This window comes from Oncorhynchus tshawytscha, linkage group LG13 (assembly GCF_018296145.1).
Source record: "Oncorhynchus tshawytscha isolate Ot180627B linkage group LG13, Otsh_v2.0, whole genome shotgun sequence".
Classification (NCBI taxonomy): Eukaryota; Metazoa; Chordata; class Actinopteri; order Salmoniformes; family Salmonidae; genus Oncorhynchus; species Oncorhynchus tshawytscha.
This window is the reverse complement of record NC_056441.1, coordinates 34,297,634-34,428,933: the sequence shown is the minus strand read 5'-3', so window position 1 is coordinate 34,428,933 and position 131,300 is coordinate 34,297,634. Positions and strand designations below refer to the sequence as shown.

Here is a 131,300-nt window from a genome sequence, read left to right as displayed (position 1 = left end):
CAAAATTCACCCAACTTATTGTGGGAAGCTTGTGGAAGGCTACCTGAAGCGTTTGACCCAAGTTAATAAACAATTTCAAGGCAATGCTACCAAATACTAATTGAGTGTATGTAAACTTCTGACCCACTGGAAATGTGATGAAAGAAAGAAATAAAATAAAGTGTATTGTATCATTTCAATGACAAACCAAGATGATCATCAAACCAAGATATTCATTGACCACACACCAACACTAAGTGCATCATGATCAGTAGTATAACATGATGACCTCTATTCTGTGGCTCCTTTGCCTGGTTGCCCAGCCAGAGAGCAATATCCAATAGCAATATCTCTCTCCTCTCACATTACTAAAATGTAGAGACATAATTCATAATGTATAGAGAGAGGTGAGTCGTGATCAATAGGCTTAGAAATTCTGATATGGATGTCACACTGCCTGAGGTATTTAGAGAACATATAGGCTCAATAACTTTACATAGGCCTTTTCTTACATGCAGATGTAGGATGATCACTCTTTTATTGCTGAGAATCATCCAGGAAATGTAAACTCGTTGTGTATTCAAGGTTTAAAAAAGCTTCTAAAGTTTGTCATTTTAACTTTAAAATGTCAAACTTGATTTGCCTTAAAGAAAAATGCACCAGCCCCTATAAGAAAATGTCCATCGTTATAATACACATAATAATTCACATTTTCTGTTGCTGCAGGATTATTTTCCTGCTGTAGCAAATTGGCTCAAATTAAGATCCTATGTCTGTAGACTCCATTCAATAAATCCCAAATGTAGCGCTAAACTCTTTCCCCGTATGTCCCCAAATAAAACAACAGAATGTTCCTGGATATTATACTACTATTAGTAACAGTTAGGCTCTGCACAAAGGTAGATGCCTCCGGATTTCCGAAAACGTAGTGTGTGTGTGTAACTGTGCACACACTCTGCTTAAGTGATAATGCCCTAGAAGACGGTGTTTGGAGGGTATATATATATATCCTCCAAACACTGGCTTCAAGGGGATTATCACTTTTATTTTGATGAATTTATTCATACTATTTCATCCTTCCACAAGATATAGTCCTGACACAAGTCTTGGGTTACTTCCCAAGCCGGTCGGTCGTTCATTCTATCGATTCAGTTGATTGTATCTTTCTGTTCTGTATCTATGGACGCGACACAGTTGTTAATTCTAAATGTTCCATTGCCATACTGGCTGGCAACTTTCTTATTCTTTGCTTACTAGCTAGCCAGCTAGTAAGCAAACAGTCACTTCAAAGAGTATAGCTTGAAAGGCCGCAAACAAGCTGCACTTCGTTTGTTTGACCTTTTTTCAATTGACATTTCTTTGCATATAACCATAACACTAGAGATCGAATTTAAATATTGAAACAATGTTGCAAATGTCAGAGAGATAGATAGCAAGGTTTATACAAATCTCTGCTGTTGAACACTAAATGTTAGTCTAAAAGAAGCGTGAGATAATGTCTAGATGCATTTTATAGTGGAGTTCAAGTTTATAAATTGCCTGGCTGGGCTGATGAGACAGTGGATGGAACAGAGTAAATTGGCATTTTAACGTTGTAGATTTAGACGGCGGTAACTTTTGGAATAGACACCGGCTGGAATATGCTTTGAACTAATCATCATTCAGGATTAGAACCACCCGTTGTATAATAGTAAATACACTTTCTATGGCAGGTTTGACTGAATTCACACTGTACAGTACGTACCATACTGTGTGTCCCAACTTCCTTCATGTACTATACTGTATGTGTCCCAACTTCCTTCAAGACATGTCTCTGTCTGTCCCCAGGTCAAGATGACCATAAAAGCCTGCACTGAACAGTGACAAAAACATAGAAGATAAGCTCAGTTTACAGAGCTGCAAGATGACCATACAGACAACATGACAGTATTACAACATCTGTACACCACATCTGTCATTGGCTTCATTAATAAGTGAATCGATGACGTTGCCCCCACAGTGACCGTGTGTACATACCCCACCAAGAAATCGTGGATTACAGGCAGCATCCGCACTGAGCTAAAGGCTAGAGCTGCCGCTTTAAAAGAGCAGGACTCTAACCCGGAAGCTTATAAGAAATCCCGCTATGCCCTCCGATGAACCATCATACAGGCAAAGCGTCAATACAGGACTAAGATCAAGTCGTACAACACCGGCTCTGATGCTCGTCGGATGTGGCAGGGCCTGCAAACCATTACAGACTACAAAGGGAAGCACAGCCGAGAGCTGCCCAGTGACACCAGCCTACCGGATGAGTTAAACTACTTCTATGCTCGCTTCGAGGCAAATAACACTGAAACACGCATGGGAGCACCAGCTGTACAGGAAGACTGTGTGATCACTCTCTCCGCAGCCGATGTGAGTAAGACCTTTAGACAGGTCAACATTCACAAGGCCGCAGGACCAGACGGATTATCAGGACGTATGTTGTGAGCATGCGCTGACCAACCAGCAAGTGTCTTCACTGACATTTTCAACCTCTCCCTGTACGAGTCTGGAATACCAACATGTTTTAAGCTGACCACCATAGTGCCTGTGCCCAAGAACACTAAGGTAACCTGCCTAAATGACTGCCGACCTGTAGCACTCACTTCTGTAGCCATGAAGTGCTTTGAAAGGCCGGTCATGGCTCACATCAACACCATCATCCCAGAAACCCTAGACCCACTCCAATTTGCATACCGCCCCAACATATCCACAGATGATGCAGTCTCTTTTGCACTCCACACTGCCCTTTCCCACCTGGACAAAAGGAACACCTATGTGAGAATGCTATTCATTGACTACAGCTCAGCGTTCAACACCATAGTGCCCTCAAAACTCATCAATACGCTAAGGTCCCTGGGACAAAACACCTCCCTCTGCAACTGAATCCTGGACTTCCTGACGGGCCACCCCCAGGTGGTAAGGGTAGGTAACAACACATCCACCACGCTGTTCTTCATCACAGGGGCCCCTCAGGGGTGCGTGCTCAGCCCCCTCCTGTACTCCCTGTTCACTCATGACTGCACGGCCAGGCACGACTGCAACACCATCATTAAATTTGCTGATGACACAACAGTGGTAGGCCTGATCACCGACAACAACGAGACAGCCTATAGGGAGGAGGTCAGAGACCTGGCCGTGTGGTGCCAGGACAACAACCTCTCCCTCAACGTGATCAAGACAAATGAGATGAATGTGGACTACAGGAAAAAGAGGACAGAGAACACCCCCATTCTCATCGACGGGGCTGCAATGGAGCAGGTTGAGCGCTTCAAGTTCCTTGGTGTCCACATCACCAACAAACTAACATGGTCCATGCACACCATGACAATCGTGAAGCGGACACGACAAAACCTATTCCCCCTCAGGAGACTGAAAAGATTTGGCATGGGTCCTCAGATCCTCAAAAAGTTCTACAGCTGCATCATCGAGAGCATCCTGACTGGTTGCATCACTGCCTGGTATAGCAACTGCTCGACCTCCAACCGCAAAGCACTACAGAGGGTAGTGCGAAAGGCCCAGTAGATCACTGGGGCCAAGCTTCCTGCCATCCAGGACCTCTACACCAGGCAGTGTCAGAGAAAGGCCCTGAAAGTTGCCAAAGACTCCAGCCACCCTAGTCATAGACTGTTCTCTCTGCTACCACACGGCAAGCGGTACCAGAGCGCCAAGTCTAGGTCCAAAAGGCTTCTTAACAGCTTTTATCCCCAAGCCATAAGACTCCTGAACATCTAATCAAATGGCTACCCAAACTATTCACATTGCCCCCCTCTCCACACCACTGCCACTCACTGTTGTCATCTATGCATAGTCACTTTAATTAACTCAACCTACATGTACATACTACCTCAACTAACCGGTGCCCCCGCACATTGACTCTGTACCGGCACCCCCCTGTATATAGTCTCGCTATTGTTATTTCACTGCTGCTCTTTAATTACTTGTTACTTTTATCTCTTATTTTTATCTGTATTTTTTTAAACTGCACTGTCGGTTAGGGACTCGTAAGTAAGCATTTCACTGTAAGATCTACACCTTACGTTGTATTCGGCGCATGTGACTAATAGAATTTGATTTGATTTAATTTGACAACATGACTTACTGTTTAACAGCACGTGTCCTACATTGGAACCACAAATTTAGTTTAGATTTGTCCTTGCTTTGTATCATGTGTAACAGAGTCCATCCCTGCTATAGGCCTACATGATAGCAATGGCAGGCGCACAGTGTCATTTCACAGTAATTTATACAGAGGGGCTTGTTTCAACAGTCAACACGTGCCACTTCTGTTTGTCTTATACATGGTTAATCATTTGCCATTTAAGGTCAGTTGACAGACAGTTGAAGGAATGACACAATTGTCAGGAGACAATGGTTGGTCAGTTGGATGTGTGGTGTTTCGATCAGGTTTCAGTGTAGCGCTCGACAGTACCAGGGTTGGTGACCACTGTTATGATGCTTTTGTATTATAGATAACATTGCCATCGACTGGCCATAGACTGAGTAACAGTGATGCATTCAAAAAATGATTACCATTTTGTTGATCATAATCAGTGGAGGCTGGTTGGGGGAGCTACAGGAGGACGGGCTCATTGTAATGTCTGTAATGGGATAAATGGAACAGTATCAAACATATGAAACCACAAGTTTGACTCTGTTCCATTTATGTCATTCCAGCCTTTACAGTGAGCCTTTCCTCCCATAGCCATACCACCAGCCTCCCCTGATCATAATAAAGTGCTAATAATGCGATCATAGTTTGTAATTCTCTGCTAGAAACTTTTCAGTTTGATACCACTCTTTGAAGGTCAATATATTCTTTAGGCTCTTTATTGGGTTGTAAGAAAAAACAATGTCCTCTACTTTCGCAGACAGTCTCCATCCAAGATCTTTATACTAGTTTGGTGGGAATTATCGAGGACATCTACATTTTATTTATTTTATTTCACCATTATTTAACCAGGTAAGCTAGTTGAGAACAAGTTCTCATTTACAACTGCGACCTGGCCAAGATAAAGCATAGCAGTGTGAACAGACAACAACACAGAGTTACACATGGAGTAAACAATTAACAAGTCAATAACACAGTAGAAAAAAGAAAAAAAGAGTCTATATACGTTGTGTGCAAAAGGCATGAGGAGGTAGGCGAATAATTACAATTTTGCAGATTAACACTGGAGTGATAAATGATCAGATGGTCATGTGCAGGTAGAGATACTGGTGTGCAAAAGAGCAGAAAAGTAAATAAATAAAACAGTATGGGGATGAGGTAGGTAAATTGGGTGGGATATTTACCGATGGACTATGTACAGCTGCAGCAATCGGTTAGCTGCTCAGATAGCAGATGTTTAAAGTTGGTGAGGGACAACAATGGAAGAAGTTAACTGACAAGTTTGATACCACCACCATACAAAAGTTAACTGACAAGCAGTCATGATCCAGCCAGGTTTATATTTGTAGTTGTACAGTAACAGTGCTTCTTAACAAAGACTCCTATGACCGTAGTTTACTCAGAAGTAGAAATGATGTTACCACTATTCACCAGCAGAGGGAGTACGTTTCAAAATGAGGAGTTCAAGGGTCCCAGCGCAGATGGTAGAACATATGTTTCTGTACATTTATACCAGTGTCGGATTTAGACTTGTGAAATTGAGGACGATGGATGAAAATTATTTGGAAAAATACCTATTTTTAATCTAGCTGCCGACACTACAGCACCACGGTGCAACTTTGTTTAAAGCGGCAATCTGCAATTGCCACATCCATTTTTTGGACTTGTTAACTCCAATGTTTGTAAAGAAAGTAAATGTAAACAGACACTGCATAGCCTCAAACCATAGTTAACATGATACTTTTGATATCATGGATGGTCAGTCCTTGCATCCATAGCTAAGTCTATACATTTGAGAGTGGTTACATTTCTCTAGCCCCATCTCTCTAGCCCCATCTCTCTAGCCCCATCTCTCTAGCCCCATCTCTCAGCCTTTTACTGAAACTGCGGCAGGGTATTTCGCTAGATGCTATTACAGTTTTTCTCAATTGCTAAAACACTATAACCCATTGGCTGAACAAAGTTCTCAGTTGCCTGGACTCATTTAGCTAATTATGCAGTCGGTTGTCAATACCTTAAACCATTTCACATGGTAAAACACAATTTGCAGATCTCACTTCGACTTTTCAGCAAAACTCTAAACACATTCTCATTCTCAAAACACATTCTGCACTCTAATGCACATGTCATCCATACTGGTAAACACAAGTGGCAACAATCAAATACAAATAGAGAACATATGTCATTGATTGAACACAACCATTCAAAATTGATTTAATCTGTTTCAAATGATGCGACACAACCAATATAAGCCAGTTCAGAGAGCAAACAGGTTGTTGAAGGTGGGAAGGAGAAAGTCTGAGAATGGATACTGTAGTACAGTGCATTGTAGGCTGTATACTGTACAATGGACACATTGATGGCCCTGAACATTGTGCTTTCCATTTATTACAGTTTTTCTCAGTCGCTTTGGTACCTTTCTTAGATCAAAAGTGCACTTCTTGATACTACTTGTACAAATTCCAAATCATCTAGTCACTTGTGCACATCATTAAAGCAATTTCTTATTCCTTTGAACAAATTGCAATTGATAATGTACAAGTGTCAGCTTTTTTCCACATTATCAATTGCTCATGTCATGTTGATCAAAATATAGTAGATGGTTCTCTGTTGAATAGTCTTACCCCTCAAAACATCTAGGCATTAGTTCCTTGCATAAGCCATTACATGCAAAATTGTTTAACTATTTGTCATAAACTGTCAAGCATAGTTTTACACATTTCTATTAGACCTTTTGTACAAAAACGTGAATTGATGAATCGTGCAGGTGAAATTGACCCTCACTCATGAAGGAATGTAAAGTGTTAGTTCAACCAACAATCAACCAGTTGTCTAAATTGCTCAAAGGTGCATCTCATGAAGAATCAATTGGCAAACATATATAGACAGACCACAACACAGAGTTGCAATGTTTTACAGTAAAATGTGTGTTCGCATAGTTTTTGTCGATGTGAAAGTGTGCGATGCATCACTGCATTTTTCCCCACATAGGACTGCAAGATTACCTCAAACCGGTGGCAGAGGACGCCTTTTCACACCTCAACAGGAGGAGGCTATTTGCACCATGGTCCGAGCAAACAATGCCATGAGACTCAGGGAAATACAAAGGACCATTATAGAAGACAACGATGTCTTTGAAAACATCCATACGGTTGCATCTCAATCATTGACAGGGTGCTGCAATGAAACCAGATGAGTATGAAACAGCTGTACCGTGTACCATTCCAAAGGAATGAGGACAGAGTTAAGGAGCTACGGTACCAGTATATACAGGTAAAACATATATCTATTTAACTACTTTACAGCAACATTTTATAGTGATACATAGTACAGTAAGCATAAACTGCACACATTTCCATTGCTGTGGAAGGAACATGCAATATATGTGCATTTTATGTCACTCTTCCTTACCAAAACAAATTCAACTGTGTGTTCTGAGATATTGCGTATAATGGAGTTGGAATCAAGTGAACCCTCTCACAACTTTGTATTCGTGGATGAGGCTGGCTTCATCCTGACCAAATGCAGAAGGAATATCGGAATATATCGGAATATCATCGGTCACAGAGCTACTGTGGATTTGCCAGGCCAACGGGGAGGAAATATCACCATGTGTGCTGCTATTTCGGAGCATGGTGTCCCATATCCCCCTTATAGGGCCATACAACACCCAGCATCTACTCAACTTTTTAGAGACTCTCATCCCTGATGATGAGAGGGGTCTGTTTAGAGAGGATTTGCCAAAGTATGTGGTCATTTGTGATAATGTGAGTTTCCATCGATCAAACATCATAAGGCCCGAGGATGCTCGTAGAATTCCTCCCACCTTATTCACCATTCCTTAACCCAATTGAGGAGTTCTTTTCAGCATGGAGGTGGAAGGTGTACGATCGTCAGCCATACACACAGATGACCCTGCTGGCTGCAATGGATGCAGCATGTGAGGACATCACAGTAGGCGCCTGCAGAGGATGGATAAGGCATTCCAAAAGATTCTTTCCACGTTGCATTGGAAGGGAAAATATCCGGTGTGATGTGGATGAGAATATGTGTAGAGACAGCACAACAGTGCTGCGGGCAAAGTTGTGCCTTAGGGGTGGTTTCCTGTGTTTCTTTCTAATTTAGTTTTTTTCCTTTGTGCCCCTTTGGGTTGTCCAGTCTCTTTCAATTAATAACCCACATGCAGTAATATGTAAATAGTACTGTTGAAATTGATATATGCCATAGAAGTGCAGCCTTGTGCATTTTCAATACAGTAGCTGTCATCCAAACTGTAGCCTAAAAGTTTACATCAGGTAATACTGTCAAAGTACACAGTTACATTGACAACATGCCTAAACATTTTGACGACCTTGTTCGTGAACAATGACTCAATGACTTATCATTCTGATGACACTGACATGATCATTGGCATGAATATTTACTTTTGAGAGATGTACTAAGGATTTTTAGTGACTGACTAGCTTTAGAAACATATCTATTGTATATTGCAGTTTGTTCAAATTGTTCTGAGAAATGCACTTGTTATTTTGCACATGTTAAGGATGATGTGAAAAATGCACCAAAGCGACTGAGAAAAACTGTAACAGTACTGACTGCTCAATAGATTTTGACTGGTTGCAGGTTCATATCAACAAAGAACAAGAATTACAGTATCACAGAGACAAAGGACAAGTTTGTGAGATGCAGGGTACAGTACTGTAAAAATAGGGGTACAAGGAGGAGGAAGAACAAAAAACTAAATTGCAAAGAGCAAAGCAGAGTAGTAATTTCTGATCAATTATGAGCTACTATGATAGAACATGTTTTCGTTCATCAAAAGACAATGCCGGAAAAAATATGTATATTTTTTTAGATAAAAAATTTACTTCTCCCTGAGGATTGTATGTTTTGAACAATGTGTTTTCTATTTTTCGGTGTATTGTTTACTGATTGCTTGAGAGTGTATATCATTTTGATCACTTTGTTTATGATTTGAGAGCAGTGTTTGATTTTGAACACAGGTAAAACTGTTTTGAGGCGAATGTTTCATTTTGCAAGAGGAGTCAGAGGTTATGTAAATAGTGCTTGAAGATGAGGTAGTGTGTTTAATGTTTTCAGGAAATGGAGCAAGGTTTCAGAAATTGTGTTTTAGCAATTGAGAAAAACTGTAAAAATGATTCTCTCCCCCAAATATCTTCGCATGTCAGTTCATTCAATCATTTGATTGGATGGGAAACATGTCAAATGCTACTGCAAGAGATCTGAATGGCTATCTGTTCATTCTTCCCTGGATAATGTAAAAAATCCAAAAACAAGTTACCTATCAAAACAGCAATGGTGGGAAGTTGGACCAGAAACTTGCAAAATGTCCCACCGATCCGTTTAATAACTATAGAAAAATGGACAGATGAAGACACATGGGTGCTGAACGCAATAGAACAGAAGGGAACATTCACGACATATGTATCAGATTGTGTCTGCTTATTGCATTGCTGCAACCGCGTCATCAGCTGTTTATATTAACAGTTTAAACCAGTTAGGTTTCAAACTCTTTGGCTAAACAAACTAATTGGGATTTAAGGAATGTGTAAATTATAAAGCAATGGACCGTTTTTAAATACTGAATGGGAACATAGAGGAGGACAGAAAAATGCCACCCTCACCTATAGGGTGTGCTGTTGAGACAACTGTAGACCATTGAAAAACAGTGTTTTCATCCAGATTTTGTATTTAGTATCTGGACATTATTGTATTTATTCAGTACAGATGAATCTAAAATGATTTTTTTGTCTCATATTTTGTTTCTTAAATTCAAATAGAGGAATGGTCCTCCACTTCCTCCAATGACTTTGAAGTTCCCAACAACTGATACACCTTCAGATATTTAGTACCACCAGATAGTCCATCGTTGACAAATTCCCCAAATGTTTTGCTAGTCATCAATCACGTTTTCAAGATATGTAACTGTCAAAGGACAGAAATCATCCCCGTTTGAGGCACTTTGCATCATATGATGCTGCGTTTTGCACTAATTCCATGTCTTTTGAAGCTGCTGATGTTTAAGATTTGCAGAGCATAGAGACATACTGCCTCAAACCTGCAAGCCTTTCAAGCAGCAAACTGTCAACTCTCACAATGCTCAAACTTGTGAATACTGGCTTGGCCTTAAAAATACAAGAAAGAAACGATATCCCCTGAACCAGCCTCTCAGCATGCGGGACAAGTTCAAATATGTTTTTTTAGTTACATTGTATTGTTTGCACTAGGTCAGTGGTCCTACGTCAGTGGGCTGTGTGGGTGAAATTGAGGTCAACTCGCCACTACACACTGTGAGCAATAAACCACATGAATAACATAAAACAATAAAATGTTGCATCTGTCCGTAGGCTGTGGGATATGAGTATTATGAGGAATAATTCTATTGGTGTTCTGGATTTTGCATCACTGTTAACTTGGACGAATTATGCATGAGTGTACCTACACCTGTCTGGCATCTTTAGAATTTTCAAAATGGAGGGATTCATTTGGGCAATAGACTGACATTTTAAGAGGTGAGGGTGTGTTGACTTGTCTGCTACCAGATAGGATCCACCATGGTTCCGCCAGTTGTACTAGGTGAAACATCTCAGCCTTTCCCCCCCCCAGACCTAAATCAAGACGCTGGAGGGAAAGCCAGCAGTCAAGCCAGATTTGGTTATGGGTTGCTGAGATTACATTTAATACAATTAGTCCTCTGTAAACATTACATGGAATACGTATTCCAAGAAAAGCGTAACATACACAAACGTACCATGCTGTATTTAAAGGGACAGTTCACTTCGAAATCATAATGTTTTCAGACCTCAAAAGTAGTCTCTCATTAGGATTCCATGGTTACGTAGATCCAGCTACATGCCCCAGATGGATAAGCACCAAATAAAATCCTATCTTCTCCATTCACTTGAATTGAGGCATATAGACCTAGATGCACTGTCCCTTCAACCTTAATCTTTATGTTGTTACAGGTGACTAGTGTGTGTGTGTGTGTGTGTGTGTGTGTGTGTGTGTGTGTAGTATGTAGTGTGCATGGTGGGCCAAATATTTACAAACTTTGTCCAAAGTGCTGTAGTGTGCTCTTTCACTTTGCTCTCAATGAATGTCAGCATAAGCTTATTTGAGTATACTCTTGACCTCACTTCCCACAACCATATTACTGTCCATTTTATTCCTGGACAATTCTCAATATGTTCAATTAATCTAGAGCGACAACAATGTTTCCTTTTAAGGTCTATCATAGGGGTTGACACATTTGACTGCACAAAGACCGGGGCAGGGTGGGTCCTGAGAAATGGTTACTGCATGAGGAGCAGTGACAAACTCACAAACTCTTCTTTGTCTAAGGTATTGTCTTTAACCATTTCAACTTGTGGTGTGCATCTGGAGTTTGATAAAACATACAGGATTCTCTGGTCGAAATTCACAGGGTAACATAGTTAGAAACCATATCAAATAAGTGTCCTTATAGTAAAGTTTGTCAACCAGAGCCTGAGGGGGAGAGGGACCGTGTCCAATCCAAGACAGGCTGTAATTTTAGTCCGTATCAGAAGTTGCCCTTTTTCACAGAGAGACACACAGAGAGAGAGAGAGAGAGAGAGAGAGAGAGAGATTTTTTTTTTAATGAATCTGGTCCCCAGGTGACATGGAAGTTGAAACCCTATCCGATCCAACTTCCTGTAGGATCAGGGAGGTAAGCATAGCCCCAGGTAGCAGAGGTTCATTGCCCAATCAAATTGCTCAATGGCCAAGCCAGGTAATCCACTCCAAAGGCCGAATAGCCGAATGAGACAGGACAAGCTTTTAGTCTTAATGCTGTGTCATTCAACAACTACCCATAACTACCTAAGCCTCCAACGACTGAACAAAACACCATTGTTTGATAAATATTTCATAACATCGGAGTACATTTTAGGAAGTGGATGCCCTCAAGCAAAGTTTGTCCTGATTAGTTTCAAAACAGTAAAACCGTGACAGAGAGCCTCCCTCCTGTAAAGGGCTTGACTACCAGAAAAAAAATTGATTTCTGAGAATTGGTACCATTGGCGCCTTTATAATGCTGTGGAATAGAGCCCCTGCTAAATGAGTGGAATATAACATTGTGTACTGTATATCAGCATGCACTGGAGGATGCCCCTGTGGGCTGTTTGAACCCTCTATACTTCTAGCCTTGAGAGTAGCATTGAGTAACTGTTCCCTTTGCATTGTGACATCCCCTTTGACTCAATAAACAGAACAGAATGATTGGTAAACGAGACAGAATGGGGTGTATTTGTTGTAGTAAATGAAATTGAGGACTCTTACCTCAAATATGCATTGCCCCATTCAGTATCAAAATACTTTCATCTTTGCTTTTGGGCTTGATGAATTAAGAGCATAATCACACAGGAAATGACAAATGGCAAAAGGAGTGCTTTCCATGCATTTCCAAAACATATTTCAATAAAGTGTCAATTTCAAGTCAAACCCCTAGCACCACAAGTAGAGGTCAACAAGGGTACACATGCCATATCTGACATTCAGTACAGGCCTATGATGAACATGGAATCACCCTGTGCACTCACCCTCCCATGCAAGGGTGTAGATATTGGGAAGGACGAACAGTAGACTGGGGGTCCTCCCCCAGAATCTTTGTTTACATTTTAAAATGCATTTCCTGTAATTCTACCCAGTTTTCCCTGTGGCTGACATACCTTTTTGCAGTTTTAAAGTAACTGTCCAGTGAAAATCGAACTTTTAAAAGTTAATATTATGTTAACACATACCCAAATAATGTTGTTGACTCATCCTATACTCGTATTTGTGGCTACAGCATGAATTGTAGAGAAAGAAAAAAACACTTTAAAAAAAACACCTCAAAATGCTTGGTATTTACAAAAATGCTGAGGAGGATAAACTGGCCAATCAGTGTTTAACTCGCATGAATATTTATAATGACCGGTATGCGCCCACACAATTCCAACACATAAAAGCTGCTTTTTAACATACTTAATTACAATATTTTGGAAGGAAAACTATTTAACTTATATTGTAATTAATTATAGGAAATTTCGCTATGGTCCCAAGGCCAAAAGTTATTTTTGTGGTGTTTTCTAGAATTATTTTCACAGCTGTTATTTCAACATAAACTGTAGTTGAGAAAGTGTTATAAAAACCCACCCCTTCTCTCTCTGAGCGTCTCTCTCTCTCCCTCGGTCATTGCGCGGGTCGTGCGTAGGAGTGAACCCACAGTTTAGTGCTGACTGTGGTTAACATATCATCTGCCAGCAGCACCATTGTACCAGAGCGCAGCTGTCACCATTACTTAATCCGCATTGGTTTGCAGCAAAAAAACAAATTGAGCAAGACAACTGAACAGCGCTGAACCCCAGCGCCCTGTCCATCGATTCAGAACGGTCAGGGTGGACTTTGCCCACCATTTTTTTTGACACTTTTGAAGAATGCACTAAGAGGATACGCTATTTGGAACATGTTACTGGGAAAATTGGTACGGTAAGATTGTTTCATAATTGTTGTATTCTGAAATGTAGTCATCACATTCTTGGATTTCTTTTGGGCAACCTGACAAAATGCTAAATGCGTCCTTGCGACAGGCGTCCAGATCTTGCAAGCGAGCTATAATAAAACGTATGTAATGATTCATCCTGTGCATAATGCATTAACTACGAAAAATAAACAACAGATGAATAGACAAATTGTCGGTAGGCTACATACGTAAATAGTGGCACACGCACTTGTTTACCCGGGCAAGTAAACATGCTAAATTGGCTAGTGATTAATATTTTGTATAGTCATGTAAGGCTCGGTTATGTTCTGCAACACATTATTTGACATTTTCTTAATTGATGCCAGCATTTATTTGAGAGTAAATGTTTCAACTGAAACTGAATAGGACAGACTATGTGTCAGATGTATCGTTTTAAGTGCAGCAGTTCAGATGAACTTGAATCAATAGCGATGCAATCAATGAGTGACAGGAATCGTCTGCTCAGACTGATTAGCTTATATAATGAATCACATTCATTTAAGTTTTCTCTTCGCTGACACAAATATCAGTATCTGCTAAGATTTTTGTTTTGGACAATTTCACATAGACCTGAGCATAAAAAAATACACAGGGTGGTCTAATCAGGGTTCAAATTACAAGGATTGTGAACATAAAGGGCTCGTTTGGACTATTTTAAACCATTGTCAATAACTTTCAAAAAGACAATAAACAGGGGGATCGTTTTCAAATAGCGATAATTGTGTATGAAATATTTTGCCGTGATAATCAAGTTACACATAAATTCAGCTTGTCTATCCTCCAATTGAAAAACAAACCTCTCTTCAAACTTCAAACCGTGGGCTGCTTATGGAATAACAAAAGGCAACCACTAGTTGTGATGATGTTAAAGGAGTACTTCAAGGGTAGCAATATTATGTTCCTCTCTTCAATGACACTCTGGTTTGTTTGATCATATTTCAAGCTCAACACATACTAGTAATAACAGAATATTTGTCAATATGATGGTGCTATCATCAGACCTGAGTCAAAAATAGGCTATAGGTCAAATGCTTTCAACTACCCTATTTAAGGGCACTTGATTTTTTTGGGACTATTCCATTGGTTCAATTGTACAGTGTAGGCTAAATCATGCTCAGCTTGAGTATTTGAATGTAGTTGACATCAACCAGTGTACACATATCTAAGTTGTCACAGTACCTACCTATAACTGGTATTTTTGTACCAGTAAAAAAAGGATTTGGGGATTTGTTTGAATTCATCAGGTGGATTACCTAATGTTCTAGGCTTGACTCCTTGATTCTGTGAACAGCTTCAGGGTGACGTCTATCTCTTATTCTCAGGCAGTTGTTCTCTTCGCACTCCTTGCGGGATCCAGTGTTAGTGTGGCATATGTCTTTCAAGCAAGTGGACCTGGAGAAGATGCGGGATCTCCGCCCCAAACCAAAAGTGAGACGTGGATTGATGTGTTGACGTTTGGCCTTTCCTGCTCTGACACAGTTGACTAATAATGGTTTTATTACAGTATAATAAAATGGAGAGTAATGGAACTGTTTTGTCCGTTCAAGGATGGAAACTGTTCATTGGCATCACCACTCTACCTTTTCTTCCATATTGCACCTTTTTTCTGGAACAGTAGGCTAATAGACTTACAGTGGTAACCCAATATTTAAGATTGACGTAACATTTCCTGCAGCCTGGTTGCCTTTAGCCGTGGTCATTTGTGTCGTCACGATGCCATAGCCTATTATGTGTAGCACACACAAACTGTGTTTACCAGGCTACGTCCTCAGCACGCTGAAGTCTTTGCTAGCGAGTATGGTGTCCATATTAAGGACACATCCATGGACGTTGTGTCAATCACTTGTTGGTGTGTCGGTGTGTCTCGTTAGCGCTGATGCTAATTGTGTTCTATTGTCCCAGCTCTCTCAGACTCCCTGTGGGTTAGCTCCGCAGGATCATGTAAGGGCAGATGCTTTGAATTGGAGGAAGCTTTACCGCCAGGTTGCAGATGTGACAACTTGTGCAAAACCTACTACAGCTGCTGCTCAGATTTCGACGAGCACTGTTTAAAAACAGGTTTGTATACCCGCCATACAGAGTGCCTGGATTCAGCCCTTAGCCGTGATACGTATATTGGCAAAATTACCACAAACCCCTGAGGTGCCTTATTGCTAATATAAACTGGTTACCGATGTAATTAGAGCAGTATAAATAAATGTTTTTCCATACCTGTGGTATACGGTCTGATTAACCACTGCTTTCAGCCAATCAGCATTCAGGGCTCGAACCTCCCAGTTATATTCCCCAGTATGCACAGAGTATAACCATCCACTACTGTTAAGAATAATGTACACCAAATTAAACAATGGCTGATATGGAATTTGCTATCTGATTTTGTGTGTGTGCATGAGTCATGACTATGGTTTTGTAGTAGCTAGTTGTTGATGTGAATACAGACTCTTATGTCCCTTCCCTGGTGCAGCGGGGAGCTTTGAGTGCAGTGAAGATCGCTGTGGGGAGACGAGAAACGATGACCACGCTTGCCACTGCTCAGAAGACTGTCTGGCCAGAGGAGACTGCTGCACCAACTACAAAGCCCTCTGCAAAGGTACACACTCGAACTAGGGATGTATGAAAGGCTTTTGAAGAAAGTGAATTTAGGTCAGTTCATTCCGTATTGGAACCAAATGAGAAGGCAGTCGGTTAGAAGGAAAAGTAGAATGTGGGCTTTGGGTTCTTGTTGTGCATTTTCCCTTTGGACTGCAGAAGTGCATTAGTTTCACTGTTGTTTACACTACAATGAACCTATAAAAAGTTGTGAGTCTCTTATATACATAGTAACTTTCACATTCTACATCAGGGGTATTTAACTCTTACACTCGTGGTCCAGACTCTGCTGGTTTTCTGTTTCTACCTAATAATTAATGGCACCCACCTGGTGTCCCAGGTCTAAATCAGTCCCTGATTAAAGGGCAACAGTGAAAAAGACGCAGTGAAACTGGCTTCGAGGTCCCGAGTTGAGTTTGAGGGTTCTACATTGCATGAATGTTTTCTATTCTTCTCACACTCTGACAAGCTTTGATCATCCAAATACTTTCAAAATTAAGAAGTGAAACTTTGCAACAAGCAGTGTGAGGGAAATTATTCTTCTGAATCAAATTCCAATGCACCGGCAACAGTCTTTTGCAGACTTGCTCTAGACTTTAACTTTTCAAATTCTCCTATTTGCAGGAGACACTAAATGGGTGGACGATGAGTGTGAGGAGATCACAGGCCCTGAATGTCCTGCAGGGTAAGTTTGAATCAAAAACTCAATAAACGTTAATGATTTTATCCTCAGAAACAGTGACAGTGGCTTTATGGTCTGGGGGAAAGGGGCAGCAGCACAGCAGTCGCCTCCAACTTGGACTGGAACCAGTAGCCCGGTGGACACCTTTTGACCTAACACTACAAGGCCATATGGTTCCCATATCATTTGTGTAAACTAAACAAGTGACATCCCATCAACAGTTAATTTTCCATGACAGATTTTGAGTATTTGGTCCTTATTCCCAGTTTTATCCGCCCTCCTCTGATCATGCTGTCGGTGGATGGGTTCCGGGACTCCTACATGAAGAAGGGCAAAGCGGTGATCCCCAACATGGAGAAACTGAGTAAGTCACTCCCACTCACACCCTGACACTAGATAGGCCATAGTGTAGCTATACTGTTGTTGAAGGCAGACAAAGTCAGGAACCCAAGCGACTTAGTTACATATCAATCAAATGTATTTTATACATTTCTTTTTTACATCAGCAGTTGTCACAGAGTGCCTTACAGATACCCAGCCTAAAACCCCCAAAGAGCAAGCAATGCAGAGGTAGAAGCACAGTGGCTCGGAAAAACTCTCTAGAAGGCATAAGGTTCTCTAGGAATAAAACAACTTTCTCCTCTACTCTACGCTACTATTAGATTTTAGACCGGAATGGATGAGTTGAAGTTTGGTGCTTTCACTTTAGAGTTCATGCAGTGTGATGAATGATTCTAGGCTACTGATAATATATTGATTATTTGCTCATTTCCTTCCATATAGGAACATGTGGCACTCATGCACCCTACATGCGACCAGTGTACCCCTCCAAAACTTTCCCCAATTTGTATACTCTTGCCACGGTATGGTTACTTATTCCGATGCATGTCCATATGAATATACCACTGTTTTATTGAAACTTGAAATAAAATATGTTTTCAATTGGATGGATCCCAATTCATATACATTGTAACAACATGTTACATTATGCATTAATAATAACATTGTAACAACTTTTATACAGATCTTCGTCAATTATGTTTCGCTGGTATATCTATGAGTTGTGATGTTTTCAAGGGGCTATATCCCGAGTCTCATGGAATAGTGGGCAACTCCATGCATGACCCCGTGTTTGACGCCAACTTCAGCCTGAGGGGGAGGGAGAAACTGAACCACCGCTGGTGGGGTGGCCAACCTGTAAGTGCACAGACACTGTCCATTTCTTCACACTTACACCGTTTTTAAACTTAGGGAAATACACTAAAGGTTTGCAGAATCACAATGACATTTCTAATGTAAGATGGGAAATACACTAAAGGTTTGCAGAATCACAATGACATTTCTAATGTAAGATGGGAAATACACTAAAGGTTTGCAGAATCACAATGACATTTCTAATGTAAGATGGTAACTTGGAGCAGCATCAAGTGGTTAGGAATGGATAAGATAATAAATTAATGTTTTTTGTTGTTGTTGCATACTGTATGCCTCATGTTTTATATCTGTGCTTGGAACAATACCTGTTTCCATGTATCTGTAGATTTGGATCACTGCAGAGAAGCAAGGGGTGAAGGCAGGAACCTTCTTCTGGCCGTGGTGAGTTAACTTGGTCTCTTTGTCAATGGCTATTTTGACCGTCAACGACGGTGGCCTGTTAGAGCAAAATGACACAACAAATAATTGATCAGTTGATTAAAAAACCAAGACCATTCGTTATTTATAAAACATTAATACTGAGTGGTGAAACTTAATATAAAGATGATAATAAGGGTCAATATAAATGCAAATAAGTTGTGATTTTACTGAAATAGTGCAAATCATTTGCACATCTATTAACTAATAATGACGAGGGTGCTGGTCCTTCCTGCGGCACATTCATACAAACAATGCCCCCCCCACGCAATCAGACACATTGGCCATTGAGCTTCCAAAGCATGGTAGCCTAGAGCCCAGTTTGTTTTGCTAGCGAGTTTCACTAATTAGCAGAAACACATGTTAGACTGCCAGGCAAACACTTTGATTGATATTTCTTTTAGCAAAATAATGTACCCTCATAACATGTAGTTATTCTAGAACTAAGTCATGAGATACTTGCAAGTATACTTGACTGACATGTCTGTCGTTGCAGGGTGATTCCACTGGAGAGGAGAATCCTGACCATCCTGCGTTGGCTTAGTCTTCCTGACGATGAGAGGTTAGATATTCTTCCCCAATGCTCATTAAATATGAACATCAATCTGCACCAACCTCACTTCCACCAATTTCCCCAAAAGACTCAGAGATGGACTAAGCTACTCAGCCTTATAAGAGTGTTAATAGATAGAGAATCAAGCTGCTGTACTGAATAGGTCAGAGGTTGAGCTGTGTGTCTGTGTGATATTTCTAGGCCCTATGTATACGCTGTCCACTCAGAGCAGCCCGACACATTCGGACACAGACTGGGACCCTTCAGCAACGAGGTGAGCTCCTTTGATTGGGCCAGACATAACCTCGTCCCCAGTCTCGAATTGGTTCGACAGAGAGAGAGCCGGCTGGTGGATGAGATTAGGCCAGAGATAGTTGATGGTTGCTATGGGGCGGGGTGGGTGTTGTGGGGGGAGGGGTTCACGTAAGAGCAACTCATCTTAAGGGGATAAAGAGCTAAATCATGTTGCGGTCTCTAACTTTGGTGATATTTACGCATTTTTACACATTAATACTGTAAATACAGGTCAAATGTTGTCATGAACCACAAATGACAAATTCCAGAGATTGTTGTTGAGGTATGGCTTACTGTAGTAACCTTTGTGTGTTTTGTGTGTTATAGTTGGACAACCCCCTAAGGGAGATTGATAATGTCATTGGTCAGCTGATGAACGGCCTGAAGCAGATGAACCTACACCGCTGTGTTAACGTCATCGTCGTTGGAGACCATGGTATGGAACAACGGGCCACAAGGAGCCTATGTCTACTCTGGTTAACTGACCGAATAACACTCAAAACATATTTCCCTGATGTTTTGATAACAGTGTGAAAAAATACATATTTACCTTGTTGTAATCTTGTTATTTGATGTCTGCAACCAGAAAAACATTTTATAACCATTAAATAAAGTTATTGTGAAGTCCCATGTCGACTTTTGTTCCATGGGAAATGTTTACTAACCTTGGCTTATGCGTAAGGCCGTCATTGTAAATAAGAATTTGTTCTTAACTGACTTACCTAGTTAAATAAAATGTAAATTAATTTTTTATCAAATAAATTACATAAAAATAACTTGTCTCTTTCTGCCCCTAGGAATGGAGGAGGCCCACTGTGAAAGGACTGAGTTCCTCAGTACCTATCCTGTGAACGTGGACGAGATCAATCTGATCCCTGGATCTCTTGGGAGAATCCGGGCCCGGGATCCCAAGTCAACCACCTGTGAGTTACACAGTACTGTAAGAGAATGGACATAGCTGGATAGATGTGTGAACTAGAATGTGTTCACGCATCTTTCTTTCTTTCTAGTACATATGTTCCTATATAGCTGTTTTAAACTTTTTTATGTTTACAATTTTTCAGACGACCCAAAAGTAGTTGTGGCAAATCTTACAGTAAGTACACATGAAACATTTACGAAACAAAACAATTATTATGTTTTTGTTAGTTATTTTGCTGGCTGTGTAGAACTTCCTGTAAGTCATCTACATGAGCGATCACGGACTCCATGTAATGACCTTGTTTTACAGTGTAAAATGCCAACCCAGCACTTTAAGCCTTACTTGAAACAACACCTCCCAAAACGGCTTCACTACGCCAACAACCGCAGAATTGAGGATGTCCACTTACTCATGGAGAGAAAGTGGCACATTGCCAAGTATTGTATTTTTCTACACTACTAGTACTATCAAGTCAACTAAACTCAGCAAAAAAAGAAACATCCTCTCACTGTCAACTGCGTTTATTTTCAGCAAACTTAACATGTGTAAATATTTGTATGAACATAACAAGTTTCCACAACTGAGACTAACTGAATAAGTTCCACAGACATGTGACTAACAGAAATTGAATAATGTGTCCCTGAACAAAGGGGGGGTCAAAATCAAAAGTAACAGTCACTATCTGGTGTGGCCACCAGCTGCAACAAGTACTGCAGTGCATCTCCTCCTCATGGACTGCACCAGATTTGCCAGTTCTTGCTGTGAGATGTTACCCCACTCTTCCACCAAGGCACCTGCAAGTTCCCGGACATGTCTGGGGGGAATGGCCCTAGCCCTCACCCTCTGATCCAACAGGTCCCAGACGTGCTCAATGGGATTGAGATCCGGGCTCTTCGCTGGCCATGGCAGAACACTGACATTCCTGTCTGACAGGAAATCACACACAGAATGAGCAGTATGACTGGTGGCATTGTCATGCTGGAGGGTCATGTCAGGATGAGCCTGCAGGAAGGGTACCACATGACGGAGGAGGATATCTTCCCTTTAACGCACAGCGTTGAGATTCCCTGCAATGACAACAAGCTCAGTCCGATGATGCTGTGACACACCGCCCCAGACCATGACGGACCCTCCACCTCCAAATCGATCCCGCTCCAGAGTACAGGCCTCGGTGTAACGCTCATTCATTTGACGATAAACGCGAATCCGACCATCACCCCTGGTGAGACAAAACCGCGACTCGTTAGTAAAGAGCACTTTTTTGCCAGTCCTGTCTGGTCCAGCGATGGTGGGTTTGTGCCCATAGGCGAAGTTGTTGCCGGTGATGTCTGGTGAGGACCTGCCTTACAACAGGCCTACAAGCCCTCAGTCCAGCCTCTCTCAGCCTATTGCGGACAGTCTGAGCACTGATGGAGGGATTGTGCATTCCTGGGGTAACTCGGGCAGTTGTTGTTGCCATCCTGTACCTGTCCCGCAAGTGTGATGTTCAGATGTACCAATCCTGTGCAAGTGTTTTTACACGTGGTCTGCCACTGCGAGGACGATCAGCTGTCCGTCCTGTCTCTCTGTAGCGCTGTCTTCTGCGCCTCACAGTACGGACATTGCAACGCAGATGAGCAGGCACCCTGGGCATCTTTCTTTTGGTGTTTTTCAGAGTTAGTAGAAAGGCCTCTTTAGTGTCCTAAGTTTTTTATAACTGTGACCTTAATTGCCTACTGTCTGTAAGCTGTTAGTGTCTTAACGACCGTTCCACAAGTGCATGTTCATTAATTATTTATGGTTCATTGAACAAGCATGGGAAGCAGTGTTTAAACCCTTTACAATGAAGATCTGTGTTATTTGTTATATGGATTTTTACGAATTATCTTTGAAAGACAGGGTCCTGAAAAAGGAACATTTCTTTTTTGCTGAGTTTAGATTAAGTTAAAAAGTGGAATTTGGGGACAAATTGGCATTTGTCTAATGCTTTTTATTTTGTATATTCTATGTGATGCAGGAAAGTGCCTGAAAACAGGAGGAATCCTGGGAGATGTGGTTTCTTTGGTGACCACGGATTTGACAATAAGATCACCAGTATGCGGGTAAACCACTTAAATCAAAATTATATAATTGTAACATTTTCCAGATATCATATTCTTAGCTGCTTGTGTTTACATTGTTTCCAATGTTTGTTCCCTGTATAGACAATCTTTTTGGGCTACGGACCAAGCTTTATGTTCCAGACAAAAGTGGCAGAATTTGAAAGTATTGAGTTGTACAATGTCATGTGCGGTACGATTTCTTTCTTTACTTAAGTGCTATTAAGAGCTTATTCCTTGGCACCAGATATTTACAATAAATATTTCATAACTAGGAAATTGAACGTTTCAGTGGAAACTTTGTTCCATACTAAATCAATCTCATATGCCCTTCTTTCTCAGACCTCCTGGGCTTGACCCCTGCCCCTAACAATGGAACCCATGGCAGTCTGAATGACATGCTGAAAGCCCCTCCTTTCACACCCACCATGCCAGAGGAAGTGACCCCTCCCACCAGCTCTGACACATCCTCTGCCACAACCTACGACCTGGGATGTAACTGTGACAATGAGGTCAGTGGGGAGGTCATGAGTGGGAACCAACTCAAAGAGTTTTATTGAGTAACAGGGTCGGGGTCCATTCCATTTTCAACCCCTAAGGTTGATGTCCGATGAATGCAAGTATAAATGGAGACTGTTTAGTGTCACTTAACCCTAATTGCTGCTGTAAGTGCTCTGGATAAGAGCGTCTGCTAAATGTAAATATAGGACAGACACTTCAGAACAAACTTTTTTGATTTTTGTAGGGGGGACGATCTGCTGTTCCATGTAGGGAATCTGTTATTCAATGTGTTTGTATTGGTCCCATGATTCATGAGCTGAAATAAAATATCCCAGAAATGTTCCATATACGCACAAAAAAAGTATTTATAAAAAATAAAATAAAAATCACACATTTGTTTACATCCATCTCAGTGAGCATTTCACCTTTGCCAAGATAATCCATCCACCTCACAGGTATGGCATATGAAGAAAGCTGATTAACTTCTTACGGCTAAAATCCCGTTAACGGGATCGATTTGACAACAGCCAGTGAAAGTACAGGGCGCCAAATTCAAACAACAGAAATCTCATAATTACAATTCCTCAAACATACAAGTATTATACACCATTTTAAAGATAAACTTGTTGTTAATCGCACCACAGTGTCCGATTCCAAAAAGGCTTTACGACGAAAGCATACCATGCAATTATGTTAGGTCAGCACCTAGTCACAGAAAAACACAGTCACAAAAAGCAGAAATAGAGATAAAATTAATCACTAACCTTTGATGATCTTTGTCAGATGACACTCATAGGACTTCATGTTACACAATACATGTATGTTTTGTTAGCTAAAGTTCATATATCCAAAAATCTCAGTTTACATTGGCACGTTATGTTCAGTAATGTTTTGCTTCCAAAACATCCGGTGATTTTGCAGAGAGCTACGTCAATTTACCGAAATACTCATCATGTAATGGCTCTCGTCAGAATGAGGATCGGACCAAAGGGCAGCTTGGTAATTGTTCATGATTTTTATTTATCAAAACAATCCCAAAGAAAAGTGAAAGACGAACAGTTCTGTAAAGCAAATAAACTATACAGAAAACAACTACCCACAAAACCCAAATGAAAAAGGACAACTTATATATGATCCACAATCAGAGACAACGATAGACAGCTGCCTCTGATTGGGAACCACACCAACATAGAAATAAAGAAACTATAATGCCCACCCTAGTCACACCCTGGCCTAACCAAAATAGAGAATAAAAACCTCTCTATGGCCAGGGCGTGACACATCATAAATGTTGATGAAAATACAAGTGTTATACATGGAATTAAAGATATACTTCTCCTTAATGCAACCGCTGTGTCAGATTTCAAAAAAGGTTTACGGAAAAAGCACACCATGCAATAAACTGAGTACAGCGCTCAGGGATCAAAACAAGCCATACAGATACCCGCCATGTTGTGGAGTCAACAGAAGTTAGAAATAGCATTATAAATATTCACTTACCTTTGATGATCTTCATCGGAATGCACTCCCAGTAATCCCAGTTCCACAATAAATGTTTGTTTTGTTCGATAAAGTCCATCATTTATGTCCAAATACCTCCTTTTTGTTTGCGCGTTTAGTTCACAAATCCAAATTCACGAGGTGCAGGCACTTAGTCCAGATGAAAAGTCAAAAAAGTTATATTACAGTTCGTAGAAACATGTCAAACGATGTATAGAATAAATCTTTAGGATGTTTTTAACATAAACCTTCAATAATGTTTCAACCAGACAATTCCTTTCTCTTTAGAAATGAAAAGGAACACAGCTCGCTCTCATGGCCACGCTCAGGACTTAGCTCATGGTATTCTGCCAGACCCCTTCGTCAAACAGCTCTTATTTGCTCCCCCTTCACAGTAGAAGCCTGAAACAAGGTTCTAAAGACTGTTGACATCTAGTGAAAGCCTTAGGAAGTGCAATCGGACCACATTTACACTGTATCTTGGATAGGCAAAGATTTGAAAACCTACAATCTTCCCACTTCCTGGTTGGATTTTTTCTCAGGTTTTTGCCTGCCATATGAGTTCTATTATACTCACAGACATCATTCAAACCGTTTTAGAAACTTCAGAGTGTTTCCTATCCGAATCTACTGATACTATGCATGCCTTAGCTTCTGGGCCTGAGTAGCAGGTAGTTTACTCTGGGCACCTTATTCATCCAAGCTACTCAGTACTGCCCTCCAGCCATAAGAAGTTAAACAACCTGATCATTACACAGGTGCACCTTGTGCTGAGGACAATGCCACAGATGTCTCAAGTTTTGAGGGAGCATGCAAATAGCATGCTGACTGCAGGAATGTCCACCAGAGCTGTTGCCAGAGAATTTAATGTTAATTTCTCTACCAACTGTAACGATGTACTCTGAGAGTCGGGAAGCAAGTTCAGGGAGTGAAGGCATTTAATAAATAAACGAACATGAACAAAACAAGAAACACGAACAGCGCACCGACATGAAACAGATACAGAAACAATAATACCTGGGGAAGGAACCAAAGGGAGTGACATAACTAGGGCAGGTAAGCGCTGGTGTGCGTGACGATGGTGACAGGTGTGCCTAATAATCAGCAGTCTGGTGACCTAGAGGCCAGAGGGGGAGTATACGTGACACCAAAGTCGTTTTAGAGAATTTGGCAGTACGTCCAACCAGCCTCACAACCACAGACCACTTGTAACCACGCCAGCCCAGGGCCTCCAAATCCAGTTTCTTCACCCTAGGGATCATCTGAGACCAGCCACATGGACAGCTGATGAACCTGTGGTTTTGCAAAACTGAAAAATGTCTGCACAAACTGTCAGAAACCGTCTCCGGGAAGCTCATCTGCGTCAAATGCTCTCCTTCGATGGCCACTGGCACGCTGGATAAGTGTGCTCTACACGGATGAATCCCGGTTTCAACTGTACCGGGCAGATGGCGTTGTGTGGGCGAGCGGTTTGCTGATGTCAACGTTGTGAACAGAGTGCCCCATGGTGGCAGTGGGGTTAAGGTAGGGGTAAGCTACGGACATAAGCTACGGGCATCCAACAAAATTGCATTTTATCGTTGGGAATTTGAAAGCACAGAGATCCTGAGGCCATTGTTGTGCCATTCATCCACCTCCATCACCTCATGTTTCAGCATGATAATGCGCGGCCTCGTGTTGCAAGGATCTGTACACAATTCCTGGAAGCTGAACATGTCCCAGTTCTTCCATACTTACCAGACATGTCATCCATTGAGCATGTTTGGGATGCTCTGGATCAATGTGTACGACAGCATTTTCAAGTTCACACCAATATCCAGCAACTTCACACAGCCATTGAAGAGGAGTGAGACAACATTCCACAGGCCACATTCAACAGCCTGATCCACTCTATGCGAAAGAGATGTGTTGTGCCGTTTGAGGCAAACGGTGGTTTTCTAATCCACGCCTCAACCTTTTTTTTAAGGTGTCTGTGACCAACAGATGCATATCTGTATTCCTAGTCATGTGAAATCCACAGATTTCATGAATTTATTTCAATTGACTGATTTCCTTATATGAACTGTAACTCAGTAAAATCTTTGAAATTGTTGCAGGTTGCATTTTTATTTTTGTTCAATGTATATAACACACAGGGAAATCACGCTTTTGACTGCACTGGGACTTTAAGGTCTCTGTTCCTCTGTTACAGAACAAAGTGGAGGAGAACAATCAGAGATTCAGCCCAGACGTAGATGGTAAGTGTCAATCTTTTTTTTCTTTTTTTTTTCGGTTACAGTTTATATAGTCTTTTTTTCTTTTTTTTGTACTTATTTTCCACTTACCTAGGGTGTTATGAAGTAATCCAAATCATTTAAACGTTTGTTTGCTGGTTATTTACCAACTTCCAGAATCTCCAGGCTAACAGTTTTTGAAAATGTGAAAGATTGTATCAGTTAGCGGTGCATTCAAAAGTATTACAACTGGCCTAGTCTCTCTTGACAAGGTATGACATGAAACGCCAAAAATGCTAATATTGGTAATATTGATCAGTGTTTTTTTAACACTAATGACCAGGTAAACCAAACAAAAGCATTGTTTGCTGTCTTACCTTGTCCATATACTGCTCATGGGGAAACTGTAATTTTGTAATTTGGCTGACTTTCCCAATTACTGAGTGACTAGGAGCTTAGCAACCATCTGACGTGTAACCTGTGGCACTGTGTGGCTTAGCAGCTTTGCTTCCTCACTCACACGTCTGCTACTGGGATTGTTCTTGTGTCCTCTGTATCCCAAACACTCTCAAATCCCCATAGCCAACTGCGCCACCATAATTCAAGCAATTCCATGCTGCTGGTGGTGGTATTTCAAGCTGAGTGAACTTTACCAACTCAACTCGGTTACACTCGCCCCTTTCAGTCCACAGCCTTTGAAATGAACGCACTGCAGATTCAGGGCACGGAGCCACTGTAACAGGCGGCATGCTACTTGCTTAAGAGCTTTGCTTCCTAGCTAACAAGTCAACTACTGAAGGGGATTGATCTTGCGTACTTTGTCTCGCAAATACACGTGACCGCCCTCTTGAAACACCTTAGCCAGCTGAGCCACCGAAAAGCAATTCAATGGCACAGGTGGTGGTATTTCAAGCTGAAGAGTGAGCTTTACCAACTCAACTCGGTTGCACCATGACAACGTGAATGTGGTTGGTCGAGAACCCGTAGTGCAGAGCGTTACACATTGTACACACTCCAGTTACTCCAGCCAGCTCCAATGCCTTATCCCCATGCTTTTGAATACACTAACTTATGCTAATGCTAATCCTAATGCTAATGCCCTAACTGATACAATTAGTTTCCACTAGCATTGCTACATCCCCCAAAAACACTAGCCAGGGGATTCTGGACCTTCTATTGAACCAGCTAAAGAACTTAGAACTTTGAATGAAACAACAACACTCAGGTAAGTCGAAAGATTAAAAATAAAAATAAACTATCCAGTTTGCAATATTTAGACAATATTAAAATACTATATAGTCACATAGCCTGCTGTAGAATTCAAAAACAAAATGACTGATTTTGAGCCAAGGTTAACTACTGCCCTACTTGCTTGATTAACTGGTATTTTCACAGACGCCACACACCTACCCTTCGGTCGACCAGCAGTTCTTTTCCAAACGACGTATAGCCTCCTCCTCCACAGTGACTTCATCAGTGGATACAGCCAGGAGCTCTCCATGCCCCTATGGACGTCATTCACAGTGCCCAAACAAGTAGGCTATTCATCACATGGAACACAACAAACTAGTAGTAGTAATTTAATGAGTCGATCCATATGATTTGAGAGCTTGTCCTCAGACCTGGGTCATGTTGAGTCGTTGATCAGTGGTTGCCGAACGGTTTTTGAATTGTGACCCACATAAGGCTTTTCTAGTTCTTCTTACCCACAGAATAGACACACAAAAAAAGATCATAGTCACAGCCCAGGCTTTGGTCAGGGACTGGCTATGACCTACCAGTCGGCCCAGAGCCACCATTTGGGAAGCATTAGGTCATACCTTTCCAAAGCTCTTTTGAAATGTTTCTGTTTACTTGAGTGGTTGCAAGGAGTAGCATGCGTGAAAACAATTAGTACTCCTGTTGGGAGATCGTAAATGTTATTTTGGTCTTTGACTCAACTGGTTAATTGCAGTTTGTATTAAAATGAGCATGGTTTTGTTTTATTGGGGGGAGAGAATCTGGATAGGTACTTGCGTAACACTAACCAAACAGAACACTATACAGACCCAGACACTATACAGCACACAAATACCAACTAATGACATGGCTCCAATCACATACAGCAACACTGTATTGGCTGTTTGTTAACACTGGCTGTTTGTGTACCGGTTCTCTCTCGTTTGGCGATTTCACTATGTGTTACCAATGACAACATATTCCCTTCCAGGAAGAAGCCATGCCCCTCCCTGAGCCTGAGCCAGTGATTGAGTGTGTGAGAGCAGACATGCGGGTCGCTCTAGAACACAGCCAGGCCTGCACCACCTACAGCCAGGACACTGATGGCTCCTATGGCTTCCTCTATCCACCAGGTGGGTTGCACACTTGCCTACTCTTGGTCATGTTCATTAAGGCACACTGAAGCAAAACAAGCATTTCTTATTGGAGTTCAGATAGTACCTCCTTTTTCAATCCGTTTTGTGCTTAATGAAGACGACCCTGGTTTTGTGGCGCTACATGGTGTGCAGGCTTTTGTTCCAGGCCTAAATGGGAGGTAAATGAAAGTCTATATTTGTATTTTCTATGCTAGAGCTGGCCATGTCTTCTGAATCAAAATATGATGCATCACTGATCACGAACACTGTTCCCATGTACCCTGCATTCAAAAGTGAGTATTCATTCATTTCTATCTACTTATATCAATTGTACACACACACACACATACAAAGAGAGCCTCAGTCTAGGCCAGTGAAGCCTGGTGTGGTGAAAGACTAGAAAAGGATGTGAAGGTCAGTTCCCTTGTCTGGGGACTTTTAGTGTGGGGCATGACTTTTACTTCCTCTTGAAGGAATTATAGCATCAAGATCAGACCAGCAGCCTTTGGCTTTTGAAATGCTTAGAAGGTGCCCTGTCATGATTCAAATGGCGCAATAACACATTAATAACTTGTATTCACAAAATGCTATACACAAATGCAGTATAGAGAGCATTTTCCAAGGTTGGCTATAAGCATTCATTTCAGTTCATGACCTAAAATGCATTCAGGCAACAAGTAATTTACACATAATGTTGTAGAACATTTGATTTGGTTCTTCAATTGTTGATTGTCTTATTCCCTTGTTCTCTTTTCCCTTCAACTCTGCAGAAGTATGGAGGTACCTCCAGGGGACTCTTCTCAAGCGCTACGCAGAGGAGAATAATGGCATAAACGTGGTCACCGGTCCCATCTTTGACAACAACTACGATGGCCTCCGGGACACCACAGTGAAAATCAAAGAGTAAGGACTCAGACACAACAATAGCGTTTGCTGGCCGAGAGTACTTAGCACATCTGAAGTAATTTGCGGACCGAGTGCGTTCCCGATTTTACGTCTACAGCGGGTAGTCCCTAAAACACAGCATGTTGAACGATCGGCAGATGACCGCTATATCCACATTTGGTGCGATGTGTGCAAGCTATAAGGGTGACAGGTAGTGACAATTTGTAATGGTGTTACATTGGATAAAAGTGGAGACTCAGAGCTAGAAATTGTATATTGTACACTGCAGTTTTTTATTTAACCTTTATTTAACTAGGCAAGTCAGTTAATAACAAATTCTTATTTACAATGATGGCCTACCAGGGAACAGTGGGTTAACTGCCTTTTTCAGGGGCAGAACAACATATTTTTACCTTGTCAGCTTGGGGATTCGATCCAGCAACCTTTCTGTTAGGATACCTGCCGTAGTTGAGGAACAATGGGAAAGTATTTCTGCTTGAAACTTGATAAACTTGTAACGCCACTTTTGAGAAAATGACACTTGAAAGTTTTGCTACACCTAATGGAGAGCTCTTCTTTGTCTACACCCATTCAGCATCGTTCACACCCTCTTAAGCCTTAGCCCCACCCATCTCTTTAAGGATTCACATGTGTGGCCATGTGCTAAACTAAGTGAGTAGTTTAGTAAACAACCAAATATTTTTAGATTAAAGTGGTAAAAGTAGTAGCCTACAATAAAGAAAAACTCCAGGTAAAATCACACTTTATCTAGGCCTTACATATATCCCAATCTGACTTTGGTGCAGGTCATGTTGTTCTTCAATTGTCACGATCATTTAGAGATGGATTGAACCAAGGTGCAGCGTGGTAGGCGAACATCTTACTTTGTTAAAATGAACAATGAAAAACAACAAAATACAAAACGAACGTAAAGTTCTGCAGGCTACACAGCAACTATACAAAATCAAGATCTCACAAACTAAAGGTGGAAAAAGGCTGCCTAAGTATGATCCCCAATCAGAGACAACGATAGACAGCTGCCTAAGAAAGAGAAAAACTAGACTGCCCACCCAAATCACACCCCAACCTAACCAAATAGAGAAATAAAAAGGCTCTCTAAGGTCAGGGCGTGACATCAATGGTAAACACACACTATATCAAATAAAATCAAAAGTTTATTTGTCACATGCACAGGATACAGAAGGTGTAAATAGTACAGTGAAATGGTTACTTACATATTTGCAATATCAAAAACAGAAAGTGTCCAGATTAAATGTTTTATACATTTTGTATAATTACTAGACGATGCTCACCCGACACACTTGTCTAAATTGATGGGTCATGTCAAGGAAATGCTATAACCACCCCCCGGCCACATCTAGCTAAGTGGAGGGGTCACTATTGTCTAGATATGTACACATGTTGATTAAATACAATAGATGGCCTTAATCACCCCTAGACACACCTGGCTAATTTGATGGATCATGTAATAATCTGGCAAAGTGGAGCCTTTTGTTTAGACATGGTGCTAGCTAGCTAGCCAAACAATGAATTGGCATAATCCCAATTCGTACTACTACCAATACAAACATTGTCATAGCTGTAGTATAAATCTGCAGGTAGCTAAAGCCAACAACTAGGTTCAATGTTAGCTAGCTAACATTAGGCTATAACTAGTAATGCAAATGGATTTCTGATTAGACTAATATTACTACACAGATGATACACGTAACGTTGGCTAGCGAGCCAGCAAGCTAACGTTCGCTAGCTAACGAACAGTACACTTTAACTTGCAAGGAAAATAACTTTCTGACAAAATTTGAAACGTATAATATCTGAAAATGTAGCTAGACTCTTACCCGTATAGATGGCTGAACGCTTCACAGCAGACTGGAACCATTTGAACTAAGTTTTTGTTTGTAGCTACATCTTGTTTGGCCAGCGTTGTGTCAAATCACTCCGGTTCATATTGACAGTGGCATGTATCAATAGCGCCTGCTAAAGTCAGTGCATCAATGTTGTTGAGAAAAGTAGCAAAACGTTTGTAGTTCTCGATGGCTAACGTTATATATTTCAAAATGACACTGTGGAGAGGACTATCAACACATACTGAACAGCTCACGTTATAGACAGAAGCATGCTACATGGCAGACCAATCCAAACTCATCTCCCGGCATGTGCAGCCCAACCATTATCTCTGCCAATCATGGCTAGCGGGAAGGTTCCTGTCTTTTTCCGTGGCTAGACCAACTAGGCTCGCAATTTAACACTTTTATTCATATTTACGTATAGAATACACGTTTGTTATTAAAGCACATGAAACGTTCTATGCTTCACGGAAACATGGCTAACTGGAGAGACGCTATCCGAAGCGGTGCAGCCAGCGGGTTTCTCCACGCATCGCGCCGACAGAAACAAACATCTTTCTGGTAAGAAGAGGGGCGGGGGCGTATGCCTCATGGCCAACGTGACATGGTGTGATGAAAGAAACATACAGGAACTCAAATCCTTCTGTTCACCTGATTTAGAATTCCTCACAATCAAATGTAGACCGCATTATCTACCAAGAGAATTCTCTTCGATTATAATCACAGCCTTATATATCCCCCCCAAGCAGACACATCGATGGCTCTGAACGAACTTTATTTAACTCTCTGCAAACTGGAAACGATTTATCCGGAGGCTGCATTCATTGTAGCTGGGGATTTTAACAAGGCTAATCTGAAAACAAGACTCCCTAAATTTTATCAGCATATCGATTGCGCAACCAGGGGTGGAAAGACCCTGGATCATTGTTACTCTAACTTCCGCGACGCATATAAGGCCCTGCCCCGCCCCCTTTCGGAAAAGCTGACCACGACTCCATTTTGTTGATCCCTGCCTACAGACAGAAACTAAAACAAGAGGCTCCCACGCTGAGGTCTGTCCAACGCTGGTCCGACCAAGCTGACTCCACACTCCAAGACTGCTTCCATCACGTGGACTGGGAGATGTTTCGTATTGCGTCAGACAACAACATTGACGAATACGCTGATTCGGTGTGCGAGTTCATTAGAACGTGCATTGAAGATGTCGTTCCCATAGCAACGATTAAAACATTCCCTAACCAGAAACCGTGGATTGATGGCAGCATTCGTGTGAAACTGAAGGCGCGAACCACTGCTTTAAATCAGGGCAAGGTGTCTGGTAACATGACTGAATACAAACAGTGCAGCTATTCCCTCCGCAAGGCTATCAAACAAGCTAAGCGCCAGTACAGAGACAAAGTAGAATCTCAATTCAACGGCTCAGACACAAGAAGCATGTGGCAGGGTCTACAGTCAATCACGGACTACAGGAAGAAACCCAGCGCAGTCACGGACCAGGATGTCTTGCTCCCAGGCAGACTAAATAACTTTTTTGCCCGCTTTGAGGACAATACAGTGCCACTGACACGGCCTGCAACGAAAACATGCGGTCTCTCCTTCACTGCAGCCGAAGTGAGTAAGACATTTAAACGTGTTAACCCTTGCAAGGCTGCAGGCCCAGACGGCATCCCCAGCCGCGCCCTCAGAGCATGCGCAGACCAGCTGGCCGGTGTGTTTACGGACATATTCAATCAATCCCTATACCAGTCTGCTGTTCCCACATGCCACCATTATTCCTGTTCCCAAGAAAGCTAAGGTAACTGAGCTAAACGACTACCGCCCCGTAGCACTCACATCCGTCATCATGAAGTGCTTTGAGAGACTAGTCAAAGACCATATCACCTCCACCCTACCTGACACCCTAGACCCACTCCAATTTGCTTACCGCCCAAATAGGTCCACAGACGATGCAATCTCAACCACACTGCACACTGCCCTAACCCATCTGGACAAGAGGAATACCTATGTGAGAATGCTGTTCATCGACTACAGCTCGGCATTCAACACCATAGTACCCTCCAAGCTCGTCATCAAGCTCGAGACCCTGGGTCTCGACCCCGCCCTGTGCAACTGGGTACTGGACTTCCTGACGGGCCGCCCCCAGGTGGTGAGGGTAGGCAACAACATCTCCTCCCCGCTGATCCTCAACACTGGGGCCCCACAAGGATGCGTTCTGAGCCCTCTCCTGTACTCCCTGTTCACCCACGACTGCGTGGCCACGCACGCCTCCAACTCAATCATCAAGTTTGCGGACGACACAACAGTGGTAGGCTTGATTACCAACAACGACGAGACGGCCTACAGGGAGGAGGTGAGGGCCCTCGGAGTGTGGTGTCAGGAAAATAACCTCACACTCAACGTCAACAAAACTAAGGAGATGATTGTGGACTTCAGGAAACAGCAGAGGGAACACCCCCCATCCACATCGATGGAACAGTAGTGGAGAGGGTAGCAAGTTTTAAGTTCCTCGGCATACACATCACAGACAAACTGAATTGGTCCACTCACACAGACAGCATCGTGAGGAAGGCGCAGCAGCGCCTCTTCAACCTCAGGATGCTGAAGAAATTCGGCTTGTCACCAAAAGCACTCACAAACTTCTACAGATACACAATCGAGAGCATCCTTGCGGGCTGTATCACCGCCTGGTATGGCAACTGCACCGCCCTCAACCGTAAGGCTCTCCAGAGGGTAGTGAGGTCTGCACAACGCATCACCGGGGGCAAACTACCTGCCCTCCAGGACACCTACACCACCCGATGCTACAGGAAGGCCATAAAGATCATCAAGGACATCAACCACCCGAGCCACTGCCTGTTCACCCCGCTGTCATCCAGAAGGCGAGGTCAGTACAGGTGCATCAAAGCTGGGACCGAGAGACTGAAAAACAGCTTCTATCTCAAGGCCATCAGACTGTTAAACAGCCACCACTACCATTGAGTGGCTACTGCCAACACACTGTCAATGACACTGACTCTACTCCAGCCACTTTAATAATGGGAATTGATGGGAAATGATGTAAATATATCACTAGCCACTTTAAACAATGCTACCTTATATAATGTTACTTACCCTACATTATTCATCTCATATGCATACGTAGATACTGTACTCTATATCATCGACTGCATCCTTATGTAATACATGTATCACTAGCCACTTTAACTATGCCACTGGTTTACATACTCATCTCATATGTATATACTGTACTCGATATCATCTACTGTATCTTGCCTATGCTGCTCTGTACCATCACTCATTCATATATCCTTATGTACATATTCTTTATCCCCTTACACTGTGTATAAGACAGTAGTTTTTTGGAATTGTTAGTTAGATTACTTGTTCGTTATTACTGCATTGTCGGAACTAGAAGCACAAGCATTTCGCTACACTCGCATTAACATCTGCTAACCATGTGTATGTGACAAATAAAATTTGATTTGATTTGATTTGATTTGAAAGTATACATGTTCCAGGCATTTCTGACCAAAAATGCATTTTGATTAAAAAAATACATGTTTCCATTCAAATGCCTCTCCTGTGAAGTGCGACATACGCCTAGTTTCCTGAAGCAAGTCTCATATCGCAGTATTATTTTGGGACGATATTATATCGATATTTGATTCCAAGTATCGATTTTGCTACTGTAGGTAGCGATAGGTAGAGCTAGCTGGCACTAGTCGGCTGTGCCTGCGCCAAAACTCCAGTATTTTTCCTCCTATAGTTTGTTCTCCTCTTTTTAAATAGTGAGCCCACATGTTTTCAGCCCTTTTAATTTCCTGACTGATCAAAACTTGTTTTCTCATGCTCTGTCTTTTCTCTCTAAAGCAGACATGGTGTTCAATATGTTCATAACATCAAATCGCAATAAAATCGCAGTATCAAATCCCGATACATATAGTATCTTGATAATCGCAAAACATATTTTATTGGCACCTAAGTGTCGTGATAATATAGCATCGTGAAGTCCCTAGCAATTCCCAGCCCTAGTGACAGGTCAAGATGATACCCTTTGTAAGATGTTACAAACAAAGGGGATCATGTTTTGTGTTATTCTATTTTTATGCTCAAATAGTTATGGCTGTTCAATTGGAGTGATCTGGATTCATTTGGATGTATTTCGTTTTTTTTACTGGCTGGTACATTTACCTATGATATCTCCTTTTACATAGTAGCGATGTGTGGGTAAAATCATTGGGGAAGCCAAGCCAGGCATATGTTATTTTTTACAACCTGTGTTGTAACAATTGCGTTGATTTCACTATAACCTGTTAGAAATTCATTTGTACAGCACCGTGATAGCCGATATAAGGCTGATAAACCATAGCCTACATCGTTTCACAGACAGTTCCAAAAGACAAGTGTCACACAGTGGCGTAATAAATTCAACCACATACATTTGTGTTTCATCACAGTTAAAACCCGGAGAGCAACTTCTGTCCTGTTTAAGTCCACAAAGATAATACTGCATGTAACAAGCAGTTACATGACCTACACAGCATGGTGAAATGAAAGTTAAAGTTAGCTGTAAAAGTTCATTTGACCATCGGTTTGCTCGAGTTATAATTACATCCTTATTAAAATGTTTCCGAAGCAGCAAGATTATAATAGCCTAATGGGAAATACAACTGCAATGCACTTCAACTTTGACATGTTGTAGGCTAACTTTAGGGAGAAGCCCCCCGGAATACTGATGTTAACTTGTGGTAACCCCAAGATGTGCATTAAAACAGACTCTGAGCAGTCTAAATATTGATTCAGGACCACGGAGAGTTACCGGAGAGTGCGGCCTCCGCTATCAGCACCTCAAGTTGGACAGTGCCTTTCTGGCGGAGGCAGCATCTCAACGAGCACATTCACACTCATCACAATAATATATGCGAGTTAGAATAAACCTGTGTAGAATATATTCCCACAGTCCAGACTAGATAAATAGTTAAGTATTACCATCTCGCGGCAAAGATGGAAGCAAACATGAAATAAACCGAGCTAAAATAATGATTAACATGGTACAGAAATTGTAAGCATATAGACATTGATCCTCTTACAGCAAAGATGAAAACACAAACCATTTAAAAAACAACATTTCATCAACATCAAGTATATGCCTAGTCTAATACAATGGCAATTTAAAAACACTGTAAACTATTTAGTCCAATCAATCCATGTGTGTGTGTGTGTGTGTGCAAAGAGAAGAACATGTTGACTCACCCTACTTGTTGACTCACCTTCCTCTCTTTCATGCTGGCAAAATGGTCAAGTACTCCGCTGGACTTAAGTTCATGCAACACACGTTTCCATTGACATTTTTGCAAAATGTGTGAGTCTCTCTTGTCCACAGCTATTGTTTAGGCAGGTTTGAATCATTTTCAGATAGGAAAATGGCCTTTCAAATGGCCTTTCAGCTGTACTTGTAACAAGGGATGGTGATCATCAGTTTCAGGAGCTTGCATACCCTCGGGTAAAGTGTTGGTCACGTCATTTTTCACGAGTGATTGCAGCAGCTCACCTGGTGGTTTGTGGAAGGCGGCATCAGCATAGACTACCTGCAGCAAATGTTTCAACCTCTGGTTGTCAAAGAAAGGGTATGTCTTGAACAGCTGTGTGAATACTCTTGTCAGGAAACCCCTCTTGCTTGGAGTCCTCGGGAAATGACCCATGATCAATAACACAGAAGAAGTCGAAGCTCTTCTTGTTAGCAAACCTCTGGGTCATGTGTAGTATAATTCCATAGAGTATTTCAAAGTACAGTCGTTTGGTATCTGTCCAGGAAGCCTGGGTCATTGTCAGCGTTGTCCCGGTGGTTGAGTCCCTGTTCATAGTCGTCCCAGCCACGGCTGCTTCTTTTGCGTCTTTCATCTTCCATTCAACAGTCTGATCAGTGTTGTCATATATATCCTTTGAAACTTTGCATCACTTCTAATGTCTTTCAATGCATTCAGTGTACTATCAACCCGTACACAAGAATGTCTTACATCAAGAGATTTGCTCTACAGGGCCTGCAACAGCGGTTCTGTGAGTCCAACAATTATGACAGCTTTGCACACTCTTGGCATTCTCTCAACCAGCTTCACCTGGAATGCTTTTCCAGCAGTCTTGAAGGAGTTCCCACATATGCTGAGCACTTGTTGGCTGCTTTTCCTTCTCTCTGCGGTCCTACTCATCCCAAACCATCTCAAGTGGGTTGAGGTCAGGTGATTTTGGAGGCCAGGTCATCTGATGCAGCACTCCATCACTCTCCTTCTTGGACAAATAGCCCTTACACAGCCTGGAGGTGTGTTGGGGCATTGCCCTGTTGAAAAACAAATGATAGTCCCACTAAGTGCAAACCAGATGGAATAGTGTATTGCTGCAGAATGCTGTGGTATCCATGCTGGTTAAGTGTGCCTTGAATTCTAAATACATCACTGACAGTGTCATCAGCACACCTCCTCCTCCATGCTTCACGGTGGGAACCACACAGGCAGAGATCATCCTTCACCTACTCAAAGTCTCCCAGAGACAAAGCGGTTGGAACCAAAAATCTCACATTTGCACTCATCAGACCAAAGGACAGATTTCCACCGGCCTAATGTCTATTGCTTTTGTTTCTTGGCTCAATCAAGTCTCTTCTTCTTATTGGTGTCTTTTAGTTGTGGTTTCTTTGCAGCAATTTGACCATGAAGGCCTGATTCACATAGTCTCCTCTGAACAGTTGATGTTGAGATGTCTGTTACTTGAACTCTGTGAAGCATTTATTTGGGCTGCAATCTGAGGTGCAGATAATTCTAATAAACGTATCCCCTGCAGCATCCTCTGAGTCTTCCTTTCCTGCAGCAGTCCACATGAGAGCCAGTTTCATCATAGTGCTTGATGGTTTTTGCGACTGCACTTGAAGAAACTTTAAAAACTTTAAAAGTTACTGATTGACTGACCTTCATGTCTTAACGTAATAATGGGCTGTCGTTTCTCTTTACTTATTTGAGCTGTTCTTGCCATAATATTGGCTTGGTCTTTTCCCAAATAGTGCTATCTTCTGCATACCAACCCTACCTTGTAACAACAAGGCACAACTTTTAATTCAAATGCATTCCATCTCATAATGTTGGTTGTGAAAATGCCAAGAGTGTGCAAAGCTGTCATCAAGGCTACTTTGAAGAATCTCAAATATAATATATATTATGAGTTGTTTAATAATTTTTTGTTACAACTTGATTCCATATGTGTTCTTTCATAGTTCTGATGTCTTCAATATTATTCTACAATGTAGAAAATAGTTTTTAAAAATATGAGCAGTTGTCCATGAGCAGTTGTCCAAACTTTTGACTGGTACTGTACCTGTAAATATGTTGCTTGTCCCACAGTGTTCAGTCATGGCAGTATCGAACTTGACAAGTTCCACAAAATGACCTTTGTTAAGGTTTGTTGCTGACTCGTCATGCCTCCTGAAGGCTTGCTCCTGCGGTCCCAGGTATATTACTGCGATTAACAGTTTCTTCAGAATGTTTCTGTTTTATTCACCTGTTCGATGTGCCTCTGGACACTGATCACTGCGGCCTGGTTGAGAGCCGTTTTGATCCGGACTCGACCAAAGAGCTTTAGTTTCAGGCTCGCCATAATGTGTTTTTTTAGATTTTCCATATCGGTCAAGGGACCTGCCCAGATTTGCAAGATCAGAAAAACCCGTGGTGGCCCAAGGGTTGTTGAGCAGCAAAACATTTTTTTTTTACTTAGCACTCTCAGTTAGCCAGTCGTATTGTAATTCTCAGTGTTGAAATATCAGGTCCCACCCCTTGCTCCTCTCCCCTGCGCAATATCCAATTTTGGAGTCGGCCTCCCATTCACCTTGATTTACAGTTGCTGCTCAAATGACAATTTTACAAAATCGTTTTGAACTATAAACTCTAGATCCCTATCTCCATCCATAGCTAGCTACTGCGGGACGCATTCCAGAAGCTGACTGACGTTTTGCTTTGTTGTGATTTGATTGGAATGAAGCCGAATCCAAACTGGCATCCCTTGACATTTTGTTTTGCTGCACCAAGACCATTCAGAGTTGAGCTCGCTTATTATTATATGATTTTTTTTATCAAGGGAAGCCAAACGCTAGCTGGCTTCCCTTGCTATTGAATTCAATCTTACAGAAGGCAACATCATGTTATACTATTTTTGACCAGACAGCATCAAATACATGGGCTACACAAAGGCTACTAAGATAGAGGGCGCTGTTTCCTCGCTTTGATGATTTCTCCATTGAGATATAGTTTCAGCCTTGCCACTTGCGAATTTAATGAAAATGATAAAACACAGAGAGACTTAAGTAATTATATGTATACTGTATATATATATATATATATTTATTATTGTTTTTATGGGGAAGCTTGGCTTCCCTTGACGTCCATGAATACACGCCACTGCTTTTACCTAAATAATGAGTGTCACAAGCATAACCACCAGGATAAATGTATGGGCTTGTCCTCCCAACTAGTGGAGGAATAGGTTGCTGAATATGGTACTGATGCCCATCCTTTTTATTAGCGATTGAAGTTCAGATAAATGGGGAAGTACTGTAATATAAATATGCATACACACATTTGGGGGTGATATTTCATAGATTATAGCATCTGAATTCTGGATTTTTCTGATTATAACCGCTTTATAACCGGACCAGGTCCGGTTCCTCTGGTCATGATTTTTTGGTTTTGTGTCTGCAGCTGTGCATGTTTCTGTGTGTGTGTGTGCCAAATCAAATTGTATTTGTCACATGCTTCGTAAACAACAGGTGTGAACAACAAGGCAGAGAGAAAAAAATTGAAATAATATAAAAATATTAACACGAGGAATAAATACACAATGAGTAACGATAACTTGGATATACAGTGCCTTGCGAAAGTATTCGGCCCCCTTGAACTTTGCGACCTTTTGCCACATTTCAGGCTTCAAACATAAAGATATAAAACTGTATTTTTTTGTGAAGAATCAACAATAAGTGGGACACAATCATGAAGTGGAACAACATTTATTGGATATTTCAAACTTTTTTAACAAATCAAAAACTGAAAAATTGGGCGTGCAAAATTGCCTTATCTTTTCAGCCTCCTGAGGGGTAAGAGGCATTGTTGTGCCCTCTTCATGGCTGTGTTGGTGTGTGGACCATAGTAATTCCTTAGTGATGTAGAGGGGACTAAACATGCACTGCTGAGGGGTTGTCGTGGAAATTTCCTGTATTACCAAATCATGAGAGAGCAAACCACACACAAGTCAGTTATATCATAAAGTCCATATTTAATTATATGAGCTTCACCATAGCCCTGTGACTCTCAGATCAATTCAGTGTCTATAAATTAATTATCTGAGAGTGCTTACAAAACAGTTCTTAGTATCATTTATAGCCAAGACACACCCATCTCAACTCACATGACGAATAACAGATCTTAGGAACATTACACAAAGAACCTTTTACTTGAAAGAGGAGTATCCCATAGCTAGATAGCATTAGCTATAAATTATTGTTCAGTTTGGTCTCCTAATCGAAGTTCTTATCTCGTTCTTGGTACCACTTAGGACCAAACATTACCTCATCCAATGGCATATATCCATTGTCAATTCTAGATACTCCCATCTCAAATACACCCCCTCCTGGACCAGCTCACCGAGACAGTGAGCCTCTTAGGTCATATACTAGATCAAGATAAGGGCAACCTCAGAGGGGACATGTAATAGTTAGACACATTCCCATAAGAAGACAAGCCCCTTTCTGGGCCCCTAGTGACTTAGCCCTAGCAGAGAAGGGATAACTGCAAACAGTATTATCCAAAAGAAGACATTCTAATGACATATCTCACATAAGCATTATTATGTAAATAAAACATCTTATTTATCAATGTTACCTAACTAATTCTGATTCAGCCACGACAGGGCCCACGTGTTGAGGTCAGTGTGTGTTGTTGCCTACCCTCACCACCTGGGAGCAGCCCTTCAGGAAGTCCAGGACCCAGTTGCTAAGGGAGGTGTTTAATCCCAGGGTCCTTAGTTTAGTGATGAGCTTGGAGGGCACAAGTGAGTTAAGAACAAATTCTTATTTTCAATGACAGCCTAGGAACAGTGGGTTAACTGCCTTGTTCAGGGGCAGAACAACAGATTTTTACCTTGTCAGCTCTGGGACTTGAGTCCCAGTCCAACACTCTAACCACTAGGCTACCTGCCGCCCATTCAACTATGCTGTTGAATTCTGAACACGTAGGTGTTCCTTTTGTCCAGGTGGGAAAGGGAAGTTACCATACCAAGTGTGCAATAGAGATTGCATCATCTGTGGATCTGTTGGGGTGGTATGATGGTAATCCAATCAAATCCAATTTTATTTGTCACATACACATGGTTAGCAGATGTTAATGCGAGTGTAGCGAAATGCTTGTGCTTCTAGTTCCGATACAGTAATACCCAACGAGTAATCTAACCTAACAATTCCACAACTACCTTATACACACAAGTGTAAAGGGATAAAGAATATGTACATAAAGATACATGAATGAATGATGGTACAGAACGGCATAGGCAAGATGCAGTAGATGGTATCGAGTACAGTATATACACATGAGATGAGTAATGTAGGGTATGTAAACATTATATTAAGTGACATTGTTTAAAGTGGCTAGTGATACATTTTTTACATCAATTTTCCATTATTAATGTGGCTGGAGTTGAGTCAGTATGTTGGCATCAGCCACTCAATGTTAGTGGTGGCTGTTTAACAGTCTGATGGCCTTGAGATAGAAGCTGTTTTTCAGTCTCTTGGTCCCTGCTTTGATGCATCTGTACTGACCTCACCTTCTGGATGATAGCGGGGTGAACAGGCAGTGGCTCGGGTGGTTGTTGTCCTTGATGATCTTTATGGCCTTCCTGTGACATCGGGTAGTGTAGGTGTCCTGGAGAGCAGGTAGTTTGCCCCCGGTGATGCGTTGTGCAGACCTCACTACCCTCTGGAGAGCCTTACGGTTGTGGGCGGAGCAGTTGCCGTACCAGGCGGTGATATAGCCCAACTGGATGCTCTCGAATGTGCATCTGTAAAAGTTTGTGAGTGCTTTTGGTGACAAAACGAATTTCTTCAGCCTCCTGAGGTTGAAGAGGCGCTGCTGCGCCTTCTTCACCACACTGTGTGGGTGGACCAATTCAGTTTGTCTGTGATGTGTACCCCGAGGAACTTAAAACTTACTACCCTCTCCACTACTGTCCCGTCGATGTGGATAGGGGGGTGCTCCCTCTGCTGTTTCCAGAAGTCCACGATCATCTCCTTTGTTTTGTTGACGTTGAGTGTGAGGTTATTTTCCTGACACCAGACTCCGAGAGCCCTCACCTCCTCCCTGTAGGCCGTCTCGTTGTTGTTGGTAATCAAGCCTACCTCTGTAGTGTTGTCCACAAACTTGTGGGTGAACAGGGAGTACAGGAGAGGGCTCAGAACGCACCCTTGTGGGGCCCCAGTGTTGAGGATCAGCGGGGTGGAGATATTGTTACCTACCCTCACCACCTGGGGGCGGCCCGTCAGGAAGTCCAGTACCCAGTTGCACAGGGTGGGGTCGAGACCCAGGGTCTTGAGCTTGATGACGAGTTTGGAGGGTACTATGGTGTTAAATGCTGAGCTGTAGTCGATGAACAGAATTCTCACATAGGTCTTCCTCTTGTCCAGATGGGTTAGGGCAGTGTGCGGTAAGCAAATTGGAGTGGGTCTAGGGTGTCAGGTAGGCTGGAGGTGATATGGTCCTTGACTAGTCTCTCAAAGCACTTCATGATGACGGAAGTGAGTGCTACGGTAGTCGTTTAGCTCAGTTACCTTAGCTTTCTTGGGAACAGGAACAATTGAAGCATGTGGGGACAGCAGACTGGGATAAGGATTGATTGATTATGTCCGTAAATACACCAGCCAGCTGGTCTGCGCATGCTCTGAGGACGTGGCTGGGGATGCCGTCTGGGCCTGCAGCCTTGCGAGGGTTAACGCGTTTTTAAATGTTTTACTCACGTCGGCTGCAGTGAAGGAGAGCCCACAGGTTGTTGTTTTTTTGGGAGGGGGTTGTTTGTGTGTGCGTGCGTGTCTGTATTTTCATTAAAGTGATCACTAATGACTGTCACCCCCAGGTACGCCGGAGTCTCAGCTCCGGTCCCCACCCACTACTACGTAGTGATCACCAACTGTCAGGATGTCAACCAGACGGCCGAGGCGTGTGACGGCCCCCTCAATGTCTTCTCCTTCCTGTTACCCCACCGCTCAGATAATGATGAGAGCTGCAAGGTAATTCTCTCACCACTTGGGGGCACTATGTCTATGACTAGCTCTCTGCTTGAAGAAGACTACATCAGAAATTGTCATTCACCGCAGATCAAGGATCAGGTTATCCTACTGCGAGCCCTTACCGTAACCATTAGATGGATGAAATAGTATCTGACCCTGTATGAGTGGTTATGTGTATCTTGGCTCCACCATTCTTCCCCATGGCTGGGACTCTCTATATTCAACCACAGTTGCTTTAATCACAGGATTCTATACAAATAGAATCCAACCTCCGAGTGCGTATTTATTTCATAGAACAATACCACATCATTGAAAAGCTATTTACTTAGAAATTACATGGCAACGGTTGGTATTTATGTGAACTATTTCAACTGACGTTATTCCCTTGACAAACTCTTGGCACCACGTGATACTTTCATGCTGATGAATTCTTAAGAAACTCACGGAAATGTCTAGCATGACATTCTAGAATCATTTCAAGGGAACAGTTAAATGGTGTAGGGGAAGTACTTTGTTGTTTCCACTGCACAGTCCTTGAGTCAACTCTGCATCTAATAACCTTTTCCACAGTTTCTTATGTTCAGACTTCCATTCATGGGACATCCCTTGCCCTACTGAATTATTGGAGTGACATTTAGAATGAATACAGATGACCATCTCTGTAGGCTACCTGTCACTCTTCTCACTAACCGTTTGCCACACAAACTCATAAAAGGCCAGATTCATGGCTGAGATATTCACACACAACTCTGACCTTCCCGTTAATGACTTAAACAATGTGCAGATTACACATTAAGTTTTAAACTGAATTTCTTTGAAGTTTGATTAGGATGTATTAAGCTTTGCGTTGTCAGCAGAAGATGGCATTGATTGCAGCCTTCTGTGTCAGTTCAAATTTCACAATACAGTGCCTTCAAAAAGTATTAAGACCCCTTGAATTTTTCCTCATTTTGTTATGTTACAGCCTTATTATCAAATTGATTTTTTTTAAAGTGTCCTCAGCAATGTACACATGATACCCCATAATGACAATGCAAAAACAGGTTTTTAGAAATGTAATAAACAGAAATGCCTTATTTACATAATTATTCAGACCCTTTGCTATGAGACTCGAAATTGAGCTCAGGTGCATTCTGTTTCCATTGATCATCCTTGAGATGTTTCTTTGATCCTTGAGATGTTTCTACAACTTGGTTGGAGTCCACCTGTGGTAAATTAAATTGGAAAGGCACACCCCTGTCTATATAAGGTCCCACAGTTGACAGTGCATGTCAGAGCAAAAAAACGAGCCATGAGAACAGCTCAAAAAAGAAAAGAGAAAAGACAGTCCATTACTTTAAGACATGAAGGTCAGTCAATCTGGAAAATGTCAAGAACTTTGGAAGTTTCTTCAAGTGCAGTTGCAAAAACCATCAAGCGCTATGATGAAACTGTCTTTCATGAGGACCACCACAGGAAAGGAAGACCCCGAGTTACCTCCGCTGCAGAGGAGAAGTTCATTAGAGTTACCAACCTCAGAAATTGCAGCCCAAATAAATGCTTCACAGAGTTCAAGTAACAGACACATCTGAACATCAACTGTTCAGAGGAGACTATGTGAATCAGGCCTTCATGGTCAAATTGCTGCAAAGAAACCACTACTAAAGGACACCAATAAGAAGACGATACTTTCTTGGGCCATGAAACATGAGCAATGGACATTAGACCGGTGGAAATCTGTCCAAATTTGAGATTTTTGGTTCCAACCGCCATGTCTTTGTGAGACGCAGTGTGGGTGAAAGGATGATCTCCGCATGTGTCGTTCCCACCATGAAGCATGGAGGAGGAGGTATGATGTTGTGGGAGAGCTTTGCTGGTGACACTGTCAGTGATTTATTTAGAATTCAAGGCACACTTAACCAGCATGGATACCACAACATTCTGCAGTGATACACCATTCCATCTGGTTTGCGCTTAGTGGGACTATCATTTGTTTTTCAACAGGACAAGGACCCAACACACCTTAAGGCTGTGTAAGGGCTATTTGACCAAGAAGGAGAGTGATGGAGTGCTGCATCAGAGGACCAGGCTTCCACAATCATTCGACCTCAACCCAATTGAGAATGTTTGGGATGAGTTGGACCGCAGATTGAAGGAAAAGCAGCTAACAAGTGCCTTGCATATGTGGGAACTCATTCAAGACTGTTGGAAAATCATTCCAGATGAAGCTGGTTGAGAGAATGCCAAGAGTGTGCAAATCTGTCAAGGTAAAGGGTGGCTACTTTGAAGAATCTGAAATGTAAAATATATTTTGATTTGTTGAACACTTTTTTTGGTTACTACACGATTCCATGTATCTTATTTCATAGTTTTGATGTCTTCACTATTATTCTACAATGTAGAAAATAGTAAAAATAAATAGAATCCCTTGAGTACATAAACATTTCATCTTGACTTGTGATGGTCCTGCAGAGCTCAGACGACGAGTCGCAGTGGGTGGAGGAGCTGCTGATGTTGCACACAGCGCGCGTCAGAGATGTGGAGATCCTCACAGGGCTGGACATGTACCGCTCCACCACCCTGAACTACACCCAGACCCTCTCCCTCAAGACCTTCCTGCACACCTTTGAGAGTGACACCTAAAACAGACACACACAGACTCACTCTTACTGTATCTCTGTATTGTTTTCACTCTCTTCTCAATCTTGTTACTGTGTTTCACTTCCCCTCTCTGTCTCTCCCCTCTCTGTCCTACTGGGCACAGACGCCAATTCAACGTCTACTCCACATTGGTGCAACGTCATTTCATTGAAATGATGTGGAAACAACGTTGATTCAACCAGCGTGTGCCCAGTGGGGTCTCTCTCTCTCCCCAGTACATCTCTGATCTTTAGGTGTATATTTGTATACAATTTGTCATATTTATTAGGTAGAAGATAATAATGCTACCACTTAGTCACACTAATTCAGAGAGCTCTTGTGTAGAAGTGGAATTAGACTTTTGCTGTGTGTGGTTCGAGAGAAAGTGTTGTGTCGTGAACGGAGTGTTTGTTTGGGGAAGTGGAGTAATGGGTTGGATTAGGTAATGGGCCCTTTGGTTGCAGGAAGATGATTTCATATCTCTTAATGCCGCACAGTGATGATGTACTATAGCCTGAAGTATCTGTGTAATTCGTGTGAAGACTTTACTGCCACCTCCTACACCTACATAAGGTTTACATAAGGATGACAGAGCAAATGTTATACAGTCGAGGCAACAACGGCAACTTTATTGGTGACACAAAGCGTTGTTCAGGTTAGCTAACAGGCTAGTGCATTGGTGTTATAAGTGCTAAGTCAGTTGTTATAAGATATTCTAGCTGTGTTATAACATAACTTTAACAACTGGTATATGATGTTTATGACAGTGTTACGTTGGCCTTATGACAGTGGAGTCAAGTGCAATGATTGGCTGTTTGGCATTGAGCGTACTGTACTATATCTATTATTGATGACGGCCCTGCTGGCAGCACACTTAACTCAGTCAAAGTCATAGAGATTCATCACAATTAACAATCATTTTCATGTCACTTAGTACAAGCTCCATTGACGGCCTCAAATGGTTGATATGTATGTTGATGGTATCTGGATATGTTTTTTCCTTCTAAATTGTGTATTATTAGCATGTGGCAAGGTTCTGATCAGAATAAATTCTTATACTATTGCATATGACCATTTGAGTCATTTTTGCCACCGTAACCATTCAATCAGTATGAATTTATGTATAGAGAAATTTGAGAGCACCATCTTGTCAATCATTTAACCTTGGCTGTAGTAGTTGGAGTAAGACCAAAACGCTAAGTTTAAAAGGTGTGTTTTCTTATGCTATACTTTTACTGTTTTTTGCTGTTTATCCATGAGGAATAATTGTGGAAGCTACGCACTAAAATCTGGGTGGTTGTTATTTCAGATTTAGATGACAGTGGCTCTGCAAAGTGCTTTTCCAGATCATTTACAAAGCTTAATTCCCTCCTTCAGTGGAATCATTGCTGGATTTGGCTACCGTTTAGATTATGCTTTGAAGGGAAAAAATGTTTGATTCAGTCTTTACACTGATCTTACATACAGAGACTCAAAAGTGTTCTTAAAGTTCCAAAGTCAGTGGTTATGAACGATTTATTGACTTTTACATTTTTTATTTTTTATTTTTGTAATTTAGCAGGCATTCTTATTCAGAGCGACGTAGTTAGCACATTGATCTTAAAATAGCTAGGTGGGACAAGCACATATCACAGGCATAGTTTTACACTTTTCCTCAATAGAGTAGTTATCAGCAAAGTCAGAGCTAGGAAAGGGGGGTCAAGTGCAAGTGTTGGTTCAGGATTTTGTTTGGGGGGGGCTAGGTAAGGAAGGGGATTATTTAAGATACTCTTTAAAGAGGAAAGGGATTCAGATGTTTTCAGAAGATGGGAAGGGAATCTGCTGTCCTAACTTCAGGGGAAGCTGGTTCTACCATTGGGGTGCCAGGACAGAGAAGAGCTTGGACTGTGCTGAGCGGGAGCTGCCCTCCCGTATGGGTGGGACGGCCAAGAGACCTGATGTGGCAGAACGGAATGCTCGGGTTGGGGTGTTGGGTTTGAGCACAGCCTGAAGGTAGGGAGGGGCAGTTCTTCCAGAGCGACATACAGTTAGTGCCCTGTAGGGGCACTAATAAAATAACACTGTCATTTTTGCATCCATAGCTCTGTATAAGAATTTGAGAGTGGTTACAGTACATTTCTCCAGTCCCACCCCTAGCTTTTTACTGAAACAGGGGCGGGGGAAACGCTTTATTATTGTTTCGATTGCTAATTTAAATGATCTATATTTCTTTATTTCAACAATTGCACCATCAACAATTGTTCACCAATTCCTAATACTACCAGGGCAATACTTGCCCTATTAATTAATAAAGTCTCCTACTCTCAGAAAATATTGATTTTAAGATTAAGATCACTTTATTGGTCAATTGCACACTGGGTCCAACCGAAATATGACTTTCACTTTCAACCCAACCACTCTGAAAGACATATATATACACAGGCTTTTGGAGAGGTGCGGGGAGCTATTGTGGGGGGTTAAGTGTTTTGCTCAAGGGCACAACAGCAGGCAATGGCATCTAGGATTTGATACCAGCAACCCTCTGCCTGCCAGCTCACTTCCCAACAGATTTTCTTGTTGGACCCCGGATTTGAACTCGAACCGCTCCGGTTGCTGGCTCGCCTCTCTAACCTTTTAGCCCTCTGCAATCAGATCTGAACATTGTAAAAATCAGAGTTGCAAAACGTCGTGCCTGTAAATCATTAGCGTTTCCTGTAAAGCTTAATATCAGGTGAGTTCTGGACAGGTTCCCAAAGCTTTCAATTGGTCTCTTGCCTTTTACAGTTGCAGAAACACAAAGTTCCCTCTTCTGACAATAAATGACTTTCCCACACTCATGGAGTTCCAGAGTTCACTGTTGTGGTGAAGTAGCACCTCGTGTTGGCTGTGTTTAGAGCTGGACAGCTCTCAAGTATGGGGATAAGCAAGGAGTTGCAGGGAAAGAAGACTCTTGTCGTAAGTGCATCCAACATCCAGCTTCTTTTGAATGCTTCACTAATGGAAGTGGTGTACAATGAGATAATGGGTAACACTAAACTGAAAACCTTACAAAGGCTCATGAATGCTTAATGTATGTTATAAAACATACCGGCAGGCTTTAAGTAGTTTTAAGTGTTATCGAGATAGGATATGCATAAGATTGATTGGATTTATGGGAAAGGGTGTAATTGTACTTTATAATGCATACAAATAAACTACTCTTATAATAATACTTACACTACTCATGAAATGCACTACAAAAAAATGCTCATGACAATCAAAAGGATACCCGTAAGGCATATGAAGGGTCATGTTTGGGAAAGTGTTTCAGTGGGACTGGTAGCTTTACCATCACAGATGTGTGCTTATTGTGTATTGCCCACTCCACATGCCCAGTGTATTTGTGTCCTTTGCTAATTTTTTACCATATGTTCTCCACAGTGACTCAGCAACCCTACATTTTTTTCCTGGAACACTTTACCATAAGGTTCCATTTGGGGTAATAAATGGGATAGAACGGTTATTTAATCATTTGTAAATGAGTTATAACCCATTAATAAATGGTTATATCGTATCGCATTGGCCAAAATAGTGTAATAACTGGTCAGTGTTAGTCAAATAGTAAGCCAATATTTACCTCCTGTTATTAACCATTTATAAATGCACTTGGAAATGTTTATAAGATGAACCTTTATGTCATCTTGCAACCAAATGTTCAATGGTTGCACAGTTAAACTATAGTCATTTAACTTTTGGGTGTGATGCATTGTTGCTCTGTCCCAGGAACAGAGGATGGTTTTTATGATGTGTCTTGACCGACCTTTGAAAACCTGATGCCCTGGTAATTTACATCCAGGACATTATTCAATCATTACCCCTAAACAGATTACCAGATTATATCAACAAACATCACTTCTCTGTGGTAGTTTAAGTATGGTGAACGCTCTGGTGTGAAATGGTAACTGTAATAGCTTTGATTGGTGAAACATTGGAGGAGGTATCCTCTCACAAGGTTGATTGTTTTGGTCTTCACACCCACCATTCATTGACGGAACATATTTAACAAAGTGTTGAATCCTCTCTCATGTATGTAGTGATGAGTACCCAATACTGCCTATAAGTATGTCTAACCTCTGACTGAACTCTCAAATCATCTATAAATGATTTACCCACATGTATAACTGCTAAAAGTATACCTTATTTTAAAGGTGACAGACCTATAAACATTTATAACTGAGTTATCGACATAACTGCTACAAGTATCATGTTTCTTAAACAACAGGCCTGTAAACATGTTTTTACTAAGTTATCAAAAAATACTTTTAAAGTTGCAATATCGCTCCACCATTTCCTGGTTGCTAAAATTCTAATAGACTAATTTCAGTTTATGTAACAAAACGAGCAGTCGTTGTGTAGAGAATCATTGTACCATCTAAACCGCTGTGAAATACATTTTCCATAACCAATGATATTGTCACGTTCGTCGTATTGATGAGACCAAGGCGCAGCGTGATATGAATACATCTTTCTTTATTAAAAGAAGTACCACTAAACAAATGTGACGCTACATAAACCGAGTGCTGACAGGCAACGACACATAGACAATAACCCACAAAACCAAAATGGAAATGGCAACCTAAATAGGATCCCCAATCAGAGACAACGATAAACAGCTGCCTCTGATTGGGAACCAATTCAGGCCACCATAGACCTACATTACCTAGACATACAAAACCCCAATAGAATTACAAAAACCCTAGACAGGGTAAAACACACATACCCACCCTCGTCACACCCTGACCTGACCAAAATTATACATTAACCATAGATAACTAAGGTCAGGGCGTGACAGATATTGTATTTTCAGCTGTTTGAACCTGGTGTACAAAACCGAAAGTAAAAGATGGAAAAATGAAACGTAAGAACAGGAAGCATTGAAATAGCACACATAAAAACAGATCTATCACTTCTTAGACTTGCTTTCAATGAGAATGACAGATCTATAAACTTTAAAGAAAGTGGAAACATACTGACCATTTATTAATGAGTTAGGACTACCAGTATTTATAACTTCAAAAAACAAAATACCTTAAAAGAAAGTGGAAAACCTCTGGCCATTTATTCATGTTGTTACAAACATTTCTAACAGTATATACAGTAATCTCCTCAAATATGCAATACATAGTAAGAAAAAAAAGAAGAATTTAATAGAAGGATACATTGGGAAAACAATTTTAATTGCAGTGACTCAAATCTGTAGCCTATCATTGGAATAGTGAGTAGCCTATCTAATTCAGATAAACAGTCTTTTTCTCCCCTTTTTAACATTACAAATCAGGAAGAGAAATTGACAGATTAATATAAAAATGACAAATGGGGTCGCGGGAGAATTTCCAAAATATATTTTTAATTATTAATATTATAAAATCATCTTTGTCTTCCTAAATCACTGTAATATGGTTAACCTTACAAATCTAAATGAGACGAGACGAGAAGCAAGTACAGGGAGTGAACATTTAATGGAAGACGGCCATCAAACAAAAGAAGAACAGCGTCTGGACGGGAGGAACAAAACGACATGATGAAAATAATGATGACACGGGGCACAAAACTGAGGAACAAACAGATAGAGGGGACAATCAACAACGTGAAGGAGTCCAGGTGAGTCCAATGATCGTTGATGTGCGTAAAGATGGTGACAGGTGTGCATAAGGAAGGGCAACCTGGCGCCCTCGAGTGCCAGAGAGGGGAAGTGGGAGCAGGCATGACAAAATGATAATTAATTAAATGTAACAGTAAAAATTCAACCAGAGAGTCCTTAGATCGTGGGAAAAGGCCGCACTTGACCCTTGCACTTGAGTCATACCCACAGTGACTGGCTAAACCCGCTACGCTATGAAACCACACACTATTGCAGAGACTTTGATATTACCGGCTGCAATTGATATGGTGAAAACAATGTGTGGGGAGGCAAAGGCACAGAAACTCCCATCAATACCTTTGCCAGATAACCCTGTGAAACTAAGAATGTATGCTATAGCTAGCAATTAGGAGGAAACTGACTGAACAACTCATACTCCCCAGCTTATGCTCTCCAAATGTTAGCTGTGAGGGCCGAAATGCCCATGCAATCAATGACTTTTGTTTGCTACATGTCAGGGATGCTACTCACGAGGACATATTGTTCTGTCTCACAATTCCCGAGCATGAAACGGCACAGGGGATGTTCAGTGTGCTGCGTGGCTATACTGAAGAAAAACAGATTCCATGGGGTTTTAGGGCCATCCTCTGAGGTCCTGGATGGCAGGAATCTTGGCCCCATTGATGTACTGGGCCGTACGCACTACCCCCTGTAGTGCCTTGCAGTCGGAGGCCGAGCAGTTGCCATACCAGGCAGTCATGCAACCAGTTAGGAAGGTCTCGATGGTGCAGCTGTAGAACTTTTTAAGGATCTGAGGACCCATGCCAAATCTTTTCAGTCTCCTGAGGGGGTATAGGTGTTGTCGTGCCCTCTTCACGATTGTCTTGATATGTTTGGACCATGATAGTTTGTTGGTGATGTGGACACCAAGGAACTTGAAGCTCTCTACCTGCTTGACTACAGCCCTGATGATGAGAATGGGGGTGTGCTCATCCCTCATTTTCTTGAAGTCCACAATCATATCCTTTGTCTTGATCACGTTGAGGGAGAGGTTGTTGTCCTGGCACCACACTGCCAGGTCTCTGAGCTCCTCCCTATAGGCTGTCTCATCGTTTTCGGTGATCAGGCCTACCTCCGTTGTGTCGTCAGCCAATTTAATGATGGTGTTGGAGTCGTGCTTGGATATCATCATCATGATTCCCACCATTTAGCCGTAGCTAGTTATGTTATCCACTGCTAGCTAAAACTAATAATAGCCTGTGTTTAACATGTGTTGTTGTATGTGTCGAACTGCTTTGCTTTATCTTGGCCAGGTCGCAGTTGCAAATGAGAACTTGTTCTCAACTAGCCTACCTGGTTAAATAAAGGTAAAATAAAAAGAAAACTTGCTAACACCAATAGCTAGCTATCACAGATGAAAGGGGTTAACTAGTTATCACGATTTTTGATAATACACTAGCTAGTTAGCTAGTAAGTTCGTCTTAAAATTGGAGTCACTCATGTTAGTGTGCTGAAAAAGAATGCTAGCTAGTTAACTTACCAGCTAACAGCTAGTTAGATAACTACTATAGCTAGCTAGCATGCTAAACCACAAAAGCTAGCTACATTTAGCTAACTGAGCAGTGTGCTAAATCATCCAGCAGAATTTCTGCATTCAAAAGTGAAACAAATTGCATAGAGAATTTACCCTCTCTCCATATCAACATTTTGATCCTGTGAACAATGATTATTTCATGCAATCTCTTCTGTCTGGACTTTGCACACTTCTCATAGCCACGTCCATCATGATTCTTCATCACGCACTGTCACATAATGTCAGTGTCAACACAACATTCTGGACACGTTCCAGGTCATCTTTATTTCAAGCACGTTTCACAGATGGGCAGATCTCACAAAGTAGGGGACATTTTTCAGAAACCAGCGAACCACACCAGTAATATGGCTTGAGATCTTCAGATGAGGTCTCTTCAGATGAGGCCTTAAATATGTGTACCAATGCATCATCAGTGTTTCAAACGGAAAGAAAGGAAAGACACATCATGGGAGTTGACCGTTGGTCTGAAACCCAACCTCTTCTGTTCATGGGACAGAGCAACAATGCATCACACCCAAAAGTGAGAAAATGACTATAGTTTAACTGTGAAACCATTGAAAATAAGGTTGCATGATGACACATCAATATTATACGCATTTGGAAGTGCATTTATAAATGGTTAATAGCTGGAGGTAAATAGTGGCTCACTATTTGGCAAGCACTATTTTGACTAATTATAACCCATTTATTAATGGTTAAAAATGCATTTAAATTATTTATTAATTATTAAATAAGTGTTAGTATCGTAATTACAAACCCTTTATAAACCCTTTACAAATGGAACCTTATTGTAAAGTGTTACCGTCTTGGTATACCACATTAAATGGGATGCCCTTTTTTCAAAAACATTTTGTATTAAAAAATAGTACAACTAGTGTCTTTGTGGTTGATACTTGTACTGATACTGTGTGTGTGTGTGTGTGTGCGCTTACATGCATGTATGTATTTGTGTGTGTCTATATGTGTAGATAGGTGCTTTGGCGATCTCCATGGTCACCATAATCCTAGGGCTCGGACTGGGGCTTGGTTTACAACTAGAGGACTGCCGAAACAAAGGTACACTATTTCTTATTGGAGCAGATTTTGTAAAAAAATCACGTACACAACCACAATATGTAAAACTACAATTATATGTGATATTTGATATCACCTCTTCAACAATAAATGAAGACTACCTTGGTGTGCCAAATCAAATTGGCTCGTGGGCCGGATTTGGCCCGCGAGCCATCAGTTGGTGCCCCCTGTTCTACTGTATAAGCTGCACCTGTGAAATCCACTGGAAGTGCTCAGTGTACCTTCATGTGTTCCAGTGGTTCCCACTACCTCCTGCAAGAACAGATGCTACGAGCCCTTCGACGATGAGACACCAGGCTGTCGCTGTGATACTCAGTGTGTCATCAACAATAACTGTTGCTATGACTTTCAGGAAATCTGTTTCCAACCAAGTGAGCCATGTCTACTGTAAATTGGGGTGTGCCACCTAGCGCGGGGGGGCAGTAATAATAGAATGCACAATTTAGAAATTACATAGTGCATTCTCAGTTCCACTTGCCATGTTAGTCATTGCATACCTTAGAGAGCTATTTATAACTTGTCAGAAATGTGGGGTGCGGGATGTTACCCAATGCTGGAACAGGGACCCTGAGTGAAAAAGTTTGGGAACCCCTGCCCTATATCACCCACTGAATGTCCTCACAAATTGAACTCATACATTGGCATACTGATATGAATACCTTTGAAAAGTATGGTGTTATCAGTGGAGGCTCCTCAGAGGAGGAAGGGGAGGACAATCTCCTCAGTGAATTTCATAAAAATAAAATATATTTAGTTTAGATAAAACTAAAACTAAATATATTCACGTCACCAAATAATTGTTTTGCAATGAAAAATACAGTTTTGCAAATGAAAGTCTGCAGTAGCCTCAACAGCACTCTGTAGCACCATGGTTTAGCCGGAGGACAGCTAGCTTCCGTTCTCCTCTGGATATATTGACTTCAATACAAATCCTAGGAGGCTTATGGTTCTCACCCCCTTCCATAGACTTACACAGTAATTATGACCACTTCCGGAGGACATCCTCCAACCTATCAGAGCTCTGGTAGCATGAACTGACATGTTGTCCACCCGGTCAAAGGATTAGAGAATGAATCTAGTACTGAAAGCATAAGCTACAGCTAGCTAGCACTGCAGTGCATAAAATGTGGTGAGTAGTTGACTCAAAGAGAGACAAAGACAGTAGTTGAATAGTTTTGAACAAATTCATTTCTTCAAAAATGAAGGAGAAATATGAAAGAGATAGAGATTTCATATTTTTTTTAAATATTTTCACTTACTTAGCTAGCAAAATCAGTTTAGCCTATTCAAACACCCGGCTCAAATAGAGGGATTCTATGTTATCTAGCTGGCTATGACTATCCAACACAACACAGGAACTCTTCCAAGTCAAGATAAGCTTTTGGTTTTACAAATATATTGCCACCGGGGCCCGCCGGTGTAACTGTTAAACTGCTTACTGACTATACACTGCATAGTTTACTAACGTGTTAGTTATATTAGCTATGTTGACTATAATGTTGACTATGACTATGATGTTCCTTTAGCTAATATGGTGACAATGATGTAGGCTGTGTGTAGTGGTTAAGATATGGTTTGGCTTGGAAAGGTTTTTTCACCTGGTCACAGGTGATGTGTTGTGCATTGAAGTCCACAAACGAAGGGAAAAGGTGAGAGGAGGAGAGTGAATAGATGCGAGAATGAGTACAATGTGGCTGCTATGAAAGTGAACTGTGTTTACGCGGGCTGTATTCATTCCACCAATTCTGTTGAAAAACGTTTCTTAAACGGAAGCAAACAGAACGAAACAGGGATGAACATCCCTGAACTCTCGTTTGCAACTGTTGGACTAATGATTACACCCTCTTTACCAGCTAGATGCAGGCAAGAGTGTGCAAGGCCTCACATGGTTTCTCTTGACCTGCGTGAACCTATGTTGTAAGCTTTCATTCATAGGCTAGGTTTTAGCAACCTCATGATATAGGGAAAATTAAAATATTATGTAGTAGCTTAAACCTATCAATGTTACATTGAACTGGGTGAATGGAATATGAATGACAGTCATCCAATATGCTGTAATAGAAATAAGGTCATGCTCATGAAAAAAAAAACGTCCTCCCTCATCATAAACGGCACCGACCGCCACTGGGTGTTGTCATGTTATATAATTTTTTATGATAGCATATTATGACCAATAGGGTTCAAGTCTACCACATTATTCAACTAAGAAAACACTGAACTTTGATGACAGAATTGTTTCCTTGTTCACATGTTAGCTTATTATGGTTTAGCTAGCTTCACCACTTCTAATGGTTTAATCCAACAGCTCAACAATGGGAGTGCACCAAACTGCGCTGTGGAGAAACGAGGTTGGTGGAGGGCAGGTGCCACTGCTCTGACGACTGCCTGGGTGCTGGTGACTGTTGCACCAACTTCAAACATGTCTGTCAAGGTGAGAAGAACATTATGAAATGTACACGTCAATGTACACATTACCATGTATCCATGTATCCTCAATAGCTCAAATGTTTGCATTGAGACAAGTTTGGAGGAACACTTGAAATGATTTTTTCTTCTTCAATTTTCTCACTTGTACTTGTTTTCCCATAAATGAAGGAGAGACAGAATGGGTGGCAGATGACTGTGTGGATTTGGCGAGCCCTAAATGTCCAGCGAAGTATGTTTTAGCGTATAAAGGAATGCACAAAATTGAAAAAAACAAGAATGCCAAGATGATTAGAAAAGGCTTCAATATCTACCTGAATTACTAAACTAAATGTAAAATGTAAAATTCTACATATTTTCTAATTGTTTCTAAAAATCTATATTTTTATACGTAGCTTTAAACTGCAGCCGCTGCTCCTCATCTCACTGGACGGCTTGAGAGCAGAGTATCAACAAACATGGAGTTCCCTCATTCCCGTCCTAGACAAACTGAGTGAGTCCCATCATCCCTTTGTCAGATGGGATCAGCTTGTGCCATCATCCCTGTTCAACTGCCTTAACCATACCAATGGGCTTGCACATAAGGGCTAATCTTTTTCCTTATCCCTCTAACAGGAACCTGTGGCACCTCTGCGCCTTACATGCAGCCTGTGTTCCCCAGCATTACCTTCCCGAATCACTACACCATTGCGACGGTTAGCCTCATACTGTATATATCCTCACACACAAACCCATTGTTATGCACTATGACAGGTATGACTTTTTAAAAGACCCACAGAATTGTATATCAGCCAACAAGGGGATATCAAATATACAGTTGAAGTCGGGAAGTTTACATACACTTAGGTTGGAGTCATTAAAACGTGTTTATCAACCACTCCACACATTTCTTGTTAACAAATTATAGTTTTGGCAAGTCGGTTAGGACATCTACTTTGTGCATGCCACAAGTAATTTTTCCAACAATTGTTTACAGACCGATTATTTCACTTATAATTCACAGTATCACAATTCCAGTGGGTCAGAAGTTTACATACGCTAAGTTGACTGTGCCTTTAAACAGCTGGAAATTTCCAGAAAATTATGTCATGGCTTTAGAAGCTTCTGAAAGGCTAATTGACATCATTGAGTCAATTGGAGGTGTGCCTGTCGATGTATTTCAAGGCCTACCTTCAAACTCAGTGCCTCTTTGCTTGACATTATGGAAAAATCTAAAGAAATCAGCAAAGACCTCAGAAAAAAAATTGTAGAACTCCACAAGTTTGTTTCATCCTTTGGAGCAATTTCCAAATGCCTGAAGGTACCACGTTCATCTGTACAAACAATAGTACGCAAGTATAAACACCATGGGACCACGCAGCCGTCATACCGCTCAGGAAGGAGACGCGTTCTGTCTCCTAGAGATGAACGTACTTTGGTGCGAAAAGTGCAGATCAATCCTAGAACAACAGCAAAGGACCTTATGAAGATGCTGGAGCAAACAGGTACGAAAGTATTTATATCCACAATAAAAACAAGTCCTATATCGACAACCTGAAAAGTCACTCAGCAAGGAAGAAGCCACTGCTCCAAAACCGCCATAAAAAAATCCAGACTACGGTTTGCAACTGCACATGGGGACAAAGATTGGTCTTTTTGGAGAAATAGCCTCTGGTCTGATGAAACAAAAATAGAACTGTTTGGCCATAATGACCATCGTTATGTTTGGAGGAAAAAGGGGTATGCTTGCAAGTCGAAGAACGCCATCCCAACCATGAAGGATGGGGGTGGCAGCATCATGTTGTGGGGATGCTTTGCTACAGGAGGGACTGGTGCACTTCACAAAATAGATGGCATCATGAGAAAGGAAAATGATGTGGCTATATTGAAGCAACATCTCAAGACATCAGTCAGGAAGTTAAAGCTTGGTTGCAAATGGGTCTTCTAAATGGTTAATGATTAATTTCCAAAGTTATGGCAAAATGGCTTAAGGACAACAAAGTCAAGGTATTGGAGTGGCCATCACAAAGCCCTGACCTCAATGCTATCGAAAATTTGTGGGCAGAACTGAAAAAGCATGTGCGAGCAAGGAGGCCTACAAACCTGACTCAGTTACACCAGCTCTGTCAGGAGGAATGGGCCAAAATTTACCCAACTTATTGTGGGAAGCTTATGGAAGGCTACCTGAAACGTTTGACCCAAGTTAAATAATTTAAAGGCAATGCTACCAAATACTAATTGAGTGTATGTAAACTTTTGACCCAGTGGGAATGTGATGAAAGAAATTAAAGCTGAAATAAATCGTTCTCTCTACTATTATTCTGACATTTCACATTCTTTAAATAAAGTGATGATCCTAACTGACCTAAGACAGGGAATTTTTACTAGGATTAAATGTCGGGAATTGTGAAACTGATCTGTATGTATTTGGCTAAGGTGTATGTAAACTTCCGACTTCAACTGTGTAAGAAATAAAAATATGCAGCAGTTTGTGTCATTGCCAAAACTGTGTCATTTAATTTTGTATTCTTCTTCACAAAATGTCCACTGTGTCATCTTTTAGGGCATGTACTCCGAGTCCCACGGACTGGTTGACAACAAGATGTATGACCCTGTGTTCAACGCTTCCTTCAGTCTGTCAAACGACGAGAAGTCCAACCCCAGATGGTACTTTGGTCAGCCTGTGAGTACACCCCCCTGCTTTCTGCTCTGCCATTCACATTGAAACCTTTAGAGAGTTAGATAAGCAAGATAAGAATACTTTTATTTGGTTTCCCACAGTCAGATACCGGGCCTACTGCCATCTTTTGACCATAGCTTTGAAAGTCAGCCTGACGTCAGTATATATTTTTTTCATTGTGTGTTGTGCATTTCTGTGTGTTGCTGTAGTTCACAAAAGAACACAACTCTCTGCTCAAACGAATACTTCGATCAGTACTGAGGAGTGATTCGAAAATATTCTCGCTCATAACCTTGTCATTGTAGATTTGGCACACTGCCAGTTACCAAGGACTGAGAGCAGGAACGTATTTCTGGCCTGGCTCAGATGTCAAAATCAATGGCAGTTTCCCAGACATCAACTTAGACTACAACGGGTAATATAATCAGGAATAAATTATCTTCTTTCTCATATATGAATAGACCGATAGCTTTATTACCCTTGGATGATAAGAACTGTCGTTTTCTATTGTCATGCCTTTCATTTCATTTCAGAAAAATACCTTTTGAGGAGAGGGTCTTCACACTCCTGAAGTGGCTACAGTTGCCAGATAATGAGAGGTAAATCCCCCATTTAAGTTAGAGGCATCCCAGCTACTAGCAAGCCTTTATCAGAGACATTCAAGTCTAAAGTGCATTGTGTATAATGTCGTGGTGTATAACAATTGTTGTCCCTGCAGGCCAGATTTCTTCACATTGTACCTCGAAGAGCCGGACAAGTCGGGGCACAGCTTTGGTCCTGTCAGTGGAGGGGTAAGGTCAATAAGGAAAACAACCAGGATGCATCTCATTAGTCTGAAATTATTTCATATGCAATTAACTGAAATACCTTGAGAGGCGAAGGGCAAACAACAGGTTTGTTCTCAGATCATTGCATATCAAGGGAAGGAGAAGAGGTGAGGAAGCAACTGCAGACTATTGAAATACCTCTGGTGCAACAACCTTTACAACAACCTGCAAGTCAAAGCAGGTTCTGGATTGTTAAGCTTATACTGTATCTACCATTCGAGAGCTTGGGAAAATAAAGCTATATCTGCATTGGGAAAAAAAATGTAATTGACATAGGCTCGTTCTGTTCAATGTTCTCTACCTATTAAAGTACTCTAAATGCAACAATTCATGTTAAGTTCAAAATAATACAAGATAAAAATTGCTGACACCATTCAAACCAATGAGAGTTCGGAGCATTAAAGCCAATTATCTCAGAATAATCTTTTTTTCTGATAGAACTTTATAGTCCAAAGCTCTCGCATTAATAAGATGCACTTCAAACGCTCTGAAGTACTTTGATGAAATGGTCCATAAATCTTTATTAATAAAATAACCAAAATGACAAAATAACTAATATTAGAATTAACACTACTGCAGAGTTCCTGCACCTAAATATAAACAGTACCAGCACACAAAATGAGCACTGGCACCTATTTCAGTCAAGCATTTAGGCTGCCGCCTCAAAGGTGTTGTTCGATTCCTGTCAAGGACAAAACAGCAAAAGGTCATGATGTACTGCTTTGTTGTTACGTAATGTAATCCAAAAAGGCTCACTTCTTGTGTTTAGGTCAGGCATGTGTCGAAACTACCCTTTGTTTTTGTTCTCGTAACTGCTTTAAACATGCTTTTATAGCATCATAATCAACCCCTGACACAACTCTCATTTACACAAAATATAACCAACTGGCAAGTGTCTTCACTGACATTTTCAACCTGTCCCTGACTGAGTCTGTAATACCAACATGTTTCAAGCAGACCACCATAGTCCCTGTGCCCAAGAACACAAAGGTAACCTGCCAAAATGACTATAGACCCGTAGCACTCACATCTGTAGCCATGAAGTGCTTTGATAGGCTGGTCATGGCTCACATCAACACCATTATCACAGAAACCCTAGACCCACTCCAATTGGCATACTGCTACAACAGATCAACAGACAATGCAATGTAGATTGCATTCCACACTGCCCTTTCCCACCTGGACAAAAGGAACACCTATGTGAGAATGCTACTCATTGACTACAGCTCAGCATCCAACACCATAGTGGTGCACTCATATCTCATCACTAAGGACCCTGGGACTACACACCTCCCTCTGCAACTGGATCCTGGACTTCCTGATGGGCCGTCCCCAGGTGGTAAGGGTAGGTAACAACACATCCACCACGCTGATCCTCAACATGGGGGTCCCTCAGGGGTGCATGCTCAGTCCCCTCCTGTACTCCCTGTTCACTCATGACTGCATGGCCAGGCACAATTCCAACACCATCATTAATTTTGCCGACGACACAACAGTGGTAGGCCTGATCACCGACAACTATGAGACAGCCTATAGGGAGGAGGTCAGAGACCTAGCCGTGTGGTGCCAGGATAACAACCTCTCCCTCAACATGATCAAGACAAAGGAGATGATTGTGGACTACAGGAAAAGGAGAACTGAGCACGCCCCCTTTCTCATCGACAGGGCTGTAGTGGAGCAGGTAGAGAGCTTCAAGTTCCTTGGTGTTCACATCACCAACAAACTAGAATGGTCCAAACACACCAAGACAGTCGCGAAGAGGCATGACATAGCCTATTCCCCATCAGGAGACTGAAAAGATTTGGCATGGATCCTCAGATCCTCAAAAATTTCTACAGCTGCCCCATCGAGAGCATCCTGGTTGCATCACCAACTGGTATGGCAACTGCTCAGCCTCCGACCGCAAGGCACTACAGAGGGTAGTGCGTACGGCCCAGTACATCACTGGGGCCAAGCTTCCTGCCATCCAGGACCTCAATACCAGGTGGTGTCAGAGTAAGGCCCTAAAAACTGTCAAAGACTCCAGCCACCCAAGTCATAGACTGTTATCTCTGCTACCACACGGAAACCGGTACCAGAGCGCCAAGTCTAAGTCCAAAAGGCTTCTTAACAGCTTCTACCCCCAATCAGTAAGACTCCCGAACAGCTAATCAAATGGCTACCCAGACTATTTGCATTCCCCCCCTCTTTTACACTGCTGCTACTCTCTGTTTATTATCTATGCATAATCACTTTAACTCTATCTACATGTACATATTACCTCATTTACCTCGACTAACCTGTGCCCCCAAACATTGACTCTGTACCGGTTCCCCCTGTATATATCCTTGCTACTGTTATTCTACTGCTGCTCTTTAATTATTTGTCATTTTTATTTTTTTACTCATCTATTTTCTACTTAACACTTGTTTTTCTTAAAACTGCATTGTTGGTTTTGGGCTCCCGAGTGGCATAGCGGTCTAAGGCACTGCATCTCAGTTCAAGAGGGGACACTACAGCCCCTTGTTCGAATCTAGGCTGATTGGGAGTCCCATAGGGCGGCGCACAATTGGCCCAGCGTCGTCCGGGTTTGTAAATAAGAATTTGTTCTTAACTGATTTGCCTAGTTACATGAAGGTTAAATTAAATAAAAATCAATGGTTAAGGGCTTGCAAGTAAGCATTTCACTGTAAGGTACCTGTTCTGTTCAGTGCAGGTGACAAAAAACATTTGATTAGATTTGATAGACAGAGCAACCCACTGAATGATTTTGATCCATGACCGCTGTTTTCAAAACACATGGCTTAGATTCAATGCTGAACGCCAAATTAAAGTGCTCACCAAAAGGTGGAAGTTCAATGTCTTGCTCACATGTGAACAAATGGTGCCGTTGACAATTATGTTGGGTATAGTTTTTCTCCATTGAAAAGGCCCCTTCAAATCAGTTGTCTTATAAATGCAAATGCAAACCTATTGTTAAGTCATCATGATGCAAAGTTACGATCTAATGACATTTACGTATTGTAGTAACCCCAAGGGAAAATTACATAGCTTTTTTTATTTTTATATAGAACTCCACATTTTCATATAATCATGCATAAATCACAAGTAAACACATGTCAAAGTCTGTTTCCCTTTTGTAAATAGACTGGTACTTAACAATAATCAAGGTTTGATTATGTTGAGGGTGTCATTAGCCTTGGTCAATGAAGTCATTGAAGACCACAGTCACAGATATATAACAGTCTCACAAGTTTCTCACTGTATTTCAGTTGATCGAGGCTCTCACTGGAGTGGACAAGGTCATTGGTCAACTGATGAACGGACTCAAACAGCTGAACCTGCATCAGTGTCTCAACATCATCATCGTAGCTGACCACGGTAGGAGGCTAATAAATCAAAGGAATCAAATGTATTCGCCCTTTCCCTCCACAAATCTGACATCTGGACAGCAAATGGACCTCTTTCCCATAGACCTAGTATGTCTAAAAATGTCATGTATTTAGAATAATTTGGAATTAGTCTACAAACATGAAAAAAATAGTAAGCATTGTTGTATTTGTGTTGTGGCTTAATAGTTCAACAAAAAAATGTATTGGGCTACACCAATAGGTATGGAGGACACAAGTTGTGACAGGAAGGAAGTCCTCCAGGATCTACTCCAGGTGGAAAATGTTCGTGATCTATATGTCTACGAGGGACCTTTTGGGAGAATTAGATCCAATGACAAAAACCAACCCTGTGAGTGTAAGACCAAACATGTAGAAAATGTAACCTTTCTTTGTATCACAATAAAAATGACATATTCCTGTTGTTTCCTTTGACAGTGGACTCGGCCCGACTTGTAGCCAACATGACGGTGAGTAAGAAGCTACAATAAATCATTCACCCTGATTTGAAACTTGCCGTGACTGCCATATTGACTGGAAATGCTCCAATTGAGGAATAATCAAATGTTTAGGCAAAGCTTTGGTCATAGGTTGTTTGTATTCAGTCCCATAATGTTTTGTCCCTAATACCGTATCTGTTATAGAAACCTAGTGATTGATCAAAAATATGTTGTTTTCTTGGGATTCCAGTGCAAGAAGAACGGTCAGAAGGTCAAGCCCTACCTGAAAAACCATCTGCCCAAGCGGTTCCACTACGCAAACAGTAGACGCATTGAGGACGTCAGCGTGATAGTCAGCCCAGGATGGCTGTTCGAGAGGTACCGATTTAAGAAACTCCACCCTGCTTTATAAACATAACCCTGGCGTGGATTTTAGTAGGGCATGATGTAGCAAAATGTTGGCTTCTTACATATTTCTGTGTTATGATATAGATACCCAGGGTCTTTGACCTTCTGTGCAGGTGGAGCTCATGGGTATGACAATGATGATGCCAGTATGCATGTGAGTAGGAAGGAGATCCATTTACTCATATAAAATCAGTTAGTTAATGAGTACAAACTTAATTTGATTGGTTTAAAAAATATACTGAACAAAAATATAAACGCACCATGCAACAATTTCAACAATTTTACTGAGTTACAGTTAATATAAGGAAATCAGTCAATTGAAATACATTCATTAGACCCTAATCTATGGATATCACATTACTAGTCAGGGGCACAGCCATGGGTGGGCCTGGGAGGGGATAGGCCCACCCACTTGAGAGCCAGTCTCACCCACTGGGGAGCCAGGCGCAGACAATCAGAATGAGTTTTTTTCCCCCATAAAAGGGCTTTATCACAGACAGAAATACTCTTCAGTTTCATCAGCCGTCCCGATGGCTGGTCTCGAACAATCCCGTAGGGGAAGAAGCCAGATGTGGAGGTCCTGGGCTGGTGTGGTCGGCGGTTGTGAGGCTGGTTTGACGTACTGACAAATTCTCTAAAACAACGTTGGAGGCGGAAATTAACATTTAATCCTCTGGCAACAGCTCTGGTGGACATTCCTGCAGTCAGCATGCCAATTGCACGCTCCCTCAGAACTTGAGACATCTGTGGCATTGTGTTTTAGAGTGGCCTTTTATTGTCCCCAGCACAAGGTGCTCCTGTGTAATGATCATGCTGTTTAAACCAGCTTCTTGATATGCCACACCTATCAGGTGGATGGATTATTTTGGCAAAGGAGAAATGCTCACTAACTGGGATGGAAAAACAATTTGTGCAAAACAATTTAGAGAAATAAGCTTTTTGTGCTCATGGAACATTTCTGGGATCTTTTATTTCAGCTCATGAAACATGGGAACAACACTTTACATGTTGTGTTTATATTTTTGTTCTGTACAGTGCCTTGCGAAAGTATTCGGCCCCCTTGAACTTTGCGACCTTTTGCCACATTTCAGGCTTCAAACATAAAGATATAAAACTGTATTTTTTTGTGAAGAATCAACAAGTGGGACACAATCATGAAGTGGAACGACATTTATTGGATATTTCAATTTTTTTTAACAAATCAAAAACTGAAAAATTGGGCGTGCAAATTGTGATTATGATTGTGTCCCACTTGTTGTTGATTCTTCACAAAAAAATACAGTTTTATATCTTTATGTTTGAAGCCTGAAATGTGGCAAAAGGTCGCAAAGTTCAAGGGGGCCGAATACTTTCGCAAGGCACTGTATGTATGTATGTATGTTATGTATGTTATGTATGTTATGTATGTATACACACATCTTTGCACTGAGTGCACAAAACATTAGGAACACCTGCTCATTCCATGACATAGACTGACCAGGTGAAAGCTATGATCTCTTATTGACGTCCCTTGTTAAATCCACTTCAATCAGTGTAGCAGAAGGGGAAGAGACAGGTTAAAGAAGGATTTTTAAGCATCGAGACAATTGAGACATGTAAAAGTACGGGATATGGTAGTAGGTACCAGGCACACCGGTTTGTGTCAAGAACCACAATGCTGCACAGTATCCTCTGTGTATCAATAATGGTCCACCACCCAAAGGACATCCAGTCAATTTGACACAACTGTGGGAAGCACTGCAGTCAACACGGGCCAGCATCTCTATGGAACGCTTTCGACAACTTGTAGATACCATGCCACGAGGAGGCTGTTCTGAGGGCAAACGGGGTGCAACTCAATATTAGGAGGGTGCTCCTAATGTTTTTTACACGCAGTGTATATTGATATTGTTGTATTTAAGAGATGGAAAAATTACAACTTAACCCTATGATGAAGACCCTCTTTATTCTCCTCAGGCTATGTTCTTAAGCTATGGACCCAAGTTTCATTATAAAACCGAAATAGAACCATTCTCCAATATTGAGCTCTACAATCTCATGTGTGGTGAGTAGCAGTAAATATCGCAGTAAATTACAGGGTCAGTTGTCTGTGTTAACCAAGAAATTGTTTCTGTCAGTCCATCATTAAGTGGCAGAATTTGTTGTGAAAGGGCTGGGTTTTGATTAATAAGTAAGTTGAACGCGGGCGAGGGCTTGACCATTCACTGGCCAATCAACGTGTTCCATGGCCTAATATTGTACGAGGTAGTCTCAAGTTGTGTCGGTTATTGACGGTCTTTCGATGTCATCAACTCCAATTCGGCTGGAGGGGCACGGAATATTCTCGTCCTAATCGATTTATTAAATCGCTCTTTGTAAATGGGGATGGATACAAGTGAAATGCAGGTAGGTAGGCCTATGTATGCAGGTAGGCCTATGTTAATTGTGAATAATGCAAAGGCATGACAGCAAAAGCGTCACTAGAAGACCACTTAGAAACCTTTTATGGATAAAAGGTTCCAAAATAATAACAGGAGCTGGCTAAAATAATGTACAATACATAGATACAAAAGGGGATGTCGGCTTACTGTTTTACTGCTCCCTTGATCTTTTTAATGAAGCTTTGGTGATAAAGATTTATTTCAAAACGGTCTCATGAGCCAAACCGTTTATTGATAGTCTTGGCTGCTTAATGAATGCATTGAGCAGGACAAAAACAAAACAATCCTGAATGAGAATGTTTTGGGTTTTTAATCAAATTAAACAAAATTATTTTAAAAAACAACAACGTTTTTTAGGTTTCTAAATATAGATTCACCACACAAAAAAAAACCACATCTCTCTTGTTCCATGGATATATGGGCACTATACATCAAGTCTGAATAGGCTGTGCTTCCGCTGTCAAAATCCATGCCGTAATCAACCTTGTTACTTATAATAGCTTTTGTTGAGACTTAAATCTCCCTATTTGTGCTAAATGAAATTGTCACTGCTGTGCTAGTTTTTAAGGACTCACTTCACATATTACCAACCCTCCCACAGCACAAGTGAGCTGATGTAAGACAGGTAAATAGCTGCACCTGGCGCAAGGTGTGGAAATGCCAGAGCGCCAGTTTTTACGTGACGAAGTTTGACAATAGCGCTGCTTTAGCGCCAGCCAAAAAAATATAACTCCTGGTATTTGAACACTGCATTGTTGAGGGAGAGCTTGTAAGTAAGCATTTCGCTGGACTGTTTTACACCTGTTGTATCCTGTACAAACGACAAATATGATTTCATTTCATTTGATCTCAAACATGAATTGTAACATTGTCCATGTGAAACCCTTTCAGATGTGTTGGGGATCTCCCCATCCCAGAACAATGGAAGCCACGGCAGTATGAACCATCTCCTGAGGACTCCCTGGCACACTCCCATACACCCTGCAGAGCAAACAACCCCTGGGCAGTGCCCTCTGGTGATCCTTGAACCCACAGATACCCTGGACTGCACATGCACCTCCCTGGTAGTACCCCTTGCTTACATTGAGTACACCAAACATTACGAACACCTTCCAAATATTGAGTTGCACCCCCTTTTGCCCTCCGAACAGCCTCAATTCCTCAGGGCATGTTCATCTCAAATGTAATCTATATAATACCCAAGAGTAATTATTTATCATTAGAGGACCACAAACAATATCTAGTAATGCTGCATATGCCAAGAAAGGTTCAAATCTCACCTTTCTGGAATTGTTTTTTAAAATAAATTGCTGAGGTGTAGTAGTCACTTTTGAGGACGCAAGTACACAGTACAAATATGATACAAATATAAAATATGTTATATGTCCTATTCAATAATGAACTGTATGAATAAGGCTTGAAATGACGTATATGCTTTCAAAATATAGTATAAACAAATTATAAAACCAATAACTATAACATTTCACCTTCCTTATAACTGCAAAATACATATTTCTATGTTCAGTGTCAGAGAAAATGTGGACATCACACAGCTCTATAGCTTGACTTCTTGAACTCGCCTTTCATCCCATATTAACCTTGTCCATCTATGACAAACGGAAAGTGTTTTTTGTTTAAAATGATGGTCCTCCCATGCCTACACCTCTGCTTTGAAGTTACAGTATACACCTCTTAATACTATAGTGATAAGAAGCTGGTATTATACAGTACAGTATATTAAGCACACATGAATTACCCTAACCATAGAACGTCTCTGTCTCCAATGTTGTTGATATTCATGAAAGAATCAATGAATTAAAGGATCAATATTGTCAGAGTCTTATCTATAACACCATCCTTGTTTCTTTCCAGGGTGTAACTAATCCAAATAGTCGTCTGAATCTGACAGCTGCTGAAGGTAAATATTGTGCGAGAGACAGTATGGACAGATTATTGCCGGAATATTGTCATGATTAACAATCAATTATGATACCAGATGGTACATTGAGTTTAGCAATAATACTTCATTATAAACTGGTTGGTTTGAGCCCTGAATGCTGATTGTCTGAAAGCCGTGATATACCACGGGTCTGACCCCAAAATGAAACCAGTTTATAATAGCAATAAGGCACCTCGAGGGGGGGGATACCGTAAAACGTCATTTAAACGCAGTCTCAAATAGTCACCTGTCCCTTTTAATAGCCGGACAAGAGAACACATTTCAGCAAATAAATGCCTGTTTCAAATAAACGCCCTGTCTAAATTAAATGTTTACGAGGTTACTATGAATTACCATGAATTGTTTACAAGATTTAATGTTAAATCGATTATTTAAATAATTCAATAATGTTTTTTACTGCCAGTAAGAAACTGCTAGCCATTGGCTGCTAACAGCTGAACACTGCTAGCTAAAAGAATAACACATTAGTGAAGGAAATGAAGAAATTGATTTAAATTCTGGAAGTGCAAATGAGCACCACCGATTTCTGTATGCTCGCTATGCTAACCATCTTATACGAACGAAAGTTAGCATTTAGCAGTCACTTCTTAACCTGAAAAGGAACTTCTACATGGTATGCAGCCAAATATATCCTAATCAGATTTAAGTAACCACATTGTGGGCCTGTTACAATACAGAAATCGGGACAGATTTGAAGAATAGCCACATTGTTAGAACAGATTTGTTGAATGTGCACCAATCTGGTCAATGCGTCTGCATCCCATTGACTCCTTTACCAAATCTATGGCATTGTTGAACACCTGTTTCTGATTGCCTTGAAGGGCATTCTAGACCGTGCATTATTTAAGTGATAATTCCTGAGATGCCGGTGTTTGGAGGATATATTGGCATGGGTGTTAGAAAACCGTGCCAATATATCCTCCAAACACTGGATTCAAGGGCATTATCACTTTTATACAACGGGTTACCAACATATTCAAATGATGATTGTCATATTTAAAAAAAAAAAAACATTATTTTGATTCATTTATTCATACTATTTCATCCTCCCACAAGATATAGTCCCAACACAAATCTAGAGTTGCTACCCAAGCCGGCTGCTCGTTCGTTCTATCGGTTCGGTTGCCAGAGACAAGACCCAGTTGAGTTTTTTTAATTTTATGGACACGACCCAGTCGCCGGTTCTAAATGTTCCGTTGCCAGCCTTTTCTTATCCCATGCTTTCTAGCTAGCCAACTACGCCTAACTTACAGTCAAGTCAAAAAGTGCAGCCGGAGTAACAGCAATGTAGCTGCTTTTGTATTCGTTTAAGCTGTTTTCTAGTAACATTTATTTGGATACATCCATAACAAGAGCTAATGAGGCGTGATTTTGACTGGCATAAAAAAACGTGCTCACTCGTCAGGACACTGTTGTTCAGATGAGGCAGGTGAGGCAGGCAAACGACAGGTCAAGGCAGGCAGGGCTCGATAATCCAGAGTAGGAGCAAAGGTACAGGCTCAGAGTAAAAACCAGGAGGATGAGAAAAAGAGGCTGGGAAAAGACCGGAGCTGACAGGACAAACTTGGAAACAGAAGACAAAGGGCTGTGAGACATGGCTTTAATTCTAGGAAAGGTAGGAGGTATACAGAGGGTACCGGGCAACAGAAGACGAACAGCAGAGGAGCTAATGATCTTGGAGCAGGGGGGACGGGGGTGTAGCCGCGGCGCTATAGCGGCGTGCCAGCGCATCTGGCTTGACCTTCTTGGATACTGGTCGGTGCTGCAGAAGTGAAGTGGCCCAGGCCTTACTGAACCCCTCCCGGGGGTCCTGGTACTCAGTGGGGCTGGCGGAGAGGTCCGGGGCAATTTCCAAGCCCCCAGGAAGACGTCCCGGGGCAGACAGAGCTGACTTCAGGCAACGATTGTGGCAGGACAGGCTCCAGCCCACGATGGCACCAGTAGCCCAGTCAATGGAGGGATTGTGTTGCTGGAGCCAAGTGAATCCCAATACCACGGGAACCTGCGGAGACTCAACCAGTAGGAATTGGATCGTCTCGCTGTGATTCCCCGACACTCGTAGGTTGGTCTGGTGGGTAACCCACCCTATAGAGTGCCCATCCAGCTCTCTAACACCCATGGGAATGGAGAGGGCTTGAGTGGGGATGCCCAGTCGGACACCAGGGTAACGTCCATGAGACTCCCATCGGCCCCCGAGTCAATGAGTACCTGGAGAGACTTGGACTGGTCGCCCCACAGCAGGGTGGCATGGAGAGGGGGGTGAGTAAGGGGAGAATAACAATTATCTTTAAGACCCACTAGTGTACTCACTCCAACGAATGAGCTAGGTCACTTGAAGGGACAGGTAGACAAAAAATGACTGGCAGGATCGCAATACAGACAGCTGTATTGGGTGTCAAGTCTGCGTACACATTCGGCTGGAGACAGCCCTGCCGAGCTGCATCAGCTCATTTTAACGTCATAGCTGCATCAGCTCATTTTAACGTCATAGATTTAGCCGCTGGTAAACTGTGGAATAGATACCCGTGGTATACGGCTATCAGCCAATCAGCATTCAGGGCTCGAACCACCCAGTTTATAATTCCCTATATCAGCACTGGTAGAATTCAATGGCTATAGTTCAATCTTGCATGTTCAATGTTTGAGCTGCTTTTGAAATCAAAAGTCGAATTGAAAACATTATTGGCATGGCTGAATTTGAATTTCATAAATATCAAGCTTGGACTGAAGGTTTGGCACCGAGGTAAAGTTGGTTTTATAGTCACACATTTGGACATTCAACAGACATTCACCAGACATTCAACAGATTTTCGCCAAAAATCATTTAAAAATGTAAAAATCAATAACTATTTCACTGTTTGTCACAAACATAAAACTAGGTATTATTTATTCTATAAATGTCTAGCATACTTTTACAACCTTTGTTTTGAGGAAAGATTTCAGTTTTGATTTTATAGAAATAAAATCTATAAAATGCCATGGACATGCACTGCACATGTGATGGAAGAATGCACTGTGCATGTAGAGGGTTGCAATTCAATTGAATTGGGTATAGTTTAACCAAAATATGCCACAAGAAGAAATCCAGCCCAGTCACGGACCAGGATGTCTTGCTCCCAGGCAGACTAAATAACTTTTTTGCCCGCTTTGAGGACAATACAGTGCCACTGACACGGCCTGCAACGAAAACATGCGGACTCTCCTTCACTGCAGCCGAGGTGAGTAAGACATTTAAACGTGTTAACCCTCGCAAGGCTGCAGGCCCAGACGGCATCCCCAGCCACGCCCTCAGAGCATGCGCAGACCAGCTGGCCGGTGTGTTTACGGACATATTCAATCAATCCCTATACCAGTCTGCTGTTCCCACATGCTTCAAGAGGGCCACCATTGTTCCTGTTCCAAAGAAAGCTAAGGTAACTGAGCTAAACGACTACCGCCCCGTAGCACTCACTTCCGTCATCATGAAGTGCTTTGAGAGACTAGTCAAGGACCATATCACCTCCACCCTACCTGACACCCTAGACCCACTCCAATTTGCTTACCGCCCAAATAGGTCCACAGACGATGCAATCTCAACCACACTGCACACTGCCCTAACCCATCTGGACAAGAGGAATACCTATGTGAGAATGCTGTTCATAGACTACAGCTCGGCATTCAACACCATAGTACCCTCCAAGCTCGTCATCAAGCTCGAGACCCTGGGTCTCGACCCCGCCCTGTGCAACTGGGTACTGGACTTCCTGACGGGCCGCCCCCAGGTGGTGAGGGTAGGCAACAACATCTCCACCCCGCTGATCCTCAACACTGGGGCCCCACAAGGGTGCGTTCTGAGCCCTCTCCTGTACTCCCTGTTCACCCATGACTGCGTGGCCACGCACGCCTCCAACTCAATCATCAAGTTTGCGGACGACACAACAGTGGTAGGCTTGATTACCAACAACGACGAGACGGCCTACAGGGAGGAGGTGAGGGCCCTCGGTGTGTGGTGTCAGGAAAATAACCTCACACTCAACGTCAACAAAACTAAGGAGATGATTGTGGACTTCAGGAAACAGCAGAGGGAACACCCCCTATCCACATCGATGGAACAGTAGTGGAGAGGGTAGCAAGTTTTAAGTTCCTCGGCATACACATCACAGACAAACTGAATTGGTCCACTCACACAGACAGCATCGTGAAGAAGGCGCAGCAGCGCCTCTTCAACCTCAGGAGGCTGAAGAAATTCGGCTTGTCACCAAAAGCACTCACAAACTTCTACAGATGCACAATCGCGAGCATCCTGGCGGGCTGTATCACCGCCTGGTACGGCAACTGCTCCGCCCACAACCGTAAGGCTCTCCAGAGGGTAGTGAGGTCTGCACAACGCATCACCGGGGGCAAACTACCTGCCCTCCAGGACACCTACACCACCCGATGTTACAGGAAGGCCATAAAGATCATCAAGGACAACAACCACCCGAGCCACTGCCTGTTCACCCCGCTATCATCCAGAAGGCGAGGTCAGTACAGGTGCATCAAAGCTGGGACCGAGAGACTGAAAAACAGCTTCTATCTCAAGGCCACCAGACTGTTAAACAGCCACCACTAACATTGAGTGGCTGCTGCCAACACACTGACACTGACTCAACTCTAGCCACTTTAATAATGGGAATTGATGGGAAATGTAAATGTATCACTAGCCACTTTAAACAATGCTACCTTATATAATGTTACTTACCCTACATCATTCATCTCATATGCATACGTATATACTGTACTCTATATCATCGACTGCATCCTTATGTAATACATGTATCACTAGCCACTTTAACTATGCCACTTTGTTTACATACTCATCTCATATGTATATACAGTACTCGATAACATCTACTGTATCTTGCCTATGCTCCTCTGTACCATCACTCATTCATATATCCTTATGTACATATTCTTTATCCCCTTACACTGTGTATAAGACAGTAGTTTTGGAATTGTTAGTTAGATTACTTGTTGGTTATTACTGCATTGTCGGAACTAGAAGCACAAGCATTTCGCTACACTTGCATTAACATCTGCTAACCATGTGTATGTGACAAATTTGATTTGATTTGAAGACCTATAATTGCCTTGTGTGTCCCTCGAAAAAGGTTCACTGCTATAAGTTTACTTTTTTGATGAATTTAAGCAAAATTCACAAAATTCCCGGGCTCAACTTCCCATGGAAAATTTCCGGAAGAATTCCGGCCCTTTGCAACCCGAGTTAATGGTCTAATGTTCTATTATCATTACTCTATTTTATTATTCTACTTTGTGAGATACTAGATACATACCTATGACAGAAATTCACTATAATAGGTACACACATTGAATCTGGCACAAGTGATGATTAAACTGATTTGGATTTCAAAGACTGACATTATTGTAATGTTTGATATTACAACATTGATGTGTGATACCTTTTTTATAAACGCATATGTTTTTTGCAAATGTATGCCTTTATTACTATATGATTTATATTTCCTGAATACTCAACGATGATTAACACCTCAGTTATGGGTGATTCTGTCAGGGTTGTGGTCAAATGCATGTAATTTATTTGAGATTTTATGTATTTCTATCATATCAAAACTGGAATTTCTACTCAAAGCAAAGGTTGTAAAAGTATAGACATTTATAGAATACATCATACCTAATTTGATGATTCTATCATAATCAGTGAAAACATTTTTGAACAGAATTTTATAGATTTATTTGTATTTCTAACAAATGTGGACTTTTTCTTCAAAACAAAGGTTGTAAAAGTATGGATATAGAATAAATCATGCATAGTTTGATGTTTCTGTGACAAACAGTGAATTAGTTATTGATTTATACCGCTTTAAATGGCATTTTATAGATCTTATGTATTTCTATGAAATCAAAACTGGAATTTCTACAAAAAAACGGTTGTAAAAGTATGTTAGAGATTTATAGAATAAATCCTCTAGTTTGATGATTCTGTGATAAACTGTGAATTAGCTATAGATTTTTAAATGGCTTTTGGCGAATGTCTGTTGAATTTTGAAACATTAAAGCTGCAATATGTAACTTTTGGGCCAACTCAACCTATTTCACATAGAATTTTGAGTTATAGTCCTGTCCTTCTCATTGAAAGCAAATCTAAGAAGCGTTCTATGTAAACTATTTCTAATCTTTGCATGCTTCTTGGCGTACCCATCCTGTTAGCGGGATCATTTTCGTCAACATCCGCTGAATTGCAGAGCGCCAAATTCAATTTCTAAAAATATTTAATTTTCATGAAATCACAAGTGCAATATAGCAAAACACAGCTTACCTTGTAGTTAATTCACCTGGTGTGTCAGATTTTTAAAAAGCTTTAAAGATAAAGCTAACCAAGCGTTTATGTAAGGACAGCTCTCTCAGCAGAAAAAAACATTACAAATAGTTAGCAGCAAAGTAGATTGGTCACGAAAGTCAGAAAAGCAATAAAATGAATCGCTTACCTTTGATCTTCGGATGTTTGCACTCACGAGACTCCCAGTTACACAATAAATGTTCCTTTTGTGCCATAAAGATGATTTTGATATCCAAAATACCTCCATTTGGTCGGCGCATTTTGTTCAGAAATCCACAGGCTCGAGTGGTCACGACGGGGCAGACGAAAATTCCAAATAGTATCCGTAAAGTTCTTAGAAACATGTCAAACGTTTTTTATAATTAATCCTCAGGTTGTTTTTACAATAAATAATCGATAATATTTCAACCGGACCGTAGCTTTTTCAATAGGAGAGAGAGAGAAAATGTCTGCTCCAAGCTGTTGCGCATGCAAAGCTCTGCTGGCACCCAGCCATCCACTGATGCAATGCTCATTTTTCAGAATAAAAGGCTGAAACTATGTCTAAAGACTGTTCACACCATGTGGAAGCAATAGGGAAAGGAATCTGGTTGATATCACTTTAAATGGAGGGAAGGCATGCAATGGAACAGGGAGCTTTCAAAATAAGAGGCACTTCCTAGTTGGAATTTCCTCAGGTTTTCACCTGCAATATCAGTTCTGTTATACTCACAGACAATATTTTTGACAGTTTTGGAAACTTTAGAGTGCCTTTATAGGGGTAGCCTAGTAGCCTAGTGGTTAGAGTGTTGGACTAGTAACCAGAAGGTTGCAAGTTCAAACCCCCGAGCTGACAAGGTACAAATCTGTCGTTCTGCCCCTGATCAGGCAGTTAACCCACTGTTCCTAGGCCATCATTGAAAATAAGAATTTGTTCTTAACTGACTTGCCTAGTTAAATAAAGGTAAAATACATTTAAAAAATTCTATCCTAATCTGACAATTATATGCATATTGTAGCTTCTGGGCCTGAGAAATAGGCAGTTTAATTTGGGTATGTTTTTCATCCAAACATCAAAACCCTGCCCCCTACACTCAACAGGTTACATTTTGTTTTTGCGTCTTTTACTTTAGGTTTTGTACACCAGCTTCAAACATACAGTAATGTTATGGGAAATTCACAGGTGGTTATATGGTATAATGATTGTTTTGTTACATAAACTGAAATTAGGCAAACTATTCAAATTTTTACAACCAGGAAATGGCAGAGTGATTTCTGCATAGTACATCTTTATCTGACATCTGTTTGTCTACTCACTTTCAGTGAAAGCTGTTGAGCAGAAGCACATGTTGTTTGGAAGACCAATAATGCAGCAACCCAGCAATGACTACTGCTTACTGTATCATCAGGGCTTTGTTAATGCCTATAGCAAAAAATCCCTCATGCCAGTGTGGAACTCATATACTTTGGACAAACCTGTAAGAGTAATTTCATCTAAAGGCCATCATTTTTACAAATCAGTAACTGATCAAGTGTAATTTGTTAGACACATTAATTTGAACTTTTGGTTAATTCTTACTTTGATATGTGAATGATATGTGAATGTCCACAAGTCTTCAAATTATCTATTCTTTCGTCAAACATGAGCTATGATGAGTTTAAACATTGCCTCTCAGAGATCATCCACTTTGATTAAATGATATCTAAAGGAAGGTTGGAATGTAAATTGACATACAAAGTACAGGGGTCATCCTTGTCAAAATGCATTGGAGAAGATCCTAGGTTGCTTTTTTGCTATTGTCTTCTCCAATGTTGTCCTTGCTTCCCTTGGATGTTTTCAAAAGGATGTGGAGAGTGGATGTGAGTAATGCAGGAAGGACCTTTGTAATTTCTTCCTCTTTGTCACCCTCTTTAGGAAAACATGGACCCTTTACCAGCAGTCACACCAGACTGTCAGAGGGCTGATGTCCGCATCCCGGCAGATAAAAGTCCCAGATGTGACCAGTATGCTTCAGCCAGGAACATTACCCACGGTTTCCTCTACCCTCCCAGTATGCGGGATGATTTTACATCTATACTGTCAAATACACTAATCTTAAGCAAACAGAATACATCTGAAACAACAAAGAAGTCTGACTCCCAACCCCTTAACTTTGTTTTTGTTTTTCTATGTAATTTAATTAGCAGACACTCATAGCCAGAGAGATTTGCTGTAAGTGATGTAATAGTAGAATGTATGTCAAAAAGAAACTGTTGGTCATCTAGTCTCCCCCTCCCCCTGGTCTCCCCTAAAATAATATTATACTTCTCCGCCCAGGCATCCAGCTGTCAAAATAACGAGGTTACTTCAATAAGACTATCTTGTTGTTTGTGTTATTTCTTGTGATGCCCAGATCTCTACAAGACAGCAGAGGAGGAGTATGATGGCCTGTTGATGAGCAATGTTGTACCCATGTATCCTGAGTTTAAGAGTACGTACACTCTTCACAGTCTGAGACAGCTCCCTCTTGCTTCCTTCAAACTAATTTTTTCCTCTCTTGTTCACTCACTGTACTCTAATTCAGCGTGTCTCTCTACTTCTCTCCCTTACTCACGTCTCCTACATGTTATATAATTAAACATTCATTTATTTTCATTTATTATTATTTATATGTAATTTTTGTGTGATTCAATTTGTATTTAGTTTTCACACAACATAAAAGAACGTCAACAAACAAAACAGACACAGCAAACAGTCAACACCACACGTCATACAAGTAGCTTCAGCTCATGATAAATAGATGCATATTTCTTTATTTTATAGAGATCTGGGATTACTTCCACACTACATTGCTGAAAAAATATGCCAGTCAATATAATGGCATTAATGTGGTGACAGGCCCGGCATTTGACTACAACTACGACGGACAGTTTGATTCTCAAGACCAGATAGAACAGTATGTGAGCTTTTCTTTATCATACAAAATTGTGTGTTATAACATGGAGCAGAGAGGAAGCAAAGTTTCTAAATCTCACAAAAGGCAATCATGAAACACGTAGTGGTTGCAGAGCGCTATCAATGGGGCACAGAGGATTGCAGCGATGCCAGACACTTCAGTCTTAACCAGTGTTTTATTTCTTGTTTTCATTAAGGTTTGTAACAGGTACACAGATTCCAATTCCAACCCATTACTTTGCAGTTCTCACCAGCTGTAAGGACTCGCAACCAGTGAGCAGCTGTAACAATGAGCTACAGACTGTTTCCTTCTTGATACCACACAAAGCGGACAACTCAGAGAACTGTAATGTAAGACAACATATCACCTCAAAGCACTGCACACTTTCTTTGTAAACCCCCCAAAAAAAAAGAAAAGAAAAACTGGACAGGTCTAAGTACTTGAATTGCAAGTACAGAGTGTTTTGGAATGATGTACATTCTGTACTCTCTCCTACTACTGACAAACACGTAGTGAAATGCAAAAACAATTGTGTGGTAAAGTTGAGAAAACACCTATACTTTCATCTGTTTTGAAGACAGAGTAACCTTTTGCATGACCCTTTCCCAACACCTGGCAACTATCATGATGTTTTGGTGGGAAACCCCTGATTCGCTTGATGTGGATTGTGTCTAACGTAAGCTAGCTAGCCTGCCTCTCTAGCATTATCAAATGATAATGTTACATAACCAGTAGTATCTAGACAATACACTTGTATGAGCTATGACCTAACCAATTTGTAATGAGGTAGCTAGCTAGCTAGGTAAGCTAACATTAGCTAAAAAGTTAGCTAGCATGCCTTGCTAGTTAACGTTAGCTAGCCTGCCTTGGATATTGGCAAAAGGGGGCATGGTTTGTTGACATAATTGTAATCCAAAACCAACCTTCATTTACTCGTTGTGACGCACTGAAGTTACAAACTCCATTTTAGATGAGACTGACTTTATGACCAAAATTATCCTATTTTCTCTTTCTCCTACCACTGACAAACACATAGGGAAGTTTTATAAAGTTGAGAAAACACCCAAACCTTCATCTGTTTTGAAGACAGTCAACGTTTGCATGCCCCTTTCCCAACTCCTGGAAACTATCATGATGTTTTGGTGGAAAACCTCTGGTTCGCAACTTGATCTCGTTGTTTTTGTCTGTACCTCTGTCTTGTTATGTCAACACCTAAGTAGTGATAATTAGGGTCTGTGTCACTGATCCGCTTGTTTTTATACTTCCACAGAATGGTGACACGGCATCTCTATGGGTTGAAGACCACCTGTGGTTCCACCAATCACGTGTCAGAGATGTAGAGTGGCTCACAGGATTGGATTTCTATCAAGGCAGCACCAGGCCTATCCCGGAACTTCTAAAAGTAAAGACTCGCCCAACTGCTGCCATTCACAGAAGACCTTGAAATGAATGACCTTTTGAAATATACATGTATTGGTAGAGGTATTTGATAATTATAAAAACATACATTTTATTTAGTTTGTCTAGTGTGGGTATTTATCCACTTGTTAATAAATATTTCATGATTCAAATCAATGCAGGGAGGAATGCAAATGTCATGAAACATGTACAATCTTCTGACTTCCAAAGAAAGACCTGTTTAACAATTACAGGAAAACATATCAGCTAAATGACTTCGGAAAGTCAATGCAGGGAAGAATGCAAATGTTATGAAACATGTACAATGCTTCTGTAGGGCCGGGAACTTTAATGCAGGGAAACTTAAATCCATTTGACCTAATTTCTTCCAGCGTGTTAAATGTGCAACCAGAGAGAAAAACATCTACCACCTTTACTCCACACACAGAGACGCGTACAAAGCTCTCCCTCCCTCTCCATTTGGCAAATCTGACCATAATTATATCCTCCTGATTCCTGCTTAAAAGCAAAAACTAAAGCAGGAAGCACCAGTGACTCGGTCAATAAAGAAGTGGTTAGATGACAAAGATGCTAAGCTACAGGACTGTTTCGCTAGTACAGACTGGAATATGATCCGGGATTCCACCAATGGCATTGAGGAGTACACCACATCAGTCACTGGCTTCATCGATAAATGCATTGATGACTTCGTCCCCACAGGCAACATCCGCACTGAGCTAAACACTTTCAAGGAGCGGGTCTCTAACCCTAAGAAATCCCGCTATGCACTCTGACAAACCACCAAATAGACCAAGCGTCAGTACAGGGCTACGACTGAATCGTACTACACCGGCTCTGACGCTCGTCAGATGTGGCAGGCCTAGCAAACTATTACAGACTACAAAGGGAAGCACAGCCACGAGCTGCCCAGTGACACGAGCCTACCAGACGAGTTACTTCTATAATCGCTTCGAGGAAAGCAACACTGAAGCATGCATGAGAGCATCAGCTGTTCCGGACGTCTGTGTGATCACGCTCTCCGTAGCCAATGTGAGTAAGACCTTTAAACGGGTCAACATACACAAGGCCACAGGGCCAGACAAATTACCAGGATGTGTACTCCGAGCATGCACTGACCAACTGGCAAGTGTCTTCACTGACATTTAACTTGTCCCTGACTGAGTCTCTAACACCAAAATGTTTCAAGCAGACCACCATAGTCCCTGTGCACAAGAACACTAAGGTAACCTGCCAAAATGACTACCGACCCGTCGCACTCACATCTGTAGCCATGAAGTGCTTTGATAGGCTGGTCATGGCTCACATCAACACCATTATCACAGAAACCCTAGACCCACTCCAATTTGCATACTGTCCCAACAGATCCATAGATGATGCGATTTCTATTGTATTCCACACTGCCCTTTCCCACCTGGACAAAAGGAACACCTATGTGAGAATGATACTCATTGACTACAGCTCAGCGTCCAACACCAGTGCCCTCAAAGCTCATCACTAAGGACGCTGGGACTAAACACTTCCCTCTGCAACTGGATCCTGGACTTCCTGACGGGCCGTCCCCAACACATCCACCACGCTGATCCTTAACACGGGGGCCCCTCAGGGGTGCATGCCAAGTCCCCTCCTGTACTCCCTGTTCACTCATGACTGCATGGCCAGGCACAATTCCATCACAATTATTTAGTTTGCCGACGACAACAGTGGTAGGCCTGAACACCGACAATGATGAGACAGCCTATAGGGAGGTCAGAGACCTGGTAGTGTGGTGCCAGGATAACAACCTCTCCCTCAACGTAATCAAGACAAAGGAGATGATTGTGGACTATAGGAAAAGGAGAACCGAGCATGCCCCCATTCTCATCGACAGGGCTGTAGTGGAGCAGGTTGAGAAGTTCTAGTTCCTTGGTGTCCATATCCCCAACAAACTATCATGGTCCAAACACACCAAGACAGTCGTGAAGAGGGCACGACAAAGCCTATTCCCCCCCAGGAGACTGAAAAGATATGGCATGGGTCCTCAGACCCTCAAAAATGTCTACAGCTGCACCATCGAGAGCATCCTGGCTGGTTGCATCACTGCCTGGTATGGCAACTGCTCGGCCTCCAACCGCAAGGCACTACGGAGGGTAGTGAGTACGGCCCAGTACATCACTGGGGCCAAGCTTCATGCGATCCATGACCTCAATACCAGGTGGTGTCAGAGGAAGGCCCTAAAAGACAATTACATAAAGTTCCCTGATGCTGCTGCCCAAGCCAACTACCAGGTAGAGTTCGATGAATATGGGAACTTCCCTGGAGTCATTGGCTGTATAGATGGATGTCATATTCCCATCAACCTTCATCCCATCTTATCCCCTCCAAGCTATTGTGATCATCTGCAGCAAGAAATGATTACATTGCTGCGTTACAGAACAATCTTTTTCAAGAGTTTAGTTCATTGCATAATTGTATTATGGGAGTGCAAAAGATGACTAACAATATTACACATTCCCTGCAGTCCGGGGATTGCACATGTTGAATGAATTTGTTGAATGAATGGTCCACCATCTGAGGGAGACGGAGAGACAGCCAGGCTGGGGAGACCTATAGTAGGCCTGGTGTGTGGAGGAGGCACCGGATGGACCGGGCTGTGGGGGAGCACTGGAGCCCTGGTGCGCAGCCTTGGCACCACTCCTCCAGGCTGGATGACCACTTTAGCCAGGACCCTCCAGAGTGCAGGCACAGGTTGAACCGGGCTGTGGGTGAGCACTGGAGATCTGGTGCTAACCACTCGTACCTCTCCCTTAGGCTCAATGCCCACATTCGCCCGGCACGGGCGGAGCGCAGGCATAGGACGCACTGCACCCTCCCGGCGCCCCGGAGACTCAGACACGGATACCCTGGGCCGAAACGGCATACCGGAGACCAGACACGCTGAGCCGGCACGACACGCCCTGGCTGGATGCCCACACTCGCATGGCACTTGCGGGGGGCTGGCCTATAGCGCACCGGGCTATGAGCGCATACTGGCGACACCGTGCGCTTGACCGCATAACGCAGTGCCTGACCAGTACTGTGCTGCCTCTGGTAAGCACGAGGAGTGGGCGCAGGTCTCCGCCACACTCCCTGTGTGCCTCCCCCCCAAAAATGGGGGGGGGCTGCCTCTCGTGCCTGTCGCGCTGCCGTGCTACCTCCTCATATCGCCGCCGCTCAGCTCTCGCTGCCTCCAGTTCTTCCTTGGGGTGGCGATATTCCCCAGTCTGTGCCCAGGGTCCCTTACCGTCTAACATCTCCTCCCATGTCCATGAGTCCAGAGAATGCTGCTGCTCGATGCCACGCTGCTTGGTCCTTGGTTGGTGGGTGTTTCTCTAATGGCTGTTGGAAGGAGAGGACCAAGGTGCAGCGTGGTATGTGTCCATATTTATTTAATGAACACTGAAATCACAAAAATAACAACGAAGAGAAAACTAAACAGTTCTGCCAGGTGAACAGACACTAAACAGAAAATAAACACCCACAACCAAAATGGGGAAAACAGGCTACCTAAGTATGATTCTCAATCGGAGACAACGAACAACACCTGCCTCTGATTGAGAACCATACTAGGCCAAACACATAGAAATATAACAACATAGAAAAAAGAACAGACTACCCACCCCAACTCACGCCCTGACCAACCTAACACAAAGACATAAAAAAGGAACTAAGGTCAGAACGTGACAGGTGGTTTGACACAATTTGCTTGAAGAGGGTTTTTTCAAAGTCACTGACATTTTTTAAAACGTTTTCTTTTAGCTTCGTCCATTGTTTGGTTTAGGTGACTTGGTCCAAATCCACACAAGTCTTATGTATTGGTGTCCCATCCCTGTTTTTAAAGCATGCTCAGGTTAGCACCAAGAGTACCGTATTAATCTAATTAGGCTTCAGAAAGATTAACGGGTAGGTCCTTACTTCCCTTAGTCTGGGACTCCCTAGTCTAGAATGAATTAATCTGAAGCTAAGTAACGTCTCAGAAATCATTTTTTAAAATCTGGATTCATTTAAATTGGATTTAGCCTCGTCTTGATTTAAATTAAACTCTGTCCAGGAAACCGCCCCTTAATCTTCCAATATCAATTTTGAGATTATTTATTTGGATGTGATTCATAGACCATTGTCAAGGTAGAGGATGTTGAAATAGTGAGTGAGTATGAACTTGTGGAACCATAGCTTAATCTGGGGAAGAGGATGTTGAACTAAAAGGACTGTGACATCAATACATTAGACATCAATAGAAATGTGTGAAGATCAATTCCAAATCAACCTAACCCAACATAAGCAGGATCATTTGAAAAGCTTATAGGCTACATTTTCATCATACATATTAGAATCCATCGCTGCTCTGCAGGTGTTGTTACCCAGCTGGTGTTCTATTGTGCACCTGGTGCAACAAGTTGGGCAAAGATCATTTTAGTTCAGTTCAGAAGAAACAGACGATGATACATCTGAAAATCAGTCATTTATTCGGAAAATGCTTGAGGGAGAAAATGACTTCCAACACATTTCTTTATCATTTAGATGACAATTACCAGAGTGATATTCATTCATCTTGATAATTATACTGAACAAATATATAAACTCAACGTGTTAAGTGTTTCTCCCAGAAATTTTCCACATGCACAAAAAGTGTATTTTTCTCAAATGTTTACATTGCTGTTAGTGAGCATCTCTCATTTGCCAAAATAATCCAGCCACCTGACAAATGTGGCATATCAAGAAGCTTATTAAACAGCATGATCATTAAACAGGTGCACCTTGTGCTGGGGACAATAAAAGGCCACTCTAAAATGTGCAGTTGTGTCACATAACACAATGCCACAGATGTCTCAAGTTTTGAGGGAGCATTGCCCGATAATTTTATGTTAATTTCTCTACCATTAGCCGCCTCCAACGTCATTTTAGAGAATTTGGCAATAAAATGTAAATGAATTACTTAAAAATCATACAATGTGATTTTGGGGATTTTTTTTTTTAGATTCCGTCTCTCACAGTTGAAGTGTGTCTATGATAAAAATTACAGACCTCTACATGCTTTGTAAGTAGGAAAACCTGCAAAGTCGGCAGTGTATCAAATACTTGTTCTCCCCACTGTATATCTGTATTCTCAATCATGTGACATCAATAGATTAGGGCCTAATAGATTTATTTCAATTGACTGATTTCCTTATGTGAACTGTAAATAGTTGCATGTTGTGTTTATATTTTTGTTCAGTATACTTTGAATAAACACAGGGCTGGCTTTCTTCGGAATAGATATTTGCTTCTTTCTCTTACAAGGAAATGCGGGCTGAACATTTGTTCTGAAACAAAACAAATGCTGTATGGGGAATGCAATTAACATTCCCACAGGGTGAAAACTCCTCAATCACATAGAACAGAGGATACATGAGAAACCTAGATATTTTGGTGAAATTGTATTCTCACGGAAGGATATTGAGTCAATTGCTTGAGTGATTACGGTCTTCATTATTTGGGTTTAAAGTTCCATTATTTGGGTTTAAAATTCCATTATGTTCCAAGAATTCCTTGATGTCTTACTGGCTCTCTGATTCACATCTGTTGCACCTAAGAACTGGGAAAGTCCCCAGGGCCGGGACACGATTAGCAAAGTGTGTGTGTGTCTCTCTCAGTGGGCCATTGAATTATCTGCACCAGATGGTCACAGAGCAACAAGGCTCTTCTGAGATGAATGAGCACAAGAACTCTTCTTCAAATTGACCTCTTTGTTTTTCATAACTGAAGGGGACACTAGAAGAGAAGGCCCACATTCGTCATGATGTAAAATATTAGGTTGATAAGGAACATATTTATAATATGCATGAAGTATTTTATGTAATTGAGCTGGAAAGTGTGTACGTAAACTGTGAGTCAATGTATGTTGGTGGCATCTCAAGGCAAATACTGTAAATCATTATCAAGCAGGGTCACTTCTACCAAACAACATGACCTTGGTTTTAGTGGTGTTTAGTATGTCCTTAGTGTTTGTGCTCCGTGACTTATATGCCCGGTAAGAGAAAATAAAATAAGATATCAATGTTAATAATGCTAAACTTTTCACACAAACAAAAAAATACATGATCTGTTAGGGCTAGTATCTGGACGGCTCTGGTGCTTGGCTTTGATTTCAGTTGCTCATGTACGATTATTTTATGATCATTTAGATTTTGTTGTACCGAGGTCAGTTATTTTCTATGGAACTTGTGCACATTTATAAAATGTACGGAATTCATTATATCTGGTAACGAATCATCTGCTTCCTGATTGGCTAATGCGTAAAGATGTATTGAAACAGGAAGTGACAGACAGTTCTCGAGTTGTAGCTGATGGTGCTCAATGTGGTCTGACCATTTAAACTGCTAAATAGTTATCCATCACCATCCAGTCTTTGCTCCTTACGTAAAGTTGTCATTTCACTTGTACTCTCAGTTGCATAAGCAGCGGTGCTATTTTTAATGGATTTGTGTGTTTTGGTGAGTTTTATTCCTGGGAAGTGTGGATAGCTTGAGTCACCATCAAATTTTGGCAGACTGGCTTGAGATAGACAGGCTTTCATTCTGTCACTAGGGTCTTTATGGAAACGCACCATAGCAGGTAATTGTTGCAGCTATTCTATCCCCCCCCCCAAAATCCCTGTATAAGTTAATGGAAACATAGCTTGTGACAATCTGAGGAAAACAACATGCACTTTTAGCACCCTTAAGGCAAGTGTTTCCCTACTCCGGTTCCCGAGTACCCCCAACAGCACACATTTTTGTTGTAGCCCCGAACATAAAAATGATTAGTTGACAAGTTGAATCAGGTGTGCTTGTCTGGGGCTACAATAAAAAGGTGTGCTGTTGGGGGTACTTGAGGACTAGAGTTGGGAAACACTGCTCTTAGCTACTTGATAGTTAGCTCTCAAAAAACCTTATACAGCTCCACGGTGGAGGTGTCATAATACCCATAAAACCTAGCGTTCAAAACAGGGAAATGCTTCCAATCATTTTTCCACCATTCATTTTTCCTGTAGCAGATCTTAGAAACACTTAAAATAAGGGCTGTGCCTCGTGTAAGCTTACACTGGCGTGACATTTTCATAACCATGTAAATCTCTCTCGGACAAGGTGACTTTTATCACTATATTTCGGCTTTATTTATTCTCATATTCAAAAATGCTAATTAACATCAAAGTAGACATGCAAGACTACAAATCCCTGCAAGCTCCTGCACGTAATCGCTAACTGACACCTTTTTGCTAAACATATATTGTGTCAATTTATAACTTGCACATAACAGTTCACAGAATTGTCCATTTAAAGAAATGTAGCCAATTCATTACTACATTTAGCTAACATTAAATAGTTAACCCAGAGAGTCTAGTCCAGATCACCATGGTATTTGTAGTTCTTTATGATAGCCATTAATTTGTTGCAGGTAAATACAGGCAAATATATTGATAAAAGTCACCTTGGAGAGATTTACATGGTTATCAAAATGTCATGCCAGTGTAAGCTTACACGAGGCACAGCCCTTATTTTAAGTGTTTCTAAAATCCACTATGGGAAAATTAATGGTGGAAAAACGATTGCAAACATTTCCCCGTTTGACTGCTAGGTTTTAAGGGCAATTTTTAATTTTTTATATTTGACCTTTATTTAACCTGGTTAGCTAGTTGAGAACAAGTTCTCATTTACAACTACGACCTGGCCAAGATAAAGCAAAACAGTGCGACAGAAACAACAACACAGTTACATGGAATAAACAAGCGTACAATCAACACAATAGAAAAAAAAGAAAGTCTATGTATAGTGTGTGCAAATGGCATGAGGTGGTAAGGCAATAAACTAAACTAAACTAATGGTGTTTTCAAATGCAAGAAATAGACCTCTGAATCTTTCACATATTATTACCTGTCAGGGCAAGGAGATTGAGGTTGTAACCTCATAAATTTCTTTAGAATTTTAATTGATGACGGCCTCTCTTTTAAATTGCATATTCCACAACTACATTTATGCCTTTACTAGACTATGGGGATATTTTATATATGAATGCTTCCGCTCAGTGTTTGAGATCAATTGACACTCTTTACCATGGCACTTTGAGATTTATTTTAAACTGCAAAACCGTTACGCACAACTACACTTTGTATACTAGGGTTGGCTGGCCTTCTCTAGTCACTCGTAGGCTCAGTCACTGGTATACTTTACAAAGCCATTTTGGTTTTACTACCTCTTTATTTGGGCATTGTTATTGTTCAGAAATGTGGTGGGTCGTCTCTTCGTTCGCTGGACTTTATCCTGCTAATTGTTCCAAATGTCCCAACTGAATTTGGTTAAAGGGCTTTTATGTACTCTGCGCCATCGTCTTGGAACACCTTACAAAATACTTTTAAACTGGAAGAACTTGTCCCGATTGGTGTTTTTAAATCACTGATGAACGATTTTGTGGCTGATTCCCAGACCTGTCAATGTTTTTAATTTGCTGTTTTATACTCTTGTGAATTCAATGGTTTTTACTAGATTACTTGTAGTTTTTCATGTTGTCTGTCTGTAATTTTTTTGTAATGACTTGGTGCTGTCTATCTTGGCCAGGGCGCTCTTGAAAAAGAGATTTTCATCTCAATGAGCCCTTCCTGGTTAAATAAAGGTTCAAAAATATATATATAAATAAATAGGCCATAGTAGCAAAGTAATTACAATTTAGCAGATTAACACTGGAGTGATAGATGAGCAGATGATGGTGTGTAAGTAGTGATACTGGTGTGCAAAAGAGCAGCAAAGTACATAAAAACAATATGGGGAGGAGGTAGGTAGATTGTGTGGGCTATTTACAGATGGACTATGTACAGCTGCAGCGATCAGTTAGCTGCTCAGATAGCTGATGTTTAAAGTTAGTGAGGGAAATGTAAGTCTCCAGCTTCAGCGATTTTTGCAATTCGTTCCAGTTACTGGCAGCAGAGAACTGGAAGGAATGGTGGCCAAATTAGGTGTTGGCTTTGGGGATGACCACTGAGATATACCTGCTGGAGCGTATGCTACGGGTGGGTGTTGTTATCGTGACCAGTGAGCTGAGAATTTTTATTTTATTTTACCTTTATTTAACTAGGCAAGTCAGTTAAGAACAAAATCTTATTTTCAATGACAGCCTAGGAACAGTGGGTTAACTGCCTGTTCAGGGGCAGAACAACAGATTTGTACCTTGTCAGCTCGGGGGTTTGAACTTGCAACCTTCCGGTTACTAGACCAACGCTCTAACCACTAGGCTACCCTGCCGCCCCATAATATGACTCATACTGTGCTACTCTATTATCTGTAGTGTTTTCAGGAGTTAGCTTTGGCCCGAATGGCTGCATGCGAACTACAATTCCGACATGTGCGAATAATCACTTTTCACTGCTTGTAGCCTAGTGGTTAGAGAGTTGGGCGAGTAACCGGAAGGTTGCTGAATCAATCCCTGAGCTGACAAGGTAAACATCTGTTGTTCCGCCCCTGAGCAAGGCATTTAACTCACTGTTCCCCTGAATCGAAGACGTGGATGTCGATTAAGGCAGCCCCCCCGACATCTCTCTTGATTCAGAGGGGTTGGGTTAAACGCAAAAGACACATTTCAGTTGAATACATTCAGTTGGACAACTGACTTTTCCTCTTATTTTCTCTTTGTTCAGTTTCTCCTATCTCGTCTCAACGGGAACCAGTGAGATGCTTGTATAAAAATACATTGGAGGCGAAACGACCAGAAGAATAACATCTGATGTAATAACAAAGTGGCTTAGTTAGTATGTAGACAATGAGGTAATGTTGACTTGATCTTTTAACCACTGAAAGCATAATAAACAGCAGATGACTGTTGGTAGTGTGGAAGTATCTGTGAGACTGTTTCTGGTGGGTAGTTTACTTTACCATGTGGCAGATGGTTATATACACAAAAAACACAATTTGTTTGAGATTTGTAGGGTGAGAATTCCTTTCCAACAAACTCTCTAGGAATATAAAGTGATTGTGTGTGTTTATGCGCTCTCTTGGAAAGAATATACAATGTTCTGGCAGGATTTTCAGCCTGCAAACAAAAATATAAATGCAACAATTTTCAAAGACTTTACTGAGTTACAGTTCAAATAAGGAAATGAGTCAATTGAAATAAATTCACTAGGCCCAAGATTTCACATGACTGGAAATATAGAAATGCATCTGTTGGTGACAGTTCTGCTTGGCGAACATTCCTCCACAGTGACATGAGAGACTGATTAACAACTACAGGAAGTGTTTGGTTGGAGTCATTGCAGCTAAAGGTGGCACAACCAGTTATTGAGTGTAAGGGGGCATTTACTTTTTCACAAAGGGGCATTGGGTGTTGCATAACTTTGTTTATGAAATAACTGACATTGTTGTGTTCACTCAGGTTCCCTTTATCTTAGGTTTTGATTGAAGATCTGACATTCAGTATTCAACACACAGTATGCAAAATATGAGACAATAGAGACAATTAGAAAGGGGGATAAAACTTTTTCACAGCAATGTTTGGGGTGAGTTGGACCACAGAGTGAAGGGAAAAACAGCAAACAAGTGCTCAGCATATGTGGGAACTCCTTCAAGACTGTTGGAAAAGCATTCCAGGTGAAGCTGTTTGAGAGAATGCCAAGAGTGTGCAAAGCTGTCATCAAGGCAAAGGGTGGCTACTTTGAAGAATCTAAAATATACTTTTTTGGTTACTACATGATTCTATGTGTTATTTCATAAAACCCTTGAATGAGTAGGTATGTCCAAACTGTTGACTGGTACTGTTTACGTCCATGAAGTACAAAACACTCCTGAGGAGCAACGGTTATGGTTAGTACAAAATAATTAGCTGGGATTGGGGAAAAAGTGTGTGTGTGTGTGTGTATGGAAACTCAGCAAAAAAAGAAACAGCCCTTTTTCAGGACCCTGTCTTTCAAAGATAAAAAATCCAAATAACTTCACAGATCTTCATTGTAAAGGGATTAAAACACTGTTTTCCATGCTTGTTCAATGAAACTTAGGACACTAAAGAGGCCTTTCTATTCACTCTGAAAAACACCAAAAGAAAGATGCCCAGTGTCCCTGCTCATCTGCGTGAACGTGCCTTAGGCATGCTGCAAGGAGGCATGAGGAATGTAGATGTGGCCAGAGCAATAAATTGCAATGTCCGTACTGTGAGACGTGTAAGACAACGCTACAGGGAGACATGACGTACAGCTGATTGACCTCGCAGTGGCAGACCACGTGTAACAACACCTGCACAGGATTGGTACATCCGAACATCACACCTATGGGACAGGTACAGGATGGCAACAACAACTGCCCGAGTTAGACCAGGAATGCAGAATCCGTCCATCAGTGCTCAGACTGTCCACAATAGGCTGAGAGAGGCTGGACTGAGGGCTTGTAGGCCTGTTGTAAGGCAGGTCCTCACCAGCAACCACGTCGCCTATGGGTACAAACCCACTGTCGCTGGGCCAGACAGGACTGGCAAAAAGTGTTCTTCACTGACGGGTCGCAGTTTTGTCATAGCAGAAGTGATGGTCGGATTTGCGTTTATCGTCGAAGGAATGAGCGTTACACCGAGGCCTGTACTCTGGAGCGGGATCGATTTGGAAGTGGAGGGTCCGTCATGGTCTGGGGCGGTGTGTCAAGGCATCATCGGCCTGAGCTTGTTGTCATTGCAGGCAAACTCAATGCTGTGCGTTACAGCGAAGACATCCTCCTCCCTCCCTTCTTTCTGAGAATACTTGTACGCAACGCAAACGCTATTGGCCTATCCTCTCTGTGATATGTGATATGACAGCGCCAATTCCAGACGGAGACGCGTGGCCATCTAGCCTCACCTGCTTCTTTGTGTCATAGTGTACAACTGCTGTCTCTTTGCGTTGTGGAACGCTGCTTTGCACTCCGGTGTTCATTTACAGGTAACCTCCTTTTTTAGCAGGGTTGTAGTTGGACTGAAGTAAATCTTATCTGTATACCCATCTGTTTAATCCTGTCATGAGTGTGTAGTACATCATAAAGCAGGTCTTGTGAGGTACAGTAAAGGACTGGAGACTCATCAACACTGCCAATGAATCAGAGCAAATAACTACTCTGTCTGGCTTGACTTCCTTCGCCCACTGCAAGGCCAACAGTATGGCCATCTGTAAATGGCCCCAAAATCCTGATACACAGTACCCAGACGTCTATTAAACCAATCAGATGAGATCAACACCTTCCCTATCTTTCTGTAATCTCGCCAACATTTCTAAATCAACTACTGGAGGCGAGTGTAGCCATGGTGGATTTACCGGAATCGCTACCGTTGAACTAATCTCCTTCGCCTGGGTATTACCCACCCGCCCAAAGCACCCAAAGCTTGTCCTTGCTTATGTTCCCAGCATGCCTATAAAATCCCTTTCACAGGATGAGACACCCCATGTCCCTGTAGGTTGGCCCAATAATTAATTGCCAGTTGCTGTCTCCTAATCTGCAATGACATATTCCCCATCTCCACCTGTAGTGCAGCCACTGGGGAGGTCCGAAACACCCCACTAGAGTCCTTGCCCCTGTACGACATCTAGCCTTTCCAATGAGGTCCGGGCTGACGAACCATACGCTATACTGCCATAGTCTATTACAGATCAGATCAATGCAACATACATGGTCCTCAATGAGGAACACCCAGACACCCACTCCTTCCCTGTCAGACAGCGCATCACATTTAGCACCTTATACTTTCCCACCACTCTCTCAATGTGTTCTGCCCAGATCAGTCTAGTGCCAAAGTATATCCCAAAGAACCTGAAGGCCCCAACCCTCTCTAAGTTTCTCCCATATACAGTGGGGCAAAAAAGTATTTAGTCAGCCACCAGTTGGGCAAGTTCTCCCACTTAATAAGATGAGAGAGGCCTGTAATTTTCATCATAGGTAAACTTCAACTATGACAGACAAAATGAGAAAAAAAATCCAGAAAATCACATTGTAGGATTTTTAATTAATTAATTTGCAAATTATGGTGGAAAATAAGTATTTTATCAAATAAGCTCCCCTGTGGTGTACCGTTCCCCACCTTCACCTGGATAGACCTTCCAAACAGGAAATCCTATATCCAGTTATACATTCTTCCTCCTACCCCCATAATATCAATCTTGATTAACAACCCCTCCTTCCACATCATATCATACTTCTCCACATCAAAAAAGACAGCTACAACAGTGTCCCTGTTCACCTGAGCCTTCCTGACCTCTGCTTCTAAGCAGAGTACTGGGTCCATAGTTCTCCTACCCTTCCTGAACCCACTCGGATGTGGCAATACTAGCCCCCTGCTCTCCAGGAAGTAAGTTAGCCTCTCCGTAATCATACGTTCCATAATCTTACATACATGTGATGATAAAGCTATTGGCTGATAGCTTGTTGGCCTCATTGGGTCTTTCCCTGGCTTCCGGATTGGTACAATTACTGCCTCCCACATATATATTGGGATTAAATAAATATATAAACAAATATATTATACAACTTTTGAAATGAATATAATGCCATTGTTAAGTGAGAAAACCACTCTGGATAAATTTGGGACAGCTCCTCCAGATGTGAGCATTGAAAAATATTTTAAATTCAATGTCTATTGATATGAAAAACCATTTCAAAGTAGAGAAGTGTAGGCAAGAGATAATAAAGAAACATCCCATCATTGTTGACAAAGATGGAATATGGAATCTGTCTGATATATAAAAAGCTTGGGGAACAATACAGATAATGTCTAATTCCTTGACACAGACACGATGGTCTTTAACTGTATTGGCCAAAGTTTTTTTTTTTAACGTGATGAGAAATTATTTCTGGAGAATCTTGACAGGACATTGCAGAGAGAAAGGGATAGTTTGAAAGCTCTCAGTGAACAAATGAAGACCTTAAAAGGGTGAAAAAGTCAGATTTGACCCCCACTTGTGGGCTCACTGTCTCCTCCATCTATTCTTCCATTGAATCGGGCAAGGCAGATCAGGTTTCAAGCATCTGGTCGGCACTGCCTGGCTTTGAGTCAACAGATTCTGATAGCAGTGACGAACGATGTCTTAGGCCAACAAGAACACAGACTGTAACAGGAAGCAAATATAAACTTCTAGTGAGAGTAATCACACATAAATCATCATTTCCAAAACAGTTGGATGAATGGTAAGAAACTTTTAAGCATTCACAGGATATGGTTATCAGGGAGTTACAGAGGCAAGACTAAGTATGTGAACACTTTGGAATTACCTGAATTTCTGCGAAAACGGGTCATAATACTGGATCTGATCTTCATCTAAGTCACAACAATAGACATACAGTCTGCTTAAACTAATAACACACAAACCATTAGACGTTTTCATGTCTTTATTGAACACACCGTGTAAACATTCACAGTGCAGGTTGGGAAAAGTATGTGAACCCTTGGATTTAATAACTGGTTGACCCTCCTTTGGCAGCAATAACCTCACGCAACTACAGAAAACGTTTGGTTATCAGACCTGCACAACGGTCAGGAGGAATTTTGGACCATTCCTCTTTACAAAACTGTTTCAGTTCAGCAATATTCTTGGGATGTCTGGTGTGAACTGCTCTCGAGGTCATGCCACAGCATCTCAATCGGGTTGAGGTCAGGACTCTGACTGGGCCACTCCAGAAGGCGTATTTTCTTCTGTTGAAGCCATTCTGTTGTTGATTTACTTCTGTGTTTTGGGTCGTTGTCCTGTTGCATCACCAAACTTCTGTTGAGCTTCAATTGGCGGACAGGTAGCCTTACATTCTCCTGCAAAACGTTTTTATAAACATGGGAATTAATTTTTCCGTCGATGATAGCAAGCTGTCCAAGCCCTGAGGCAGCAAGGTAGCACCGAACCATGATGCTTCCTCCACCTCCACCATATTTTAACTCCACACATAGTGTTGTGTGTTCCTTCCAAACAACTCAACTTCAGTTTAATCTGTCCACAGAATATTTTCCCAGTAGTGCTGTGGAACATCCAGCACTTTTGCAAACATCAGCAATGTTTTTTTTGGACAGCAGTGACTTCTTCCGTGGTGTCCTCCCATGAACACCATTCTTGTTTTGTGTTTTACATATCGTAGACTCATCAACAGAGATGTTAGCATGTTCCAGAGATTTATGTATGTCTTTAGCTGCCACTAGGATTCTTCTTAACCTCATTGAGCATTCTGTGCTGTGCTCTTGCAGTCATCTTTGCAGGACGGACACTCCTAGGGAGAGTAGCAACAGTGCTGAACTTTCTCCATTTATAGACAATTTGTCTTACCATGGACTGATAAACATCAAGGCTTTTAGAGATGATATTTTAACCCTTTCCAGCTTTTATGTAAATCAACAATTCTTAGGTCTTCTGAGATCTCTTTTGTTCGAGGCATGGTTCACATCAGACAATTCTTCACATGAATAGCAAACTCACATTTTGTGAGTGTTTTTTATATTGCAGGGCAGCTCTAACCAACATCTCCAATCTCATCTCATTGATTGGACTACAGGTTAGCTGAGTCCTGACTCCAATTAGCTTTTGGTCATTACTCTCGGGGTTCACATACTTTTTCCAACCTACACTATGAATGTTTAAATTATGAATTCAATATAGACAAGAAAAATACAATAATTTGTGTATTATTAGTTTAAGCACACTCTGTTTGTCTATTGTTGTGACTTAGAGGAAGATCAGATCACTGATCATTTGTTGACCAATTTATGCAGACATCCAGGTAATTCCAAAGGGTTCACATACTTTGTCTTGCAACTGTATGCAGGTTCCGAGTGAAACAAAAAACATTATTCATTCAGTAGAAGAGAAACCTGGTGTATGTCATTAATTGCGCAATTTCTGGTCACTGGCAACGAGAATGTCGGAAAGGAGAATGTGTTCTTATGAGGAATGGCCAGGAGAAGCAGGGTCTGTCTAAGGGAAAATAGAATCAAGACAACAGCCCCAATGACACAATGCGGATGCAGAAATTTAAGAAGCTCTCTCTGGCTCAGCAGCAGTTTGCTGGATGCTGTTGAGGTAAACTAATATATCCACTCTTACGTCCCATTTTAGCTGGTGTACATATGAAATGTGATGGAATATATGTGAACATGATGGTTAACAACTTTGCAGTAGATACGGGTGCTGAAGTCAATGTATTGCCCATATCTTATGCAAAACATAATTTGTATGTCCTTAGCACATGGGCAAGAAGATAAGAGCAACAGGAGGGAGGGGGGTTATGAAACAAACCAAACCATTATCAATTTCTATTGGTCCAATAAAGATTGATGCAGGGGTGTGGATAGGCGAATTTGATTGAACAACCTATTTTAGGCTTTGATGTTATTATGCAACTTGACTCTACATTGAACATTTCTGAAGGAAAGGTGACGTGGCAAATTAGACAAATGCAGGGCTCTACAGTTCATAACCATCCTATTTGGACTACAAAGAAACATTTGTGTGGAACTTTGGATATGGAACCAGTGTGCTTGACAGGTGTCGCCCCACCTTGCACAAAACAATATCCCATTAGCAAGGAAGCTATGGACTCGACTAAAGTAGTGATTAAAGATATATGAGACATGGGTATAGTTGAAAAGACACCATGTAATCCAGCTACTCTGATGTATCCTACAGATACCATATTACTTGAACACGACTGTTGTGAGTTGGTTTTGGATCAGCTTTCTGATGGGTTTATAGAGTCATCTGTTGGAAAACCCTGAGTTTATCTTATACACAGACGGTTCAAGCATTGTAGAGGGGGGTGTGAGGCAGGTTGGGCAGTTCCTACAATGGACAATGTGATAATACCAGGCACATTAGATTCGAGAAAAGCAGACGCTCACTTTATGAATGACACAATGCTTAACTATTGCATACAACTCTCTAATTGGAAATAACTCCGGGGAAATACATTTCAACTCAGTTTTTCACAATTCCTGACATGTAATAGGATTACCACTTTATATTAAGAATGTGAAATGTAAGAATAACAGTAGAGAGAATTACTTATTTCAGGTTTAATTTCTTTCATCACATTCCCAGTGGGTCAGAAGTTTACATGCTACCAAATGCTAATTGAGTGTATTGCCTTTAAATTGTTTAACTTGTGTCAAACGTTTAGGGTAGCCTTCCACAAGCTTCCCACAATAAGTTGGATTTTTGGCCCATTCCTCCTGACAGAACTGGTGTAACTAATCAGGTTTGTAGGCCTCCTTGTCGCACACACTTTTTCAGTTCTGCCCACAAATTTTCAATAGCATTGAGGTCAGGGCTTTGTGATGGCCACTCCAATACCTTGACTTTGTTGTCCTTAAGCCATTTTGCCACAACTTTGGAAGTATGCTTGGGGTCATTGTCCATTTGGAAGACTCATTTGCGACCAAGCTTTAACTTCCTGAGAGATGTCTTGAGATGTTGCTTCAATATATCCACATACTTTTTCCTTCCTTGTGCTGGCCATCTATTTTGTGAAGTGCACCAGTCCCTCCTGCAGCAAAGCATCCCCACAACATGATGCTGCCACCCCATGCTTCACGGTTGGTGTTCTTCGGCTTGCAAGCAACTCCCTTTTTCCTCCAAACACAACAATGGTCATTATGGCCAAACAGTTCCATTTTTGTTTCATCAGAACAGAGGACATTTCTCCAAAAAGTACGACCTTTGTCCCCATGTGCAGTTGCAAACCGTAGTCTGGCTTTATGGCGGTTTTGGAGCAGTGGCTTCTTCCTTGCTGAGCGGCCTTTAAGGTTATGTCGATATAGGACTCATTTTACTGTTGATATAGATACTTTTGTACCCGTTTCCTCCAGCATCTTCACAAGGTCCTTTGCTGTTATTCTGGGATTGATTTGCACTTTTTGCTCCAAAGTACGTTCATCTCTAGGAGACAGAACGCGTCTCCTTCCTGAGCAGTATGATGGCTGCGTTGTCCCATGGTGTTTATACTTGCGTACTATTGTTTGTACAGATGAACGTGGTACCTTCAGGCATTTGGAAATTACTCCCAAGGATGAGCCAGACTTGTGTAGGTCTACAATTTCTTTTCTGAGGTCTTGGCTGATTTCTTTTGACTTTCTCATGATGTCAAGCAAAGAGGCACTGAGTTTGAAGGTAGGCCTTGAAATACATCCACACCTCCAATTGACTCAAATTATGTCAATTAGCCTATCAGAAGCTTCTAAAGCCATGACATCTTGTTCTGGAATTTTCTAAGCTTTTTTAAATTTTTTAAAGGCACAGTCAATTTAACATATGTAAACTTCTGACCCACTGGAATTGTGATACAGTGAGTTACAAATGAAATAATCTGTCTGTAAACAATTGTTGTGAAAATTACTTGTGTCATTCTCAAAGTAGATGTCTTAACCAACTTGCCAGGCCAAAATGGGAAGGTCCTTATGAAGTTTTGCTCATAATGAGGTCAGCAGTAAAAGTTCAGGAAAAATCACGATGGATACATGTCATTCATTGCAAGGTTGTCCATTTTGATGACAAGGTGGAGCCTGGAGAATAAAGAACTGATTGATGAGCAATCGGGGGCCGATCTCAGGTGAAGAAGTATAGTAAGATGATCAGAACCTGATAAGCTTCTATGTTGTGCACTGCAGTTGTCATATTAGGGATATCTAGGTGAAATGTCCAACGTTTTCCTGAAAAATGGGACATGCTAACTTATGGAAATCTATGTGAAATATCCATTTATCTTGAAACCAGGACATGTTACTTTCCCTTTGCTGTTTCCTTCGTTAGAGGTTATGAGAATCTATCGTCTGAGATTGCAGCAATATCCTTTGGTTCAAGGACTAACTGAAGTGCAACCAGTGGAACGGAAGAAGAATTCCTCACTACCGGCAGACTGTCAGAACATAATTTCTAATAGTTATCGATGTGGGACTGATACCAGTGTGGAAGAGCTGGTCACTTTTAAAGGACTTGGTGAATGATTACCTTGCCAATAGGACGATTTGAATATTTTTGTCTACCAGACAATATATTTATTTCCTCCTAATACAGGATGTACAGTGGGGCAACAAAGTATTTAGTCAGCCACCAACTGTGCAAGTTCTCCCACTTAAAAAGATGAGATGCCTGTAATTTTCATCATAGGTACACTTCAACTATGACAGACAAAATTAGAAACAAAATCCAGAAAATCCCATTGTAGGATTTTTTATGAATTTATTTGCAAATTATGGTGGATAATAAGTATTTGGTCACCTACAAACAAGCAAGATTTCTGGCTCTCACAGACCTGTAACTTCTTCTTTAAGAGGCTCCTCTGTCCTCCACTCGTTACCTGTATTAATGGCACCTGTTTGAACTTGTTATCAGTATAAAAGACACCTGTCCACAACCTCAAACAGTCACACTCCAAACTCCACTATGGCCAAGACCAAAGAGCTGTCAAAGGACACCAGAAACAACATTGTAGACCTGCACCAGGCTGGGAAGACTGAATCTGCAATAGGTAAGCAGCTTTGCTTGAATAAATCAACTGTGGGAGCAATTATTAGGAAATGGAAGACATACAAGACCACTGATAATCTCCCTTGATCTGGGGCTCCACGCAAGATCTCACCCCGTGGGGTCAAAATGATCACAAGAACGGTGAGCAAAAATCCCAGAACCACACGGGGGGACCTAGTGAATGACCTGCAGAGAGCTGGGAACAAAGTAACCAAGCCTACCATCAGTAACACACTACGCCGCCAGGGACTCAAATCCTGCAGTGCCAGATGTGTCCCCCTGCTTAAGCCAGTACATGTCCAGGCCCATCTGAAGTTTGCTAGAGAGCATTTGGATGATCCAGAAGAAGATTGGGAGAATGTCATATGGTCAGATGAAACCAAAATATAACTATTTGGTAAAAACTCAACTCGTTGTGTTTGGAGGACAAAGAATGCTGAGTTGCATCCAAAGAACACCATACCTACTGTGAAGCATGGGGGTGTAAACATCATGCTTTGGGGCTGTTTTTCTGCAAAGGGACCAGGACGACTGATCCGTGTAAAGGAAAGAATGAATGGGGCCATGTATCGTGAGATTTTGAGTGAAAACCTCCTTCCATCAGCAAGGGCATTGAAGATGAAATGTGGCTGGGTCTTTCAGCATGACAATGATCACAAACACACTGCCCGAGCAACAAAGGAGTGGCTTCGTAAGAAGCATTTCAAGGTCCTGGAGTGGCCTAGCCAGTCTCCAGATCTCAACCCCATAGAAAATCTTTGGAGGGAGTTGAAAGTCTGTGTTGCCCAGCAACAGACCCAAAACATCACTGCTCTAGAGGAGATCTGCATGGAGGAATGGGCCAAAATACCAGCAACAGTGTGTGACAACCTTGTGAAGACTTACAGAAAACGTTTGACCTCTGTCATTGCCAACAAAGGGTATATAACAAAGTATTGAGATACACTTTTGTTATTGACCAAATACTTATTTTTTTCACCATAATTTGCAAATAAATTCATTAAAAATTCTACAATGTGATTTTCTGGATTTCTTTTTCTCATTTTGTCTGTCATAGTTGAAGTGTACCTATGATGAAAATTACAGTCCTCTCTCATCTTTTTAAGTGGGAGAACTTGCATAATTGGTGGCTGACTAAATACTTTCTTGCCCCACTGTACATTATCATTACACCTGTTAATACGTATTTTCTATAACTTTGTTTGAAATCTATTTCTTATTGTAACAGCAAGTACAATGCGCCCTTTGTGTTTTATAGAAATACAAGGCGTTTAATGTGAATAACTATATGCTTACTGCATAAATATATTTTATAATGTCTATTTTTTCATGTTTAATTTTTTTTCTTCTAAAAATACATGAAGTATTTCCTTTTAAAATGGTCTAGGGGGGAGTGTAAGAATATGTCGAAGATAAATACACAACGCAGAGACAGAAGACGGAGACGTCAAGAGGACAAGAGTCAATAGAGTAATAACGATTAATGGAAATAGTGTTTTTTCTGTAAAAGGGAATTATTGGTCAATGGTTCAGAGACATGGGAGGAATATGTCTTCTGAAATGGGCTACTTGTTATTTGGCCATTGGCTAGTTTTATTGCAAGGAATCCTAATTGGTCAACCACAGGCTAGGGCTGGGTTATAAAATTGCATGCTGTTCCTTTGTTCTGTAGAGAGAGAATCACTAGAGAGAACCACAGGAAATAATGACTGAGGACAGGAGAGAATGACCATCTACCTCCCTGTATGATTTCTCCTTTTTGAATAAACCTATTTTCCTCCAGCTGATTTGCTTTGAAGTTTCTGTTATTGAAGAATAACATCATTTGCTAACACTATGTATGCCATATCGCCGCCCACCTGCCCCGTAATCCCCGGTCTAGATGCTCCTAACCATCTCTCTGTGGAACCTGGACCTAGACCATCCTCACTGCCTCAGCATATGACAGCCTTCTCTCCACTCTCACTTGTTGCACCTCCACTGCCTGCTCCATTGCCTCAAACCCATCATACAGCACACTATGAGCCCACGTACAGCTGCAGCACTTAGGTTGTACACCATCCCCGCACTTCCCATACTCATGCTCCCCTCCACACCTGGCACACCTCTTTTTCTCTTTAAAGGCTGTTGCCACATGCACAAACCTCTGGCAATTAGAACATCTTAAAGGCTCCATCCCTTGTTGCTTGCAATATTTGAACGTTCACTAGAACGCCTCAGAGGCACTCCTGTTATCACCCCTTTAATCCACTGCTTCCCTGCTTGATCAGTCCAGCTGCTCAACACCCCCTTACACTTCCTCAGAGCTCAATTTCCACATGATTTAAATCTAAAAAGCAAATCAAATCAAATTTTATTTGTCACATACACATGGTTAGCAGATGTTAATGCGAGTGTAGCGAAATGCTTGTGCTTCTAGTTCCGACAATGCAGTAATAACCAACGAGTAATCTAGCTAACAATTCCGAAACTACTACCTTATACACACAAGTGTAAAGGGATAAAGAATATGTACATAAAGATATATGAATGAGTGATGGTACAGAGCGGCATAGGCAAGATGCAGTAGATGGTATCGAGTACAGTATATACATCTGAGATGAGTATGTAAACAAAGTGGCATAGTTTAAAGTGGCTAGTGATACATGTATTACATAAAGATGCAGTAGATGATATAGAGTACAGTATATACGTATACATATGAGATAAATAATGTAGGGTATGTAAACATTATATTAAGTAGCATTGTTTAAAGTGGCTAGTGATATATTTTACATCAATTCCCATCAATTCCCATTATTAAAGTGGCTGGAGTTGAGTCAGTGTGTTGGCAGCAGCCACTCAATGTTAGTGGTGGCTGTTTAACAGTCTGATGGCCTTGAGATAGAAGCGTTTTTCAGTCTCTCGGTCCCAGCTTTGATGCACCTGTACTGACCTCGCCTTCTGGATGATAGCGGGGTGAACAGGCAGTGGCTCGGGTGGTTGTTGTCCTTGATGATCTTTATGGCCTTCCTGTGACATCGGGTGGTGTAGGTGTCCTGGAGGGCAGGTAGTTTGCCCCCGGTGATGCGTTGTGCAGACCTCACTACCCTCTGGAGAGCCTTACGGTTGTGGGCGGAGCAGTTGCCGTACCAGGCGGTGATACAGCCCGACAGGATGCTCTCGATTGTGCATCTGTAGAAGTTTGTGAGTGCTTTTGATGACAAGCTGAATTTCTTCAACCTCCTGAGGTTGAAGAGGCGCTGCTGCGCCTTCTTCACGATGCGGTCTGTGTGGGTGGACCAATTCAGTTTATCTGTGATGTGTACGCCGAGCAACTTAAAACTTACTACCCTCTCCACTACTGTCCCATCGATGTGGATAGGGGGGTGTTCCCTCTGCTGTTTCCTGAAGTCCACAATCATCTCCTTAGTTTTGTTGACGTTGAGTGTGAGGTTATTTTCCTGACACCACACTCCGAGGGCCCTCACCTCCTCCCTGTAGGCCGTCTCGTCGTTGTTGGTAATCAAGCCTACCACTGTTGTGTCGTCCGCAAACTTGATGATTGAGTTGGAGGCGTGCGTGGCCACGCAGTCGTGGGTGAACAGGGAGTACAGGAGAGGGCTCAGAACGTACCCTTGTGGGGCCCCAGTGTTGAGGATCAGCAGGGTGGAGATGTTGTTACCTACCCTCACCACCTGGGGGCGGCCCGTCAGGAAGTCCAGTACCCAGTTGCACAGGGCGGGGTCGAGACCCAGGGTCTCGAGCTTGATGATGAGTTTGGAGGGTACTATGGTGTTAAATGCTGAGCTGTAGTCGATGAACAGCATTCTCACATAGGTATTCCTCTTTACCAGATGGGTTAGGGCAGTGTGCAGTGTGGTTGAGATTGCATCGTCTGTGGACCTATTTGGGCGGTAAGCAAATTGGAGTGGGTCTAGGGTGTCAGGTAGGGTGGAGGTGATATGGTCCTTGACTAGTCTCTCAAAGCACTTCATGATGACGGAGGTGAGTGCTACGGGGCGGTAGTCGTTTAGCTCAGTTACCTTAGCTTTCTTGGGAACAGGAACAATGGTGGCCCTCTTGAAGCATGTGGGAACAGCAGACTGGAATAGGGATCGATTGAATATGTCCGTAAACACACCAGCCAGCTGGTCTGCGCATGCTCTGAGGGCGCGGCTTGGGATGCCGTCTGGGCCTGCAGCCTTGCGAGGGTTAACACGTTTAAATGTTTTACTCACCTCGGCTGCAGTGAAGGAGAGTCTGCATGTTTTGGTTGCGGGCCGTGTCAGTGGCACTGTATTGTCCTCAATGCAGGCAAAAAAGTTATTTAGTCTGCCTGGGAGCAAGGCATCCTGGTCCGTGACTGGGCTGGTTTTCTTTTTGTAATCCGTGATTGACTGTAGACCCTGCCACATACCTCTTGTGTCTGAGCCGTTGACGCTTAGCTTGTTTGATTGCCTTGCGGAGGGAATAGCTACACTGTTTGTATTCGGTCATGTTTCCGGTCACCTTGCCCTGATTAAAAGCAGTGGTTCGCGCTTTCAGTTTCACGCGAATGCTGCCATCAATCCACGGTTTCTGGTTTGGGAATGTTTTAATCATTGCTATGGGAACGACATCTTCAACGCACGTTCTAATGAACTCGCTCACCGAATCAGCGTATTCGTCAATGTTGTTGTCTGACGCAATACGAAACATATCCCAGTCCACGTGATGGAAGCAGTCTTGGAGCGTGGAATCAGATTGGTCGGACCAGTGTTGAACAGACCTCAGAGTGGGAGCTTCTTGTTTTAGCTTCTGTCTGTAGGCAGGGAGCAACAAAATGGAGTCGTGGTCAGCTTTTACGAAAGGAGGGCGGGGGAGGGCCTTATATGCATCGCGGAAGTTAGAATAGCAATGATCCAAGGTTTTACCAGCCCTGGATGCGCAATTGATATGCTGATACAATTTTGGGAGTCTTGTTTTCAGATTAGCTTTGCTAAAATCCCCAGCTACAATGAATGCAGCCTCAGGATATATGGATTCCAGCTTGCAAAGAGTCAAATAAAGTTAGTTCAGAGCCATCGATGTGTCTGCTTGGGGGGGAATATATACGGCTGTCATTATAATTTAAGAGAATTCCCTTGGTAGATAATGTGGTCGACATTTGATTGTGAGGAATTTTAAATCAGGTGAACAGAAGGACTTGAGATCCTGTATGTTGTTGTGACCACACCACGTCTCGTTACCATAAAGCATACGCCCCCGCCCCTCTTCTTACCAGAAAGATGTTTGTTTCTGTCGGCGTGATGCGTGGAGAAACCAGCTGGCTGCACTGACTGCGATAGTGTCTCTCAAGTGAGCCATGTTTCCGTGAAGCAAAGAACGTTACAGTCCCTGATGTCCCTCTGGAATGCTACCCTTGCTCGGATTTCATCAACCTTGTTGTCAAGAGACTGGACATTGGCGAGTAGTATGCTAGGGAGTGGCGCGCGATGTGCCCGTCTCCGGAGCCTGACCAGAAGACCGCTTCGTTTGCCTCTTTTACGACGTCGTTGTTTTGGGTCGCAGGCTGGGATCCATTCTGTTGTCCTGGGTGAAAGGCAGAACACAGGATCCGCTCCGGGAAAGTCATATTCTTGGTCGTAATGATGGTTAGTTGACGCTGCTCTTATATTCAGTAGTTCTTCTCGACTGTATGTAATGAAACCTAAGATGACCTGGGGTACGAATGTAAGAAATAACACGTAAAAAAAACAAAAAACTGCATAGTTTCCTAGGAACGCGAAGCGAGGCGGCCATCTCTGTCGGCGCCGGAAGTAAATCAATTTATTACAATATTTAGTTGAGGTCTAGGGTTCAGTGAATGATTTGTCCCAAATACAATGCTTTAAGTTTTAGAAATGTTCAGGGTGTATTCTTTGCCACCCACTGAAACTAACTGCAACTCTTTGTTAAGTGTTGCAGTCATTTCAGTCGCTGTAGTAGCTGACGTGTATAGTGTTGAGTCATCCGCATACGTACTGTAGACACTCTGGCTTTACTGAACGTCAGTGGCATGTCGTTAGTAAAGATTGAAAAAAGCAAGGGACCTAAAAAGCTACCCTGGAGTATTCCTGATTCTACCTGGATTATGTTTGAGAGGCTTCCATTAAAGAACACACTCTGTGTACTGTTAGACAAGTAACTCTTTATCCACATTATAGTAGGGGGTGTAAAGCCCTAACACATATGTTTTCCATCAGCAGACTATGATCGATAATGTCAAAAGCTGCACTGAAGTCTAAAAAGACAGCCCCCACAATCATTTTATCATACATTTCTCTCAGCCAATCATCAGTCTCACACATACATTCATTAACGATTGATACAGGAGCTCCGATCAACCCACATCCCAACAACCTGCTCGGTTGACCCTGTGACCTTGTTCACCCTGTTTGTTCAGAACCTAACTGAGTAAAAGCTCAAATGGACAACTAGAAAAAGCTCAAGCCAAGTGTATTCACCCACTTGGTCATACAGCTGCAAAGACAAGGCATAATTACACAAGCACATATAGTTATAACCTTCTAATAGGCGCGGTCAACTCCTTACACATCTAGACAACCAATAGATTTCTGTTTCTAGGCAGGAATATAATTGGTTCATCTCACTGGTGTCGTCACAGCCCTGCCTGTTACTAAAACCTTCATGGGCGTGAAATGTATGTGTGCGGTAGTACTGCAGCAGGAGAGGCATTGTGGTGGGTCTGGCCCCCCTCTCAGAGGTTTCTTCTCACTTTGTCACATCTGCTCCCCCTTCCTGGTGCTCGAGGCCGCCAGGCTGCTTCATCATTACACACACCCGTCACCATCGTTACGCACACCAGCGCGTCATCGGACTCACCCGGACTCCATCGTTATTAATTACCTCCCCTATATCTGTCACTTCCTCAGTTTCTTTCCCGAGTCAGCGTTAATGTCGTTGTGTCCCTTGTCCAGACGACGCTGTTCGTGTTTTGTTTCCTGTCTGTTTATTCATTAAATATTCACTCCCTGTACTTGCTTCTCGTCTCCCAGCGTCTGTCCTTACACACTTCATCTGTTGACTTGACCTCGAGACGCATTCCTCACTCCTCCCCAGCCATCCTGCCTTATCAGAGACTAACAATTACCTTTCACCTCTCCTCTCAGAAACATGGAACAGAATATGAAGCTTTTACGATCAATAACTTTCCATTTTCCTAGTCCCGTCTACCCTTCATTGAACCCAACATATACATTCCTTATACATGTAATGTAATTAATGTGTTCACTAGTATAGTAACATGAATCAGTACATTTCAAGCTAGAGTCTAACAACGCTTACCAATGTCCCTTACCAATTCAGTGCACTGCACATAAGGAATATCCAGTCACAAATGACACTATACGGTGGTACCACAGGGTGGGGTCAATTAACCTTATAATATGCCAATCTAATACATGGGCACTTTGTTCACAACATTCATATCAGCAAATCTGCCGGTACAGTTGAATCCGGGATTCATCCGTGAAGAGCACACTTCTCCAGCGTGCCAGTGGCCATCGAAGGAGAGCATTTGCCCACTGAACTGCAGTCAGGTCAAGACCCTGGTGAGGACGACGAGCATGCAGATGAGCTTCCCTGAGACGGTTTCTGACAGTTTATGCAGAAATTATTCACTTGTGCAAACCCCCAGTTTCATCAGCTGTCTGGGTAGCTTATCTCAGATGATCCCGCAGATGTGGAGGTCCTGGGCTGTAGTGGTTACACGTGGTCTGTGTTTGTGAGGCTGGTTGGACATACTGCTAAATTTTCTAAAACAACGTTGGCTTGTGGTAGAGAAATTAACATTCTGTTGGACATTCCTGCAGTCAGCATGCCAATTGCACACTCCCTCAATACTTGAGACATCTGTGAAATTGTGTTGTGTGACAAAAGAGTGGCCTTTTATTGTCCCCAGCACAAGGTTCACCTGTCAAGTGGATGGATTATCTTGGCAAAACATAAATGCTCCCTAACAGAGAAATAAGCTTTTTGTGCGTACTGTATGGACAATTTCTGGGATCCTTAATTTCAGCTCTTGAAACATGGGACCAACACTTTACATGTGTTTATATTTTTGTTTTGTTCCTTATTAAGTAATACGTTCCGAGGAGGTGTGGTGTATGGCCAATATACGGCTAAGGGCGGTTTCCAGCACGACGCAACGCGGAGTGTCTTGATACAGGAATTAGCCGTGGTATACTGGCCATATACCCCAAACCCCCGAGGTGCCTTATTGCTATTATAAACTGGCTACAAACGTAATTAGAAAATAAAACTTGAAAATAAAAGAGAGCCGCACACTCTAGGAGCTCAGATGCAAAAATTTAATTACCAACGTTTCGACAGCCAAGCAGTCTTCACCAGGGTACAAACACTGCGGGATGACTCGTTTATATAGTGTGAAAAGACACAGGTGTCTGTAATCATGGCCAAGAGTGGCCTAATATCATTGGTTAATAATCAAATATTAAAATGTCATACAAAGAACAACATACAAACAACAAATGGATATAGCATACGATCATAGATTAATTTGACTACACAAGCTTACAAACAATTACAATGGCAAAGTCACAATAATCACAAGAATGGCTTCAGATCAAAGTCTACGTTGAGACCGAAGGGCGCAAGGGTATTTAAATTAAAGATCCAGGCAGCCTCTCGTTTTAACAATAAATGATCATGTTCGATGCCAATATAACGCAGAGACGAAATCGAGTGGCCTGCCTCCAAGAAGTGGGCCGCAACTGGATGAGTAAAAGTGTTTACACCTAATGGTGCTACGATGCTCTGAGATACGTACTTTTAATTCACGCTTTGTTTTACCTACATAATTTTTACCACAAGGGCAAGTTCTAAGATAAATAACTGCCTTAGTGGAGCACGTAATAACACCTTTTATTGGGATCGATTTCCCTGTTTGTGGGTGTTTGACGGATCTACATTTATAAATGCCATTGCATTGAGCACAGCCATTACATTTGTAATTTCCATCCAATAGGGGCGCAAATAGACGTTGTTCAGGAATATCTTGGGGTGGTAAATCAGAGTTTACCAACTGGTCTCTGAGATTTCCGCCCCGCGGGAATATCACCAAGGGAAGGTCCGAAAACACATTACCGAGACTATCATCGGATTTTAGGATGTGCCAATGTTTGTGAACAATTCCCTTAATTTGTTCAGAGCACTTTGAATAGCGGGTAGTTCGAACGCAAGAATGCGTCTTTTTGCGAGACTGACATTGAAAAAGGTCATGTCTCGTTTTGTTTTGAATTTTCTCAATGCCAATATTAATCTGATCATTCTTGTAGCCCCTCTCCTTGAACTTTATTTGCATCTCAGCCATATTTCTGTCGAATTGTTTTTTGCAAATTCTTTTGATTCGACAGAATTGGCTGAAGGGAAGTGGGTGACAACTATCAGCCCTCAACAAACTGTTACCATCAGTAGACTTCCTGTTAAGATCAGTGTATAGAACATTATCTTCACACAAGATCAGAAGATCAAGAAAACTGATTTGACGTGTATCAGATTGCATAGTAAATCTCAGATGCTCAGAACAGAAGTTATGAAAAGCATGGAATGCCTGGAGCTGTTTTGCATCATATCATCAATATACCGTTTTCAAAAAATGGTGTGAGGCAAGAAAACATTTTTGAGAGGATTGAAAATAGACTGTTTCTCCATGTAACCCTCATACAAATTAGCATAGTTAGGAGCCATGGGGGATCCCATAGCGGTACCTTTCGTCTGAATAAAGAAATCATGTAGAAACATGAAACGTAATTAGAACAGTACCAGCCAACCAGCATTCTGGGCTCAAACCACCCAGTAAATAAACAGTAACATTGTTTAGAGAAAAGACAAAAACCTCTGAAACCAATGTGCCTGCATGCATTCATACACTGATTACGCGATGTTTGTGTCATGTTACCTTTGACCCTGAACTTTGTCCATACAAATGTAATGGTGTGACCTCACTCTCTTCGCCCCCTGCCTCACAGCTTCTAATTGTCTCACTCAACTGTGTGTCACCAGTTCTTATGATTGTTTCTTTATATTCTTGAGAACTTTGCAAAATATTTCTTGGGAGTTTCTCAGTTAATATCTCAAGGATGAGTGATGGCCAAAATCCCAAATTCAGTCAATTGATTATGCAGTAGGTAAACCCATAAATTAGGTGTCTTGAAAGCATGCTATCATTCTGCAAAAGATTGCATAATGTATAATTTCTGAATGTATAATTTCTCAAAGTCCTTCAGTCATCCTCCATCATTCTAAAGTGTACAAGTGGGGACAAGTGGGGATCTAATTTGTTCAGGGACAGAAGCTAACAGTCTTACATGTAGATGGATACAACCAGCAGGTGGAGATAGAATTGTATTCTGTTAATTGAAAGTCAGGAGTGAATATACCTGTGGTGGAGGAGGTGCAGTTAATACAAAAAGGTTGACTGTGCTCTCTTTACAAAACAAGAAACAAAAATCAGAGGCAAATATGCCATGCTTGTATACACAGTTCTGTACCATTTCTTACATACAGGAACATCGCTAAGTGACAGTGTGGGAAGAGGGTACAGAGGGATATTTCTGCAGCGTTGCTTTCGGCATCCAAAAGACTGCCCCCTGCCTCGTCTATGGTGCCAGACAGGTAAATACTGTGCGTACCAACATTATTCATAGGTCAAGTCATAGTCATATAAATCAGTTTGTTTATTCATGTGTAATCATGTATACTTTTGGTCAATTAAGTTAGTCAGGGCATCATCATGTGTTCCCTCTGAGTCTATCATTGTGTGTGTTATACACACACACACACACACACACACACACACACACACACACACACACACTAAAATAACTAAAGTGAATGTTATTAAAATCACACAGAGAAAGGAAGAAGGCCTACCACAATCATGCCCATCTCTTCAAGGCATTTAGGATATTGCAGTGAATATGCTGTCAAAGTGACACATCTTTGTGTCAACGGCTGTGAACAAGACCATTACAACATCGGTAAAATGACTAGAGTGAAAGTGAATGAATTGAGAAAATATGTTGTGAGGAGGTGATGCAGCCTGTGCTTGAAATCCAATGGTCAAATACTGTGGTATTATGCTTACCTAAAATGGGGGAGTTACAGTGGTGGAAAAAGTCCCCAATTTTCCTACTTGAGTAAAAAGGTACCTTAATAGAAAATGACTCAAGTAAAAGTGTAAGAACTACTTGAATAAAACTCCAAAAGTATTTGGTTTTCAATATACGTAAGTATCAAAAGTAAATATAGTTGCTCAAATATACTTAAGTAGTACATTAAAGTATTTTTACTTAAGTACTTCACACCACTGTGGAAGTTGTCACGCCAAACATTCATCTATCCTCTTTCTGGCTTTAGTCTTGGACTATGTTAGTCATATTTTGAGGTTAAAAGGACAGTCAAAGAGTAGGTTGATCAGTTTGATCAACCTAGGGACATCACATAGTAGGTACCGTACATTCTTCCTGTGTAATGCAAAATATATTGACTATGTGATGTCCCTAGGTTGATCAGACTGATCAACCTACTCTTTGACTGTCCTTTTAACCTCAAAATATGATTAATTCTAATTGTATTGTAATCGATGTATCCTTTTGATTTTGAGTGGACATTGGAAGGTCCTTTTTTCACTGTGATTCAAATGTAGTAACCATTGATGTATGCAATACCTCAATTTATATCCTGAGGCTTAACGTGGATGACATTTGATATTTCACGTTAAAAATGGAAATGACGCTGATCGAAGCTGATCGTAATGACGGAACAGATGGAAGTGGAGATTTAAGGTGTAAATAAATGGTCAAATGTTTTCCAAAGGAAAACAAAAATCTTTGTTCTATTTTACAGTAAGTACGGCTACTTTTTGTCAAATGTTTTTTCTCAACTGAACATGACCCTGGTTTGACAGTACAGTTGGTTCTTATACAATAACATGGTAAACAGCCAATATTGCTGCACTGAGTTGTGTAACAGATGTGCATGCTCTTACAGTATAGCATACTTTATACTTACAGCTTAACCCGGGTTCTCAATGTTGTCCAAATGTTTACAATTTGGGGATCTCGTCTGAGTTTACGAGTTGAGGATCTGCTGGGGGAACATCTGCAATAAAACAAATGGCATTTTCACCAGCCGTACCTAAGAAGGTTCCTCATAAACCTTCCAGACTGCGTGTAAACCTCGTTTTACAGGCTTCTTATTTAATTGGTCAGTTTGTCATCCAAATTAGGGCAATGCACATGTGTTTGTAATCAAATAACGGTTAAGTACCTGAGAAAGGTATACTCTGGAGTCACCAATGGAATCAAATATAGTTGTGTACACAAACGTGTTTTTGCAATAGCAAAGTCTGTTGGGCAGATTTGAGGAATTTTTTGTTCATTCTCCTGTGCCCAAATAATTGTTTCCATTTACATCAGCACGTTTGAAAATAAAAACAGCAAAAGATTGTTTAAAAGTGTCTCATGGAAAATGCCAATAAAGGCACTTACTGTGTGGAACTTCAAATGGTGAGGCATTGCCATGGAATTGATATTGTTTTTGGCACAATCAAACACCCAATAAAACAATTTGTATACTTGTGTTGTTGATGGATTTGTGTGATCTATTGTTTTTAACTGTTGCCTTTGAAATGGAAGACTCGTCCTGCACAAACAGGCAATGCAATGACAACTTGTTGTTCTGCATTGCATAACACGTTAATTAAAATGACCCCCAAAACACCAATTAAAATAAAGACCTCTGGGACATTGTCAGAGATGAATTACAATGAATAGGCCATCTAAGAAGAGGGTACAGTATGCCGCTGGTAACTGGTAAACTAGTCGGTGTCTAACAACCCATGAGTTTTGCAAAGGAAGAAAACCCACAGCTCAGGTGAGGCTCATGAAAAACTATGGGTCAAATGTACGGGTATGTACAACTGCTGCCTAGTGTTGACCTTTTTCTGCTGTCTGCAGGTGTGGCCCACTGTGAGAGGATGCAGCCCAAGTATAGCAGCCTGGGCAACATCAGTTACTTGACCCAGATGGACCAAAGAGCTGTGAAAGTCTTCCTGTCAAGGGACAGCTGAAGAAGACACCACATGGAACTTTCAAAAAAGGTAGAAGTTTTGCATATGGGTGAACAATTTCTTTTCAAATGTACAGTACCAGTCAAAAGTTTGGACACACCTACTCATTCAAGGGTTTTTCTTTATTTTGACTATTTCCTACATTGTAGAATAATAGTGAAGACATAAAAAAAAAAGTGAAATAACATATATGGAGTCATGTAGTAACCAAAAAAAGTTTATTTTACAAAGGGTAGCCACTCTTTGCCTTGATGACAGCGTTGCACACTCACATTCCCTCAACCAGCTTCACGAGGAATGCTTTTCCAAAAGTCTTGAAGGAGTTTCCACATATGCTGAACACTTGTTGGCTGCTTTTCCTTCCTCTGCGGTCCAACTTATCCCAAACCATCTCAATTTGGTTGAGGCCAGGTGATTGTGGAGGCCAGGTCATCTGATGCAGCACTCCATCACTCTCCTTGGTCAGATAGCCCTTACACAGCCTGGAGGTGTGTTGGGTCATTGTCCTGTTGAAAAACTAATGATAGTCCATCTAAGCACAGACCAGATGGGACGGCGTATCGCTGCAGAATGCTGTGGTAGCCATGCTAGTTAAGTGTGCATTGAATTATAAATAAATCAGACAGTCTCACCAGCAAAGCAACCCCACACCATCACACCTCCTCCTCCATGCTTCACGGTGGGAACCACACATGCGGAGATCATCCGTTCACCTACTCTGCGTCTCACAAAGACACAGCGGTTGGAACCAAACATCTACAATTTGGACTCATCAGACAAAAGGACAGATTTCCACCAGTCTAATGTCCATTGCTTGTGTTTCTTGGCCCAAGCAAGTATTTTCTTCTTATTGGTGTCCTTTAGTAGTGGTTTCTTTGCAGCAATTCAACCATGGAGGCCTGATTCACGCAGTCTCCTCTGAACCATTGATGTTGAGATGTCTGTTACTTGCAACTCTGTGAAGCATTCATTTGGACTGCAATCTGAGGTGCAGTTAACACTAACGAACTTATCCTCTGCAGCAGAGGTAACTCTGGGTCTTCCTTTCCTGTGGCGGTCCTCATGAGAGCCAGTTTCATCATAGCGCTTGATGGTTTTTGCAACTACACATGAAGAAACTTTCAAAGTTCTTGACATTTTCAGGATTGACTGACCTTCATGTCTTACATTAAATGATGGACTGTCATTTCTCTTTGCTTATTTGAGCGGTTCTTGCCATAATACGGACTTGATCTTTTACCAAATTGGGCTAACTTCTGTAAACCACCCCTACCTTGTCACAACACAACTGATTGGCTCAAACGCATTAATAAGGAAAGAAATTCCACAAATTAAATGCATTCCAGGTGACTACCTCATGAAGCTGGTTAAGAGAATGCCAAGAGTGTGCAAAGCTGATATCAAGGCAAAGGGTGCCTACTTCGAAGAATCTCAAATATAACATGTATTTTGATTTCTTTAACACTGTTTTGCTTACTACATGATTCCATATGTGCTATTTCATATTTGCGATGTCTTCATTATTGTTCTACAATGTAGAAAATAGTAAAAATAAAGGAAACACCCAAAATGAGTAGGTGTGTCCAAACTTTTGACTGGTACTGTATGTCTTTCAGGTTTGGTAAGTACAACAAATTTAAATTTAAAAACAAACTGTAATCAGTTACATTACCAGCTAAAATATTGCAATCAGATTAAAGATACTTTTGAAAAACTAGAGTACTCACAGTGTGTTACTGAGTCTGGGTAATCCAAAAGTTACTTTACTGATTACAGTTTTGGACACGTAACTAGTAACTAACATATTACATGTAGAAAGTAACCTCACCAACCCAGTTTCTAGGTTAATAGCAAATATGCATCAGGAAGCAGGAATATGTTCTTTGGAATTTCCTTTCCTATGGGTTCCTGGTAACTTATAGTGAGATTTCCTCCAATGAATAGACTAACGAGAACCAGAAACAGTCTTTCCTATCAGTGCAATTATTGCATGATTCCATGAATAGCCTACCTACCATCTCGTATGCGTTAGGATACACGCTGTATGTGTCATCTCAAATGGAAATTACCTTTACATTTTTACATTTCGCTTCAGCGTTACAGATCGAACAGTACCCTAAAATAGCTTACTCATACCCACGTCAACACGTTTAATTGATAAGTAAAATAGGCTCCGTTAAAATCAACCGCAGTGACGCACGCCCACGCTCAATGCGCTTGAAGGCGCGCGCTTAAATAGCCGGACTCGTTTCTGGACCAAAGAAAGAAAGCATCCCTTTGAATCCAAGGAGAACTGCATTAGCCTACACAATGATGGTATGTGGAAACATATGTTTAGCCTGTATTGAAAACGGTGTTCTTAGTTCATTGCATTTAACTGAATATGAAATTGTGAACCGAATGCTTTATAAACAAACTGAATGACAACCTGCCTGTTCTTTCTTCACAGCTCTTTTTTACGGTGATTCTAGTCAGTGCTGATGCCAGTATGGCACTTCACGCCCAAACTTTCAAAAAAGATGATCCGTACTCCGGTCGTTCGTTAGTGTGTGATCGCTGTCCACCTGGAACGTACCTCCGTGCGCCCTGCAGTGCCACCCGAAAGAGCGACTGTGCGAAATGTCCCAACGGGGCATACACAGAATTTTGGAACCACATCTCCATGTGCCTGCGCTGCAGCATGTGCGCTGAGAACCAAGTCGTCAAGCAGGAGTGTTCTCCATCCAACAACTGCAAGTGCGAGTGCAAGGAGGGTTACTACTTCAACAAGAGATACGAAGCATGCATCAAACATAAAGAATGCCCCCCTGGGTATGGAGCGAATACTACAGGTATGACTAAAATTGAGCCAGTTATACGCTCGGAAAAAATAATAGGCCTACGAGAAATGACTGTTTACACGTAAGTCTGTGATGATAACAAAGTGTTTTAATCATAACAGTTTACAGTCGATAGTTCCATATGCATACATTGAATGTGCATGTCTCAGTATATGCTGACTGTGTTTGTTTGGATTGTAAAAAGGGACAAATGTCATTTGATATCAATACCAAATTTGCTAATTAATGCGAATTTAAGGAATAGTTCAATTATTTTACAGTGCATTCGGGAAGTATTCAGACCCCTAGACTTTTTCCATATTTTGTTAAGTTACAGCATTATTCTAAAATTGATTATAGTTTTTTTCTTCTTATCAATCTACACACAATACCCCATAATGACAAAGCAGAAACAGGTTTAGACATTTTTGAAAAAATAAAAAATAAATATCACATTTACATAAGTGTTCTAACCCTTTACTCAGTACTTTGTTGAAACACCTTTGGCAGCTGTTACAGCCTTGAGTCTTCTTGGGTAAGACGCTACAAGCTTGGCACACCTGTATTTGGAGTTTCTCCCATTCTTCTCTGCAGATCCTCTCAAGCTCTGTCAGGTTGGATGGGGAGCGTTGCTGCACAGCTATTTTCAGGTCTCTCCAGAGATATTTGATCAGGTTCAAGTCTTGTCCCGAAGCCACTCCTGCATTGTCTTGGCTATGTGCTTAGGGTCATTGGAAGGTGAACCTTCGCCCCAGTCTGAGGTCCTGAGCAGGTTTTCATCAAGGATCTCTCTGTACATTGCTCCATTCAGCTTTCCCTCGATCCTGAGTAGTGACCCGGTCTCTGCTGCTGAAAAACATCACCCCAGCATGATGCTGCCACCACCATGCTTCACCGTAGGGATGGTGACAGGTTTCCTCCAGACATGACGCTTGGCATGCAGGTCAGAGTTCAATCTTGGTTTCATCAGATCAGAGAATCTGGTTTCTCATGGTCTGAGTGTCCTTTAGGTGCCTTGTGTCAAACTCCAAGCGGGCTGTCATGTGTCTTTCACTGAAGAGTGGCTTCCGTCTGGCCATTATACCATAAAGGCCTGATTGGTGGAGTGCTGCAGAGATGGTTGTCCTTATGGAAGGTTCTCCCATCTCCACAGAGGATTCTTCGAGTTCTTGGTCACCTCCCCGACCAAGGCCCTTCTCCCCCGATTGCTCAGTTAGGCCTGGCGGCCAGCTCGAGGAAGAGTGTTGGTGGTTCCAAACTTATTCCATTTAAGAATTATGGAGACCACTGTGTTTTTGGGGACCTTCAATGCTGCAGAAATGTTTTGGTACCCTTCCCCAGATCTGTGCCTCGACACAATCCTGTCTCTGAGCTCTACGGACAATTCCTTCGGGCCCATGGCTTTCTTTTTGCTCTGACATTCACTGTCAACTGTGGGACCTTATATAGACAGGTGTTTTCCTTTCCAAATCATGTCCAATCAATGGAATTTACCACAGGTGGATTCCAATCAAGTTGTAGAAATATCTCAAGGATAATCAATAGAAACAGGATGCACCTGAGTTCAATTTCGAGTGTCATAGCAAAGGGTCTGAATACTTATGTAAATAAGGCATTTAAAAAATTTTTTTTTATACATTTGCAAACATTTAAAAAAACCTGTTTTCGCTTTGTCATCATGGGGTAGGTATAGTGGGGCAAAAAAAGTATTTAGTCAGCCACCAATTGTGCAAGTTCTCCCACTTAAAAAGATTAGAGGCCTGTAATGTTCATCATAGGTACACTTCAACTATGACAGACAAAATGAGGGGGGATTTTCTTTTTTTAAATCACATTGTAGGATTTTTTATGAATTTATTTGCAAATTATGTTGGAAAATAAGTATTTGGTCACCTACAAATAGCAAGATTTCTGGCCCTCACAGACCTGTAACTTCTTCTTTAAGAGGCTCCTCTGTCCTCAACTCGTTACCTGTATTAATGGCACCTGTTTGAACTTGTTATCAGTATAAAAGACACCTGTCCACAACCTCAAACAGTCACACTCCAAACTCCACTATGGCCAAGACCAAAGAGCTGTCAAAGGACACCAGAAACAAAATTGTAGACCTGCACCAGGCTGGGAAGACTGAATCTGCAATAGGTAAGCAGCTTGGTTTGAAGAAATCAACTGTGAGCGCAATTATTAGGAAATGGAAGACATACAAGACCACTGATAATCTCCCTCGATCTGGGGCTCCACGCAAGATCTCACCCCGTGGGGTCAAAATGATCACAAGAACGGTGAGCAAAAATCCCAGAACCACACGGGGGGACCTAGTGAATGACCTGCAGAGAGCTGGGAACAAAGTAACCAAGCCTACCATCAGTAACACACTACGCCGCCAGGGACTCAAATCCTGCAGTGCCAGACGTGTCCCCCTGCTTAAGCCAGTACATGTCCAGGCCCGTCTGAAGTTTGCTAGAGAGCATTTGGATGATCCAGAAGAAGATTGGGAGAATGTCATATGTCATATGGTCAGACTTTTTGGTAAAAACTTAACTCATGTTTGGAGGACAAAGAATGCTGAGTTGCATCCAAAGAACACCATACCTACTGTGAAGCATGGGGGTGGACACATCATGCTTTGGGGCTGTTTTTCTGCAAAGGGACCAGGACGACTGATCCATGTAAAGGAAAGAATGAATGGGGCCATGTATCGTGAGATTTTGAGTGAAAATCTCCTTCCATCAGCAAGGGCATTGAAGATGAAACGTGGCTGGGTCTTTCAGCATGACAATGATCCCAAACACACTGCCCGGGCCACGAAGGAGTGGCTTCGTAAGAAGCATTTCAAGGTCCTGGAGTGGCCTAGCCAGTCTCCAGATCTCAACCCCATAGAACATCTTTGGAGGGAGTTGAAAGTCCGTGTTACCCAGCAACAGCCCCAAAACATCACTGCTCTAGAGGAGATCAGCATGGAGGAATGGGACAAAATACCAGCAACAGTGTGTGAAAACCTTGTGAAGATTTACAGAAAACGTTTGACCTCTGTCATTGCCAACAAAGGGTATATAACAAAGTATTGAGATAAACTTTTATTATTGACCAAATACTTATTTTCCACCATAATTTGCAAATAAATTCATTAAAAATCCTGCAATGTGATTTTCTGGATTTTTCTCTTTTCTGGATTTTCCAGTGCAACTATGATGAAAATTACAGGCCTCTCATCTTTTTAAGTGGGAGAACTTGCACAATTGGTGGCTGACTAAATACTTTTTTGCCCCACTGTCTGTGTGTAGATTGATGAGGAAAATGTTTTATTTAATCAATTTTAGAATAAGGTTGTAACGTAACAAAATGTGGAAAAAGTCAAGGGGTCTGAATTCTTCCCAAATGCACTGTATACACATATGTTGCATTAGCATTATAGCAGTCTATGGACAAGTAGTGAGTGCAAAACACACTTCGGGTTTATTAAACTAACCACGGCAAACAATTAGCAAATATTAGCAATGTTTTATCAATTCTCCATGCAAATCAATCCCCCCCGTTTAGCATGTATCAAATGCCATAACCAACTCAAATCTTAAATGGATTGTGTTCCTCAATGAATTGCTTTAAAATAATGTTGAGATAAATATTGTGGCATACACATCAAAACATTTCCTCAGGTACACCCCAACAAGATACAGAATGTGTGCAGTGTCAACCCAGATTCTACTCTAACGTTTCCTCGGCAAATGCAATCTGTGTTGCCCACTCAAACTGCGAAGCTGGTGGACTGCGCTTGGTGCTGAAGGGCAGGGGCTGGCACGATACACTGTGTGCATCATGTGATGACCTCAAAACCCGTGGTAAAACACATTATGAATAACATTGTTTACCATGAAAGACTCATCATTTGTGGCCTCAATTGAGTTTAAGTTTCTCAACCATGTTTTTTTTTCTTCTTCAGATGGAGCTGAATATCTACAGGAAATCCTTCCTGCGTTCTTCATTCAACTTCACCAGAAGATGGGCATTCAGAGAATACGTCGGTTAGCGATGAGGCTGCCGCAAGAGGGAGGCAAGAAACCGCTCCGAGGAACAGTCATGAAACTTTCTAGGAGGGGTCTTAACGACTTTATGAACAGTTGGGACCAAGGTGCAGGGAAAGACCAAGTTAGGAAACTTCCGGAGATGTTGAGGAAGACAGGGGCCCGCAATGCAGCAGACAAACTAGAGCTTAAACTGAAATATATAGACCAACAATTCAAACTCTGTGAAGGGTTAGTTGAAGTAGCCTAAAATGGGTTAAAGTAGCCTCTCATCCCCATCTTCTTAATAACATATCTTGACAGCAAAAAGTAATTCAGTTCAACAGTTGTCCATTTTAGGTTCATATAGGGTACGTTGGGCTATGCAGTCTAGCTCAGGGTTCCCCAATATGTGGCCGTGATTTTATTTGGCCTCCCAAGTCTTCTGAGCAAAAAAAGTCATAAATAAAAGTAAAAATTATTGGAAAATTATGATAATTATCATAAATCTATATATGTACACTACCGTTCAAAAATGTTTGGGTTCACTTAGAAATGTCCTTGTTTTGGAAAGAAAAGAAAATTATTTTGTCTATTAAAATAACATAAAATTGATCAGAAATACAGTGTAGACATTATTAATGTTGTAAATGACTATTGTAACTGGAAACGGCAGATTTTTTTGATGAAATATCTACATAGGCAAACAGAGGCCCATTATCAGCAACCATCACTGCTGTGTTCCAATGGCATGTTGTGTTAGTTAATCCAAGTTTAATTTTAAATGGCTAATTGAGCATTAGAAAAACCTTTTGAAATGATGTTAGCACAGCTGAAAACAGTTGTTCTGATTAAATAAGTAATAAAACTGGCCTTCTTTAGAGTAGTCGAGTTTCTGGAGCATCATCATTTGAGTTTGATTACAGGCTCAAAATGGCCAGAAACAAATAACTTTCTTCAGAAACTCGTCAGTCTATTCTTGTTCTGAGAAATTAAGGCTATTCCATGTGAGAAATTGCCATGAAACCTAAGATCTTGTACAATGCTTTGTACTACTCCCTTCACAGAATAGCACAAACTGGCTCTAACCAGAATAGAAAGAGGAGTGGGAGGCCCCGGTGCACAACTGAGCAAGAGGACAAGTACATTAGCGTGTCTAGTTTGAGAAACAGACGCCTCACAGATCCTCAACTGGCAGCTTCATGAAACAGTACCCGCAAAACACCAGTCTCAACGTCAACAGTGAAGAGGCGACTCTGGGATGCTGGCCTTCTAGGCAGAGTTGCAAAGAAAAGGCCGTATCTCAGACTGGCCAATAAAAATAAAAAATTAAGTTCGGCAAAAGAACACAGACACTGGACAGAGGAATTCTGCCTAGAAGGCCAGCATCCCAGAGTCACCTCTTCACTCTTCTCAGAAGAGTGGAGACTGTTATAGTAGCAAAAGGGGGACCAACTCCATATTAATGCCCATGATTTTGGAATTAGATGTTCAACAAGCAGGTGTCGACATACACTACATGACCAAAAGTATGTTCCCAAGTATTCATATGCATAAATAGAGGCCTGTGAGATCATAACCCAATGTAATCAAGGTTTGAAAGTATTCTGTTTTTGTCAAATACTATATTTGTTTGAGATTCTTGTGGTCCATTTGCAGTTTACAAATGATTTCTAACATTCCTTACCCCAGCATACTGGGGACTATCCGGCAGATTAACAAACAAAAAAAGGAGCACTCTGTTTCTGCGTAAATCTGATAGATTTATTGATAGAAAAAAAACAGCCTTTTCGTTTAAACTGGGCTGAAGCGCATTTGGGTATACCTTTATTTCATTATTTATATCTAACTGGGGACTCCTGATCTAGACCTATTGTTCATTGATTGTTTTACTTAAAAGTAGCATGTTTTACTGACCTCTGTGGCAGTCAATGGTTACACATTCAAACACACACATGGCATTATGCACACGTTTGGTGCATGTTTTGTGATTTTGTTGCATTTTAAGAAAGATTTTAAAAAGGCACACTTTATAGATATAGAAAATTCAATTGTTGCAGAATGAAAATGTGTATTTAACTTCTAATAAATGGATTGTTACATAATATTTAAATGAAATATACAACTTTCTAATAGTATTAGCATGAAGTCCTGAAATGCTTTTTGCAAATAAAGGTTATTCTTGCTTAAATGTCCTTTTCATGTAATTGTTCATGTGAGACCCAAGCACTTTTGTCTACTCTTACATAAACATCTCTCTACACTTCAAAGTAGCTCATTTATTTTTTATACATGACATGGATACACTTTACAGTACAAGTTTCTGATCTGCTAGTGTCATTTCTCATGGAGTCTTACTCTTGGAATGTGTAGTCAATTCAACATACTCAAATGGATTGTGAAGAGTTGAAATGATTATTTCAGCTGAAGGTTTTCAATTTAATAACTCTGGCATTGACATGAGCGCAGTGCTTTCTCCACTCAAATAACAAACTCTCCATTTACTCAAATAATCCAGTCAATTAACCCAAACCGTTAATACAGTATTATCTAGGTTATCACTTCTTCCTAGGCTACAGACAATTACATCGAGCTATAGGCTTTTAGAGGTTAGCTTCTTCTGAATGTTCCTGTTTTAAAGAACTGCTCCTCCATGTTCTTCACCGAGTGCACAGTGACCACCTAGCAAATAAATACCCAACACAGTGTTGTAGTATTTGCTTAGTCATCACCTGTTCATCAGGTACCTTTCCGTTTTATCAGGCTTCATCACGACCACTTTTTGTGTGATAGACCACATACAGTACATACCAATCCTTTTAAGGTAGTTCACCAGTCACGACCACCATCATCACTGACAGTACACAATGTTATCCATGTTACAGACTTTTATTTTGGCAATATCAGTGCTGCTGACTGATAGTGCTTGACAACATTCTTTTCTTATGAGTGATTAGGGAGTGTGCCTTACGCAGGTACTGTATCACAACACCGGCCTTTATTTAAGGTAGTAGCCCTGCACATGCCGTCTCATGCACATGTACACACAGAGCAAAGAGCAAAGCAATTCAACTATGTTGAATACCCTTTTTATGGGTAGAAGGAAAAAGGAAATAGTGAAGCTCCTATTGAGCAAGCCTCATTTTGACTTGTTTTAAGGACATTACATCAAAGTTGGATCAGCCTGTAGTGTGGTTTTCCACTTTAATTTTGAGTGTGACTCCAAATCCAGACCTCCATGGGTTGATAAATTTGATTTCCATTGATCATTTTTGTGTGATTTTGTTGTCAGCACATTCAACTATGTAAAGAAAAAAGTATTTAATAAGAATATTTCATTCATTCAGATCTAGGATGTGTTATTTTAGTGTTTCCTTTATTTTTTTGAGCAGTGTATATTTCTCAAGTCTCTCCTCTCCCAGAGGACTGAGCCCTAGGACCTTGCCTCAGGACTATCTGCCCTGATGACTCCTGGCTGTCCACAGTCCACCTGGTCGTGCTGCTGATCCAGTTTCTGCTGTTTTGCCTGCGGCTATAGAACCCTGACCTGCTACCTTGTCCAGGACCTGCTGTTCGACCCTCTCTCTCCCTCTCTCTTCCTCCCTCCCCGTCTCCCTCTCTACCGTACCTGCTGTCTTGACCTCCGAATGCTCAGTTATGAAAAGTCAAGTGACTCCTGAGGTGCAGACCTGTTGCACCACTGTGATTATTATTTGACCCTGCTGGTCATCTATGAATCTTTGAACATCTTAAAAGAATGATCTGGCCTCAACGGCCATGTACTCATATAATCTCCACCTGGCAAAGCCAGAAGAGGACTGGGCTCCCCTCAGAGCCTGGTTCCTCTCTAGGTTTCTTCCTAGGTTCCCCGTTCGGAGTCCAGAGCCGTTCCATGGTCCGCCTGTTGAGTATGACTGACATGGAGATTGGAGAGGCGGATCAGTAGCCTGAAGGTTCAAGCCCAGGGCCAGTCGATTAAAGTGAGAACTGAACTGGTAATTGGAGGGCTTCTGGTCTCTGCTCCCAAGTACCATTCAATGCCATTCACCTAAGTTCTCATAACGTCTCAAATACCCTCTAGGCCATTTTCATAGCTCTGGAGGGCCGATGCCACTCGTTCCATAGTCAATACGTCCATGAAATCCCTTAACCAAATGTCCATGCTGAAGCACTACGGTTTACGCACTTTCCAGTATTGTCCATTTGACTGGAAGAATACTTTCCGAATGCACTGTAAGTGTAGTGTATCATGCAAAGTGTTCTATTTTGCATTTTGTTAACATAGCCTAGTGCAGTTCTGTTTTATCAGTTCTGTGCTGTTCTAGTTCTGAAAACAGACACTGCACGAAGCCAACCATGCATTTGTTTAGTAAATATATGATGCAGATGCTTTTACTATATGTACAGAGACAATACAGTACAACATGAATGCTGCTGACACAAAAGCTTTTTACCTGAATGGGGTAGTCTGGTTTCTCAACCTGATCTCATGAGACCAGGCTGGGTTTTCCCAGAGCATACCCGACAGGCCATTCAGTCTATGCAAATTACTTCGCAAAAGTGAATTTGACTAGAGGTGCATGCTGACTAGATGTAACTTCAAAAATAGAAACCACCCTAATAAACAAAACATTTTACCAATGTACACCAGAAATGTGATCTAAATATATTAACTCACCTGCTGCCCATAAAAAGCACAAACCATACCCTTCTACACAAATAGATTACTTTGATTACTTAGAAATTATCATTCTATGAAACCATAGAAAAACTCTGTACTTTTATCATCTTTTTCTAATGAGTTTCTCCATTTCTTTTTCTAAGAAACATTCATGTGTTGAAAAACCCAAAATGGTTTGAATAGGCAACTTACACACAGCTCTGACACACACTTACCCCACCAGACATGCCACCAGGGGTCTTATCACAGTCCCCAAATCCAGAACAAATTCAAGAAAGCGTACGGTATTATATTTTTTTATTTGACCTTTATTTAACCAGGTAGCCAGATGAGAACAAGTTCTCATTTACAACTGCGACCTGGCCAAGATAAAGCAAAGCAGTGCGACATAAACAACAACACAGAGTTACACATGGAATATTTGATTTGATTTGATTTGATTTGGAATAGACAAACATCCAGTCAATAACATCCAGTCAATAATACAATAGAGAAAGTATATACAGTGTGTGCAAATGAGGTAGGGTAAGGGGGTGAGGCAATAAATAGGCCATAGTGGCGAAATTATTACAGTATGGCAAATTAAACACTGGGGTGATAGATGTGCAGAAGATGAGTGTGCAAGTAGCGGTACTGGGGTGCAAAGGAGCAAAATAAATAATATGGTGATGAGGTAGTTGGATGGGCTATTTACAGATTGGCTATGTACAGGTGCAATGATCTGTGAGCTGGTGCTTAAACCTAGTGAGGGAGATATGAGTCTCCAGTTTCAGTGATTTTTGCAGTTCTTTCCAGTCATTGGCAGCAGAGAACTGGAAGGAAAGGCAGCCGAAGGAGGAATTGGCTTTGGGGGTGACCAGTGAAATATTCCTGCTGGAGCACGATAATGTGGGGCTTTACCTAGCAAAGACTTATAGATGACCTGGAGCCAGTGGGTTTGGCGATGGATATGAAACGAGGGCCAGCCAACGAGAGCATACAGGTCGCAGTGGTGGGTAGTATATGAGGCTTTGGTGACAAAATGGATGACACTGTGATAGACTGCATCCAATTTGTTGAGTACAGTGTTGGAGGCTATTTTGTAAATGACATCGCCAAAGTCAAGGATCGGTTGGATGGTCAGTTTTACTGCATGAGTGAAGTATGTTTGGCAGCATGAGTGAAGGATGCTTTGTTGCGAAATGGGAAGCCGAGTCTAGATTTAATTTTGGATTGGAGATGCTTATGTGAGTCTGGAAGGAGAGTTTACAGTCTTACCAGACACCTAGGTATTTGTAGTTGTCCACATATTCACATATTCAGTCAGAACCCTCCAGCGTTGTCATGCCGGACGGGTGGGTAGGTGTGTGTATCGATCGGTTGAAGAGCATGCATTTAGTTTTGCTTGCATTTATGGCCATGGAAGGAGAGTTGTATGGCATTGAAGCTCATCTGGAAGTTAGTTAACACAGTGTACAAAGAAGGGCCAGAGGTATACAGAATGGTGTCGTCTGCGTAGAGGTGGATCAGAGAATCACCAGCAGCAAGAGCAACATCATTGATGTATACAGGGAATTGAATCTTCGGACTGCCAGAGATCCGGACAACAGGCCCTCCGATTTGACACACTGAACTCTATCAGAGAAGTAGTTGGTGTGCCAGGCGAGGCAATCATTTGAGAAACCAAGGCTGTTGAGTCTGCCGATAAGAATGTGGTGATTGACAGAGTCGAAAGCCTTAGCCAGGTCGATGAATACGGCTGCACAGTATTGTCTCTTATCGATGGCAGTTCTGACATTATTTAGGACCTTGAGCATGGCTGAGGTGCACCCATGACCAGCTCAGAAACCAGATTGCATAAATCAAATCAAATAAATCAAATCAAATCAAATTTTATTTGTCACATACACATGGTTAGCAGATGTTAATGCGAGTGTAGCGAAATGCTTGTGCTTCTAGTTCCGACAATGCAGTAATAACGAACAAGTAATCTAACTAACAATTCCAAAAAAAAAAAAAAAAAAAAAAAAAAAAACTACTGTCTTATACACAGTGTAAGGGGGATAAAGAATATGTACATAAGGATATATGAATGAGTGATGGTACAGAGCAGCATAGGCAAGATACGGTAGATGATATCGAGTACAGTATATACATATGAGATGAGTATGTAAACCAAGTGGCATAGTTAAAGTGGCTAGTGATACATGTATTACATAAGGATGCAGTAGATGATATAGAGTACAGTATCTACGTATGCATATGAGATGAATAATGTAGGGTAAGTAACATTATATAAGGTAGCATTGTTTAAAGTGGCTAGTGATATATTTACATCATTTCCCATCAATTCCCATTATTAAAGTGGCTGGAGTAGAGTCAGTGTCATTGACAGTGTGTTGGCAGTAGCCACTCAATGTTAGTGGTGGCTGTTTAACAGTCTGATGGCCTTGAGATAGAAGCTGTTTTTCAGTCTCTCGGTCCCAGCTTTGATGCACCTGTACTGACCTCGCCTTCTGGATGACAGCGGGGTGAACAGGCAGTGGCTCGGGTGGTTGATGTCCTTGATGATCTTTATGGCCTTCCTGTAGCATCGGGTGGTGTAGGTGTCCTGGAGGGCAGGTAGTTTGCCCCCGGTGATGCGTTGTGCAGACCTCACTACCCTCTGGAGAGCCTTACGGTTGAGGGCGGTGCAGTTGCCATACCAGGCGGTGATACAGCCCGCCAGGATGCTCTCGATTGTGCATCTGTAGAAGTTTGTGAGTGCTTTTGGTGACAAGCCGAATTTCTTCAGCCTCCTGAGGTTGAAGAGGCGCTGCTGCGCCTTCCTCACGATGCTGTCTGTGTGAGTGGACCAATTCAGTTTGTCTGTGATGTGTATGCCGAGGAACTTAAAACTTGCTACCCTCTCCACTACTGTTCCATCGATGTGGATGGGGGTGTTCCCTCTGCTGTTTCCTGAAGTCCACAATCATCTCCTTAGTTTTGTTGACGTTGAGTGTGAGGTTATTTTCCTGACACCACACTCCGAGGGCCCTCACCTCCTCCCTGTAGGCCGTCTCGTCGTTGTTGGTAATCAAGCCTACCACTGTTGTGTCGTCCGCAAACTTGATGATTGAGTTGGAGGCGTGCATGGCCACGCAGTCGTGGGTGAACAGGGAGTACAGGAGAGGGCTCAGAATGCACCCTTGTGGGGCCCCAGTGTTGAGGATCAGCGGGGAGGAGATGTTGTTGCCTACCCTCACCACCTGGGGGCGGCCCGTCAGGAAGTCCAGAACCCAGTTGCACAGGGCGGGGTCGAGACCCAAGGTCTCGAGCTTGATGACGAGCTTGGAGGGTACTATGGTGTTGTATGCCGAGCTGTAGTCGATGAACAGCATTCTCACATAGGTATTCCTCTTGTCCAGATGGGTTAGGGCAGTGTGTAGTGTGGTTGAGATTGCATCGTCTGTGGACCTATTTGGGCGGTAAGCAAATTGGAGTGGGTCTAGGGTGTCAGGTAGGGTGGAGGTGATATGGTCCTTGACTAGTCTCTCAAAGCACTTCATGATGACGGATGTGAGTGCTACGGGCGGTAGTCGTTTAGCTCAGTTACCTTAGCTTTCTTGGGAACAGGAACAATGGTGGCCCTCTTGAAGCATGTGGGAACAGCAGACTGGTATAGGGATTGATTGAATATGTCCGTAAACACACCGGCCAGCTGGTCTGCGCATGCTCTGAGGGCGCGGCTGGGGACGCCGTCTGGGCCTGCAGCCTTGCGAGGGTTAACACATTTAAATGTCTTACTCACTTCGGCTGCAGTGAAGGAGAGACCGCATGTTTTCGTTGCAGGCCATGTCAGTGGCACTGTATTGTCCTCAAAGCGGGCAAAAAAGTTATTTAGTCTGCCTGGGAGCAAGACATCCTGGTCCGTGACTGGGCTGGGTTTCTTCCTGTAGTCCGTGATTGACTGTAGACCCTGCCACATGCCTCTTGTGTCTGAGCCGTTGAATTGAGATTCTACTTTGTCTCTGTACTGGCGCTTAGCTTGTTTGATAGCCTTGCGGAGGGAATAGCTGCACTGTTTGTATTCAGCCATGTTACCAGACACCTTGCCCTGATTAATTAACCTCTTGATGCTACCCATCCCGGATCCGGGATCGTGACTACGGCTCAAGCTCATTAGCATAACGCAAAATGCGAAAAAATATTCTTAGAAATATTTAACCTCCACACCTACACAAGTCCAATAGCTCAAATGAAAGATAAACACCTTGTTCATCTACCCAGCAAGTCAGATTTCTAAAATGTTTTACGGCGAAAACATAGCACACATTTATATTAGACCACCACCGAAACAAAAGGCAAGCGGCGGCCATTTTGTCCCAGAAAATATAAAATTTAAAAGTAGGATTAAAAAATAAATAATTCACTAACCTTTTGAAAATCTTCATCAGATGACAGTAATATTACATGTTACACAGTACATTTTTTTTTTTTTCAATAATATGCCATTAATATCCATAAATCTCTGTTTACAATGACGACATTTCAAAAAATGCTACTCAAAATGTCCGGAGAAATTTGATAGCTCCGACAGATAACGTCAGATAACAAGCAATAAACATGACTAAATATACATGTTCTACATATAGTTACAAAGATACACTTCTTCTTAATACAACCGCTGTGTTACATTTATTTTTAACGTTTTCGTTCACTAGTCTATGCTATGAGTCGGCGCTCAGATATTAGCAGTGTCTCCTCTACGTTTGGAGTCCACAGAAACCCAAAATAACCACATAAATATTCCCTTACCTTTGATGTTCTTCGATCAGAAGACGTAGAAGGAGTCATACTTACCCAATACATCGTTTGGTTTCAAGTTGTGCGTCTTTGTATTAGCATATGCTAACAGCTTCAGCTGAAATGCACCCAAAATAACTTCTGCTCCTTCTGGTCCCGCACTCTTGCGCATCAAATCTTCAAAATTACATATTATATGTTGACTAAACTGGTCAAACTAGGTGCAGTATCGAGCAAAATGATGTTTTTATCATGTAAAACAATGATCATCGCGAACAAACGAACCGGCTTCAACTGGTGTCTATTGGAAAAGAACGTTCCCCAAATCGGCCGCGCGCAATAGAGTGCATGTATGTGAGAGTGAACCGGGCATTTTCGCCCGCCAAAGGATGAGGGAGCCCGAAATTCAAACAATGAACGTGCCAATTGAAAGCAGACATCACGCTGAACAAATACATACTGTTCCCAGATCGGTAGCTGCCTGGGAAGGGTGGGGGCGATGACGTCAAAGTTGACCCAACTTTTCTCTTGACAAGAGAGAGTTTGGGAGAAAGGCTGCCCTGAGAGTTCTGCTTTACATACAGACATAATTTAAACGGTTTTAGAAACTTTAGAGTGTTTTCTATTCAATAATTATTATTATATGCATATATTAGCAATTTTGGAAAAAAATATTTTCAGTTTACTATGGGCACGCACTTCCTCCAACGGGGGCAGTATTGAGCCATAAGCTCAAGAGGTTAAAAGCAGTGGTTCGTGCCTTCAGTTTCACACGAATGCTGCCATCAATCCACGGTTTCTGGTTAGGGAATGTTTTAATCGTTGCTATGGGAACGACATCTTCAACGCACGTTCTAATGAACTCGCACACCGAATCAGCGTATTCGTCAATGTTGTTGTCTGACGCAATACAAAACATCTCCCAGTCCACGTGATGGAAGCAGTCTTGGAGTGTGGAGTCAGCTTGGTCGGACCAGCGTTGGACAGACCTCAGCGTGGGAGCTTCTTGTTTTAGTTTCTGTCTGTAGGCAGGGATCAACAAAATGGAGTCGTGGTCAGCTTTTCCGAAAGGGGGCGGGGCAGGGCCTTATATGCGTCGCGGAAGTTAGAGTAACAATGATCCAAGGTCTTTCCACCCCTGGTTGCGCAATCGATATGCTGATAAAATTTAGGGAGTCTTGTTTTCAGATTAGCCTTGTTAAAATCCCCAGCTACAATGAATGCAGCCTCCGGATAAATCATTTCCAGTTTGCAGAGAGTTAAATAAAGTTTGTTCAGAGCCATCGATGTGTCTGCTTGGGGGATATATACGGCTGTGATTATAATCGAAGAGAATTCTCTTGGTAGATAATGCGGTCTACATTTGATTGTGAGGAATTCTAAATCAGGTGAACAGAAGGATTTGAGTTCCTGTATGTTTCTTTCATCACACCATGTCACGTTAGTCATAAGGCATACGCCCCCGCCCCTCTTCTTACCAGAAAGATGTTTGTTTCTGTCGGCGCGATGCGTGGAGAAACCCGCTGGCTGCACCGCTTCGGATTGCGTCTCTCCAGTTAGCCATGTTTCCGTGAAGCAGAGAACGTTACAGTCTCTGATGTCCCTCTGGAATGCTACCCTTGCTCGGATTTCATCAACCTTGTTGTCAAGAGACTGGACATTGGCGAGAAGAATGCTAGGGAGAGGTGCACAATGTGCCCGTCTCCGGAGTCTGATCAGAAGACCGCTTCGTTTCCCTCTTTTTCTGAGTCGTTTTTTCGGGTCGCTGCATGGGATCCACTCCGTTGTCCTGTTTGTAAGGCAGAACACAGGATCCGCATCGTGAAAAACATATTCTTGGTCGTACTGATGGTGAGTTGACGCTGATCTTATATTCAGTAGTTCTTCTCGGCTGTATGTAATGAAACCTAAGATGACCTGGGGTACTAGTGTAAGAAATAACACGTAAAAAAACAAAAAACTGCATAGTTTCCTAGAAACGCGAAGCGAGGCGGCCATCTCTGTCGGCGCCGGAACAATCTCTGATGCGCCGGAAGTGGCGAAGTGGAGAAGATACGGTGGGATTCGAAATGGTCGGTGATCTGTTTGTTAACTTGGCTTTAGAAGACCGTAGGAAGGCAGGGTAGGATAGATATAAGTCTGTAGCAATTTGGGTCTAGAGTGTCTCCCCCTTTTAAGAGGGGGATGACCGCGGCAGCTTTCCAATCTTTGGGGATCACAGACGATACGAAAGAGAGGTTGTTCAAGCTAGTAATAGGGGTTGCAACAATTTTGGCGGTTCATTTTAGGAAGAGAGGGTCCAGATTGTCTGCTGATTTGCAGGGGTCCAGATTTTGCAGCTCTTTCAGAACATCAGCTAT

The 131,300-nt window shown here is 41.7% G+C and overlaps 3 protein-coding genes across 4 annotated transcripts; all 3 read left to right on the top strand.

Annotated features, from left to right (window-relative positions):
• The first annotated feature begins 13,313 nt into the window (after positions 1-13,313).
• Positions 13,314-47,713, top strand: LOC112264761 (ectonucleotide pyrophosphatase/phosphodiesterase family member 2). The gene is made up of 25 exons (XM_024441567.2): positions 13,314-13,616; positions 14,978-15,083; positions 15,558-15,713; positions 16,120-16,245; positions 16,869-16,929; positions 17,193-17,290; positions 17,710-17,789; positions 18,004-18,123; positions 18,467-18,522; positions 19,055-19,120; positions 19,313-19,385; positions 19,733-19,841; positions 20,203-20,328; positions 20,470-20,501; positions 20,637-20,764; positions 22,324-22,408; positions 22,511-22,598; positions 22,748-22,917; positions 26,598-26,643; positions 28,015-28,154; positions 28,829-28,970; positions 29,189-29,266; positions 29,744-29,876; positions 43,877-44,030; positions 46,482-47,713. The coding sequence occupies exons 1-25, from the start codon at positions 13,599-13,601 to the stop codon at positions 46,650-46,652; spliced, it is 2,562 nt and encodes an 853-aa protein (XP_024297335.1). The 5' UTR covers positions 13,314-13,598; the 3' UTR covers positions 46,653-47,713.
• Positions 47,714-48,436: 723 nt separating this feature from the next.
• On the top strand, positions 48,437-80,187 carry LOC112264759 (venom phosphodiesterase 2). Of its 2 annotated transcripts, XM_024441565.2 has the most exons (25): positions 48,438-49,583; positions 54,811-54,898; positions 55,153-55,287; positions 57,222-57,347; positions 57,512-57,572; positions 57,736-57,833; positions 57,956-58,035; positions 59,883-60,002; positions 60,305-60,414; positions 60,533-60,598; positions 60,718-60,790; positions 64,078-64,186; positions 64,418-64,546; positions 64,633-64,664; positions 64,885-65,012; positions 65,127-65,196; positions 66,999-67,086; positions 68,354-68,526; positions 69,335-69,380; positions 77,062-77,216; positions 77,654-77,789; positions 78,132-78,209; positions 78,542-78,674; positions 78,871-79,024; positions 79,945-80,187. In XM_024441565.2, exons 1-25 carry the CDS (start codon positions 49,542-49,544, stop codon positions 80,116-80,118), a joined length of 2,604 nt encoding a protein of 867 aa, XP_024297333.1. In that variant the 5' UTR covers positions 48,438-49,541; the 3' UTR covers positions 80,119-80,187. The 2 variants fall into 2 exon arrangements, with proteins under 2 accessions (XP_024297334.1, XP_024297333.1); XM_024441566.2 differs by lacking the exon at positions 55,153-55,287 and having other exon boundaries at positions 48,437-49,583.
• A 34,696-nt stretch (positions 80,188-114,883) lies between these two features.
• On the top strand, positions 114,884-120,101 carry LOC112265912 (tumor necrosis factor receptor superfamily member 11B). Its single transcript, XM_024443442.2, has 4 exons — positions 114,884-114,991; positions 115,125-115,506; positions 119,151-119,333; positions 119,435-120,101. The coding sequence occupies exons 1-4, from the start codon at positions 114,986-114,988 to the stop codon at positions 119,764-119,766; spliced, it is 903 nt and encodes a 300-aa protein (XP_024299210.1). The 5' UTR covers positions 114,884-114,985; the 3' UTR covers positions 119,767-120,101.
• Positions 120,102-131,300: the final 11,199 nt, after the last annotated feature.

Coding starts and splice junctions, on each gene's coding strand:
- LOC112264761 (XM_024441567.2), top strand. Junction 17,790..18,003: donor ATTTGTATACTCTTGCCACG/GTATGGTTACTT, acceptor GATGTTTTCAAG/GGGCTATATCCCGAGTCTCA. Junction 19,121..19,312: donor AGTCTTCCTGACGATGAGAG/GTTAGATATTCT, acceptor TGATATTTCTAG/GCCCTATGTATACGCTGTCC.
- LOC112264759 (XM_024441565.2), top strand. CDS start 49,542: ATGGGGATAAGCAAGGAGTTGCAGGGAAAGAAGACTCTTGTC. Junction 60,003..60,304: donor GATGGTACTTTGGTCAGCCT/GTGAGTACACCC, acceptor TTGTCATTGTAG/ATTTGGCACACTGCCAGTTA. Junction 65,197..66,998: donor ATGATGATGCCAGTATGCAT/GTGAGTAGGAAG, acceptor TATTCTCCTCAG/GCTATGTTCTTAAGCTATGG.
- LOC112265912 (XM_024443442.2), top strand. Junction 115,507..119,150: donor GTATGGAGCGAATACTACAG/GTATGACTAAAA, acceptor ACATTTCCTCAG/GTACACCCCAACAAGATACA. Junction 119,334..119,434: donor TGATGACCTCAAAACCCGTG/GTAAAACACATT, acceptor TTTCTTCTTCAG/ATGGAGCTGAATATCTACAG.